General features: G+C 37.8%; 1 protein-coding gene and 1 long non-coding RNA gene across 4 annotated transcripts; one reads left to right on the top strand and one right to left on the bottom strand.

Annotated features, from left to right (window-relative positions):
* Window positions 1-5,315: 5,315 nt before the first annotated feature.
* Window positions 5,316-84,793, bottom strand: LEMD3 (LEM domain containing 3). Of its 3 annotated transcripts, none has more exons than XR_006204935.1 (14): window positions 83,236-84,793; window positions 55,155-55,192; window positions 50,907-50,973; window positions 48,651-48,718; window positions 32,143-32,222; window positions 31,912-32,057; window positions 30,447-30,548; window positions 30,244-30,346; window positions 29,375-29,553; window positions 23,593-23,674; window positions 21,938-22,043; window positions 21,739-21,817; window positions 18,090-18,190; window positions 5,316-7,298 (listed from the first exon to the last, which is right to left on the bottom strand). XR_006204935.1 is itself a non-coding variant. In XM_042947078.1 (13 exons), exons 1-13 carry the CDS (start codon window positions 84,767-84,769, stop codon window positions 21,351-21,353), a joined length of 2,748 nt encoding a protein of 915 aa, XP_042803012.1. In that variant the 5' UTR covers window positions 84,770-84,793; the 3' UTR covers window positions 19,759-21,350. The 3 variants fall into 3 exon arrangements, 1 of the variants encoding a protein (XP_042803012.1); XR_006204936.1 differs by lacking the exon at window positions 5,316-7,298 and adding an exon at window positions 14,537-14,628; XM_042947078.1 differs by lacking the exons at window positions 5,316-7,298; window positions 18,090-18,190 and adding an exon at window positions 19,759-21,514.
* Window positions 14,932-19,445, top strand: LOC122224792. The gene is made up of 4 exons (XR_006204938.1): window positions 14,932-14,975; window positions 16,806-16,926; window positions 17,777-17,840; window positions 19,359-19,445. It is a non-coding gene; the product is annotated as an uncharacterized LOC122224792 (long non-coding RNA).
* Window positions 84,794-121,896: the final 37,103 nt, after the last annotated feature.

Below are 121,896 nucleotides of genomic sequence, written 5' to 3'. Positions count from 1 at the left end.
CAAGGAAATGCATAACAGACACACACAAAATCTAGTATAAAATTGCACAGTGAAAATCGCTTTGGAAAGCAACGGAAGCATCACACTTTCTTGTGTGGAAGAGAAACATAATGAAAACAGCAGTTTTAAAAAATTTAGTGTGTAGCAGGCTATGAGGGGAAATCAGAAGAGTAGCGCTGGGAAGGCCACCCAGGCAGGTGCAGATACCCAGATTGGAGGTAGAGTCCCTAGTCTTAAGATATTAGCAGTAAGACTAGAGATAAACAAGGTGTTATGGCAGGAAAAGAGTTGCCAGAAAAAAATGCAGGATACCCAGATAAATCTGAATTCTAAATGAACACCAGATAATTTTTAGTATATCCTAAGTATTTCATGGAGCATTATTTATAGTTTATCTGAAACTCAGTTTAATTGGGAAGCCTATATTTTTCATCCTCATATCTTTCCGAGGCAGATTCTGAAATAAAATGTGTGCAATGTGACCACTGTGAAAGGGAGAGAAAGTCATCAAGAGCTAGTCCAGCTCTTTTGTGGCTCCTGAAGAGATCCATAAAGATGTCAAATAGTTCTTTACAGGCCTATTTATTTACCAGCCAGGGCATGAACTTTACTAATGTTGTGGCTTTATTCTATTCTCGATATTTGGGTTTTACACCATCCAGTACAATCTATATGAAAGTGTGTGTGCGCGCCTGCTTAACGTGTGGGTTAATCAGCAAAGAAACCACCAGCTCACAGCTGCCTGGAGAGAATTACTGAATAAGAAACGTGAATTGGAGGACCCGCAGTCAGTTTGTCTGTCATCCTCCACCTACATGTATGCATACACATGTACACACATATGCTCAGACAAGGACGTCCCTTTCAGTGGAGGAATAGGGGGAGTTGAAAGATTCAGAGAAGGAAGGCTTTTTGAGGTGGTAATACAAAACTGAAAGCAAGGCAGGCAGGAGCATTCAGGAGGGTGACTTTCTCCGTCTAAAAGGTCCCAACCCTTGAGATCTTATCCCCTGGGAGATGCAAGTGAAAACCCAAAATAGTGCTGCAGAGCTTTAACCTGTATCTCTCCTACTTAATGATGCTGTCTGATCTCCTTTACCAGGTGCTAGTGTCTCACCCGTGGAGGCTGAAAGGTCAAAACGACAAGGAGAAAGCAGTCTGGTTTCAACCCACTCCTTTTGTAAACAGAGGGGCAGACTCGGATTCGGAACTGATGATCACTCGTACCCAAGAACAGCGCATGGTAAAACCAGAAGGCCCACAGTGCATATGGCTGGGGAGCATTCTGGAGAAGACAGGTGGAGGAAATACTAAGGTCAGCCTTGATGATCGACCCGTGGCTTAGCGAAGGCTGCCTCGGAGCAGAAGTGAGTATTGCGAACTTTGGGATAATAGAGCTGTGGAGCAAGATTTGAATTCTACTACTGAATTCTCAACAGTAATAGAATATTGAAAAGGAAAGTCTTCTTTTGCGACTTCCCATAGTGTAATAAGTGCTTCATAAATAAATACTGTTGACTGGCCCTTCAGATGGGGTTAGGTGGATAGGGGATTGTTGAAGGGGGAAGGAGAGAGGTGGTTAAGGGAGGTTTATGCATGTCTAACTCTCATGGGAAAAACCGATGGAAACTATCAAACAGAACTATCACCCACTTAGCTTTCCACAGTGGCATAAAAGGAAAAAAAAGGGAAAAAGAAGTTCTTTCTAAATACCATTATATTCTGCTCCCAGTGGTAACAGATAATTATAACTAGAACTACAAGTGAAATTGGCTTGATTAACGAAAATATGTAATTCTTTGGCATCTAAAGCTCTGAAAACTCAAGATACTTAGTGAAAAGAAACCCCAAAAGACATTTACTATAGTGTTCGAAGTAAAAGCAAAGCATTAAACAATAAAAACATGTTCCAAATGAATCAAATGATGCTCAGCTAATTTCATGTTGCTTCACATCAATAAAGAAAAATACAATAAGAAATCTACACCTTCAGTAAGCCTATGTTATAAATATGAATGAAATAGCTCTGAACTATTTCCAACTTTGCCTCTCAAATTCCTTCGGTCTGACGGTAGAACATATTATTTCCTGTTCCCATACTCCGTGGGAAGTGGCACACCCATTTCAATCTTCGTCATTTGTTTCCTGTATCAGGATTCATGGGAAGAATTGTTTTGGTGCTGCCTACCCTAGGTTGCTCACTCAGGTCCAGAAGCCATCTGGCAATGATTCTCAAACTTTTGTGAGAATTACCTGGAGAGCCCGTCACTATCCTGGGATCTTTCCCAGATAAAGTGATTCAGCAGGTTTGGTGAAGGATACAGGAATCTGCATTTCTAATAGTACCCTAGATGATTCTAAGACAGGTGGTCCACATGTCGTTCTTTGAGAAATTCTGGTTTAACCGGAGTAATTTTCATTTCTACCTTCCAACCGAGGAGGGTAAGTTTCAACCTCTCCTTTCTATAATGCCCATAACAGAGATAGACAGGATTATAGGAAAATACATGAGGGCACATACAACACAGCTTTCATGACCTTTACAAAACATATATGCTTATTCATAATCCAAATAATCAGGAAATTCAAAGAATTTTCATTTTACCCTGTACTGAGGTTCATTATGAAATGAGGCACTGTGGGGCGCCTGGGTGGCTCAGTCGGTTAAGTGTCTGACTTCAGCTCACGTCACGATCTCATGGTTTGTGAGTTCGAGCCCCACGTCGGGCTCTGTGCTGACAGCTCAGAGACTGGAGCCTGCTTCAGATTCTGTGTCTCCCTCTCTCTCTGCCCCTCCCCTGCTTGTGCTCTGTCTCTGTTTCTCAAAAATAAACGCTAAAAAAAATAAAATCTGAGACCCTTGTATTAAGACAAAAAAAAAAAAAAAAAAAAAAGGAGGCACTGAAAGATTCTGAGCTGCTTCCTGAGCCATCAATGATTAAATTAAGCTCCCCAGAGTTGTAGTGCTGTGAATATTTTATTGTATTCTTTGAAAAGTGGTTTTTTTTAAATCAGAATATAACTCTTAGGTAACTAAAATAACTTAATTCATCAAGACATATCTTTAAAAATTACTCCAGGTAAGTAGGAATTTTCTGTACCCATCTCTCTATTACTAAAATATGATATTTTATCACGATATTCACGATAAGTACATATTTTTTCTGAACATAATGAAAATGGCATACTTCTCTAAACATTTCAGCTACGTGAGGCAATATTTATTCTACCGATCTCCAAATATGATAAGGTTGCCTTATAACTAAATAGTATTTGAAGTACATTCAGCTGCCCTTGAGGAAAACCAGGAAAAGCAATTTTGATTTTTCCATGTTATTAAAGCATAGTGGAAAATGAAAATGGTAATTTTGTATATAATTAGACTGAGTTTTATTTTTTTTACTTTTTATTTAAAAAAAAATTTTGGGGGCGCCTGGGTGGCTCAGTCAGTTAAGCGTCCGACTTCGGCTCAGGTCATGATCTCGTGGTCTGTGAGTTTGAGCCCCGCGTCGGGCTCTGTGCTGACAGCTCAGAGCTTGGAGCCTGCTTTGGATTCTGTGTCTACCTTTCTCTCTCTCTGCCCTTCCCCTGCTCATGCTCTCTCTCTCTCTGTCAAAAATAAATAAACATTAAAAAATAAAAATTTTTAAATTTAAAAAAAATAAAAATAAAAAATAAATTTTTTGGGGGGGCGCCTGGGTGGCTCAGTCGGTTAAGCGTCTGACTTCGGCTCAGGTCATGATCTCGCAGTCCGTGGGTCTGAGCCCCGCGTCGGACTCTGTGCTGACAGCTCAAAGCCTGGAGCCTGTTTCAGATTCTGTGTCTCCCTCTTTCTCTGACCCTCCCCTGTTCATGCTCTCTCTCTGTCTCAAAAATAAATACATGTTAAAAAAATAATAATAAAAATTAAAAAAAAATTTTTTTTAACATGTATTCATTTTTGAGAGTGAGAGAGACAGAGCATGAGTGGGGGAGGGGCAGAGAGAGAGGGAGACACAGAATCTCAAGCAGACTCCAAGCTCTGAGCTGTCATCACAGGGCCCGACGCGGGGCTCGAACCCACGGACCGTGAGATCATGACCTGAGCTGAAGTCAGAAGCTTAACCTACTGAGCCACCCAGGCGCCCCTAGACTGAGTTTTATTGAGATATGACATACAATAATTTTTGAAACTGAGGTTTTATTTAAATGTGAAACCATGTAAAATTTACAATGACGAATAACAGAAGGGGTGGACACACAACGCTCGTGGCTAGCTCTTCCAATGTGAGAAGACGATTCAGCCCACAATACTGCCCACAGAAACAATGTCTCCTGCTCACTGTCTGCTTTTCACTCTTCTCTGTTGCTCCTGGTACCTTCCAGGGAGGTACACCATACAACAGAGCCTCATTATTACCGAACATGTATTGCATAAAATTAATTTCTAAGACTTCTATAGTTAAAAGATTATACCAGCCTTTATGTCTAGAGTCACAGTAAGGAACATTCTAATAACACAGGACTGATTGTGGACAATCATTTTCAAGATTTACCGGCTTCCATTGGTGAAACACAACATCCCAGTCGGGCGCTGACACCACTCTAATGACCGACACTACCCTAGTTCCAGTGATAATTCTTGAACACTATCATAGCTGAGATCTGAACCTCAATGTTATTCATATTGAGAAAAATAAATTCACACTTAGACTTTCTACCTTTTTGAAGCAGAAACACTTGAGTATAAAAAGAAAGAATCTGGGGACAAAATAGTTAGAAAAAAATAACAATAAAATGCATTTCAGAGAGATGAGAAGACTAAAAAGGTATACCATTTCAAAGTAAAATAAAATGGGAGAATACGTTAGTCTCAAAAGAACAAAAACAGTTAATAGTGAAGAACAACAAAAGCTTGTTTCAGAAATGGAAGGAACCACTGGGTGGTTCAGTTAAGTGACCGACTTTGGCTTGGGTCATGGTCTCGAGGTTCGTGAGTTTGAGCCCCACATTGGGCTCTCTGCTGTCAGCATGGAACCTGCTTTGGATCCTCTGTCTCCCTCTCCTTGTCCCTTTCCTGCTCTCTCCCTCACACAAAAATAAGCATTTTAAAACATACATATTTTTAAGAAATTAAAAAAAAAGAGTCATTTAGAAATGAAGGAAGAGGGGTACCTGGGTGGCTCAGTCGGTTAAGCGTCCAACTTCAGCTCAGGTCATGATCTCACAGCTTGTGAGTTCGAGCCCCGCGTCGGGCTCTGTGATGACAGCTCGGAGCCTGGAGCCTGCTTCGGATTCTGTCTCCCTCTCTTTCTCTGCCCCTCCTCCACCTGCACTCTGTCTCTGTCTCTGTCTCTCAAAAATAAATAAACATTAAAAAAAAATGAAGGAAGAAGTCAAAACTTAGGTTTCCAAACTGCACCCAATAGGGACACACTAGAGAACTTACCATTAATGTTTATTTTAGGGTTTTGGTACATAATTTTTATCAGATTTAGGAGGTTCCCTTCTGGTTTGTTAAAAATTACTTTTTTACAAAAAGATATATGGATATAGAATTTTATTAGATGGTTTACTGCATCTATATGAGATGATCATATTTATTTCATGTATTCTGTTAATGTAACAAATTATATGGATTTTTCTAATGTCAAACCAGCCCCGCATTCCTCCTGGATAGATCCAACTTGGTCATGGTGTATACTTACTTGTGTGTTGCAGAATTTGGTTTGCTGGCCATTTTGGTTTGGGGATTTTTGCATCTTTGTTCAGTGAAATCGGCCTAGAAATTTTCCCTTTCTGTTTTCTGCATCAAGGCTACGCTCATCATGAGTATCCCCCTCCCCCACCCCCGACCTTTTTCTATTTGCTGGAATAGAGAATATGTAATTTTAAAAGGGAAGCACTGAAGAGATGATAAATTTTGAAAGGTCTCTCTTACGCATGATCACTGTTTGAGTGACTACGTTGAAGAAGAGCAAAGGGATATTAAAAATAAATCACATTTTCAAGTAGTTGCTCTCATAGACCTTGATTTAGAATCCCAACAGGGATATTACATCATGGGCCTTTTACATTGTTTCATTTCATTCTCTCCATTACACAATTATCATTGTTGTAACAATGAGGAAACTGAGTCTTACCACCACTTAAATAACTTGCTTAGGGTCATACAACTGAAGGGTCAAAGCTGAAATTGGAGCATGGGTCTCATTCCAGAGCATGTGCTCTTGAGCACCCCTCCTTTTTTCTTTTCTTTTTGATCCCTCAATGCAGGGATCCAGTGTTTTGGAAGACTTTTCACACACCTGCTGACAGTAATAACCCACAGGTCTGCAGCCAAAATAAACACAGCTCTTTTCCAAAGTGCTGAAATTACAGAAAGTCTAAAATGCCTGAGCTTTGTTGCCAAAGGTTGATAATGATTCAAAATATACTAATAGGGGAGATCAAATTAAGAAAATAGACTATAAACAATTATGGGAATCCTAATTAAGGTAAACATTTTAAATATATGTAATAAATGTTCATGGAGAAGTTTTGTAAAATACGTATGTAATCCAACACATTGGGCTTCACTGCTAAATTTTGGAGTATCTCCCTCCAATTGCATATATTTAGTATATGCCTTTCACGCTAGACACAGTTTTTCATTTCTAACAATTCTGATATAGAAACTCATTTTAGAAGCAAAGGTGTCTAAAAAAAAAAAAAATTACTGACAAAGTTACAAAAGAAAAGATTGCTATCTGCCTGAAGTCCAGTTTCGGCCAGAGGACCGATGTTTGCTTACCTGGGGGAACTTACCAATTGTGAGCATGACATTTTCTCTCTGCTTGAAGTTTTTTGGATCGTGGTGGTGGTAGGAATTAGAACCACGCTCTGAATGGGGACCAACTAGTTTCTTTGCTGTCCCTTTCCAGAGACGAGTCTACTTCTCATTTATTCTGACTCCGCCTACCTTTATGCCAGGGTCTTCTATCAGATTTCATATCTTGGGTGTTATTTTTATTGTTTTCTTTCTTAGTGCCAGAGAAAATGATGCCTCTTCCAAATAATAGTATCTTAGATGAAATATAGTATATTTGAAATAACGTACATGCAATTTAAGCAGCCTACAGACAGTATTTTCCATACCGTATGTATTCTCCAAAGACATTATTTTAGTGATTACCCAGGATTCCATATTATAATCCATAATCCATTATTCTCATTTTTGTAGAATTCAATTGCTTCTCATTTTTTACAGTATAAGGCTGTGATGAATATCATTTCATGTATCTTCATGTCATTTCTGATCATTGCTTCAGACCAAACTCCTAAATTAAAGCATAAGGTCTAAGGTATGAAGATTAAGACATTTTTTAATGCATTGCCAAATTGACCTATAAAAATGCTCATCACTTTACATAACTACCAGCATTTATATAAGGGGCTTATTTCCCCTAAACTTAAATAATATCTGCCAAATTTCTTATGTAATAAAAAACTTTCTCAATTGTTCATTAATTCGTATTTATTTCTGTGGCTGGATGTTTCACATTAGTTGCTCATTTACAGCTCCTCATTTGTGGATCATCTCCAAATGTCATTTGGCTATTTTTCTGTCAGGATGTTAGTCTTTTATGTTAGGATGATTTTTATTTGTAGAATGCTATTGCACTGTTGGTGGGAATGCAAACTGGTGCAGCCGCTCTGGAAAACAGTGTGGAGGTTCCTCAAAAAATTAAAAATAGACCTACCCTATGACCCAGCAATAGCACTGCTAGGAATTTACCCAAGGGATACAGGAGTACTGATGCATAGGGGCACTTGTACCCCAATGTTTATAGCAGCACTCTCAACAATAGCCAAATTATGGAAAAAGCCTAAATGTCCATCAACTGATGAATGGATAAAGAAATTGTGGTTTATATACACAATGGAGTACTACGTGGCAATGAGAAAGAATGAAATATGGCCCTTTGTAGCAACGTGGATGGAACTGGAGAGTGTGATGCTAAGTGAAATAAGCCATACAGAGAAAGACAGATACCATGTTTTCACTCTTATGTGGATCCTGAGAAACTTAACAGAAGTCTATGGGGGAGGGGAAGAAAAAAAAAAAAAAGAGGTTAGAGAGGGAGAGAGCCAAAGTATAAGAGACTCTTAAAAACTGAGAATAAACTGAGGGCTGACGGGGGGGTGGGAGGGAGGGGAGGGGAGGGTGGGTGATGGGTATTGAGGAGGGCACCTGTTGGGATGAGCACTGGGTGTGGTATGGAAACCAATTTGACAATACATTTCATATTTTAAAAAAACATTAAAAAAAAGAATGTTACTGCAAATCATATATGCTGCTGTGTCTTCCCATTTGCTTGTTTTTAAATTTCTTAGAATTTTTAGATGTACTGATCATTTTTGTTTCAATATAACCATATGTAGCATTTTTCTTTCCGATTTCTTTCTTTGTTTCTGTGCTAAACCCTACATCAAATGTTTTCCTCTAACTTTTCTTTTATGACTATTGCTCAACTCTTCATTCCTCCTGGAAATTATCTAGGTATGTGTAAAGGACCAGGAACAAGTAAAAACTGCACAAGGCTGATACTAATGTAAATTGATGATATGATCTAATATGAAAATAGAATGAGGGTGAATTCAGATTCAGGAAAAAGTCTAATCTGCCCCCTCAATCCAATTTCTGCTACAATCTATTTTCTTCCCTAAACCAGATGACTCTGTTTGCATAATGATACTATTCATGTTCCCATTGTTTACAGCTAATTGCTTATAACAGTGCTCCCCAGAATTTTTTTTTTTTTTTTAATTTCATGGCATAGAAAGAAAAGGAAAAGCATTGTACAGTGCACAGTTAAATGGGAGCGGCTACATAACAGCTGCCAGAGTTAAGGAGGCCTTGAGCTCCACCACTCGAAGGGCACGTTAGCACATCCGTAACCTGTGGCATAACACTTGAGAAGGTTTGTTACGGAAAGGGCTCGGCTACTTATCAGGTTACTCTGATAAGATTTCCTTCTCTGCAGATATGTTGCTAGGCTTCTGTAAAATAGAGCTGGTAGTGATGTAGAGAAGCCCAACTATGACTGTCAAATAAAAAAGAAAGCCCTGGGGCGCCTGGGTGGCTCAGTCGGTTAAGCGTCCGACTTTAACTCAGGTCACGGTCTCACGGTCCATGAGTTCGAGCCCTGCGTTGGGCTCTGGGCTGATGGCTCAGAGCCTGAAGCCTGCTTCCGATTCTGTGTCTCCCTCTCTCTCTGCCCCTCCTCCGTTCATGCTCTGTCTCAAAAATAAATAAACGTTAAAAAATAAAAAATAAAAAAGAAAGCCCTGAACAAAATAAGCATCAGGAAACTATCCTCCTGCCCTTTTGTTCTGGACCTCGCCATGGCAAGGAGAGGATACTATACGTGACGAAGACAACACAATACTTTTTGTGTTATTGAGGCATATGAAACTTGCAGGACTCAAAGGCCCTGGCATTAGTTACATTAAGGTTCTTAGTCTCTTAATTTTATTGAACGATCTACTTTTCCTGATTTTAAAATCACCTTAAAAAACTTTTTAATGAAAAAAAAGTCACCTTTATCATATAATGCTTTTTTAAAAAATATATAATTTATTGTCAAATTGGCTCACAGTGTGTAAAGTGTGCTCTTGGTTTTTGGGGTAGATTCCCATGGTTCATCACTTACATACAACACCCAGTGCTCGTCCCAACAAGTGCCCCCCTCAATGCCCATCACCCATTTCCCCTCTCTCACTCCTCCATCAACCATTTGTTCTCTGTATTTAAGAGTCTCTTATGGTTAGCCCCCTTCCCTCTCCGTTTGTAACTATTTTTTTTCCCCTTCCCTTCCCCTCATGATCTTCTGTTAAGTTTCTCAAGTTCCACATATGAGTGAAAACATTATCATACACTGAATTCCTATATACCAAAGTGTCCTCATAACTCAAGTATTCATTGACCATGCAATCTGTTATTGATGTTGAGTCATAACATAAAATACTCTTACTTAAAAGTAAGGGCCTCTTTTCATATCTTTCTCTGCTTTACAGTATCATCTATGTTAATGCCTGTGTTTGCCAGTGTCTTCCAGAATGTCATTCAAAAATACAATGCAAGTGCAATGAAAATTCATTACAAAGTAAGCTAGCAAATCTCACAAAATATGTCAGATTTCATGAAGTTGATAAAGATGATGGAGAACTGTTCAAATCATGAGCAGAGCTAAGAATGTGTCAGTGCAGCTTGCAATCAAAGGGCAGAAGCCAAGGCCAAAAGGGCAACGACACAAGAAGTGTATAAAGGAATGGTCTGATTAGAAAGAAACCCTTACAAAAATGAAGTCTAGGAAATTTTTGAAAAATGATTCAATTAAGGAGGAGAAATCAAACATGAAATGAAAATTAGCATTTCATGTTTCAAATAATTTTGTCAAGAAAAATGCCAAAAGTTATTTCTAAAAGTTAAAATATTTAGAAGTTAACTTCATTATATAGAAAATAAGTTTATTTTTATATTTTTAGCAAAATATTTCAAGTTAGTTTTAGTAAAACTAGTTATTATAAAAATTTGATCCTTGATTTAAGTGGATTTAATGTAAGTGACCTTCTGGTACCAGTTATACTCGATAATTATCTGTTTCAAGGTATTAATTGTCTACTCCTATATTTGTGTAACAGTGTTAACACAGATTTAATTTGCTTTCATATCTGATAGGGCCAGTCTCTGCTTTTCAATCATATTTTAACTTTAAAAACTTACTCTTTTTTGTTTATCCTTTTAGCTGATATCATAGAAATTCACTTAAAAGCCCTAAAAATTAATTTAAATCTATTGGAATCTTTATTGGAATTCATTAAACCTCTTTACTAATTTAGGAAGAATTAGTGTATTTGCTATTTTCAGCATTTCTATCAAGGAAGAATGATATATATCTCCATTTATTTGTTTTCCTTAATCTCTTTTAGGAAAGTTTTCCTCACATAGGTGTTATATATTTCTTGTTGAATTTATTCACAGGTGATATCAGTTTACCTATCTATTAAATCACCATCGAAAAAAGAATATCTCTATTGAACCAAGGCACCAATCACAAGAGTGAGATTACTTTTCTTTAAAGAACACAAGTGATTTTCAAGGACAGGGGCAATAAGGAAGGGATAAGGTAAGAACTTATTTCCAGCAATAGAATGGAACGACAGACTGAATAAACCTCTCATTATAAAATATCTTTTAGAGGCACCTGGGTGGCTCAGTTGGTTAAGCGTCTAACTTCGGCTAGGTCATGATCTTGCAGTTCTTGAGTTCCAACCCCACGATGGGCTCTATGCTGACGGCTCGGAGCCTGGAGCCTGGCTTGGATTCTGTGTCTCCCTCTCTCTCTCTGCCCCTCCCCTGCTCGCACTCTGCCTCTCTCTCTCAAAAATAAATAAACATTAAAAAAAATTTTTTTAGATAAATGAATAAAACATCTTTTATACTGGATTAAACATGAAAAACATCCCTTTAAGTCAATTACTGATCTGGCAATAATGTAAGGGAAATTCTTCGAGGCCCATAACAAAACAAAAGCAGAAAATCAAAGATTTGATCAAGTATGGGAGGCAGTTATGGCCCAAAGAATATCTGTTGATGTCTGGTCACCTAGTTTTTAACAGCAGGATATACATTCTTTGCAAGTTCACACAGAACATTCCTCAGGATAGACCAAATGCTAGGCCATAAAATAAGCTTTAAAAAGTTTAAAGGGACTGAAATCAAACAAAATATGTTATCCAATCACATGGAATGAAATTAGAATCAGTAACCGAAAGAAATACGAGGAATTCACAAATATGTGTAAGTGAAATAAGCTTCTAAATAACCAATGGGTCCGAAAAGAAACCAAAAGGAAATTAGAATACTTTGAGATGAATCAGAATGAACACCCAATATACCAAAACTTACGAGATGCAGCTAACACAGTACTTAAAAGAAAATTGACAGCTGTAAATGCCCATGCTAAAAAAAAAAGAAAAGAAAGAAAAGATTTCAAATCAATAACCAAAACTACACTGGAAAAAGAAGAGCAAAATAAACCCAAAGCAAGCAGAAGGAAAGAAATAAAAGACTAGGGTGGAAAGACATGGAGAATAGAAAAATAATAGACAACATCAACAAAACCAAAAGTTGATTCTTTGAAAATATCAACACGTCAAACTTGTAGCTAGACTGACCAAGAAAAAAGGAGAAAAGACTCAAATGATTAAAATCAGTAAAGAGGGGGCATTACTACTAACATTACAGAAATAAAGATTATAAGGGAATGCTATGAACAACTCTATATACACCAAGAAATTGAATAGGTGAAATGTAAAAATTCCTAGGACATAAGCCACTAAAACTAACCTAAGAAGAAAGAGAAATTTTTAATAGACCTATATTAAGTGAAAACATTGACTTAGTAATCAAAAAACTACCTATGAGGGCCAGGCCTAATGACATCAATGGTGAATTCTACCAAACATTTAAAATATGAAATCTTTCCACTGGCCATGACATGGATGGAGCTAGAGAGTATTAGTCTAAGCATAATGCTAAGTGAAATAAGTTAGACAAATCCCATATGATTTCATTCATATGCGGAACTTAAGAATCAAAACAAATGAGCAAAGCAGGGGGGGGGGGCGCAGGCATTTCCTCATCAGAATTTCTTAAATGTCACAGTGAAAAAGAAAGAAAGTTATTTCAAGAATATGTAAGCGAAAAATCTTAATCAGGAAATGCAAATTAACCTCACATAGGGCACCTTTATACCCAGGATTGTCAACCTTGAATGTGCCATCAGGATCACCTGAAGGATTTGTGAAAACACAGATTACTAGGCCCCAACTCCAAGGTTTCTGATTCAACAAGTCTAGGTGGGGCCCAATAATTTGTTTGGAATAACAAGTTCCCATTCAATGCTGCTAACTTGAGAACTACACCTTTTGAGCATTACTGACCTAGAGAAACTTGAATGTGTGCAGCAGAAAATATGTTCAAGCATGAATGTTCACAGCTACCTTAATTATAATAGTAAAAAACTGAAAACAATCTCAGAGATACTTGAATAAATTGTGGCATATTTCACAATAGAATACTACACAGCCACAATTAATGAGAGCTACGTGCATCTGTACAGATGAATCTCAATGACGATGTTGAACAAAAAGTCAGTGAAGTAAGTATGCATTTGATTCTATTCATAGAGAGGTCAAAAGCAGTAACAAACAATATAGTATTTAGAGATACATACATATGTGGCAAAATTATAATGAAAAATAAAGAATTATTAACACACAATCCAGAATAATGGTTATCTGGGAGTCGGAAAGGAGAGAGAAGCATCAGGCAAAGGCAGAGATGTGCTTCCAAGTTAATATTCTAGATCTTAAAATGATGTTATACTTCAAAATATAAATAAAATATAAACTTTCAATAGATTCTTACAGGTGTAAATTATTTCATAATAAGTAAAAAAGGAGGCAATGACCAGCAACGTCCCACGATGCTAAGAGTTCAAGAAAGATGAAGCTATAGAAACGACTCTTGAATTTGGCAAAAGGAAGTTTTTTGGTGCTCTGGAGGAGCAGTTTCAGAGGAATGATGAGGACTGAGAAGCCAAAATAGAGCAGACTACAAGAAACTACACCACAAGCAACTGCCGAAAACAGTAAGAGGAGTGCAAATCAAGTATTTCAGAAATGCACCTAGAAGGAATAACTTTTAGCTAGAAATAATCAGAAACGCTTCCTGGAGGAGACATTTGTATCACATTTCACAGGATGGGCAAGGTTTGGGTCTATGGAAACCGGAAATGAGATGTCTCAAGCAAAACGAACGATACAACAGTGCCAGTAAAAGTGGAATCAAGTGACAGTTACTGTGCCCAGGAAAGACAGCAGTGCAATTTAGCTGGAGCCTGCTGGCAGTCGAAGTGGGATTTAGCTAGAAAGGTAACAGGCCGGTCTAGACCTGCACTGTAACCATGGTCAACACTGGCTACACATGGCTACTGAGGATTTAACATACGGCTACTAGAGCTGAAGAACTGAAGTTTTCATCTGAATTAATGTAAACTTAAAAAGGGATACCTGATTCAGTTACAGGAAAACTTTTTACAGAAGTTTGGAAGAACCTGCGTCTGTGAATCTACTTTTTCCAACTGTAAAGTTACAAAATCTAAAAATAGATCAAGTGTTTTCAGTGAAAATGTAGTATCTGAATTGAGATGGGCTGTTAATAAGGTGACCAACTGTGTAAGTTTTAGCACTGTAAGTCCTACAACACAGGGTCATGCTAGCTGTAAGTGTAACACATGCAGTAAAACCTCGGATTGTGACTAACTTATTCTGCGAGTGTTCTGCAAGACGAGCAAACGTTTCTAATAAATTTTAACTTGATAAGGGAGCAAGGTCTTGCAATACGAGTAGTCCATTACTCTGAACATCACATGATCACTACTGAGCCAGTGGTTCTTCTTTCTCTCTGTCTCTCTCACCGCAGGATTGTGGGTGATAGCCTCCGATGCTCAGATGCTTGGTCTCAGGCCACGGTGACCACCAATGAACTGATGGATCTGCATCTCGAGCAACAGCAAGATATTATGGAGGAGGTCTTCTCTGCAGAGGAGAAAAAGGCGGAGGAAACTCTCACCTCCAATGAGATCAGGGAGATGTGTAAAATGTGGGAAACAGTGCAATTTTGTAGAAAAGCACCACCTGAATAAGGCTGTAGCAATGAGAGCAATGAATGTTTAACGACAATGTGGTATCACATTTCCACGAAATCCTCAAAAGGAGGCAAAAGCAAGTGTCACTGAATAGGTTCCTTGTTAAAGCTGCACCAAAAGAAAAAGATTCCATTGAGCCAAAAGACAGCAGTGATTCCGTTAGTGATAGTGAAAGTCGCCCTACACAATAACTCCCCTCTCTTGTCTCCTTCACACCAGCCATGAAGGTTTTCAAAGGTAAGTGCAGGTTATTTTTTTTATTTTGTATTTTATTATTTTGTATTATATTACAGTATTGTAATAACTTTTATGTGAATATTTTTAGGTTGTGGAACGAATCATCTGAGTTTCCTTTTTTTTTTTTAATGTTTATTTTTTTAAGACAGAGGGAGATAGAGTACAAGCAGGGAAGGGGTAGAGAGAGAGGGAGGCACAGAATCTGAAGCAGGCTCCAGGCTCCGAGCTGTCAGCACAGAGCCCGATGAGGGGCTCAAACCCATGAACTGTGAGATCATGACCTGAGCTGAAGTCGGATGCTTAACCTACCAACTGACTACCCAGGTGCCCCTCCATTTTTTCTTATGGGGAAATTTGCTTTGATATACAAGTGCTTTGGCTTACAAGCATATTTTCGGAACGAATTATGCTCACAAACTAAGGTTTTACTGTATTCTAGATTTTAAAGCATATAAAATAGCTCAATAAAATTTTTGATTACATGTTGAGATGATAATATCCTGAGTATATAAGGTTAAATAAAATCTATTAAAGTTAACTTTACCTGTCTTTACCTATTTTTTCTTTAACTTGGCCATCAGAAAATTTTAAATTACACATGGCTAACATTATATCTCTATTGGACAAGCACTGGTCTAGATAAAGGCAGGTCTTGAATACCAACTTGAACTTGGCTATTATTCAGTACAAAATAAAAAGCTACTAAGATCTCAAAATGTCCACATTAGTAGCCTTTGTGTGGGAGGGGTAAAAGGAAGTATTGCAGCACTCGGAAATACAAAAATAAGACTGCCTCTTAAAAGTTAAAATTTTAGGGGCACCTGGGTGGCTCAGTCGGTTGAGTGTCCGACTTCGGTCGGGTCATGATCTCACAGTTCGTGCATCGGGGTCTGTGCTGACAGCTCAGAGCCTGCAGCCTGCTTCAGATTCTGTGTATCCTTCTCTCTCTGCTCCTCGGCCACTCATTTTCTCTCTCTCTCAAAAATAAATAAACATTAAAAAAAAAAAGTTAAAAATTTTAGGGGAGCTCAGTTAGTTGAACATTTGACTATTGGTTTTGGCTCAGGTCATCTCACAGTTTTTCAGTTCAAGCCTTGTGCTGACAGTATGGAATCCGTGTGGGAGTCTCTGTCTCTCTGCCCCTTTTCCCGCTCCCTCAAAATAAATAACTTTAAAAAGAAGTTAAGGGGCGCCTGGGCAGCTCAGTCAGTTGAGCGTCGACTTCGGCTCAGGTCATGATCTCACGGTTGGTGAGTTCGAGCCCCGCGTCGGGCTCTGAACTGACAGCTCAGAGCCTGGAGCCCCCTTCAGATTCTGTGTCTCCCTCTTTCTCTGCCCCTCCCCAGCTCACACTCTGTCTCTGTCTCTCTCAAAAATAAATGGTAAAAAAAAAAAATTTTTTTTTAAAGAAGTTAAAATTTTGGGGGCACCTGGGTGGCTCAGTCTATTAAGTGTTAACGACTCTTGATTTTGACACAGGTCATCTCACAGTCATGAGAATGAGTCCTACTATCAGGCTCCACTCTGGGCATGGAGCCTGCTTAAGACTCTCTCCCTCTCCCTTTGCCCCAATCCCACTCACGTTCTCATTCTCTCTCTCAAAAAAATACATACGTACATAAAAATTTTTTAAGTTAAAATTTTAAATTAATTCAACAGATCAAGGCAGAAATGAAGTTGCAAAAAACATGGTTCCAGACCTGTAAGACCTGACTAGTTAATACATAGCTTCAAGTAAATTTCTAGCCTTGGGTTGGCAAACCACTCACTTATGAACAGTTCTATTTAAAAGCCAACTTTTGTAATTGTTCTTTCTTTTGACAATCATAGGTTTCTAGATCTACTCAACATCTCATTTTTCTATGATCCAGGAAAATCTCTAATCAGTTATCAGAGAATCATAGAGAACGCCAGAACGTTATGTCAAGTAACAATTATGTATTTTAGAAAGGTAAGATTCTCAGACAATCCCCTCTTGCCCTTCCTCTAACAATGTCCTACATTTGAGAAGTCAGAGGATTATTTTGATTAGCTGCTACAGTTCTGAGACATCTTATCTAGCACCCTTGATTGGCCTCTTGTTCCCCACTCCGGTAACCCATAATTTAGGGAATGTCACCACCATCTAACCAGTTGCCCAAGTCAGATATGTGATAGTCATACTAAATTTCCACTTTAACTTCACCCCAAAGACCTTGTTACATTCCACCTTCTTAATTTGTTTCAAATCTTCCTTAATACTTCACCCCCTCCCAACCACATCATTAAATATGGCAGAATTGGCATTGAACTAAATGTCTATGGATTCTCTCTCTCATTCTCTGGGTCATCTAATTTACTTTCATGGTTTTAATTCCCAAATTGTATCTCTAGCTCAGATCTTTCTCAAAATACAACAGAATTAGAAATCCAGTCACCTGCTAGGAATATCCACCTGAATATTCCATAGGCATCCCAATCTCAAAATGTCCAAAAATTCAATTACCATCTTTTCCATCCAATTTGTTACTTATCATCTGTTCTCTAAATGTTGTGATTGTTAGAATTCCCACACTAGAAAACTGAACATCAGTTTCTCTCCCAATATTGAATCAAGTCCTTCCCATTTCTTATTCGTTAAATCCTTTCTCCATTTTTCATCATAACAAATCCTTACCTGAATTCCCTTTAACCAACATCCAAACTTCATAATGTGACCTACAAGGTCTTCCATGGTCTTATCATGGTCTACTTTTATATTCAGTTTATACATGCAGTACGTTTATCTTATCAATCTTTTTTCAAGTGCTTTCTATGCCTAGATAACCTTTTCAATTTAAGGAGCATGTGCAGGCTTCCAATGTCCACCCACTCATAGGAAAAAAGGTGAGTCTAAGTACATGGGTTCTATTGGTTTTAAAATCTAAGAATCGACAAAATGAATCTATCCTGCTGCCCCCAGTAGAGGTTCTCAGGTGTAATCAGGATGTATTTCTGTTTATAAAGTTTCTCCAAGGAGGCTTAGAGGCAGTAGTAGCTAGTCCTGCTTACTGGACCAAGAGGATGAGCATCCTGGATATTCAGATTCTTTAAACCACAACTTTTGGTTTCTAATTATTTTCAGTTCTTAAGTACCTGTTCCTCAGCATCCTTTCCAAAAGAGTGGCTGCCCAAATTCTGCTTGATTTAGCATCCTCTGTTGAGTCATCTGGAAGAAGTGGCTTGCCGAGATAAGTCTAGGGAAAAAGGGCGAAGAAGCCATGTACATGACCTATAATAATGTGACGTTACTAGGAGCAGTGAGAACCGTAATGTCAATCGTATTAAAGGAAATATTCTGGGCATGTGATATTAAAAAACATTGCCCACTTAGACAACTTGTCATCCAAACAGTGAATACCATACAAGGAAAATATAAAGAAGTCGAATATCAGGCTTCAATATTCACAGGATATTCAGGAGTCTACAGACCAATGAGTCTGAAAATGGATTTTGTCATAGCTTCAGTTCCATGCACCAATTTTTATGAGCTCATCACAAGAATAAAAGTTCCCCTAGGAGCTCAAGGGAAAGGAGACTTATCATTGTAGCTATACTAATTAAGAAGTGTTTAATAAATGTTTAAATTAAAATATGGCTCAGCTGTTATCTCATCTGCCTTATGTCTTTCCATCTATTAAGATGCAAAAGGTGCCTCTCTGTACTCCCAGGATTTCTTCTGCTTTTTTCTCTCACTATATTCTCCACACTATCTTTTAACTTATCTGTTCTATGTTCTTCCTCTAGAGTGCGACCACCTTGAGGACTGGGCCATGTCTTTTTCATCTTTGCATCCCTAACAAGTAACAATACTTGACCTTTGTTAGCAATCAATAAAAGTCTACCAACTGACTGATTAACCAAGTCTTTTTTTTTTTTTTTTACTTGATTAAACCATTAAAAAATCTAAACCAATGCTATTCAAAGTAGCTAGCCCTTAAACTGTTGGTTTATAATGTGATACGGAGTTTGAGCAGAATGTGTAAAAGAACAGCTTCCTTTTTTGAGAAAGTCTTGCTATGAAAAAACTGCTGCTTTAGTGACACAGCTGATGTGTATAGTCTTGCCCCCCTTTGATCCAAACACTTGAGAGTCAGAAAAAGCCATTTTCATAAAGAAAAGGAAGATGCTGAGGAATGGATGGCTAAAGTTAACTTTAGGGTCTTCATCCATCTTTAGGACCATACATACATATATTTACAGATCCCCAAAATGACTTAAAATAAAGGCACCTATTTTAACTAGTTAAAAAAAAAAAATAAAGACACAGGGCATTAAAAAGTTTTTTAAAAGCCAAGACGCATTAAAAAAAAAAAAAAAAACTAATAAATTTTTAATTAGAATTTTTTCTTTTTTTTTTAACAGGACAAGTAACAGATTACATCAAACTTCAGAACTTCTCAAATATCTAGTTATTATACACATTCCCATCTGTCTTGCAGGGAGGGATCTTGGTCGGCTTAACAGTTTCAGGTAAAATAAGCTGCATAATAGTATATATTACAATAATAAATGTACAATGTTTACATGAAATATGTTTTAGAAGCAAAAAAAAAAAAAAAAAAAAGATGCATCTGCATCAAAAGGCGACCTTTTAAAATGCCACAACTATTTTTTACATTCACTCTTGCAACAGGTCACAAGATGGGGTCACTAAGCTCAGATAAATCACTATGATGCACATAAAATACAGAAAGATTGGTTATTTTATATATATTATATATATATATTTATATTCTCACACTTTAGCATCTGAGACATAAACTGAGAATTTAAAATTTATTCTCTTCAGATAACAAATCATTTTTTATTTTTCATAAACATGGTGCCCACAAAAGCACATAGGTAAGGCACAATAGGGTTTTCTGTTACAGAACAGTGTGCATCATGTTTACTTAACCAGAAAACGTGCATTATCTGTGCAAGTTCATGCTGCAAACCCAACACATATACAATAAAAAACAAAAAGGAAACTGAGCTTTAAACAAAATCAAAATTGGTACAATTCCAGCTGTTTCACATATTCATTTGGACTGACAACAATATACCAACAGGTTGTTTTTTAAAAAGCCAATTGTTACGTTACAAGTAAACTCTGCTCAGCAACGATTTTAATCTGAAATCATAAACAGTAATAAAGCAACTTTACTGAAACAAAGTAAATACCGAGGCACAAAGCAACAGTCACTCGTGCATTTACTATATTGCAAGCTTTCATGACCCAAAATTTCAAATATAAATTTTCAAAGACACATTTTGCTGCAACAATGTGCCCTGCTTTAAACTTGACATAGAACAGGGGAGCTGACATTTCATTAAATTATAAATAAATTGGGAAAATGACTTACTCCCAATAGTACTATGACATAGTCCTAGTATTTATAATAAATACAGCTTTTCACAAAATACTTTTCCAATATCTGCCAATTGCATCTTTATTGCTCACATAAATTTGAATCCATTACAACTGATATCGTAACTTTCACACAAAATCATACTCAGACATTTTTATATAAAACTTATAAAAGATATTTTAAACTTGTATCTAATACTTCCAGGTGTTTGGCTGTTTGATCTATGTGATAGTACAGCCATATGTATATATGTGTGTATATATATACACATATACACATACATATATATACACATACACACATATATACACATACATATGTACACATTAGATTATGAATAAAATAGGAAGCTTATTTTACTGCTTTAATGCAGACATCCTCACAAAACAAGACTACTTTCGCCAACCCCCAGCATTTATACATATATACAAAAGCCAGTTTAAGTACATGTACATCCACCTACACGTATATGTAACCACTAAACCCAAATTAATTTTCCTGTATTCCAGCTGTAACAAATGAATCTCTTACAAGCAATAGAAACCTAAGGTTAAATTGGGAAATTAACAGTTTTACCACACTGGCCTGGTAAGGAACTATGCAGGTGACTGTATACAAAAATTCACAACATTAGTTCACAGGAAATTATGGAAATACAAGAGGCCTCTTCACCATGCTTTTGTGTGGTTATCCAAACACTTTGTGGTGCAAAAACACAACCACCACATCTGAAAATGCTTAATAACGTCAATGTTCCTCATGCAAAACTTTAAATGCATTGGCTTAACTGAGCTCCAAAAACTAAATGAAACAATTGTTCTGTCTACTCGGCATTGCTGCCTCACTGTTAAGTCCCTTTGGAACCTTAAGATTTCTGGAACATTCAAACAGAGCTGTATTCAATAAAAATATTACATACAAAAAGCATTTAAAAGGAAGACAAGAAGCCAAACAGGAATTTTCCTATTGTAAATACCAATCCTAGGAGTGGAAGAAAGTCTTTTCAGGAACCTCCTTGAGAATTGGCTAGGCCAGTCCGAAGACGAAGATGAGACATAGAGTTCATATGTTTATTTGATGGCTTCAAGGGAGTATTGCAAGTAAGAGCTTGGGGAAAGCGGTGGTGATATCTATCTAGTCGTAAATATTTTACTGTAACCAATTTCCCTGTTGTAAGATAAAAATAATATTTTAGATCTGTAAAAATGTGCTTAATATTTACAAAAAACAAACTGTGGTAAAAGACATATGAACGTAATATGCAAATAAAGGAATCTTAAATTATTACTCTAAAATGCTGACCTAATATTCTTTAATTTAAAATCTGGTATAATTTAACAGTAAGCCATAATTTATGTTTTTAAAATGTTTGTAATACTTAAACTTCTTACCATCAAACCAAGAGCCATGCAATGCCTTAAAAGCTTTTCCAGCATATTCTGGAGACAGACATTTAACATATACACAGCCCTGTGATATTAAAAAAAAAAAAAAAAAGAAACAAAGAAAGAAAGAGGAAAAAAAAGAAACAGTCTTAGTTTAATAGCAACAAATCCTAAATGTAGAATTCGATAGTAAAAGTTACTTTACCTCACGTGAATTTTTGTCTACTGCAATATGAACAATGCCATCATTATCACTGCATTTTTCTAAAATTGCTTCTTGAATTGCCAAATGCCACTGATCCCCTATTTCCCTAAAAATTGATGGAAAAAAAAAATCAATAACCATATTCCTATTCCATTAAAAGTATTTATTGTCTCTTATAACACATAAACCCTACCAGAATGGGAGTAATTTCAAAACTACATACTGTTAAAACTAGTAGTTAGGTAAATACTTGTTACAAGTACTATATAGAATTAAAAAATGCTGGCATTCACAGTCCCAGACCTTCTCTCATTTCCAGTGGAAGAAGGCACAGAGCTGAGGCAATGAGCACGGCAGAACAAATGTGCTGTCATTTTTACGTCTGAAATCTTATGTACCTGTAGTCATTTCTTTTTTTCTCCCTAGCAAGCGTTAACACTTTAATGAGTCTGTAGTGAACTTAAAAAACTTGAGTACTATTTTTTTTAATGATATTTTCAAATTCCTAAACTTAAGGACAATTCCTAGTAAATAATGTGTTCTGGGGTTCTCTTTTTCGAAATAATGGAGGAATGATACAAGACAAACATTTTGCACAAAGCATCACCTTACTGTCACAAGAACTTTAAGAGTTCCTGCTGCACCGATGCCTATTTGTCTTACTTGTGAGATACAGAGGGCAAGCCGAAGGGAGAGTGGCTACACTTTAAATCATAAATCTTCATCTTAGTAACAAAATACTAGACTGGCACTGATTTCCTAATCCCTAAGTAATGAGGTCAGCTTCTCAAAAGAGGGATCAGAGCACTGCTAAGTGCTTATATCTCTGCAAAACGGAGGGGGTGTGTTATGTGTACTGACAGAGTTTTTTTTCTCCACAGTTCCAATTTTGTTGCCACTGATTTGGAATCTCGTTATATCAACCATTTCTTGAAATAAATAAGTGACTAAATGGGATGTATGGGTATTTTCTAAGTAATATGGTTTCTACTGTTAGAATTTTTTTTTTTACAAAACAGAACCTGATCTGTTGTATCATTGGACAAATAAGTAACATCTAGGAAGCAAATTCCAGAAATTATTGCAGCATATATATGAAATATTACAGATTCTAAGGCAATAACTTTTGACTGTGCTAATCTCTGGATGCATGTGCTGCTATAACATATAAAAGAAAAGTTTCTCAAATATTAAATGGACACAAAAGTTTCTCGAATATTACATGGACAAGTAGACAGGTCTTAAGAAGGAAAAGTGTACATCTTTGCAGAGAATTTTTACAATCAGAGATTGGAAATTTAAAAATAGTAGATATTTATCTATATTGCCTAATGAGGCAAAGAATATTGGCAGACAAGATTTATATACTTAACAAAAAGTACTGTTTATCACCACGTGTATCATTAATTTGACTCAAACATTTATCTGCCATGGGGACTCGTAGTGCATGCAAAGATTTGTAATTTAACAAATTATTATACATCTGTGTCTTTTGGCCAGACCTTTGCTTGAAATATAACAAAAGAGGAGAAAAGAAAAACATAACATTTCTGTAGTTAGAGATTCAAAAGTAAAAGAGATTGTTCAATTACAGACATAACAATGTAAGGATATTCCAAATAAAAATTACATGTACCTCTGATCATAATACTTACATAACTGGGTCAAACATATTTCGAATCTTTAAACATGGTGTCAAACTATTTGGTGGTGAATTTCTTCTATCTAAATGAAATGCTACAAAAAACAAATTAGTGTTACTATTTGTCACTGTTCCATTTAGTTCATTCAAAACATATTCATTGCATGCTTTTCCTAGGAGCCAGACCCCTGGATATTAAGGTAAATCAAAGAGAGACAATCATTGCTATCACAGAGTCTGCAGTTTAGTGGGTGAGACAGATGAGAAACCGTGTCAAAAAAACTCGTTATTGTGGCAAATCTTAAGAAAGAAGAATACAGGAAGCTGTGAAAGTAACTTAGGTAGTCTGGAAGTATAACACTTGAGGAAGTAAAATTTATGCTGGGACCCAAAAAGTAATAAAAGTAGACAGAGTGAAGAGAAGTATAAAGGGCATTTCAAGCAAATGTGATAGCTTATATACAGCCCCAGGCAAGAAGGAGCTCAGTGCAGTCAAGTGACTAAAAGACAGCCACTGTAGCTAGAGCAGGAACAATAGAAAGATAAACCTTAACAGGGACAGGTCAGATTATTGAGAACCATGAAGATCACACTAAAGTGTTTAGACATTGCCGTAAGACCAATAGAAAGTCACTCAAGTTTTTTTTAAGGAGAGGAATAATATGATGAGATCTATCTTTTAAAATTATAATTTTTAAAAGTAGACTGTTATGTGGAAAATCAATTAGGTGGAAACAAAAGCGAATGCAAGGAGACCAGTTAGAAAGTTACCATAGTTGTTTAAGAGAAAGAGGATACTAACGTGGGTAAGATAGGCCAGCAATGCAGATGGAAATAAGTAGACAGACTCAGGACATACGGAGTAGATTTGACACGACTTGTTTAAAAACTATACATGGGAGGTAAGGAAGAGATTAAGGATGACCCCCAGGTTTATGGCAGAACCAACTGAGAAGGGGTATCATTAATTAGACCAAGAACACCGGGGGAAGAGGTCCATTTGGCAAGAGAAGTTACTGAATTCATGCACATGTTCAATTTGTGGTGTCCATATCCTAGTAGTAGGTGGTATACAGGTGGGTATAAAACTCTGAAAACCATAGGACTTAATTCAAGATATAAATCGTGAGATCATCTAGGAAGACAGGTAGAATGAGAAAAGACACTGGCCTTGAGAAACTCCAACACTTTAGAGGTCCAGGAAAAGAAGAAAATTTGGAAAAGAAGATTGAACAAATGGTCAGAAGTAGCAGGAAAACTTGTAGAAAGTGGCATCCCCAAAACCAAACAGAGAAAGTTTTAAAGCAGGCTCAATTGTTAACACTGTTAAGTAAAATAAGGACAGAAAAGAAAAATGTCCAATGGGTTTAGCAATATGAATGTCTGAGAGCTGTTTCCATGGAATGTCAGGGATGGAAAACAGATTAGAATCAGCTGAAGAATAAATGGGAAGTGAAAAAGTAAAAACAGTGAGTACAGTAAACTAATGCTATGTGGCTGTGAATGGGTAGAGACAGAGTGATAGCTACAGAACAGTGTAGACTCTAACAACGTGTGTTAAAGATGAGAGAGACTATATAGCATGTTTAAGTGCTGATCAAAAGGTCCAGGAGAGGCAGGGGTTTAGAACACAGTGAGAGAAGATGCTTGAGAAGACTGGAGGGAATGGAACCCTGAGGGCTTAGATCCCCTTCCCTATAGAGGGAAGGGCTCAGGTCTTTGTTAAGTGAGAGAACTCTTCAAATGCAATAGGCGGTGAGGGTGAGTGTGGATTCTGGCAATTTTACTGAGTTGGTGGTAGAACGTTGAGGCAGGGACTATGTGATTGCTTCTATTCGAGTCATCAACTGAAAGGAGAGAAAGGCAAAGGTTTGACAAGATGGAAAGAAATCTAAAATTGTTACTGAGCAGAGCAGGAAAGTGAAGTGACCTGGTAAAATATTTTAAGAACATGAAAGTCAGGTAGTGCTGAAGGCCCAACTGAGGTTGATTATTTATGACATACCAGTCTGCAAAACTGTATGACTTTTTCCCCGCTGTGCTCAGCTACCTGCACATAGACAAAACAGTTTCATCCTTGGTTGGAATTTACCAGGCTAAGAGGGATAGGTGATGACTTAAGGGTACTAGCAAGAAAAGGATTGGAATGATGGGTTGTGGAAACTAAGATGGACAGGAAAAGAAATAAAGCCAGGAGGAAGACTGAAAAACTGGAAAAAGTAGGTATATCAAAGAATTGGAGAGTATGGGAAGTTTAAAACAAAAGACAAAACAAACAAACAAATATATATATAAAGCAAGAAAGTTGAAAGGATGAGTTTATGGCTAAAGACCAGAGTGTATCAATGGATTAAATAAGTGATGGGGATCAAGGAGGGCACCTGTTGTGATGAGCACCAGGTATCGTATGTAAGTGATGAATCACTAAATTCTACACCTGAAGCTGATATTACACTGCATGTTAACTAAAGGGAATTTAAATAAAAACTTGTAAGAAAAAAATAAATTAATGAAAGATTTCAGAAGTATCTAGTGAAAAGAAATGTCTGGGGTGTGAATGTCCTACAAGTGCTTGATAAGGGGTGGGGGAAAGGCCACTGTACATGAAAAATCTTTGCCAAACCCCAGATCAAGAAAGCCTATGAACTTTCCAGCACCACCTAGACTTCTCTGGCAGAGTGTATAGGTGGTATTCTTGATGACCTTTCAGTTGTAGGCCATCTGACTTCCTTGAAATTCCAATACTGGCCTGGGCCAGCAGGGAATGAACCAGAGAAAATGGAAGCATTAATACCATCTTATCCTAGTCTAGACCCAAGTTTCCACAAAATAGCTCTGGGAGAAGCTATTCCTGGTCAATTCTAGTCACAAAGTAATCATGAAGATCCAAGTGATTTTTAAGATATATGCTTTGTCTCCCTAACTAAATTGTAATCACCTCCTGGTACAAGCAGAGAGATAGTGGTTACCAAATGATACATTTCAAATACCTCAAGAATTATGTTTGGATCCTTCAAATGAATGCTATTTATTCTGAAGGCTCCATCTGCTGGAAACATAAATAATTCTCTCCAGCAGGTATGGTTTGATTTTTAACTAGTGCTTTAAAATATCATTAGAGATACTACTGCTATGTAAGAATCCAATCTATACTTAACAATCCTTTAGGAAGAGAACTAAAAATTCAATAAGGTTCATTAAGTAACAATTACTTGGAAAAAATACTATGAACTGACAACAGCTTATAGTGGGAGTGAATTCAAAAGACTACTATAATTACCAACCCTCCAGCCATGTACCTTTTAATTAAACCACAGTATTCATAAAAGGATAAACATTAAGCCTGTTAATAAGTTAAACTATCTTTTTACATAAACCACCACCAAACTGCCCCACCCCCACTCTATAGCACTACTTAAAGTACATTTGTGTTCAGATACATTTAAGTGAAAGCAAAATTTAGTTTATGTATTAATATCTTCAATAAGATAAGTCAGTCATTTAAATTATACTTAGACTACACATTTAATGGCATAAAATATAATATTAAAACGAAATTCTTTCTTTATTAGGGCTATATGTTCTTAAGTGAGGTGATACAGGTAATTATCATTAAGAAGTATCCCACCAACTTCTCATTATTCAGCTTCTGTAACAAATTCTTTTATGATCAAATTCTCTTGAACTCAAATCTCTCTTGCTAGGAGTCTATCAACTTTTATCATCACAACCCTCCAAAAAATTTGAATGGATATACTTAAGCAAATGGCTACTAGGTTCTACCCCAAGATTTTCTGCCTTCAGAATAACAATCTCAGCCATTATATTTTTTTTCTATTTGCTAACTAAGCAACAGGCATATTATTTTACTCTCAATCCCTTTCAAGGGATTACTTGACTTGTAACTGTCAAGTAAAGAGAGATTGAGTTTATAAGTCTTTACATTGTGCATTTAGAAGTATTCAAATTAAGATAGCTCAGTATTTGGCATATAGTTTATAAACATATACTACACCAGAAGAACCCTGATGAAACAAAGTAGCAGGACATTTTAAAACTATTCTATCAATTCAAGTTGAGTTTTACAACTTATATAACTGACCTAAAGTTGTCTTATATCACACTTATGCAGTCTTTTCCTATCTAAAGAAAATGATAAAATGAAAATAGTTTGAGGTTTTAAATTCTAGATATAGAGCATCCAATTCAACGCACTTAAGAATCTGTCATTCCCCCCTACTAACTTATAAGAACTTGGATTATCTAGGTCAAGAAACTGTCTTTAGATTCATCTTGAAAATCTCATATTTTAAAAATGCAACTAAAAGGGCACCAAGGTGGCTCAGTTGGTTAAGCATCTGACTCTTGATTTCAGCTCAGATCGTGATCTCACAGTTTGTGAGTGTGAGCCCCCCATGGGGCTCTGCGCTGACTGTATGAAGCCTGTTTGGGATTTTCTCTCTCTCTCTCTCTCTCTCTCTCTCTCTCTCTCTCTCTCTCTCTCTCTCCGCCCATCCCCTACTCAATGCTGTCTCTCTCTCAAAATAAACTTCAAATAAGTAAACAAAATAAAAATAAGACAACTATAATAAATTCACATGAACAAAATAATGGCCTTTTCTAGAACATCACATGCATACATAAGCACCAACTGCTAGCTACATGAAGAAATTAGACTGAGAATTCGTAACCATTACAACAGGCACTAAGGTAATCTGATCTGACTGGCTTTGCATTCTGTTTTCATTTCATAAGACCCTTCCGCAGACACCTTTTAAAACAAAAAGTTTATTGTTTAGTGTCATCTTTGGCATCATCAAAGCATCGTTTTTATGCCATGATTATTGAAGACTATCATTATTATTATGATTCAAGCTCTTTAACAGTGAAAATTAGAGAAGAGAGTGATTGGATTTTTTTTTCAATATCAAAACAACTTAACTTTCTCATAAATACTGTGTTTAGCAAACATTGATAAATATGCTTTTATCCAACAAGGAGATTTAAAGAAACTCAACTCACGACTAGTTTTGAAATGCACATTAAACCAACAAGATTTAATTTTTGCAACTAACCATCCAAAAATTCAAGTGAGGTAACAGTCATCACTAATAGAGGTTTGGGTACCTAAGGCAACCAATCACCAGACTCTCCTATATATTTACATATACCTGTTTTTGTAGCTATGCAAGCCTTAAGAACAATATGGAAAGATAGCCACAAAAGCTACTTGGCACAAGGGATATGCAAGTAGAGGAGTCTTAATAAAAAAGAGGGAGGCAACCAAAACTCAGAAAAGAGAGCAGTTAAAAAGTTATGTTTCACTTATATATGTTTTATACATATGTAAAACAGAAATTATGTCTTATCTGCATAAAAATTAGGGGAAAAGAATATAGTTAGATCTACAATACTAAGTTGCTGTAAGTGAAAAAGGAAAAACTCAAAGTAATGTATATAGTGTTCTATTATAGTAAAGATAAACCACTTATGTTTATATTTGCAAGGAGGAAAGTAGAAGTATATAAAGAAGCTAACACGAATTCCTTCTATGGGATGAAACTGCAAAGGGAGCGTTGCCTTCATGTATCTTTCAATGGTACTATTTTCCTTTAAACATGTATTGAAGAGGGCATCTTTTGGGATGAGCACTGGGTGTTGTATGGAAACCAATTTGACAATAAATTTCATATATTTAAAAAAAATTAAATTAAAAATAAACATGTAACACTTTTACGTGCTGAAAAAATTAGAAAAACTGATGTTTATTTCTGTTGTTGTTTAAAAATACATACCTTGACCTTGCCATACTTTAGAAGGTATTACTAATATTTTGTCACAGGAGGCAGAAGGCTGGATCCAGCGCCAAACTAGAAAATCTGTACCACCTATTCTTCGTGTCTCTGTGCGAACTCTAGACTCATTAGCAGCAAGGAAGTCAACAGCTCTATCCCAGACTTTCTTCATCTTTTTCCTATCATGTGAACAAAATGACAAATGTACTATCATCTTGGCTTGTCATCTTTTTCAAGTATTAGTAATTGGTTATTGTAATTTTCAAGTATTAGATAATGGTTATTATTAACTCTGATTTTTCTGATCGCTGCTTATGAAGTTTTTTTCAAAAAAGATTTAGATGCTTGAAGCTCATCTCAGATTTACTGAATGTCAATCTCCAGAGGTAGAACATAAGCATCAGTAATTTTTCCCCCCAAAGTCCACTGATGATTCTGAGGTGTTGCTAACAGTGAAGAATGCTGCTTTAGGATATGGAATCATCTTTTATTTTCAAGAAGTTATTATGTAGTATTTTTATTTAAAAAGCTTCATTAACAACAAAATATTTAAGGCATTATTAGTAAAACATCACTGGCTATTGTCTATCTCTGTTTCTTTATCAAGATGAAATTAACGGAAATAAGGTGAAAACTGACAACAAAGAATCAAAAATGTATAGAAGTGATAATGATTTGGAAATCCAGTTGTCTATCAGGCCACTCAAAATTAGGAGGACAAGACAGGGAATTTAGAAAGAAAGGAGAGTTTAAAGTACAAAAGTAAAGCAGGTCTACTTGAAAAGGGCCCCAACTCTCAATATAATTATCACGATTTCAGAAGATACCAACATTCAGATCTACTTTGACTCACAAGATTTTGAACACACCTGTCATGAGGCTGTATTAAGGAATCTTGCACATGTGGAATAGGCATGTAAGGTTGTAAGTCTTTATTTTCCTGGCAAGCTTCATTATGACTTCGTAAAACATCTGAAAATAAACAAATTTACAAATGAATCAATGGACATCACGTTGTAATTTTTCACATGACTACTCTAGAAATAGTTTCGATCTTTTCAAATACTTATACCTATTATCTTCACCACCATATCATACATCTGTCTTGTTTCCTCTTCTTCTTTTGTCCAGCGATATTTCATGTAACGCAGAACGACACAAACCATCACTACACCTGCAATATTTACATATTTTGTGTTTTAAAAATTGTGGTCAGTGGCATTCAATTAAGTCACTGCAATCTGAAGTTATTGGTCTAATCGTTAAATCTGATGTTAACAAAACACAGCAAAGAAAGAGAACTCTTAGGACAGTTTCTACAGTAATTATTTTAACTGCTATAATGGTATAATGGAATGGGCCTTCAAAACAGTGGACTGAATTAGCTACATAATTACTATTACATAGACCAATTTGGTGTTAAACATTTTCCTGAGTTTCATTTAATCTCTCTAGAAAAACTCTCTCTTCCATTATGTTGACAACTCAACATTTAAATTCTATTTTTTTTAAAAACAATGTAACCACATCTCACCAACTTTTTCCTTTGCCACATTAAGCTATTAGAAAAGTGAGTTTTCTAAGACTGTAAATATACTACACCTGACTTTAAGTAAATTATTTTTAAAGGACTTGAACAGAAAAAAGAAAAAAATAAGTATCTTCTAAATTCCTATAAACGGGGAGCCTGGGTGGCTCAGTCGGTTAAGTGTCCAACTCCTGATTTCAGCTCAGATCATGATCTCATGATTCGTGAGATTGAGCCTGGAGTTGGGCTCCACACTGGCAGCAGGAAGACTGCTTGGGATTCTCTCCCTTTCTCTCTGTCTGTCCCCTGCTCACTCACTCTCAAAAATAAACCTAGAAAAATAAATTCCTATAATCAATCAAAACAGTCATAGAAAATCCAGGAATCCAAGGTAAATGATATTTTTTTAAATCAAAAAGAATTTTAATGAACTTAATTTATAATATTTTATTATTTAAAAAATAAGCGGGGTGCCTGGGTGGCTCAGTCGGTTAAGCGTCCGACTTCGGCTCAGGTCACAATCTCGCGGTATGTGAGTTCGAGCCCCGCGTCGGGCTCTGTGCTGACTGCTCAGAGCTTGGAGCCTGTTTCAGATTCTGTGTCTCCCTCTCTCTCTGACCCTCCCCTGGTCATGCTCTGTCTCTCTCTGTCTCAAAAATAAATAAACGTTAAAAAAAAAAAAAAATTAAAAAAATAAAAAATAAAAAATAAGCTTAATTTTAAAATTTTCCTGTTCTATTTTCTTAAGATTTCTGTTTATGCACCATACTTGCTTTTCCTGACATTCTTATAAAGTTTTATTCCAACTTCCCTTATAATACTGATTTCTAAGTCCTTAGATTAATACTGACAATATGTATAAAAAAAGTCACTGTTATTATACCTTAATGAAGACTTCTCGATGTGATTTATAATGGGAACTACCACAGAAGTAAATTCTCAACTGGTAAAATACAGACACAAAAATTCTACACTATCATGTATCTTCTTTCTCACCCCAACAACTTACCTAAGCATAACAACAATAACCTGTGGGTGACAGTAATAAAAGCACGTCGAAAACGACACCAGAAAGACATCTGTGGTCTTGTGGACTGTAAAAACTGCACATCAGTTATATTTTTCAATTGCTCCTCGGGGCCATAACCAACACACCTATTTAAAAATAATTAAGGAGACTTTAGAGCCAAAATCACTACTTATACTACAAAATGGCCAAAGTGGAAATTAAATCCTTTACCTTATTCCAACATCTTTTCCATTTTTTAAAATCCACTTCAAAGAAATATTAAATATATCTTCATATTCAGGGCCTAAATCCTAATAAGAAAAATGGAGAAAATAACTAACTATTCTTAGTCATTTACATTCTTTTGACTCTGTGTAAGCTATACTATAAATACCATACTTTCATTTTTATGTAACACTTGAAACTATATTACATAACAAAAATGTATTATTCATTACAGAAAAACAAAAGGAGAAAAAAAAAGTCACAATTTCCCCACCATCCTAAGATAAGCAGTATTAATATTTTTTTATGTTTTCTTTTTGGTTCTTTCACATTTACAGATTTGGAGGATTTTTTTTTTTTTTAAAGTAATTTGTCTTTTAAGTATCACTGTGGTAAGAGTGGATGAGCTAATTTTTTTATGGAATACTATTTTTAGATGAACAAATGGCAAACTATTCAGAGTTGGCTGTTTCACTGACATTTTCTCAACAAATGAATGAAGCAGGCCTGTCAACTCAAGAAAAACAGTTGACTTTGTTACCAATGATGACATTCAAGCTTTCATGTCAAAAGCAAAATCTGGAAAAAGTTGCATCCATTACTATAAGCTTGACACCCTTGCAGTACTTAAAGACCTTTGCAATGAGACTGGTGTAATATTAATGAATGCGACTTTGGGGTATGGCATAATGAAAGGTGTCAAACACTGGGAAGATCTGCATAACCTACAAACCAGTATTTTCCAAATGACCAATGCAGGAGTCGTAAAGTCTTGCACAGGTAAAGGATCTATCTGTTCTACGTGTAACCTAGAAAAAGGACTATAGAGACAGAGTAAACAAAAATCACCGATATGGTTTCACATTGCACACTGCAACTAATCTTTAAGAAACTACTACTTAGACTTTTGGTACAGTATCAAAGAAGAGTATCTACAATTATCTGGAAAGAGTATTAAAATACTTTTCCCTGTTTTGACTACATATCTATATGAGGCTAGATTTTCTTGACATACTTCAACCAAAACATCACAATAACTGAATACAGAAGCAGATACGAAAATCCAGTATAGTTTTATTAAGCTACACATTAAAGATTATAGAGATTTGCACACATGCAAAACAATGCCACTATCACTAAATGTTTTTATTTTGGATAAATTAGTTATTTTTCATAAAAATACATTGTTAAATGTTAACATGTAATAAGTTCATTATTCTTAAAAGAATAAGTAAATTTAATTTTTTTGCTTAAATTTCTAATAAGGTAAATATATATCTAAATCTATCTATGTATATATATCCCACAGACAAAAGCCACATAGGGTCCTCAGTAATTTGAGGACTGCAAAAGGGTCATGAAACCATAAAGTTTAAGAACTGCTGTGCATAGGTATATTATGTATTTTTTAATTAAAATAATGTGGTATCACATTATATGTACTGTTTATTCCACTTGCTTTTATCACAAAACGAAGTATTATTGTGTCAATATCACCAAACATGGAACGACCCTATTTTTTTTCCAGCAACATAGTGTTCTAGTCTATGGCTGGTTATTTTATACTTTAATCAACCTCTTATTAATGAACATTTAGAGTGTTACCGATTATTTTAATGTATCAAATAACACTATAATAAATACCCTTGAAAATTCTTCCATTCAATAAATATTTATTGAGGGTCCACTATGTGCCAGGTACTGTGCTAAAACCCAGAGAGATAGCACTAAGCAAAACAGTCAAACTTCCTTGTTCATGGAGCTTATATTCTATTCAATATATTTTATGTACTTTTTGAAGTGCAAAGAATGAACTTCTAAAAACATCAGTAAAAAGACATTTTTTTTAGAAAGTTATTTTTTTTTAAGTTTATTTTGAGAGAGAGTGCGAGAGAGCACGGGGGAGGCAGAGAAAGGGAGAGACAAAATCGCAAGCAGGCTCCATGCTGTCAGAGAGGAGCCTGATATGGGGCTCGAATTCACAAACCATGAGACCATGACCCGAGCTGTAATCAAGAGTCGGACACTTAACCGTCTGAACCACTGAGATGCCCCAAGAAGTCATTTTTAAAAACATTTTTAAAAGAATTTTGTAAGTAATAGCTGTTGCATTTTATCAACAGATTCTTTAATAGCATTGGAAATTAAGGTTTACATTTGATCAGTACAATTTACTTCCTAATATGAAACTGGCGAGTTTTTTTTAATGTTTCAAATCTGAAAATACAGAAAGCTTTATGAAGCAGAACAAATCTTACTAGGCATCATTACTTATGCGTAACTACTACCAGGATGTTTTTAGATGGTAAAGAGAAATTACAAACTACCTGTTATTGAAAAAAAAAAGTGTAATCTTTCATCATTATTTATAAATATCAAAAAATTTGTAGCCAATGTAAGTATAATAACTGACAAATGGTTTATAGATGAGATCACTTCAAGGGAATACTATGAATTTGGAGATGATCATTAAGAGCTAAATAGCTAATGCTTAAAGTAAGACAACATGCAATTAAATATAACTATAAAAATTTTACTCATGAATAACGACTAAAAAAATTTTTCAGTGATTTTTAAGCATTACTATTGCTTTAAAATGTCATACAATAAAATTATACTAAAATAATTTCAGTCAATTACGGTTTTAATTGTTATAATTACACTGCTAGAAATCACCTGGTGTATAACTAAAAATCAAAACTCATATTCATTTGCTCTAAAATTAGAGAAGGAAAAAAAAACTGATGAAGGAACATCAAGAGAACTTAATTTCAGTTTATACTGCATCAATCAGGATTAAAAAAGCACAAGCTATAGAGGGCCTTGAAAATCCATAAAGCAGGATTAATATGGGTTATCCATGGAGTTGGAGACATTGCACTCATTGTGATGTGTAGGGTTTTTTTTTTAAGTTTTTATTTTAATTACAGTTAGTTAACATACAATGTAATATTAGTTTCAGGTGTATAATACAGGGATTCAAATTTCCATACATCACCCAGTGCTCATCACAAGTGCACTCCTTAATCCCCATCACCTATTTCACCCACCTCCCCAATCCACCTCCCCTCTGGTAACCATCAATTTGTTCTCTACAGTTAAGAGTCTGTTTCTTGGTTTGTCTCTTTCATATTCCCCTCTGTTCATTTGTTTTGTTTCTTAAATTCCACGTATGAGTGAAATTATATGGTACTTGTCTGTGACAAACATTTCATTTAGCATTATATATAATTCCACATCCATTATGTTGTTGCAAATGGCAAGATTTCATTCTTCATTCCATTACACACACACACACACACACAATCTGTATGTGTGTGTGTGTGTGTGTGTGTGTGTGTGTGTGTGTGTGTATATATATATATATATATATATATATATATATCTCCCATTTTCTTTATTTATCAATCGATGGACACTTAGGCTGTTACCATAATTTGGCTATTGTAAATAATGCTGCTATAAACACAGGGATACCTGTATCCCTCTGAATTAGTGTCTCTATATTCTTTGGGTAAATACTCAGTAATGAGACTGCTGGATTACAGGGTAGTTCTATTCTTAACTTTTTGAAGAACCCCATACTGCTTTTCACAGTGGCTACACCAGTTTTCATTCCCACCAACAATGCAAAAGGGTTCCTTTTTCTCCATATCCTTGCCAACACGTGTTTCTTGTGTTGTTGACTTTGGCCATTCTGACAGGTGTAAGGAGATATTTCACTGTAGTTTTCATCTGTTATTTTTCTGATAATGAATGATGTTTAGCATTTTTCATGTGTCTGTTGGCCATCAAATGTCTTCTTTGGAAAAATGTCTGTTCATGTCTTCTGCCCAGTTTTTAACTGATTTATTTGGTTTTGGGGTGTTGAGTCTTAGAAGTTCTTCATATATTTTGGATACTAATCCTTTATCACATATGTTATTTGCAAATATCTCCTCCCATTCTGTAGGATGCCTTGTAGTTTTGTTGATTGTTTTCCTTTACTTGCAGAAGTTTTTCATTTTGATGTGGTCCCAATAGTCTATGCTATGCTCGCTACAAGTGCAGCTACCATCTGTCACCATACAACACCACTATAATACCACTGACTATGTTCCCTAGGCTGTGCCCCTCAACCCTACAACTTATTCATCACTTCATAATTGGAAGCCTGAACCTCCCACACTCCTTCACTCATTCTGCCTATCCTCCTACCCACCTCCCATCTAACAACCACCAGTTTATTCTCTATTTATGGGTCTGTTTCTGTTTTATTCATTCATTTTTTAGATTCCACATACAAATGAAATCATAAGACATGGGTATTTTTAAAAATCAATGAAATATACATTTTGCACTTTCCTGTATTTATATGTTCTTCGGCCTATATTACAACAATATGCAAGATATAATGACATTTTTGCTTTATTACATAGAACTTTGAAGGCTAGACTATACATGTAAGTTTCACATAACGTAAAAACAAATTTCCAAGTTTATTAGCTGTATATTTTAAACATAAGAATTTTAGAAGGCTGAAGATATTATAAGTAGCATTACTGCCTTCATTAATTATCCTTAAAAATGAACATAATGGTTCAAATTAACAAGAACACCTACTCTAATAAGCTAATTATATGCAGGAACAAAGAACTTAAAACTTTTAGTTATAAAATAATAAGGGTAAGAAAGGATATCTGTGGTTATTTTCCCATTTTGTTTTCCTTTCCCACGTTAATACTACTTACTATCTGGAATACAGTAAAACCATTCCCTTTATGAATACACATTTTCAAAAAAACAATTGATAATTTATTTAAAATCTCATTAAAGATGTAATAGAGTATTAAGGTCTAAAACAGGTCATTACTTCCACAAATGTTCTATATAGTATACAGAGTTCTACAGTATTATAAAGTAGAATTTTTGAAGATATAAAAGATGAATTTATTTTCTGGCTTATGCCAGTTAAACAGCTTAGGCTAACATCATAGTATACATAGCATCTTCCTGATTTTAAGAGTAGAAAATATTTTATTATTCATTTTTTGTAGCCACCTAAAAAGCTATAAGGTAGGGGCAGGCCAACCTTTTCTGTAAAGGACCAAAGAGTTAAGTATTTCAAGCTTTGTAACTGTATACACTTCTGGTCTCTGTCACATATATTCTAAGCAACCTTTAAAAAATGTTGTATAACCCCAACTAGTAGGCCATACAGAAATAGGCCCCCAGGCTATAGTTTGCCAACCCCTGAGGTGAAGCACACTTGTATCATAAAATGCTCGTTTTCTAATCACTGACACAAATAAAGAGAAAACTAAATTTTTCATTTTTAAAGCAGGTCAATTACTATTATTACTATCTACTTATAGGCAACAGCTCAGTCAACATACCGCTGACTGCTTCATTTAAATGTTTCTAAATTCAAAGCATACTTTCCGAAATCTATAACAAATCTATTTTAACATACCATGTGTGAGCACACACACATCCATGACTCCCAATTCCAAATTTACCTTATTCTCAAAATAACTGGCAAATGTGTATTTTTATTAAAACCCATATCAGGTCTTTGAACTTAGATTACAGTTTCAAAGTATAGAATACTGTTTCATGTAAAAGGCTCAGGTCATTAAATAAAGCTAGAAAGCATCAGTAAGGAGGGAAAAAGATGCTGATACAGGGAGAAGTCAAATAATGATTAAAAACCTACTGGGTAGCTCACAAATGGATAATTTACATGGTACTAATAACTTACTGTGGCTTCCCAGTTAGTGAATATTCTGGTTGTGACATGACACACGCCATACATGTTACCCTTTAAATTAATTAAAACAGGACCCACGGGAACCAAAACAAGAGTAAATATGATTTAACTCTTGATGATTCACCTCCAGGAATAACAGAAAGAACATGGTCCTTAACATCAAGCAGGCCTGGGATCAGATCATGACTCCACAATTGACTAGCTGTACATATAACCCCAAGTAGAGACAAGAGAAAGTAGGTTATCTGTGCCGATGTATCTATTTTGATCACTTCTTCAGATCTTAGCCCTCATTCAGGGTCAGTCTCTTGCCCACTCAAAAGATGGAGCTAGTGGTTATGAACCCAGTCCTTCCATCTAAAAGGCAGAACAGTACAGTGAGAAGAGCAAGCACTTTGATTCTATTCCCAGCTCCACTACTTAATAGCTGGATGATGTAATCATTAAACCCCTCTGGGCTTTAGTTTCTTTATGAAGTGGATTTGACACCACCTACCTCGCTAGGTTACTGTGAAGTCAGAGATACTAACAAAGTCCCAGGATAAATTGTACTTGATAAATTGTAATCATCAAGAAACGTATCCCTCATTCCAGTTCTCGGAAAACTTATTTTTCACCAGAGACATAATTACATTAACAGTGATTAGCATTCCAAGATAGGACATAAAATTTGGCACATTTACAGCTATCTTCTTTCTTACTATTTTCCTCACAAATCTTAAACATATTCATTGTGTTGAAGTCTAAAAATGTTTTGCAAATGAACTACAAAATGAACCACCATTCATTACATCATTCAGTTGGAAAGTTATCACACTAAACTCCCACCATTTAACTTAAAAACAAGTCGGTCCTTTCATGAAAATATATAATGCTATGTATTTCCTAAATGTTCCACCAGAGGGACCTCTTTACTTCTCACAAATCAAAACAAGCTTCCATCCTCAAAAATGATGAATAAAAAACTCAAGAGAAACACTGGGGGAGTTAGAAAAACAGTGCTTAAATTATTTAAATTAACCGTGAGGTTTATTTACAAATCCTTTAAAAGAGAAAGTAGGAGAAATAAAATAAGGATGGAATGTGAAGAATCAAATTCAAGAAGATAAAAAAAATTTTACTGAGGCTTACTTACTCACTCATTTTACTCTACCAAACATTTACTAATATTGTGCTTAAAATGCACTGGCAGTTGGGGGAAAATCAGTTTACACTCATCGGATTTCTATGCATCCTTTGGCCCATTTACTCCTGAATGCAAAAACTTGTGTTCCTCATGAAGTCATAGTACAAATACACGAAATGTACAACAGATCTCTCTCTCTCTCTCCATAAGCAGAAAGCCTACAGTATAGGTATTATGATCATGGTTTTTGACACCAGCTGTGTAGTGAGGGTCTTCCATATTTATGCTACAACTTGGGCAAAATAAAGTGAAATCACCAATTTTGACTAGAATGTGCTAAAATGATCACTCCAAATTAGAAAGCAATTTGGCAACATATATCAAAAACATTAACAAAAGCTCACACTCCTTAACAACTAGTTTCCTTTCGAGGACTATTTCCCAAGGAAATAATCAGAAAATCAAATACTACATGCAAAGATTAAAGTGCTTTTGTAATACTGAAAAACCACAAACCAATACAATGCAATAAAATCATGTAAAGAAATATTACCCAGTGACAAAAAGAAAGTTTTCAAAAACCTGAACAAGGACATGGAAAAATGTTCATAATAATTTTAAGGAAAAAATATACAAACATTTGCAATATGAAGTATTTATACAATTTATGGTGAGGGGCCCCTGGGTGGCTCAGTCAGTTGAGCATCCAACTTTGGTTCAGGTCATGATCTCATGGTTTGTGGGTTCGAGCCCTGGGTTGGGCTCTGTGCTGACAGCTGGGAGCCTGGAGCCTGCTTCAGATTCTGTGTCTCCCTCTCTCTCTGCCCCTCCCCCCTCATGCTCTGTCTGTCTCTCTCACAAAATTTTAAAAAATTTTTAAATAAAATAAAATTTATAGTGGTACTAATTTTATGGAAGAAAACATAAGAAAAGGCTAGAGAAAAATGAACCAAAAATAAGTGGTTAACCTTGGGTGGTGAATTTGAAATGTTTTTCTCCTTTTTTTCCCTATTAGTTAAATCATGCGCATGAGTTAATGTTACATTGGGAAAAAAAAAAAAAAAACAACATTATTAAAAGTAGTACTTAAAAGCTTTTATCCAGACCTTAAAATTTTATTTGGGGGGGGGGGGGGGGAGTTTCTGTTTAATGCTTTTTTTTTTATTGAAGTGGCAGTCCAAACTCCATCTTTGGTGGTGACAAGCCAAACCAGGTTTCACAGCATTTGAAAACACAAAGTAACTGCACTTAACTAATTAAGGCTGGAACTAATTCAAAATCTTTTGTAAAAACATACATTAGAAATTCTACTGAAGGAAAACAAAAAGCAAAACCCAATCTAAACATAAAATTCCAGGGAAAAGATACAAAAATCTTTTAAGACCGGAGTTCATTAATCTCAATTTTTTTAACTCAGTTCTCAGGCAGTTCTCAACTCAACTCACGCATGGGTACAACCAATAATTCCTCTGCTGCCAGCCTTTAACAGAAATAGTCTCTCATGCCCTACTGCTGCCTGGCTTAGATTCCGACTTGTCCCAACCCTGGCTCTGTGTCCCTTCTTTTTACCTTATCTTATTGCTGACCCACAGCTACAATCAAATGGGGGTGAGCAGAGAGGAAGATCATTAATCATCCTTCCAGATCAACCCCTGCCTCTTCCACAGCTCCAGCATAAATACTAGTCAAGCCCTATCCTTTCAAATAGAGTATTAAGGAGCTTTTAAGAGTCTCGAGACTCTCCTGTAATGTCAATTAATCTTGTAGGCATTTATGACCAACCATAACACATATCTGTGCCATTACCTCTCTAAGAGATTTGACTAAGAAAAAAAGAGAGGAAAAAAAGAGAACGAAAAAGCAGGAAAGAAGCACTGGTTGGGATCAGATTTTCCCAATGCTAGAAGTAAAAACACTTTCAACTATCTCATAAAGAATTACTTGCTTTGGCACAAAAACAGACACTCAGATCAATGGAACAGAATAGAGAAAAGCCAGAAATGGACCCACAAATGTATGGACAACTAATCTTTGACAAAGTAGGAAAAGAATATCCAATGGAATAAAGACACTCTCTTCAGCAAGTGGTGCTGGGAAAACTGGACAGCAACATGCAGAAGAATGAACCTGGAGCACTTTCTTACACCATACACAAAAATAAACTCAAAATGCATGAAAGACCTAAACATAAGAGAGGAAGCCATCAAAATCCTCGAGGAGAAGGCAGGCAAAAACTTCTGTGACCTTGGCTGCAGCAACTTCTTACTCAACATGTCTCCGGAGGCAAGGGAAACAAAAGCAAAAAAAACTATTGGGACCTCATCAAAATAAAAAGCTTCTGCACAGTGAAGGAAACAATCAGCAAAACTAAAAGGTAACCAATGGAATGGGAAAATATATTTGCAAACAACATATCAGATAAAGGGTTAGTATCCAAAAATCTATAAAGAACTTACCAAACTCAACACCCAAAAAACAAATAATCCAGTGAAGAAATGGGCAAAAGACATGAATAGACACTTCTCCAAAGAAGACATCCAGATGGCCAACCGACACATGAAAAAATGCTCAACATCACTCATCATCAGGGAAATACAAATCAAAACCACAGTGAGATACACCTCACACCTGTCAGAATGGCTAACATTAACAACTCAGGCAACAACAGATGTTGGCGAGGATGCAGGGAGAGAGAGGATCTCTTTTGCACTGCTGGTGGGAATGCAAACTGGTGCAGCCACTCTGGAAAACAGTATGGAGGTTCCTCAAAAAATTAAAAATAGAACTACCCTATGACCCAGTAATTTCACTACTAGGTATTTATCCAAGGGATACAGGTAGGCTGTTTCAAAGGGACACATGCACCCCAATGTTTATAGCAGCACTATCAACAATAGCCAAAGTGTGGAAAGAGCCCAAATGTCCACTGATGGATGAATGGATAAAAAGGATGTGGTATATGTATGTGTGTGTGTATATATATACAATGATACAATGGAGTACCACTTGGCAATCAAAAAGAATGAAATCTTGCCATTTGCAAGATCCATTTCCACGTGGATGGAACTAGAGGGTATTATGCTAAGCAAAATTAGTCAGAGAAAGACAAATATCATATGACTTCACTCATATGAGGACTTTAAGACACAGAACAGATGAATGTAAGGGAAGGGAAGCAAAAATAATGTAAAAACAGGGAGGGGAAGAAAACAGAAGAGACTCTTAAATATGGAGAACAAACAGAGGGTTACTGGAGGGGTTGTGGGAGGGGGGATGGGCTAAATGGGTAAGGGGCACTAAGGAATCTACTCCTGAAATCATTGTTGCACTATATGTTAACTAATTTGGATGTAAATTAAAAAATAAAATTAAAAAAAATTAAAAAAAATTACTTGCTTGCTCTGGATTCCCACATGCTATACCCTCTTCCAGGAATATTCTATTCTGTGTCCCTGTAGCCTACTGTATCCAATCCCTTCTTTGCTCCCACCCCCACAATCCATTTAGCAATTCTTCCATCCCTAAGACAGAGCCCCATAATCATAACTCTTTCTAATTTAAGATCTTTGATTCTTTAAGCTCCTGATTCTTTAGGTATCCAATCTATGAGCTATTTATTACACTCTGCACAAATCTGTCTGTCATCAGTGTTCCTATCTAGGTCAAAATTGAAAATGAAGACAAGAACAAGGTAGGTTGAGAGATAAATCCTGTAGCATGTTTTTAGAAACCTCTCTCCAGAGTGACCCAAATTTAGTTAGTTAAGAAACACAGAAAAAGAAGTAAAATTTACTGGGAACTACTATACCATCAGGCACTGACTACGTATTTTATATTCAGTCTCCCAAAAACTCTTACAGGAATTAATAACCGCCCCACTTTCAAACTAAGAAACAGATACAGAAAAACAATGGGACTTTACCAGGACACACAGCTACTATGTGGCAGGGCCAGAATATGAACCCATACCTAATCTCCAATAGATCATACTGTCTTAACATCTTTTGAGTATCTACATATAAGTCATGAATTAAGCTAAAAACAGCTCACATTTCTTTTTTAATTTTTTTAACTGTTTATTTTTGAGAGAGAGAGAGAGAGAGAGAGAGAGAGAGAGAACAAGCAGGGGAGGGGCAGAGAGAGAGGGACACACAGAATCCGAAGCAGGCTCCAGGCTCTGAGCTGTCAGCACAGAACCCGACGTGGGGCTCGAACTCACGGACTGAGAGTTCATGACCTGAGCCAAAGCTGAACGCTTAACCAACTGAGCCACGCAGGCACATCTCTCTTTTTTATAAGCATATCATGGGAAACTCACTACAACCCTGCTGAAAGCCTTACAACTATACTATATTCTAAATTAAACTACACTATATTCTAAATTAAGGGGGGGGGGGGCAGTGACATCAGCAAGACAAAATAGGAAGTCCGAGACCATTGTTTCCCCATGGAGAAACAAATTCAACAATATACAGACCAATTCCCTTTGTAAGAAATGCAGAAATCAGTTGAGGCTCCTGCACCTCCAAACAAGTGTGAAACTAGCAGCATGGAAGCCAGTAACAAAATCGGTAGCGCTCACCAGAGCCCCAGCCCATGGCACAACGTGGTACGACCAGAGGAAAATTTGTAACTCCTGGCTTATCCGTGAGGAGGGGAAGAAAAGACTGAAATATATCTCTAATGTTCAGACTTTTCCAGGGGCTACCAGAAGGACTGGTTTCTGTCTTTCCTGAATCTAAGTACTGACCGGTAAAAGCACCAGGTTGGAGGCAGCTGAGAACAAAAGCAATGCTATGAACTAGCACCTACTCACTCACCATTGTCCTCCACAGCTCAGTGCAGAACGAGTGGGAGAACACCCCAAATTTCTGGTTTCCCCCTGAGGAAACAAAGAGTTGGAGCAGGTATCCACTGTTCCAGGTTCTCAGGAAGCTGTATCACCTGTCTCAGAGCACTGAGGACACCTGACATAGTCTAAACACCTGGGCGTTGCTGGGGGTTGCTGCGAACAAACAAGTGCTGGACAGCTTGCTGCTGCTCCAGAAGCCCCACAATACGGCAGACAGACGCCAGAGGGAGCAAGAGATTACAAACTCCTGAAAAAAGAAACCTGCAAAACCTCTCTAGATGGGAATTTAAACCCAAAAATCCAGAGAAGATACATACACAGAAAAGGTGTGAGAGGACCCCAGAATCTCTATCTGAGCTCATTGGTGAAGGTCTTCCTCTTCGTGAAGGCAGGCTCTAACAACTAGGAGGTACAGCTCTGTCTTCAAAGGGAGAGATCCTGGGGCACCTGGGTTGTGGCTCAGTCAGTTAAGCATCCTAGTCCTAACGTCGCCTCAGGTCATAATCCCAGGGTCATGGGATCAAGCCCTGCACTGGGCTCCACACTGAGCATGGAGCCTGCTTAAGATATTCTCTCTCTCGGGGCACCTGGGTGGCTCAGTCGGTTAAGCGGCCGACTTCAGCTCAGGTCATGATCTCGCGGTCCGTGAGGGCTGTGAGTTCGAGCCCCGCGTCGGGCTCTGTGCTGACAGCTCAGAGCCTGGAGCCTATTTCAGATTCTGTGTCTCCCTCTCTCTGACCCTCCCCTGTTCATGCTCTGTCTCTCTCTGTCTCAAAAATAAATAAATGTTAAAAAAAAAAAAGATATTCTCTCTCTCTCTCTCTCTTTTCTTTCTTTCTCTCTCTCTTTCTCCCCCCGTGACCTCTTCCCCTCTCCCATCTCATGCGTGTACTCACTCTCTTTCTAAAAAAAATAAAAATAAAAACAAATTCAAATGCATAGATCCAAACACAAAATAATGAGGCACATGAAGGAAATAATAACACTGGGCTCGAATAAAGGAACAAAATAAATCTCCCAAAAACTGACCCTAAAGGAGCGAAGGTATATGAATTACCTGACAAAAATTTCAAAATAATGGTGATAAAGATGGTCAACAAACCCAGGAAAACAACACATGAATAAAATGAGAATATCAATAAAGAGAGAAAAAAATCAAAAACAAATGAACAGATTTGGGAGCTGAAGAATATCATAACCGAATCAAAAAATTCACTAGATGAGTTCAACATCAGACTTAATCAAGCAGAAGAATCAAGGAACTCGAAGACAAGCCATTTGCCATTATCCAGTCAGAGGAACAAAAAGAAAAAATAATGAAGAATGTAAGAAGCTTAAAAGTCTTAATGGGACATTACCATTCAGACCAATATATGCATTATGGAAGTCCCAAAAAGGAGGAGAGAAAAGGGCAGGAAGCTTATATGAAGAACTAATGACCGCAGACTTCCCAAATCTGGGGAAGGAAATGGATATTCAGATTCGAGAAGCCCAACAGCTTTTATAGCAAAGTGGTACTAAGAGGGAAGTTTATAGTGACATAACAGCTACATTAAAAAAGATCTCAATAAACAACCTCAAGGAACTAGAAAAAGAACTAAGCCCAAAGTTAGCAAAAGGAAATATTAAAGAGTAAAAATAAGTAAAATACAGAATAGAAAAAAAGAAGTGTTACTTTTTTGAAAAGATCAGCAAAACTGACAAATCCTTTAAAAAGAAAGAAAACGCAAATAAAATCAGAAATAAAAGAGAGGATATTAAGTCTGATGTCATAGAAATACAAAGGATGTAAGAGACTACTATGAACAATAGCCAACAAATTAGTTAACCAGAAAAAAGTAGACAAATGCCTACAAACATATAACCTATCAAGACTGAATCACAAAGAAACAGAAACTCTGAACAGACTTATAACTGGTTAGGACATTGAATCGGTAATCAAAAACCTCTCAAACAAGAAGAGTCCAGGACTCAGTGGCTTCACTGGAGATTTCTACCAAACATTATTAATGCTTCTCAAATTCTTCCAAAAAACTGAAGAGAAGGAACACTTCTATTCACTCATTTCATGCGGTCAGCATTATTCTTAACAGCACATTAAGAGGAACATACACCGTGACCAAGTAGGATTTATTCCTGGAATTCAAGGATGGTCCAAAATACAAAAACCAGTCAATGTGATACACATGAACAGAATGAAGGATAAAAATTACATGATCATCTCAACAGACACAGAAAGAGCATTTGACAAAATCAATACCTTTTCATGATTAAAAACACTCAACAAAGGGATACCTAGGTGGCTCAATTAATTAAACATCCGACTCTTGATTCCAGCTCAGATCATCTCATGGTCGTGAGATCAACCCCATCAGTTTCTGTGCTGTACGTGGAGCCTGCTTAAGATTCTCTCTCCCTCTCTCCCCCCCACCCTGCCCTGTGCACTCTCTCGCTCTCTCTCTCAAAATAAACATTAAAAAAACAAACACTCAACAAACTAGGAATAGAAGCAAATTATCTCAATATAATAAAGGTCATATATGAAAAGCACACAGCTAATATCATACTCAACACTGAACAACTGGAAGTTTTTCTTTGGAGACAGGAACAAGGCCAGGATAAGGATGTCTACTGTTGTCATTTCTATTCAATATATAGTACTGGAAGTCCTAGTTACAGCAATTAGGTAAGAAAATGAAATAAAAGGCATCCAAACTGGAAAGAAAGAAGAAAAATTATCTCTGTTCACAGATAACATCTTATATACCCTGCAGATAGCTCTCTCTCTCGTCCCCACTCACACAATAAGCAAATTCAGCAAAGTTGCAGGATAAAAAAATAAACATACAAAAACAGTTGCATTTCTAGACACTAAAAATGAACAATCAGAAAAGGAAATTAAGAAAATCCTATTTAAAATAGTATCAAAAAGCACAGGAGATGAAAGACTTCTACACTGAAAACTATAAACACTGCTAAAAGAAATACAAGACACAAATAAATGGAAAGATATCCCATGCCCATGGACTAAAAGACCCAATATTGTTAAAATAACCATGTTACCCCAAGTGTTTTACAGATAGATTCAATGCAATCCCTATCAAAATCCCAACAGCATTTTCTCAGAAATAGAAAAAATCCTAAAATTTATATGGAGACACAAAGAACCACAAATAGCCAAAACAACTTTGAGCAAGACCAAAGGTGGAAGCCTCCTGGTTCGTGACTTCAAAACATACTACAAAACTGTAGTATTCAGAAGAGTATAGTACTGACATGAAGACAGACATATAGACCAATGGAAGAAAAGAGAGAAATAAACTCACACATAATTGATCTTCAACAAGGGTGCTAAGAACACACAATGGGGAAAGGACTGTCTCTTCAAAAAATGCTGTTGAGAAAACTAGATTTCCTCATGCAAATGAATCAAATTGGACCCTTATCTCACACTATACACAAAAATCAACTCAAAATGAATTAAAGACTTAAATATAAGACATGAAAAGATAAAACTCTAAGAGGAAAACACAGAGGAAAAGCTTTATGACATCGGTCTTGGCAATGATTTTCTGGATATGGCATCAAAAAGCACAGGTAACAGCAGCAGCAACAACAGAAAAACACAGACAAGTGAAACTGTATCAAACTAAACAGCTTCTGCAAACAAAGGAAATAATGAAAAGAGTGAAAAGACAACCTATGGAATGAAAGACAATATTTCCAAACCATATCCAAAATAAAGAAATGACTCCTACACCTCAATAACAAAATCAAATAACCTGATTTAAAAATGGGTAAAGTATGTGAATAAACATTTTTCCAAAGAAGACAAACAAATGTCCAACAGGTATAAGAAAAGATGTTTGACATCACTAATCATCAGGGAAATGCAAATAAAAACTACAGTGAGATATCACCTTGTACCTATGAGGATGGCCATTATTAAAATAAGAAACAACAACAACAAAAACAAGTGTTTTTGAGGATGTGGAGAAAAGGGGAAGGAACCTTGGAAACTGCTGGTGGGAATGTGAAATGGTACAGTCACTATGGAAATCAGCATGGACGTTCCTCAGAAAATTAAAATAAAACTATCATATGCAATTCCACTTCTGGGTATTTACTCAAAAGAACTGAAAACAGGGTCTAAAAGATATTTGCACCCCATGTTCACTGCAGTATTATTCACAATAGCCAAGAAGCAGAAACAACATAAACATCCACCTACAGATCAACGGATAAAGATAGTGTGTGTGTGTGTGTGTGTGTGTGTGTGTGTGAGCGTGCACGCATATGTGTAATATTATTCAGCCTTAAAAAAAAATCCTATCTATCTTAACACTTATCCATCTTAATCTTCTGTACCCTTCCTTCATATACTATTTCCTAAAGATCACTTACAGTGGTTTAGAAAATTCATCCGCAAATTGTTTTAGCACCCTGAGATGACATTAATCTGGGGTGAAAGATCTAAAATAAATGACAATGGTTAGATGCTTACTTGCTTTCTTACATGCTACTTACCTATCTCAATTTCTCTCACCAATGTTGTTTGTACCCTTTCCAAATTAATGTGCATTCTCTCATAGAGAATGTTCTAAAACAAACTAAAACAGAAAACGTTGAGTAATTCTGTTTTCTCTATCTGCTCACATTACACCAAACAATAGGCCCAAGTTTGTAACAGTACAATTAATCAAATGCATGGTACTTTTGATACAAGTTGTAATAATGTATATAAACTTTAAGAAAACGGCTATCAAAAGTCTAATTACACTGCTTACTTTTAAATATGCAGCTGCCTCTTGGACAGAAAGTGTTCTCTGACTAGAACTGCCACATTCATGATCTCCTGGAAAGATTAGCATATTATTAATTTTGAATCAGTACTATATTAAACAGAAGAAAACAAATACAATTAATCAAAATATTTTACAATTTATACAATTATAGGTTATATTATTATAATCAATAAAGAAAGAAGATAAACCATATTTAATTTCCTATTAAAATCCAGTAGGTAATAGAAACAAACAATTATCTTTACACAAACCACCATCTTTGAATACATTTCTAAACAGTCCGGGTAGGAACATGTCTTCTTTGTATGTTTTCAACTAAATCACTGACAGGGGAGGAACCATGTCACATGATGCTTATCCACACATCTTGGCACACAGCAGGTCCTCGCCAGGTTTGCTGTTTTTCGAGAGGGGAAATTCACCGTGGTAACTTAACACATCTATTACCAAAGCTAATAATTCAAGGATTCAAATAAATTTGAATTAAAATGTACATTCTGTATATTAAGATAGTGCTAAGCCTCTTTAGCAAGGTGTGTGCATGCCTTAAAAATTATTATAACAAAGACCAACAGGGAAATTAGATAGAAGCTTCTAGGTATGATCTGGTTTCTGCAAAGAAATGCATTACATACAGAATCACATTTTCCCTTTCTGATAACGATTTATAAGAGAATGCAGTCTTTGCTTTCAGGCTTTCTGTGGTTATTAGAGACCAATTTCCTCATATTGAACTTCAATTGTAAGTTTTTCCTGCCCTGTTTCTCTTCAAGTGGATTAAAAAAAAAAAATTTAACACAAAAGCGTACTAGCTGAAGTAAACTTTGACAAATTTTTCTATCATAAAAGCAGTCACATTCCTATTTATCAGCTTTGTTCAAGTAGCCAGATTTTAATGGTCATAGTCATAAAATGGGAAGAAATACCTGTTAGATAAACAAGTAAGTCTTCAAACTTTATGATGCCTCTTCCAAGATCTAGTTTCCACAGATCTACAGCAGAGGTCGGCAAACCACAGCCTACAGCCAAATCTGCCCTACCACTGATTTTTTTTATAAATGAAGTTTTATTGAAACATAGCCACAACTCATTCATTTATGTATTATCTATGGCTGCTTTCATGCTATAATGGCAGAATTGAGTAGCTGTGACAGAGACAAGTCTAGCACACAAAGCCCAAAAAACTTACTATCTGGCCCCTTCACAGAAAAAAGTTTGCTGACCCCTGCTCTAGAGGAAGGAATCCATATCTTTAAAAGTACCCCAGACCATGCTGATCTAGCACACTACATAAAACAGTGCTATAGAGACAGCTGTAGAAGCCTGTGGTAGCAACATCAAGAATTCCTAGCGAGAGTATATACTTAACTTATTTCTGGGTGCTACAGCATACCAAATAAATGTCATTAGTTTGCAGCGTATGAATATGACAGTCAGTCAAGGCAAAGAAGGTTTTTAGTGATATACACAGAATTCTGAGCATTCAAAAACTGACCAGTATTAAGGATCCAAAGGAAAAAAAAAACCAGGCTGATGTGAGGATGAGCAACTCTAAGGATCCTTAAATGGCTCCATTCAACCAGAGAACCTCCATATGTACCTTCCACCAATGAACTGATTTCTACAAAAGGATCCACTGCATACAAAAATTCAGGAGACATTTTTCTTTTCTTGTAACTTCTTTACAAGAAGAGAATCCAAAGTCTCTTCTTTTAGCTTATATGTGATACAAGAATAACTAAAAAAAAGCTAAGGTATAATAAACAGAGAGCAGAATACTAAGAGCAGAATATGAGGAAAATGCAATGATCAGTAGAAAAAATTCTAGAATGTATTTACTTGATCCAAGAAATTGATACCTAATCAACCACCAAAGAAAAATTTGCAGTTTTATATTTAATCTAGGATTTTAGTTAACTCATTGCTTACCCAATCCAATTGACATTTAAGCTTTCAAAATTTTTTGTTACTTATTAGTGTAACAAAAAAATTTGATTGACTTTAGAATTACATAATATATACTTCACCCAATACATATGGGCAGGCAGAAAAGGTCTTGACTAAATATGTTTATAAAAATAAAACCCACTATGTATAGGTAACAAAAACTTCTAAAGAAAAAATTTTCCACAAACATAACGTTAGACTTGGGAAAAATTATTTCCACTGATATAGCATGCTATATATGCAAATTAATTTTCAAAACATTTTTAGCGACTATGAACGTGAAACAATTACCTGCAAGCTGTGCCAATCGATCATGAAGCTTGTATAAAGTGTTCATCATAAGATTTTTCTCACTTTCCTAAAATTAAAAGAAATGATTATAAAACATCCAATTCAACAAAATGTACCAAATAATAATTTTATTCAAAAAGAAAAACAGCAAATAATTTGAAACCACAGAAGCGACATAATCGGAAAGACAAATTCACACTTAAACAATGGCTACCATACTTTAAAAAAATCTTAATCTAAGAATCTAAATCATCACTCTAAACATTTTATTTTTCTTGAGGATTGACTGGGAAATTCGCACTAAGGTTAGTGCTAAAAAAAGGTCTCCTGTACAAAAACTTCTCCCAACCACCAAAGCATCGCTCTCGGTCCCCCTGTACACAATGTACACTTACACATATTGTTCTTATGAGACTTCAAGGCTGCCCTCATGTTTTGCCTTAATCTGATTCAACCAAACAATAGGGGAATGAGTATTGACACTCCGACCCTCAACCTCTCCTAGGACCCCCAAAGTGGTCCTGTATAAATTTATAAACCATTAAAGCAAAACACACATTTAATGAGTATCTAGTGCTAGGAATTAAGAACTATTCTCAGCAAAGCAAGAGGCCCAGTGATACAAGATGGTTCCTGTTCTCAAGGGCAAAAAAACATACTTAAGTGGTTTTTTTTGTTTTTTTTTTTTTAATTTTTTTTTTTTTCAACATTTTTTATTTATTTTTGGGACAGAGAGAGACAGAGCATGAACGGGGGAGGGGCAGAGAGAGAGGGAGACACAGAATCGGAAACAGGCTCCAGGCTCCGAGCCATCAGCCCAGAGCCTGACGCGGGGCTCGAACTCACAGACCGCGAGATCGTGACCTGGCTGAAGTCGGACGCTTAACCGACTGCGCCACCCAGGCGCCCCAACATACTTAAGTGTTAAAGCTGCAAACAAAATATAATGTGAATACAGAAGAGGGGGAGAAGGGAAGATCCATTTATGAAGAGAGACTATTTGAGTTGGGCTTCACAGTAAGAACAGAATTGACTAGCATCCTAAGAAGAAACACCATGACCAAAGGTATAAAGGCACCGGTTATGTTTCTTACGTAACTAGTAGCCTACTTTGATTCAGCACACTCCTGGAAAAATAGTTTGGAGTCAACTGCTAGGGTCCAAAACTAAGAGTTTGACTTCATTCTAAAAATTTAGAAGAGGGAAAGTAAAACAGACTTGTATATCAGAAATAGTACTCTGAACATATGAAAGGAAACGAGAGAGGAGACGACTGCAATGTCTAAGCACCCTGCCAAGAAGTCTAAGGCAGTGAGACCCCCAATTTAAAAGCAATCACAATTAAGGGGGACCAACACAAGCAATGGGGGAGTATAAGTTAGAAGAGGGGTAAGCTTATCACACTATCTGAAATAAATTCATGATTCCTGAGGGGGCTGGCTGTATCTTTATTATTTCCTTTCTTCTTGATGTGTCAAACAAAACAGTAATACTTATAAATATAAGACCAGGATATAAAAGGCTGGGAAAGTAACATTTATATGCCTAACAACATGCAACTTCACCCATTTATTTTCATACTTTATTTTCAGGGACAGAAAGACAAGTTTGTACACTATGAGTGGTATGTCTTTGTCAATGCAGCTTTCATCATTGATACTAGGAAGAAGAAAGCTCATTGAAGGCTCCACCCGAGTCCCTGGTTTTATGGAAGATGGTTGGTAGAGATTAAGTGACATTCCTTCAGCTGACTACTTGCCTTCCAAACCTTAGCTTTTTTCCCCCTCAATTCTATCTCAACCAAATTCTGAATCAGGCTAGACCTTGTCTTTGTAAAAGCCTAAAAATCCACACTGTAAGAATTGGCCATCAAGAAATAATTGCTGGGGCTGAAATCCAAGATTCTGAAAGGTATGCATTTGTGACACATTAAGCCACAAAATAATTTTTAATAAATATATTCAATATAATAATTCAATATAATTTAATAAATATATTCAATATAATATATTCAATTTAATATAATTATAATATAATATATTCAATATAATAATTTAATAAATATATTCAATGAATATATTCAATTATAATAAATATAATTCAATATTATAATATAATATTCAATATAATGAGAAAGAGTTCTAATGATAGTACAGCTAGTTGTGGACTCGATACATGAAACCAAGGTAAATCTGATTAAGCTTTGGGATTAAAGTAGTTAAAAGTTTTAAAGTTTATTTCCTCCCTTATCTGGAAAAGAGACCAATTTCCTTTTCTTTCATATGTCCTGATCACGCCCAATCTCTCTCCCCTTTCAAAAACAAAACTAAATCCAAAAACTTGACACTTGTCCTCTGTGATTGATTACATCTTTAATGAACATCAGAGGCCTGGAAATAAACTTCATTTTTTGATTCACAGATATTAACACTGGACTAGATAAGTAGAAGAAATAACAAAACTTAATCAGATGTAACTGAATCCCATAAGAAAACATACATACATGCTGTTTCTTTAGCATTCTCATAGAAAATTTAAGCACCCAAAAGGCTAAACTGTAATTTTTTCAAAAATTATTTCTCCAGTGGCAATTTATTCAAAATGACCATCTATATATTACAAGGGTCTCAAGTGCATGATCAACTCAATTATCATCTAAATAGTTTTTATGTAATGTTATTAATGTGAACACATCAATTTTGAGGAAGAAATAGAAAGGCTCTGGCTCAACTATCTTTAGCACCAATGTGCTAAACTAGAAATAAATCTGAAAAATATGTAAATCGAATTTTAAAGTTACGTTCTTACAGAAACTTATATTGACTTATAGTTTCATTATAGTCTTCTTCCATTCTGACTGCTTTTCCAGTGGTCTCCTAACATTCAGCTTGAAAGATGTCTCACACTGGCTTTCCTAATCACCCTGACAGCAAGTTAAAGATCTACAAATAAATCCATATTTAAAGTAAGCTTTCAAGCAACCTTTCATTAAACAAAAATGATTTTATACTTTAATTTGAAATAGCTAACCTTCCATTGTTTGTTTTGGTAAGGTCCAGATTGTTTTAGTAACCCATACCATTCTTTGAAGCAAAATTCTCATTCTTGAGTGGCAAAAAATCAAACTGTAGGGCAACTCTCCCAAATTCTCTCGTATATCATCACCTTTACATAAGTTCCCTCTTCTACCCTCAGCCAACTTTCTCCTCAAGGAAATTTCCAATTGTTTGTATCAAGCCTCTGATTAAATGATGATAATGATTTTACACACTTAGCATGGTGCCTGGCACAGAATAAGCACTTAATATAAGTGAACTGCCATTATCTTCATTACAGTTATTACTATTATTTAGAGGTTCAGAACTTCAGTTCCTCCCATGGGGAAAATTATACAGAAGAAAATAAAGTCCTGTATTTCTAACATTCAGTGAGTATATTACACGCATTTAAATGATGATGCCAACAGCAGCATACTTAATATGGTTACTGACAAAGTCAACCTGTTTTAAAACAAGAATCACCACAAAAGAATATTACTAAAAATAATCACTACAAAGTCTCACTCTAACAATCTACAGTAATATTTTATGGATTTGATTATACATTATTACACATCCTTCAGCACAACAAACAATGTTTTATATGCAGGTCTACATTAGTCAGTTCCCACCATAAATTAATAACTGTGCATTATAATATGAGCTCAAATACCTTAATCTTTAAGGTGCCTGTAATGATGGTAAGTGAAAAATATTTTCATGTGAGTAAAATTTAGGTTAAAATTAACATTATAGATCCTTTAAAAAAGAAAAGGAAATCATAAATAGGTAGCCTAAGAAACATGTGTCTTTCTAAATCTTTTGCCTTCCTGATGGTTGAATAGGCATGCCTATGAGCAAAAGATCCAGAGAGACAAGATGAGGGCAAAGAGGACAAAAATTGTCAGAATATCCAGCAACTTGAACAGAAATACTTCTAAAGGTTAAAACCAGATCCCTAGATAATGCGCCAATGCCATTTTACATGGCAGTTGGCTATTACCTTAAAGTGATAAACAATTTTGCTCTTAGGAGAAAACCTGTTTCAGATTTAACCATATTATCCTTAAAGAATACTCAAAATAAGAAAATTTATTGTTTCAGTTTAAGAGAAGTTTTAAAATTAACATTTTTAGTTGACAGTTGTCCTAATACTTTTATCACATAAAACATGAGACAAAAACCAATATTATGATCTTCTTCTACTTACTTGTATGTTTCCAAATGTTTCATCAAAGGGATTTTTTACTATCAAGGAAAGAAAAAGAGAGAACTATTAGCATCATTTGAGAATGAGAATAAGAATCCCCCTAAACAAGCTCTCTGAAATGCCAGCATGTACTCTGCTAAAACTGAATGTAAACACACTGATGATAATGAAGGTTAGGGTAGTGATTTTTGAGACTTGCTATGTTTTCCATTCTTACTCTGAATCTGTGGTTTTCTCTGTAATAACTGAGAGCAGTGCTCTGGTGTCTAAGTGCCTGGGTTCGAGTCCCAGTTCCATCACTTACTAGCAACATGAGCGCGAACTAACATCTACTTGGCTACTCTAAGTTGTAGTTTCCTCACTGTTACAGAAAGGATGTAACAATGATTCCTACCTTGTGTAGTTGTTGTGAGGATTAAATGAGATAAACTAGATAACATGACTGGCCTAGTATCAAGCATTTAATACATGTTACCTGTTACTGTTACTGACTACATTGTTTCCACCACCAAACTTGATTTCTCTTCAAAATATAGATTAAAAGCAGTTGCTACTTAAGGAAATCTACAAGATGCTTTAAAACTAAACAATTCTTTCAGAATTCTGACTTCCAATGGTAAAACAAACAAAAAACAAAAACAAAAAAAACCCTCCCTAATCCTTGCTAACATCTGGAAAGGTGACAAGAAACAAATATACAAAGTAGCTAAGAAATGTCTCAATATCAAACAACTTTACCTTTCCAATAAATATTATAAAAAGGATTTAGCACTTTGCATCCAACCTCCCTACACCCACCTCTCCTAAAAGATACAAACAAGTTTATGGCTAAACATCTCTCATGGTTATTATTTAGAATCTCCTTTGTAACATCTATTTGCAAATTACATGCAAAAATACTCAAAGCTTTCAGATACCTGGATCTCTATAATCCAGATCACAACTAAGACTAACTAGCCTACAAAGTAGTTCACACTGACCAGGTTTCCTTTCTGAGGTGCTTTTCTATTTTTATTTGAGAAAACAGGAAGTCCCATAGGAACCAGGAACTGCCTGATTCTAAGAAAGTTCATGTGTGAGGCCAGTTTAACAAGGTACAATAAAAAAGCAAGGAAAAGTATATCTTACAATCATCTAAAGGGATTTTGTAGACACTTTCTAAAGAGTAACAGGGTTTTAATGCTAGAAAAGAAAAAATTTTGAATGATAAAAGATCAAATTACTCAATAGGGGACTAGGAAGAAGAAATAATACAGTTTAAAGATTAAATAAAGTGTTATGAATCAGAACACGCTTAGACTAAAAAGATACTTTTTAATAACAATTTTTATTAATGTAAAATCTGAACAATTTAAAATGAAGTTGTATTTAGTTCAATATACTACCAAAAAAAATTGCCTTCTTGATCTACTTAAACTGATCACACAATACTAAAAGGTCAAGTATTTTATTTGCTCTGTATAAGAAGAATAACCCTAAAAAAATTAAAACACACAGTTCTAAAAACAGGTTTTAATGTCTGAAGAAAAGTCATGAAGATAGCCTTTTTTTTTCTTTTGATTGTACACAAAATCCTTTTTGTCAAGATTATTAAATGGAAAACTAGCTCTTCAAGTATCTCCATGAAGCAGACTGTGGATGTTCTCCCCCTGGACTGTCCTACTGTGAATTTCTCACGACAGGCATCACGTGACACTATTTGTTTGCCTGGAGCCAAGCACAGTACTGGGCATACAGTTGGTGCTCAAAAAGTGCTGGTTGTGCTATCTAGGTTACATTCATCCTTCTTTATTCTAATCTGTGTGTTAACACTGCAGGAGGCTGGAGAAGGGTAAGTTCTGGGAAGGAAGGGGGACAGGATAACAAAGAGAAAGCTACAGAGCAGAACAATAATTCTGTTGAAAGCACTGCTCTGCCCTTTGCATCCTTCTAGATTTCTGCCTCTCGGTTAATGGGCTGAGATACCCAACAGTGTATCTTAAAAGCCAGTAATATACTTTCCATCCTACACACCTTATGTTAAGAAAATTTTTCCCCAATTTCCTATGACAACCACCAGCATTTTTGCAGCATAACTAATTGGCTATAAAATCACAAAAAATAAAAGAGGGGCATTCGTCAAAAAGGACATAATGAAATATGTAAGATGAATAACAAAGTCAACAAGACTTTATTATGAAATAAAAAATATTTGAATACATCAAAATGTAGCATACATTCACGGGAATATTGTGCCAATAACTGATTTTATTTTGTGGATTATACCTAAGCACTTGTCTTCAAAGTCTTTTGTTCATAGTATTATACAGTTTTTTGCTTGTCCCTCACTAGGCTTCGCACTTTTAACACTAAAATATCTTCCTTCATTAAGATAGGGACCAGTTCATAAATACTAGGATGCATATTTGTAAATAAGCTTCATATCGTGTTGTGAAACACACTTCTACACTGTTGTTTGTTCCTGGCACATTGTCACATATCCACTGATAGACATTCCAAAGTTTACGGGAAACATGGGTTCAAAGCTCTGCACCACTGTACAGACTATGATGAGGGCTAAGATTTATATAATATAAAAATGGGACTACTTAGTCAATGGAGAAATGAAACTGTCAACCAGTTGGATGAAACCAAACTGTCAACCAGTTATTTACCTTTTATGGCAAAATTATTTTGTCATTAAAACACTTGCAGCAAAGATGCTTACAGCAAAACTACCTAGAACCACAACTATCACCTATTAACAGACCTATTAAATCAATAAGAAGTAAAAAGTAGCCTTGAGATTAAGCTTTAGAAGGAAACTTCATCTAAAAACAGCAATTCTAAAAAACCAAAAGCCCTCATTTCTAAAAGCAGCATCTTTTTATTAAAAGATTTTTCTTTATTTTTAAATAGTCTCTGCACCCAATGGAGAGCTCAAACTCACGACCCTGAAATCAAGAGTCTCCTGCTCTACCAACTGAGCCAGCCAGGTGCCCCTAAAAGCAGCATCTTTATATATCTAACTTTTCTTCAGTATTTCTAACACCATGTGTTAGTATCTTTTATCTACAATGTTTAACGGAAACAACACATATTGCCACGTCACCTTTAGTGAAAATACTCCTCCCTGATCCCACCAATTGGGCATTTATAGAGAAGAAACCATATTCCAAAAGCATCCCACACCCCAAAAAAAAAACCAAAAAAACAAAAAAAGCCAACTCATTTTCAAGCCTCTTTTCTAGGCATGGACCTGAGAGATAAATTATCTCTTTTCCTAAAGCAGTGATAATACCTCACTGATATTTCAAACTTTCCACTTCTATCCCCTAAACAGCACAACCTTGAAGTCATTTTAGACCTAGTACTGTCCTTTATACCCTACACCCCCAATAGCTTCTCTTAACTGAGGTTTTTTTCTCAACTTCTGAGGTTGAGAAAAACTTCTGAGAAAAACTTCTGAGGTTTTTTTCTCAAACCTTCCTGGTTTCACCATGTCTCCTTCAATGTTCTTGTCCAGATTGTTTCAAACCTCAAATACACCAAACTTTTCTTAAGACTTTCACTTCTCATTCCTTTAAACTCCCCCAATGATTGTAAAAATCAAATTCCTAAAAACGTTTCTTTAATTATACTTACAAGATCCTTCAAAATTGTCCAATGATTTCCTATCACATTTTGCTTCAAGGAAATAATTCTAACTTTGTGATACTTTTCTATTTACTTAGACACATTGTTGACTCTGATTCTCCAAACCTTCGTCTCACATCAATCCCAAAAATGTTATTAGTTTTACTGATCCTTCGCATTAACTTTTTTTCATTCTCTTACACTGAGATCAAATTCATTAACCATTACGAATGCCCAGGTAAAAAGGAAAAAATGAAGTGTATCAATCTATAAAAGTACTCACAAACTATATGTTTAATGTTGATCAAATAAATTGATATTGTCCTCAGAAAGGCTCCAGTTTGGTCACTCAATGCCAGTAAAAAGAAGAAAAGTCTGCGGTGCCCAAAGTTCCTCCACAAACTCAAAAAGAAAAAGTTTTTTCATTTAATAATTATTAAGTATTTTGTGCTAGGCACTGGAAATGTGACAGTAAATAAAATTTTAAAAATCCCTGCCCTCAAGGAGCTTATGTTAGAAAAGACAATGAACAGACACATTTTAAAAATACAGTATGGCAAATGGTTCTAAGCGCTCTGCAGGTAAAACACAGGAGAGAAGTGGTTAACGCGTGGGGAGGAAAGCAGTATTAAAGCAGATGGTCAGAGAAGGCCATACTCAGAAGAATGCCTTTGGAGGGAAACCCGAAGGAGCACAGGGAACAAGCCATGTGGACACCTGAAGGAAGAAGTTTACAGACAGAAAGAATAACAAGTGTACAGGCTTGGAAGTGGTAGCATGCCCACCATATTATTCCCAGAAATGGAACAGAGTGGAGAGGGCAAACAGCAAGAAATGAAGTCAAAAAGGTAAGTTTACTTGTGGTAGCCAATAGCTACAGATAATGTAGGGCCTTGGAGACTTTTAATATTACTCTGAGCAAGAAACCTCACAGAATTAGAAGCATTTTATCTGGCTTATGTTTTAAAAAGAAAAGTACAGGGGCACCTGGGTGGCTCAGTCGGTTGAGCATCCGACTTCGGCTCAGGTCACGATCTCACGGTCCGTAAGTTCGAGCCCCGCGTTGGGCTCTGGGCTGACGGCTCAGAGCCTGGAGCCTGCTTCTGAGTCTGTGTCTCCCTCTCTCTCTGCCCCTCCCCCGTTCATGCTCTGTCTCTCTCTGTCTCAAAAATAAATAAACGTTAAAAAAAAATGCATAAGACGTATTTGTAAAAAAAAAAAAAAAAAGAAAAAGAAAAAGAAAAGTACATACAATAAGAGGTGGGCCACTCTCAAGTAAGTTTAAAAATCCTAAGCATTTAGAAAAGAAATGATCTGCCGTTCACGCCTCAGGAAAACTGCGGAAGTGGCACATTCAGTACACTTTCCTCCTGCCTTCTCTGGATCAGCACAGCCAATTTCAGTCAGCTTCAACATTTTTCTGTTCTGAGTACCTGAAACTACCATCAATTATCAATCTGTATACAAAAATATTCTGCCAGGAGGAACTGAATAGACATTTTTCTACAGACATACAAATAACCAACAGGTACATGAAAAGGTTCTCAACATCACTCATCATCAGGGAAATGCAAACCAAAATCACAGTGAGGTATCACCTCACATCTGTTCGAATGGCTACTTTCAAAAAAGATGAGATAACAAGTACTGAAGAGGGTGTGGAGAAAAGGGACCCTGTGCACTGCTGGCGGGATGTAAATTATTGCAGCCGCTCTGGAAAACAGTATGGAGGTTCCTCAAAAAATTGAAAATAGAACCATCATATGATCCAGCTAATCCCACTTCTGGGTATATATAACCAAAGGAAATGAAACAGGATCTTAAAAAGATGTCTGCATCCCATGTTCACTGCAGCATTGTTCACAACAGCCAAGACATGGAAACAACCGAACTGTTCATCAACAGATAAGTGGATAAAGAAGACGCGGCATACACATACATACATACATACAGTGGAATGTTATTCAGCCACGAGAAAGAAGGATATCCTGATACTTGTGGCACGGATGGATCCTTCATGGCACGACGCTAAGTGAAATAAAGTCTGACAGAGAAAGACAAATACTGGGGGAGATCACTTACATGTGGAATTTGAAAAAGTCAGACCCAGAAAACCAGAGTAGAGTAGTGGTGACCAGGGGCTGGGCAGCGGGAGAAACAAGAAGCTATTGGTCAAAGGACATAAATGACTAGTTATACGATTAACAAGTTCTGGGGATCTAATGTACAGCATGGTGATTATAGCTAGTAACACTGCAAGTTGCTAAGAGAGTAGATCTCGAATGTTTTCCACACACATAAAAAATGGTAATTATGTGACAGGATGGAGGTGTTAGCTAATGCTATGGTGGTAATCATTTTTGCAAATACATAATGTATCAAGTCAACACGCTGTACACCTGAAACTTACACAGTTATATGTCAACCATAATTCAATAAAGCTGAAAAACAGTTCTGCCAGGAAGACATTGAGCCTTTGATCTTTCCGGTCTTCTTCCTTCTGCTTATTCTGTCTTCAAGGTCCCGTGTGCAGCTCTGCTATAGTCATAAAAGATGCCTAACCACTGCAGTTCACTGCAGTTCACTGTGACCTTCCCCTTTTCAGAACCCCTCTGTATTTACTTCAGTATCTTTGCTAACTTATATTATGATTTAACTATTTGTTGGGGCACCTGGGGGGCTCAGTCAGTTAAGCGTCCAACTTCAGCTCAGGTCATGATCTCGCGGTTTGTGAGTTGGAGCCCCACATCGGGCTCTCTGGTGTCAGCACAGAGCCCACTTTGGATCCTCTGTCCCGGCCCTCCCTTGCTTGCCCTCTCTGTCTCTCTCAAAATAAATAAATAACTATTTCCTCCCCCAACAAGACAGCAAAATCTCTACCTATCTCAATGCCTTGAGGATATTTGATGCTAAATATATACTGAACAAATAGCAGCTTGAAGGCATACTGAAGTCTCCAAGAATAACAGCTTCACCAATGCCAGAGTAGTAGGCACTATAATCCTGATTACTCTGCAACCTTCTTCTTTGAATAAAAAGGAAATTATATTTATTGAACTCTTAGTAGATTCAGGAATACTGATGCCATGTACGCAGGAGGTAACTTTCACCACTATTTTAAAGCAGGTATTACTCCCATTTTTATGTACAGAAATACAGATGCATTATGAGATTAGGATGCTTTCTTGCAGTTAACAGTTTTAAAAGCAGAGATTCATAACCTACATCTGACTCCAATGCCTACATTCTTTTCATTATATAAAAAACAACTACAGAAAAGAAAATATTTGTTTTCTTTGGTTTAAGGAAAACATTCTTCTCTAGAACTCTCAGATATGGAATTATTAAACTTTAATCTCCTTATGATATAATGCATGAAAAATGCCCAAATGGGAATGAAGAAAAGACACCGCTGTTAGAGAATACACAAGGAAAACTTTTCAAAACCAAGTACCCTAACTGTAGTTCAGGCAAAGACGTTCCATGGTATATCAACCTATAAAGTGTCCCATGTCCACCAGGGGCAGTACCGGTCACTCCCCTGCTCTCTGCCGCCATGACACTTTGTTCATTAAAGCTACTATGTATGGGGCGCCTGGGTGGCTCAGGTCAGTTAAGCGTCTGATTTCAGCTCAGGTCATGATCTCGCAGTTCCTGAGTCCAAGCCCTGCGTGGGGCTCTGTGCTGACAGCTCAGAGCCTTGAGCCTGCTTCAGATTCTGTGTCTCCCTCTCTTTCTGCCCCTTACCCACTCACACGTATTCATTCTCTCTCTCTCTCTCTCTCTCTCTCTCTCTCTCTCTCTCTCTCTCTCTCTCCCTCTCCCTCCCTCAAAAAATAAACATTAAAAAAAAAGTTCAGTCTGGAAAGCACTAACTGCAGACAGGCACTTTCAAAGACAGTCTCTTATAATTCTAAAACTCTATGACCTTAAGGCTAGGTTTTAGTCTTTGGAAACTTCCAGTCATCTAGGCACAGTTAAATTCAGCTAACTAAATGACCAATTATCTCTGAGTTGTACCTTTTTGTAAACAGACATTCAAGCTCTCAAATCCCATCTTCTAGCTTTAGGGGTTTAAACAGAGCATAATTATATATAAGGAAATGGGGGGGGGGGGCAAATGTTTCCAACAGCTGCAGAACACTGCACCTGTGTGTGGCAAACTTCTACATTTCACCATCAGCCAAACCGATCTAAAAATGGACAGGGTGAACAAGGCGGCACATTCTTCTGCAACATAGCACATTGCCCTTTTGTTCTCTGAGAGTTCTCTAATTGTTTCATAGCTCTATTAAATATAGTTGTTCCAAAAGACAGGAACAGTTCACATAAAGTATACTTAATATATTACTATGAATATGGACATTACATCAGCAAGCAAAACCAAGTTTTATGGACAAAAACTGGCTACTATAAAGCCTGCCTAAGGTGAACTCTTGTACCACCCCTGTTCTACTCATAAATAAACTTTCCATTTTAACTCCACCTATCCATCTGGATTTACAGAGGTACAGACCTAGATGGGGATAGCAAGTGAAGAAAGGAAAGAGGGCAAAACCTCAAAAGCTTCTCCACTTTTCAGATCCTATAAGACTCTCAACTTTTCACTTGCCCTGCTTTAAGAGAGGCAACAGTGTGCACTCCTTCCAAAAAAAAACAAAAAACAAAAAAAACAAAGAACTATTCTTCACGAAAAACAGAACATACACCATGATTTTATAAAATCAAAGGAGTTTTAAATATGGATATCAAAGTACTAAAAACAAATACTGTGCCCAAGAAAATAAAAGAACAAAACTTATAGTTAAGTTGGCAATGGCCTTATTATTTGGTTGGTTCTTATTCTTCATCTCTGAAAGAACAATTATGGCCTCTTTCAACCTTGTCATCATTTGAAAATCTCACATTTGCTCACCATAAAAATGAAGATTCCTTGGGGGGAGGCGGGCAGGGGGGCAGCGAGGGGGGATAGCAGACTGTAATTGAGATGTCCGTCTTTATCCAAACACTAATTTCACATTATAACTGTACCTCAAGTTTGAGATCTCTATAACAAAAACTGTAAGTAAGACTTCTAACCACAGATTGCTCAACAAGTATTTATGGAGCGTATTCTATAAACCATGTTCTGAGAACACAGTGCTTAAGGACTAGTGGAGATAAACGAGTAACTACGATATATAACATACTCAATACAACTTTAGAGTTTAGTATCAAGTACTTTAGGAGTTCAGAAAGGGATAAAAATTTTTTGCCTAAAATACTTTTGAGCCTTAAAACAAACCAAGAGTAATAAAAGGGATTGAACTATCGAAAAATGCAACATCAATGAACCTCAAAAATATGCTGAAAAAAGCCTCACAAAAGAGTATTCTATGAATCCACTTACGAAGTTTTACAACACACAAAACTACTTTATGGCGAATAAAACAGTGACAGAGTATTGATGTGGCATATGAGTAAACTCATGGAGGTGAAGGCAGTGGTCTCTATCTGCAGGGATTCAAGTTGCACAGCTGGATGCATTTGTCAAAAGTCATCTGATGGTACACTAAAGACTGATACATCTGACTGTATGTGAATTTTACCCTAAAAAAAAAAAAAAGAACCTCACCCTCAATAATATGCATGACATATGTAAAGATAAAAAGTATCCTGTCTTTAACTTACTCTGAAATACAGTTTTTGAAAGACAGAATGATGGATGGACAGAGTGATGGATAAGATATACAACAAAGCAAATACAGAAAATGCTAAAGTAGAATCTAGGTGTGGATACATGTGTGTTCACAGCATCAATTCTTTCAATTTCCTGTTTGAAAGTTTTCATAACAAAATGCTAGGGGAGAAAAAGTATTAAAACAAAATATTTACTGATAATGCTAAAATCCAATCAGAAAACTGGCAAAAGATCACTTTGATACCCAGACACATCAGGTAAAAACCCTAATTTTAAATATTGTACAAGAAAAACATTCTTTTCCTTCCAATTCAATCTAAATTTTTAACAAATCAAAAACTGAAAATTTCCTTTGCAAAAAAACTAGAAAAGTTATTGTAATATAAAGGTTTTTTTTGGTCTTGCCTTGTTCATGTATTTTACATGTACAACTTTAAAATACATTTATCTTTTTCACTAAAATAATGTCAGAAACTTGGCATATAGAAAAATATCCATAGGAGCTTGTGTCTGGTAATTTTTAAAGAGTAAATGTTTCACAAACATTCAAAATTCTTTTCTTACATGCTTCACTATTAAGTTGGAGGTAATTCACTCACCAGTGATTTTATAAGACTGACTTTATTTACCTAAAATCAATTTATTACTAAATTTGAAAGCCAGATGACTAGAAGATCAAAAAAATATCAAAATACTACACATTTAAGAGACTTTAAGAATCTACTCCTTCCCAAAATGAGCTCTGCTATCTTAATAGAGCATCCATAACTCAAGATTTGACAGAATTATTGATTACTGAATCAGACTTACTAAAACTGAAGTTCCCATTCAAACAAAAATGTTTATCCAAAAGACTTTTACACTTTAAGAAAATTTCAAAGTTTACTCTAAGATAAAATATAAAGTTAATAATGAGCCTCTTCCCACCACAACACACACACACACACACACACACACACACACACACACCCTAAGTTTTAATGGCTCAAAACTTCAGAGGGAAACAATTGGCTGCTGTTTCCACCTAACTTTGTCAGCTAAAAACACTTCTGTACCTTACTGATGTTGGGAGGAAAGGTAGTATATAACACATTCAAAAAAAGACAAAGTGATATGTCCACTTAAATCCTAGCAGCCCATCTTACTATACTGCTCAAGGTCCAAAAGTTTGAGTGATCTGCTTTTTCAGTACTTTCACAGATCTCTTCTTGAAAACCACTTCTGCACATATGCCAGTTAAAGAATTATGCTATTGCATGGTGACAAGTGAATAGAAAAATAAAAGCAAGTCAACCCACAAAGGTTGGATACAAACCTATAAATAATACCAAGCATCTGTGCAACAGATAACTTGGCACCCAAACGAATTTATGCTAATGCAATACTGTAATCTATTAAACATGGTGACAGCTCACTGTATTAAGAGATTTTAAACATTAACTGTTACACACTAGAGACTATCTATGACACTTCCTCAAGGTTTACACTGCCAAGAATACAAGTGTAACTGTATTATAACAAGGTCTGTTCTGAAACAATATTGCTAAATGAGAATTGAGAGATCCAAAAGGAATCCGTGATACACTGAATAACCTATCCCCTGTGCAATGCAATAAAGCAACATGCATTTCCCATACAATTACACACCAGAGCTCTTCCAGTTTATATTCTCAATTACAATGCACTGTGTCTTCACACTGTAAATGATTACAGATAATTAGCTTTGTGTTTCACGAAGGCAATGTGCAGACAAGAAAACTGGAGAGAGAAAAGCTGCAGTGCAATGAAAAGGTGAATAGTACTAGAAAAAAATCTAAACGACGGTTCTCGTTTCATTTTTCTAATGGGGACAAGAAGTGTACCTGTTAAAAAGGAAAAGGGCATTATACGTATAAACAAAGCAAAAGATTAAAGGATGATCAAAACAAACATATGAACTGAATGTGGAACTGCAAAGAAAATCCCCATCATTGGCTTTATGACCAATGTGCTTAAAACTTACATCTTAACTTTTGGCTCTGGAAAAAAACAGACAGAAATGAAAAGTCACCAGGGAAACAGAGGTATTTGGGTATGTCATCATAAGGTCCAAAACAAAACCACTGAATAAATAAAAATGTAAGCAGTTATGACATGAGGTAAACTAGACTAAATAAGACTGTTTTTGTTGGTAAGAATATACAGAACCTTAAGAATAAAATGCATGCTTCCACATGAACGAACACAGTGGATGTTGGAATCATATCAGATTTTCAACTGATATCTAACGTCTCAGATGAACAGAAAGTATCTCTTCACACTGAAAAGGTAGTGGGGTAAAACTCGAGAGCAAGGAATGCTAGTTCCAACATGTATGACTTGTGTTCTTGGGCACTGTAGTAACCTAATGTAAAACAGAATGTTTGTAACTATGCATAGAGATACTGGTGGGGACACAAGGAGATTAATAAATCTTAGCTTTTTCTTCTTTTCCCAACCCTAGCAAGAAATAAAAAATAAACAGCACTCAGATTACAAAATAACACAATAGACCACTACTCCGCTTTTAATTTGCCTCTACCCTGGAGCTACTGGGAAGAAAGGACAAAGTTCTCAAGAAAATCTGTGAGTTAAGAAGAGAGGAAATGAAGACCCTAAGGTAAAACTCCCTGCCAAAAATTTTTATAATGCCTGCATTTTTTACTAATCGCCAAAATTTTCATTTATCACAGATAGAATCTGAGATAATAAAGACCTTGTATTAAAAGTACAATTATCTTGAAAAGACTAGAGTTTTTACCAGTTGGTAAGTTAGCCAGTCATTTGAACATGACAACTGATCCCTTGACATTCATTATGAATGTCTTAAACACAAATTCTAAAATATAACCAGGATATATAATTTCCTTATAGCAAGCTTTAAAAGCAATAGTTCTCCATGTTTTTAAATGTCTATTAATTTTTGAGAGAGAAACAGAGACGAGCAGGGAAGGGGCAGAGAGAGAGGGAGGCACAGAATCCCAAACAGGCTCCAGGCTGCAAGAGCTGTCAGCACAGAGCCCGACATAGGGCTCGAACTCACGAGCCGTGAGATCACGACCTGAACCAAAGTCAGACACTTAACTGACTGAGCCACCCAGAAGCCCCAAGGTTCTTCATTTTTTAAGTAAAAGGATCTCTTCATTTACATCAAGATGTTCAGATCCCCACAACAGTACTTTTAACACTCACTTATTAAGAAAATATGACAAAATTCTACGAAGAAAAATATTTTGTTTTCTAACCACAGCAGTATTGGTATACCATTGAAAACAATACACAGTATGAGAGGAGCAAATCATTTGTTAGGTCCTCGGACAACCCTTTGTGATGGGTACAGCCCCCAAGACGTTCTCAGCCCAGAAGTTAAGAATTACTGAAATAAATTCTAAATGAAAAATGTAGGCACCAACTATTCTACATACAAAGAAGAAGGATGATTTAGAGAGGTGGGGCTAAGCTCTGATTCCATATTGGCTCAATTCTCACGAAAGATAATCACATTATCAAATTTTATCATAAAATCATATGATTTTACAATCAGAATTCTACAATATTATGAATTTAATCAAATGGCTTTCCCTAACATTTGGCTAAAAGTAGCTGAACTGAGAGGATAAAAGGAGTTGAAATTTGGTAAAGGAGAGAGTATGTGAAAGAGGAATGCAGCAGAGTACAATGGTTAGAGGATGAGCTCTCAGGTCACACTGCTGGGATCAGCCACAGACATAACTCAATTAACTCCTCTGAACTACCACCTTGGACAGTCATTAACCTAATCCTCTGTTACGGAGTCCTCATCTGTAAAATGTTAAAACTGCTTAAGAACACTGAACGTTTTTACTTGTCAAGCACTCAATACAAGGGCCTATTTTATTATATGGCATTATGCTGTTAAGTCATAAAAAGATGAATACTGTATGATCTCACTTATACATGGAATCTAAAAAAAACTGAAGGCATAGGTATAAAGAACATACTTGTGGTTGCAAGAGGCAGGGACGGGGGTTCATTTAGGTGGGGGTGTAAAACAGGTAAAGGGGGTCAAAAGACGCAAACTTCCAGTTATAAAGAGATTATTAAAGTTCTGGAGATGTAATGTACAGCATGGTGACTATAGTTAACTTCACTATACTGTATATTTGAAAGCTGCCAAAACAGTAGATTTTAAAACTTCTCATCACAAGAAAAAAAAAAAACAAAAACAACAAAAACTGTAACTTATGTATGGTGATGGGTGTTAATTAAATTTACTGTGGTAATCATTATACATATATAAAATCATTATGTTGTATAAGCTAAAACTAATATAATATGTCCATTATCTCTCAATTTAAAAAAAGAAAAAGATTTGAAGTATTGAGCACTTAGATGTTTGGCCAAGATTACAGCAAAATAGCAGGAAGCTTAGGCCAGTATAAGAACAAGAATTAAGAGAAGGAAAAGTAGAAGAAAACATAAAAAGCCAAAAATAAATCTGCTTCCTAATCCAACTCCCACAGAACATGACCCACTGCACCGAGGACTCAAAAGTTAAACCAATAGTATATTAGTGCTAAAACAGGATACAATTTTAAATAAGCATCTATGGGCTAGCCTGGGAACTTAAACTTAAAAACAGTGTTGTTAAGGGGCACCTGGGTGGCTCAGTCAGTTAAGCATCTGACTTCAGCTTAGGTCATGATCTCGTGATTCATGAGTTTGAGCCTTGTGTCAGGTTCTGTGCTGACAGCTCGGAGACTAGAGCCTACTTCAGATTCTATGTCTCCCTCTCTCTCTGCCACTTCCCCACTCTGTCTCTCAAAAATAAATATTTAAAAAAAATTTTTTTAAACAACAGTGTAGTTAAATATTTCCAAGTTCAAGCATCTATCTTACACATGATCTGGAAAACAACCCATTCAAAAATTAAGGACTGCCGATCTTTCCTTTTGGAAGTAAACCGCTTGACTTTGTGAGCAAACATTCTCTAGTAATCTGAATGTAATTCAAATAATTTATTCAAATTCATTAGGAGATGTTGCTAAATATAAACCTACCATAAAATAGCACCTTGTAAAAGAATTGAGGTGATTTTTACAATTCAAAAGAGCATGATGAATGAGAGCACTCCAAAATCTTTCTCAAAAAGATACTGAAACCCTTAAAATTTTTCTTATGCCAACAAAAGCTTTATTAGTCACTCTGTTTTCATTGTCCTAAAGAGGAGCTAACTTTCCCCTTATTTCCAGGGATGGTCATGTGCCAGAATCAAAAGGCCATCGCGGGGCGCCTGGGTGGCTCGGTCGGTTAAGCGTCCAACTTCGGCTGAGGTCATGAACTCATGGTCCGTGAGTTCGAGCCCCATGTCGGGCTCTGTGCTGACAGCTCAGAGCCTGGAGCCTGCTTTCCATTCTGTGTCTCCCTCTCTCCCTCTGACCCTCCCCGTTCATGCTCTCTCTCTGTCTCAAAAATAAATAAACATTAAAAAAAATTTTTTTTAAAGGCCATCCCTCCCTCCTACATGTCTAGTTTGAAAGGCTATACAAAGCAGTTTACAATAGGAAATTAGTGAAAAGAATATAAAGGAATATTCCCAATAAGAAATGAGTGAGAATTTAGGGATATCTTTTCTACTTTAAGCTGCTAAGAAGTCCTTTATACCACTTTATACCTTTATGCTATCAAGCATGGCTATTTATCTAGGGCAGGCGGGTGAGAGATTTCATTCTGCCACTGCTCAGCTACTTCTAATTGACTGTAGTGACTTAAGATTTAATTACTCCATATTTGTAGTATATTTCTATTAGACAGCTCTGGTCTAAACAAATCACATCTTTGATACAGTTTCAAATGAGAAATAGGATAAGAATTTCATTATGTGCTTCATATCAATCATCTAGGAGACTGAAGATCCTAATGCACTTTAAATCCCTTATAATTTAAGTAACATGACTTTAATATACTGCTTATCAAATGAATTTCATTATTTTATACCCCCCAATCTCTTGATTACCCCCCAGTCTACTGCCTATTCCCAGGGACACACCTTATTTTCCCACTTCAGCAATACTAGTACTCATGGCATCTTACAAACCAGCTGAAGAATAACATGTGACAGGCCATCCTTCTCTCCCAGCTGCACATGCAGTCTGTTCTTCAGATAATATTAACAGAAGCTTACGCTAAGACCCATCCACATTCCCAATAAATGTTTTTCTATCTCAAATTCACTACTATATTTTGGATTAGAGCAACATATCCCATCTCTGACTCTCAGATCAGCAAATCAAGCCTCTAGTGGTCAACAAGACTAAAATCTAATTTCATCTTGTGCTTCATAACCTATGAAGTTAACATAACTGCAAAAATAAGAACACTCCTTTGCAGCACCCAGAGATAAAGCTGATTAGGTAACATAAAAAGATGACTCCTTTTATCTGCTTGGACAACTTGAGATTAAGGTTGAAAAATACCGATAAGGATTATAAATGTAACGGACTCTTCTATTACTTATTAACATCACTGACAAGACATATCATACACAGTGCTGACCATGTGTTGTTTAATTAGACTACTATAGCCAGGAAATTCTAACTAACTGTATTAAAAATATAGAGTCATGTATCGCTTCAAATTTCTCCAAAGCATTTCCATAAACGTTATTACTTTAGTTCACTACAAAAGTCACTGGCTAGAAGTAAAGTTGATTTTACTATCCTCTAATCTGACAGATGCAAAAACCAAGGCCCAGAGGTTATGAGTGACTCAACTGCCCAAATAAAGTTGGTAGGTGAGAAAAGAGGCATAAAAAAAATCTGCTGCCTAGTGGTTTAGATTGTGGACCCTGAAGTCAGATCATGGGCTCAAATGCTAGCCCCAAAGCTTAGCCCCAAAACTACTAGTAGCTGAGGATCCTGGACAAGTCACTTGTAACTGTATTCTCTCTACATTTCAGTTTACTCATGGAGATAATACTAGTATAGTTCCACTCATAAAAATTAAGATGAAGTGCTCATACATACAAGGTTCTCAATAAATGCTTTTATCATTTAAGGCTTTAAAATCTGAAAGAAGGAACATTTGGAGATGACATGTCTTAAAAACAAAACAAGACTTTTTGTCATAAGCATAAGAATACTTCTAGAACATCTTGAACTATAATCATAAACACTTCATATTGATAACATTTCCATTTTTGGCAAATTCATTCTTGATGTCTCCTCCTTTAAAAAGAAGTGCTTTTTAAAGTACTTTTAAAAACCTGGGACAAATGAAAACTATTTCCTTGTATACAGTACACATTGTGGTAAACTCTACCATAGGGCATACTCAAATTTGCTGAAAATAATAATTATTTTTTTTAATTTGAGAGAGAGAAAGAATGCAAGCAGGGGAGAGAGACAGGGGGAGAGAAAGAGAGAGAGAATCCCACGCAGGCTTCACACTCAGCGCAGAGCCCAAATGGGCTCAATCTCACAACCATGAGATCATGACCTGAGCTAAAATCAAGAGTTGGACACTCAACCTACTGAACCACTCAGGTGCCCCCAGAAAATAATTTTTAAAGTCACGTTTCCTAAGTCACAATATACAAATCTATGCAGTGCTGCATGGGAACCAAATCTCAATTCTGGAGGATAGTTACTGCATAAATATTCAGGAGAAAGAAGAGAATACCACCACCATGTGGGAGAGAGGGAGGCAGTATGTCTGGGAGAAGAGTTTCAGTCCTATAATCCCAGAAAATATATACTCATCTTCTGGTATTAGTTGGCACATAGTAGGTGCTCAATAATTTATGAGTGCACGAATGGATGAAAAGGAGAAACTGAATTCTACTTCCAGTAAACTCAATCAAACAAGAAAATAACTGATACCGTGGGACGTACCCTTATAAACCTACAAAGTCATTAATAAGGCTGACCAAGCCATAACCCAGGGACTAGAAGAAACAGATATTCTAAGATCTCCCCTCTCCTAATTAATTTCAATGACCCTCTCTATATGGAAGTTTTTACACTTTATAAGTATAAAGTGCTTTCAAAAATTAGCCACAATCAGCAATTCCTTTTGTACACATATACATATAAAAGGAGTCCTTAACTGCAAAACAAAATTAATATTGTACTATGTGTTAAAATGCTCATTGCTCCTAAAGCCATTTTTTTTTCTATTCATGTCACATTCAAGGCAGGAAGTAATTGTTGGTGCATATTCACCATTCAATTAGTTCGGGACAGCTGAACTAAACCCTTGCATAGTTTTGCACCCAAGCCTTTTTTCTAAATGTTAGCTTGCCATTTGATATTGTTTTAAGCAAAAAGCTGTGAACATAGAGCAATAAATCTGTTACCCAGACAAAAGATGTAGTATAATTTTAAATCTATACCTCTAGAACAAAGAAAAAACTAAGACACCATAAAATTAATACATTATGGCTTCTCCATGATAAATCTGTTATCCTATTTTCAGACATTATTATTTGTTAGTATAATTTTTTCTTAAGAAAGAGAGCCACATGAGCAAGTGGGGGGATGGGACAGAGGGAGAGGGAGAGGGAGAGAGAAAGAGAGAGAATATCAAGCAGCCTCCACACTCAGTGCAGAGCCTGACACAGGGCTTGATTCCACGACCCTGGGATCATGACCTGAGCAGAAATCAAGAGTTGGATGCTCAACCGACTGAGCCACCCAGGCACCCCAGTGTAAATTTTTATAATCCTTTAAATAGAATTAGAAATAAATTTTAGAAATAAATTTCCAAAGGCATGATGTCAAACATGTAAAATTTAAATATGTCAAATAAATATTAAAACCTAAACACTTTCTTCCTGGTCAACACTTGTTTAAAAATTATTTTGACAGTGTTGTTAATAAAGAATGTTAATTAAATCAAGATTAAAAAACAAAACAAAACATTCTCACTTGTGAGTTGTGTGTAGGTGGCTCAGACAGTTAAATGCCAAACTCTTGATTTCAGCTCAGGTCATGATCTCAGGGTCACGAGATAGAACCCTATGTTAGGCTCCATGATGGGTGTGAAGCCTACTTAAGATTCTCTCTCCCTTGAGGCACTGAGTGGCTCAGTAGGTTAAGCATCCCACTCTTGATATCGGCTCAGGTCATGATCTCGTGGTTTCGTGAGTTCTTCAAGAGTTCGAGCCCCTGCGTTGGGCTCTATGCTGACCTCGCAGAGCCTGCCTGGGAGGCTCTCTCTCTCAAAATAAATAAACTTAAAAAAAAAAAAGAATCTCTCCCTCTTCCTTTGCCCCTCCACCACTTGTGTGTACTCTCTGTCTCAAAAAAATGAAATAAAACTATCACTTGTGGGATTCAGGTTAAATCATGCACTATTAAAATAGCAAAAGCCAAGGTTACTGCTCAAGTACACTGCTACCTGTTCACCTTAAAATCTTTTAAAAATAAAATCTGAGTATGGAAGTCAAAATCTGAAGCTTTCAGATAATAACTGTCATTAACCATTTCCACAATTAGATTAAGGCTGGGATCCCAAATGGTTGTTACTTTTAGTGTATAATAAATACAGGATTAAAATAAAGATATATCATTATGATATAATTTTCATAAAGAAGTTACTACCACCACTTGTTTACCATAAATTTGGGAGAAGATTTCCAATACTTTAAGGTATACTTCATTTTTAGACTACTTATAAACTAGATTAACTCTTTTTGCTGTTGTTATAAAACTCCTTGCGGTAACGTTCCTTTTACTTATATAAAATATTTTTCAGATAGGTAAAGTTAATATAAAATAATGAGCAAGAAGAAGCTAGTTTTAAAAATTTACAATTCTACTGATTAATTATGAAAACATCTGACTTTTAAAAGTAACCCTGAAATTACAGAATGGATCATTTCCACTAAAAGAAACCTAAACACACAAAAAAACCACAAAGTTTATTTAAAAGGAGCAAAAAATGGAAGAACAAATGTGCTATATTTAAAGGTCTTTATATCTTGAAACTGGAACAATGGAAAACATGTTTGAAAGTGCTAATGCAAAATCAGAGGAACTTTTTACCCACCAGTTTTGAGATTCTACGTATCTTTTAAAAATTAGAAATAGCACCGGGGCGCCTGGGTGGCTCAGTCAGTTAAGCGCCTGACTTTCGCTCGGGTCGTGATCTCGTGGTTCATGGGTTGAAGCCCCACATCGGGCTCTGTGCTGACAGCTCGGAGCCTGGAGCCTGCTTTGAATTGATTCTGTGTCTCCCTTTCTCTCTGCCCCTCCCCTGCTCATTCTCTCTCTCTCTCTCTCTCTCTCTCTCTCTCTCTCGCTCACAAAGGTGAATAAACATTAAAAAAAAATAGAAATAGCATGTTTCCTATTTTACACATTATATATTATAGTTTGTATTTTATTACAGCAGACTGACCTCATATACCAATGAATTAGTGAATTAATCTAAAGGATAAATAGTCCCACACAAGATTCCTAATTGTTGAGTGAGTACAAATTTGTACTTTCTTGTCTTAAAGTTGTTAGATTTCACAGATTATTCCTGGCATTTCTAGGATTTCATGCATTAATCTGCTTCACCCATCCATATCTTTTCATAATCTTCTAGATAACAATAATGGTAGAGAACATACACGCAGTCCTTATGTACTTACACATGTTAAAAGGCAATCTAGCAGAGTGGTGAAGAGACACTATCTGAATCCAAACACTGCCTCGGCACTTACTAGCCACATGACCCTGGGCAAATTCAGCTTCGCCCAGTATCAGTTTCCTCATCTACAAACAGGACAAATAGCTGCCTCATGAAGATTAAACAACAATTAAAACTGTTCAGCACAGTGCCTGGTGCATAAGGCCGCACAGGGTCAGCTGCTATTGTTATCACTATGTGTCATGTACTGTGCCAAGTACTTTACATGCCTTATTCCACTTAATTCTCACTTAATTCTCTTTTACAGATGAGGATATTGAGGATCACAGTGGTTCAGCAACTTGCCTTTAAGAGAAAAGCTAATTAGTGCAAGAGCCAATATGCAAACCCAGGTCAACCTCCTTAATCCAAGCCCCGATATCTATGCCAATCTTCCTCAAACTAGGCTCCCTGGATACACTCATGGGGAATTCTTATGTTTTCACTCTGGTGATTCTTATTTTAAGTTATTCTAGAGATAATTTTCAAATGAAAGACATTTTCACAGAGTAGATTTTATTTAAATCATCCAGCTGGGATATGCAAAGCCCTGGTGTTCCCAGGAATATTCTTAGAGGCCTAGAAATTTTTTTTTCCTTACATGTAAAGTTTTTCAAAGTAACACTCAGCTCTCATTCTTCAAGAATGAGGCAAACAGGGACGCCTGGGTGACTCAGTCACTTAAATGTCTGACTTTGGCTCAGGTCACGATCTCACGGTTCGTGAGTTCGAGCCCTGCATTGGGCTCTGTGCTGACAGCTCAGAGCCTGGAGCCTGCTTTGGATTCTGTGTCTCCCTCTCCCTCTGTTCCTCCCCTGCTCACACTCTGTCTCTCTCAAAAATAAACATTAAAGAAAAAAAAAAAGGAATGAGGGAAACTAATTTTCAAAATCCTTACACCTATTTCATTATAGATATCAAGTTTTGAACCAAGTGGCTACTGTAACTACTTGAAAAAGTAAAAAAAAAAAAAAAACCCAAAAACTATGGTACCCTTTTGCAATGCTTCATCTTGGTTTAAAAAAAAAACACACATACATTAAAAAAATAAGTATTAGGGGCGCCTGGGTGACTCAGATGAACGTCCGACTTCAGTTCAGGTCATGATCTCATGGTTCGTGAGTTCAAGCCCCGCGTCGGGCTCTGTGCTGACAGCTCAGAGCCTGCAGCCTGTTTCGGATTTTGTGTCTCCCTCTCTCTCTCTCTCTCTCTGCCCCTCCCTCACTCATGCTCTGTCTGTCTGTCTGTCTCTCTCTCTCTCAAAAATAAATATTAAAAAAATTTTTTAATAAAAAAATAAGTGTTAAAAAGATATCTATTCCTCTAGTAAACAGGACTAGTATACTTGGCACCAGTCTCTCTCATCTTTAATCCAATTATATAACTACGATAACCTAGGATATTTCCAGTTGAACAACTCAAAAAATAAACTCCCCCAAAACTTATTTTCTCTATACTACTTTTCCCCCAGAAAGATCCCTCTTCAGCATCTCTAATCCACCGATCAATGGTATCAGTATTGTCTCCGTCATCCAGGCTCATAAACTCGGAATAATCTTTGACTCTTCTCCTTTATTCTCTGGATACAAACAGTCACCAAACATTATATGACCTTTTTCAAATGACAGACCCTATTCCATCCCCACATTATCAGCCTCCTCGGGTGTTTCTCACTCTGTGTGTGCTTATTGTGCCTATCGCCCCACGCCTGCTCTCCAACCTTACCAATCCATTACCTATACCACCACCTGTTTATCCTTCTTTTAAGAAGAACTTGATGTTAGTCCTCTGCTTTAAAACCTCCATGGATTCCTACTGCTCAACCCACAGAATCAAGTCCAAATTTGGAAACTGAACTTTTGACCATTTGAGACTGATCAGCTCACTATGAATTCCACCCCCCCTTTTACAAAGTGTGGCACTTATCACCTAATATTAAGTATACTTAACCATTTTCTGCGACTATTTGTGGAGTGGAGGCTTTTGCAAGAATGAGATTTCTTCTGCATCCTTCCCAATACTAAGTATTAAGTTAGGTACTGAATAGGTAAGCAATTACTGAGTTACATGATAAGTTAATCAATGCATATAAATTGGGTATCTGATATGTGATCATCTCAATAAATATTTACTGAGGAATGAACTTGTGCCAAGATACTAATGTGACTTGGGTCTACCAAGCAATTCCCATATGCCAGGCAACGATACTAAAAACTTCACATACATTACCTCATGTAATGCTTAAAGCCACCCTGAGGCAGGTATTATCATCTTCATTTTTAATATGAGGCAACTGAGTATCTTCTAGTAAAGTCACAGAGCAGGTATAAGAGAAATGAGATTCAAACTCAGAGCCGAATGTAAAGCCTGTGCCCTTTACCACTGCAGTCAATTCATCCTATAGGAGCTGTAATCTAACTGGCACAACGAACATTCAAAATTACAATACTCTATAATAAATGCTATGAAGGAGGCATTAGATCTTATTTGAGCAGAGTTTGAGTTTACCCAAACACCAGAGTAAAGAAGACAGAAGTCAGAGAAAATATCCAGAGGTGACGCTTTTAAGAATGAACAGCAGTTGGGGTGCCTGGGTGGCTCAGTTGGTTGGGCGGCCGACTTCGGCTCAGGTCATGATCTCGCGGTCCGTGAGTTCGAGCCCCGCGTCAGGCTCTGTGCTGACAGCTCAGAGCCTGGAGCCTGTTTCAGATTCTGTGTCTCCCTCTCTCTGACCCTCCCCCGTTCATGCTCTGTCTCTGTCTCAAAAATAAATAAACATTAAAAAAAAAATTAAAAAAAAAAAAAAAAAAAGAATGAACAGCAGTTAAGAAAGGAAGAAACAACCTTCCTAAAGAAGGGAATAATGTACAAAGGCACAAAATGTCATGACATGTTCAGTAAACACCAACTAGTATCCAGAAAGTTCTAGTTTTCCAGAAAGTAAAATGTGGTAAGAGAAACTGGTAGGAAATGAAGCTAGCAAAAGCATAGTCAGATCATGAACAGTTTAGCCACAGAATTTAGATTTTATCCAATAAGGAAGGTAAAGCCATTGAGTAATTTTAAGCAAGAGAGTGAATTATTATTGCATTTGTGTTTTAGACATATTGCTCTGGCACTGAAAACAGACTGAAGAGCTACAACATAGAAGCCTGTTAGAAGACTACTTAAACAATTCAGGCAATAGACTAACTTAGAGCAACAGTGATGGAGAGAAAAAGATTCAAAACATATGTAAGAGGTAGAACTACCGGACTTAGTAATCAACTGGATTGATGTTTGAGGTCTGGCAGGAACATGAAGGAAAGGAAGGACTCTAGGTAAATTCAAAGTTCCTAGCTGAGTAGACGGAAGTGCCATGAACTAAAACAGGGAACAGAATGGGGGAAAGAAGGTGAAAGGAAAGCTGATGAGTACATACAGTGGGTACTTCTGGAACATCCAGGAAAAAAAAAAACTATCCAATAAACAAACAGTTAAGTCTAGAACTCAGGAGAGAACATTTAAGGTAAATATATAAAATCAGGAGGTACTACCCGGGCCAGTGGAGGAAAGGGCCTAGGGAAACTGTACCAAAGGATAGGGACAAAGACAAGAGTTCCAGAGACCACCAATATTTAAAACACAGACAGACAGGAGTAAATGAAAACTGGAAGAGAGTAGTGATGCAGAAGTCTGGGAAGGGGAGAGTTTCATGAAGGAGGAGTTATCAGTGCACTGAATGTTTCAAAGAGGCAAAGATAAGAACTTCCAACACCTCTCTTGGATTTGGCAACTGAGTTAACTAATGACTTGAAGCAGAGATTCCAGAGGAATGGATGGTAAACAAAGCTACACTAGACAGGGGCTGAGTCAATGGCAGAGGCAAAAAGATATCAGTCTTTGCTGAGAAGAGAGTACCAGCTAGAGAAGAACAGAGGGTTGAAGAACAACATTTCCAGGGTGGCAGAGATTTTAGCATTTTTATACGATGAGAAAGGGACAAGCGGAGAGTGAGATTTTTAAATTATGCCTCGTACTTAAACTTAGTATAAAGTTACCCATAATACAAGGTTAAGGGAAAAAGACAAGTTGCAGGCTAGGTATAGTATGATATCACTTAAGATAAAATTCAGACTCCTTTCCAAGGCCCTCAAGGCCTTTAGGTCCTTTATGACTGGCCCCTGCCTAGTTCTGACTTCATCATATGCCATTCTCATTCATTATACCCTAGCCACACTGGCCATTCTCTTCTGTTGCTTCAACTTGCCAAGCTGGTTTTTGCCCCAAGAGTCCTGCACTGGCTGTTATTTCTTCCTGGAGTGTTTTGCTCCCTGTCAACAGCTAGTTCCTTCAAGTCATTCAGATTTCAATTCAAACATCACCTCTTTTGAGAGGCCTGCTCACCTGTATGTAATATTACATATCCCTCTACCCCAGGCAAAGTTACTATCATAAACTTGTGTTAGCAATCGTCACTCTCTTAAATTCATATTTACTTGCCCATCTTCCCCCCCCAGAATGCTTAAAATAGTGCTTGGCACATAGTAGGCACTCTATTCTTGAATGAAAATGTACACAAACACATATATATATATATATATATATATATATATATATATATGAATGTAGGTGTTTACATGAAAAGCACTAAGAAAGTTTTGAAAGGCATTATTTGAACTTATTTATACCAGGGGTAAGTGGGAGACTAGAAGGATATATATACCTACTATCTATTCATTTTTTGCTTCATAGATCCCTATCCAAATTTTCTAAATCATAAATGTTTCAAAAATCATGTCTTTTATAATTGAAAACAATTTTTAAATAATGACCACATGTACCTAAGATAGTGTATTCTGCATTTCCATTTTCTTTTGCTGGGTTGTCATGATCTAATCTCACTGTAGACTGATCCTTGAATCGTTCTGGTAGGACAGTTCAAAGTTAGAATCTTAAACCTTAGAGCTACAAAGAATTTAGAGATCATCTAATCCAACCCCCTCATTTTACAGATGAGGAAGAAGAGACTCATAGTAATTTAATTAATAAAAGTAATTTAATAAAACTAGGATATTGATAAAAATTTTCAAAGACCAAATGATTAAGAACTATTTAAAAGGCTAATAATCTATTACATGTTGTACATAATTTAAATGACAGCTAATAAAAGCTTACTAAAGCTTATTCTCATATATAACCTACAATCTTCCGGTGAAATTATTACTCAAAGTAAAAGTATTTCCTCAAGCACACTATTTGACCAATGAACCCTATGGTTAAGCATTGGTTAACCATTATACTCATGACAAAGGACTCAGAACACATAAACATAGGGAGTGAAAATCATTCACCGTTAGGTGTGCAAACTAACTGAATTAGCAGGCATTTCTTTCCACTATATATTATACAGTAAGTCCAATATATAACACATATATAGTACATTTAAGGATTCCCTAACTTTGATTCAAATTTCTGTATCAATGTCTACAGTGTATTTTAGTGGAAGTTAATGAAAATTACATGTTGAATAAGTAAATATACTACTAAATAATATTTGCAGAAACAATTTTGCTTTATATACATACTATAATTTACCAGAAATACAACGAATTTTATCTAAACTTTTGAATAATACCACTTTATGGTTGTTTAATAAACTATCTAATTTGATCCTCTTAACATCACCACAGACAGCAGAAATTATTACACCCATCTAACACAGACCTTGACTAAAGTCATGCGGACCAAGTCCTAGAACCCAGATCCTCTACCTCTTAATCACTGTTGTTTCCATCACCCAAACTACGTGACATTTACCATTCATTAAAACAAAAAACACTTTATAATTTCTTTCCTGTCATACTGGTGAAGGTGAGGGGGCTACTAAAACCCTAGCAGTCCTATCCTTTTCTATTCCATCTGAAATTTTAGTATCTAAGGAAACATTACTCATTCATCTTAACAGATGTGACAGTCACCTTAACTGAGAATTGTGCTCATCAGTAATTCTTTATGAAATCCTACCAATATTCAATTATTTTCTCAATCCTAATAAAAGTGCTCTCTTATTTAGAAAGCTCTCTACAAACAGTATCCAAAGTAGTGCTAAGAATACGGGCTTTACAGTTGAAAACAAAATCTGAAGGGCGCCTGGGTGGCTCAGTCAGTTAAGCATCCAACTCTTGATTGCAGCTCAGGTCATGATCTCGCGTTTTACGGGTTTGAGCCCCGTGTCAGGCTCTGGGCTGATGGTGCAGAGAATCCCTGCTTGGGATTCTCTCTCTTTCTCTCTGCCCCTCCCATGCATGCTCTCTCTCCCTCAAAATACATAAATTAACTTAAAAAAATAAATAAAATTTATTTAAAAAAAAAACTGAAGCCAAACCTTAGTACTATCACTCACTAGCTAGTCAGTCATTTCTTCCTTGCCTCACTGTCCTCATCTATAAAATCTGCATCTGTGATGTGTTGGGAAGATCAATTAGATAATATGTATAAAGTACTCAGAAAAAGGCCAGGTCATACAGTTAGCTATTAGAGAAACAGATACAAACAGGTACTGCTGATAATGTCATTTAATTTATATGCACTCCATTACTTTAACTTCTAATATGACCTATTTCTTTTTCTCCCAAATTATCTGAGACAGGAGACAATATATTACTCTTGCTCCCAGGGAACCAGTTAAAATGAGTGCTGGGTTTCAGTCCTCTTCTAACCCCTCTAATGAAGCAATATAGTAATAATCTGTTATTTGATGATCTTAGAAATGGCTATACACAAATCAAAGGTTACACTATTCTGACTCCTACTCTTTTTAAATCCGCTAACTGCATCATTCACTATTTTGAAACAAACAAAAAAAACCAATCGCAAGCCTGATTTTATAAATACCAATAATGATAAAGTGACTTCAAGTTGGATGAAAGGGACAGATTTCAGGAGGAGTGGGAGGGGGGCCCTAACATTAAGAAATTATATATTCAGCAGTCCATCGCACACTACATTTACTTTTCCCTCTTTTAATCTGCGTAGGCATCATTCTAATCAACATTAGCATCATTTTAGGATTAGGAAAGGGAAGCTCAAACTCGGGCTCGCTCCCCCTGGCTCAAGGTGCTGTAACCACTCTAACCTACAGGAGGGCTCTGGCTCAATTCAAGGCCTTTCTTATAATCTCTGCCAGGACAGCTCTCCTGTCCCCCTACAATGCTGTCTCCTCCTACTTCAGGTCTCACCTCACATAGTAGCTACCCTCCCTATCTCTAAATAGCATGTATCAATTACTCCATCCTTATTTCCTTCACAGAACACAAAATGATCTGTACTTATCTTCTTGTGTTGAAGAACAGATACTCTGACTTATCACTGCTGTGTTTAAGTGCTCAGCATAGATGATGCTGGCTTAATGAATGAATGAACACACCATACCTGCCTACAGTCCTTTAGCAAGTAAACGGCAGGGCCTAGAAACCAATAACGGAAAAATCTCACGGCCAACTCCAGCCCTGCCGTACCACCACTTTTTTCACTGGTGGGAAGGGGCATGCTCTGGGCTCAGCAATCAACTTAGAGTTGTGTCTTCCTACTTTCTATATTCATTCACTTTAAAGAAATTATAGAACTACCTAGATGTATAACTTCATACTACAAAGTATTTAACTGGAATTTCAGGAGATCTTACGTTACCTTGTAGAATCACAACTCAATTTGAAAAATCATCTCAAATGATTTGTGACATTTATGCATTTATGATGTCCCGTAACAATCAAAATACTTCAAAACTGTTCATTGGCATCTGCACACATAATTATCTAAGGCTAAAAGAGAATTTATGACCCACACATAAATGCATTTTGCTGACAAGCTGGCAATATTTCGTTTTACGAGAGGTGTTGAATTTCCCACTACATTATACAGAAAAATTGTAAAACCAGTCGTGGGATTCTCGTTCTGACCATGGTAACGTCCTTTCTTAGAGATGACACAAATGCACTCGATCTGCCGCGTGTCACTATTAATACATGTTCTTAAAGGCAGAAGTCACCTCGTGTAAAATGCCCAAGGCGGTGAGGGCAGACCACTAGCAACACCCCCTTTGTGACCTTACCCACAGGGTTTAATACTTACTGCTGAGTCCTCCATCCTCGGATACTCCTGTCCCTCTCATTCCTAGGTAAGTCAGTCCCAGTATTAGGAAAAATAAGCAGGCAGCAGTTAAGAGAAACATCGACAAGTAGTGGGCACTGAAACCCCCTGTAGGGGACACCTCCTCCCGTTTAAACTGCTGGAGAAGTTCCTCCTCGGGTTCGGAAAGCTTCGGTTTGTTGTATGCGTTTTTCAGGTAGGTGTGATTGGAGCCCGTATGATTGGAGTGATTGATCCTGAGTGAACTGGAGGCAGCCACCGCTGCACCGGGAGGGACGCTGTTGGAAAAAATCCTGGGGGAGTCCACACTGAAGGCCCCGCCGCCGATATGATTATTGGTTTTAAGGAGGGAGCCTGTGGACGAATCCAAGGTTGAGTCCATGTCGGTCAGTGGCGGGGGCAGGAGAGGGGCCAGTTTCTTAGCGGTGACACGGTACCTAGGAATGGGGCTAGAGTCCAGGGGATCACACCCTCCTCCCTGCTCCGCCGCCGCCGCCGACTCTTCGAGGTTTCGGCTCCTGTCTAGACTCCCCGCAGCCGCCGCCCTGTCATTCATCGGGATTCCTCCCCCTCCCTGAACTGAGGTCTCCAGCCGGCCGCCGGCCGATTTAGCAGTCAGCGAAGAGAGAGGCTTACTATGGCTCCGTCTGGGCCGATGCCGGGAAAGGGAGTCGTCCTTTAATACCTGTCTGCTGGAGGCCACGTCGTCGTCCTCCTCTTCCTCCGAGTCCGAATAGTTCTCCCGGCAGCTGTAAGGGAGAAGCCGGCTGCCATTCACCGTCCGGCTCGCCCACAGCGGCTCCTCGGCCTCTGGGTCCCTGTCCTCTCCGTCTTCCCCCTCCTCCTCCTCGTCCTCCGCGGCTGCATCTCTCGCCGATGGGGTCTGCAGCTCCGGAGCCGCCGGCCGCCGGGCCCCCCACCACGAGTGGGGCTTCCTTCTCTCGGCCGAGTTGCTGTTAGTCACCTCGCTGGCGGCCAGGGGCGCCGACGGCGGTTTGAGCCCGCGGTACTGGAGCGAAGCCCGGTCTTTCCTCCCGCCGCCGCCGCCGCCGCCGCCGGCCTGGTCCCGGGGACTGGCCTCCACGTCCGACTCGTCCGAGCTGAAGCCCAGCAGCACTTTGCTGCCAGCCGTGGGGGCGGCCGAGGCGCCCCCGGGCCCTCCCACGGGGCTCTCCGGGCCAGAGGCCGAGATTCGGCCCAGACCCCCAGGAGTCCGCAAGTAGGAGAGGTCGCCAGAGACCGGCCGGCCCCCCAGCCCCGCGGCCGCCGCCGGCGCTCCCGCCGCGGCGACCGCGGCAGCAGCCGTGTTATTGTTATTACTGTTCCGCGTCTTGTTGCCGCGGCCCCCGGACCGGTGCTGCTGCTGCTCTTCCTCTCGAAGCTTCTTCAGCTTCTTGAGGTAGACCGGGCGGGTGCTCTCCGTCACTGGGCCAGGAGACAGGCCGTAACGGCGGAGCTGAGAGAAAAGCTCCTCATCCGAGAGCTGCTGAGGCGCCGAAGCCGCTGCCGCCGCCATTTTCTCTCCAGGGTGTTTTACAAGCTCCGCGCTACCGGAAGTGACGCGCCGCCCTAGACCCTGAACTAGACCGGGCTGCGTCGCCCTCCCAGCGCCACGGACGCCTCGGCCAATGGGAGGCGCGGGAGGAGCTCACCTGAGCGGGAAAGGGCCACCTGAGCGGCGCGCGGCTCCCCCGGCGGAGAGTTTTTCTACTCCCTCACCTTGGGGTGCCGGTGCATTCTCCTCCTCCTTTCTGTCGCTTTCTCCTGCAGTTCTCTGTCCTGCCGTTCCTAGTGCCTTTCCCGGGAACCGCCTTTGCCTAACCACACCTTGACCTCTTCCCAGGTTCCTGTCACCGGGCAATAGTAATTAAAATCTGCCTTAAAGTTCAACACATTGGTTTTCTTCCCATCCAGTCCCTGCTCCCGCGGGGAACCTAGACAGACTAAAGGAAATCCTTATGGCCAGACTACGTTGGCAGTTTCCCTGACTCTGGTTTCTTTTCACTTTGTCTTTCCGCTTGACTTAAAAAGAAAAAAAAAAAAAAATGAGTTCTTTCGCTGCTCTTTTTGAGAAGCCTCTCTTCTATTACAAAGAAAAGATACAGAGTAAACCAGTCCCAATACAACTTTCTGCAAGAATAATGGCTATCCATTCTTTTTATTATTATTATTAATTCTTTAGTTGGTTGTAAAGTGTCTTTTTCCCCCCCTTTAAAATCTGGTAACCTCGATAGGTGGTCATTTTTGTATTTGAAAGAATCTATCATTTGCTTCATTTTGTGACTTATAAAAAGGACAACACGCCATCTTTCTTCCCTCTTAGTATCTTTCCAACCTGTAGTTATTAATTGTTAATGATTATTTTATGTATTTGTTTTGTAAATGATATCATTTATTATCTTATTCCTTTGAACAGTAAGCTCCATTATTGCTTCTATTATTAGAAACTTCATTCCTATCGTGCTTGATACTAGAAGTTCGATAAACATTTGTTGAACTAATTAATGAATTGCAAAACTAGGATAGTATGAGATGGATATTTTAACATGGAAATAGTGGCAAATGGGGAGAAGAAACCTGAACACAAACCCCCCAAAAACCAAAAACAATAAGACCTGGGTACACAACCTCCTCATTTACCCAGTAGATAATGAATCCCAGACAGGTGAAGTTTGCCCAGTTTGATAAAGATCACTTCCCTTTTCCTCAACCCCTGGCAGCTACCCAGCAGCACCCAACACAATATCTGGCAAACTAGTAATTTTTTTGTCAAATGGGTTATTTTACCCTGTTATACACATCTGAACAGAAAAATGTGTTAGTCACAAGCATAGATACTAGCTTTTCAACGTTTCAAATCCCACAGCAGAATCACACTCAGTAACCTGAAGTTTTGACTTCTCTTACCAAAGCTTGCTATCTTCTTTAAAAAAAAAATTTTTTTTTATATGAAGGGGCACTTCCTTGTTCTTTATTAGAGAACTTTAAAATTTACAAATGTTTCTGAATCTATGACTGTTAAGCACTTATAAGAGTGTTAGTCACAGTAAATTTTATGAACTATGATGGTAATGACCCAGAATTTATTACCATAATTGGGTGAAAAGTCAAATGATTACAAACTTACAGACTAATGTGTCCGTATAGCATAGCAGTTAAGCTGGGAGCTTTGGAGTTAAACAAAACTGAATATGAACCCAGCTCTGTCTCTTACTTTTATTCTTAGTTCAACATTTGTTCCATACTCTACTGGAATCATAAAAGTCTGTTGGTTTGGCTTCTGATTTTCATGCACCTTTATATATCATCCTGTGAGGATTGTCAGAATATTTATATTTCTACCTGTGACTTTGGGCAAGTTGTTTAATTTTTCTGAGCCTTAGTTTCTGTGTAAACAAAAGAGGGATGATAAATATGTCTCCGAAGACTCTTTTAAGGATTAAATGAGAATATGTCTGCATAATGCGTAGCACCACACCTGAGCATACAATGTACACTCAATAAATGTTAGCCAATAATGTAAAGTCAAGCATTGTGTGTGTTTGCTAGTGTGGCTCCTAAGAACACCGTGCAACAGTAATTAAAGAAAATGCCACTGCACAGACAAATAGAAATGGTGAAACTTTGCCCAGTGCATTTAATAATCACATTAATAGTTAATGAAGAGGAAAGGCTTTGGCAACCACGGTCCTTGGTCATGTCAGCCCCTGTCAAACCCATGTCAGCAAGGTTTGGAATGAACTAGGAACCAAACATTTCAAGTCTAAGTTATGTGACTTAGGGCACATCTTAAGCTCTCAGAAACTCCATTTATTATTTTCTAAAATGTTCATAATATTGTCTGCCCTCCTTGGCACATAATTAACATTCAATGAGTATTGGTTGAAAATGATGAATAAATACTGTATGTGGAGTATCTTGTTTACATGTTGGGCATTATAGCCAGATAGTCAAAACAATGAAAACTACAATTCATATAAACTTTACATATGCACGGTTTCATGTAGCCTATGAGAAATCTTACCTTCATGAAGATACTGAGAGCATGATTTTTTGCATAAAATATTTGGGGTCATGATTACCCCTTGTTTGGGTGTTTGAGCAGACTCAAACTTTCCCAGGAGAAACTTTACTACCTCAGGCACTGCCACTTCTCACTTTGAACATTCTCCTTATCTACCAGAAGATCTTACTTTCCAGATCGGCTAACTTTGAAAGCACGAAACTAAATTGACAAACTGCACCCATATACTTTACAGAGAATGCAACCTCAAACTAACTCCTGCTCTATAGTTTCCCAAAATTTGACTAGGGGAAATATTTATGATAGATTGCAGAAGGATACACCATCCATTTCTTCTTCTAGATGTTTTAAATTTTATCTCTATCTTAAGCCTGCTCATCAGAGACCCAGTGTCACTGGAGCCACATTACTAATAATACACCCTGCCTGGTTTCCAGTAAAATACCTTCTACCATGTTTCCTTTCATAGTCGTGACATCAGCTTATATTAAAGGTTCTAAAGAGTATGAAATCGGACATTACAATCAGATAAAGATAATGCTGAGGGTTTGTTTCCTTAAAGAATGTCCTTTCTGGTCTTAGTATTAGAAATACTTACACTAGGCGCACCTAGGTGGCTCAGCTGGTTGAGCATCCAACTCTTGAATTTGGCTCAGGTCATGATACCAGGGTCGTGGGATCGAGCTCTGCTGAGATCAGACTCTGAGAGAGATTCTGAGATCTCTCTCTCTCTCTCTCTCTCTGCCCCTCATCCCCTCCTCACCACTCACACACACACACTCTCTCTCTAAAAAGAAAAAAAAAGAGGAAGGAAGGAATACTTTCACTTTTCCAGACAACTCATTTATTTGTGCTTTGGTTTTGTTTTATCTTTTATTGAGGTGAAATTCACATAAACAAAATTAAGCATTTAAGGGGCGCCTGGGTGGCTCAGTCAGTTAAGCATCTGACTTCAGCTTAGGTCATGATCTAGAGGTTTGTGGGTTCGAGCCCCGCATTGGGCTCTGTGCTAACAGCTCAGAGCCTGGAAACTGCCTCAGATTCTGTGTTTCTCTCTCTCTCTCTCTCTCTTTCTCTCTCTCTCTCAAAAATAAATAAACCTGACTGACTCAGTCAGTAGAACATGCGACTCTTGATCTCAGGGTTGTAAGATCTAGCCCCATGTTAGGTGTAGAGATTACTCAAAAATAAAATCTTTACGAAAATAAAAAATAAAAGTATATAATTAGTAGCACTTAGTATATTTACAATGTTGTGCAAATGTCTACAATTTTTTCGTCACTCCCAGAGAAAACCTTTAAGCAAGCATTTCCTATTTCTCCCTCTTTTCAGTTCCTGGCAACCACTAATCCGCTTTCTGTCTCTATGGATTTAACTCTTCTGAATATTTCATATGAGTAGAATCATACAACATGTGACTTTTTGTGTCTGACCACTTAACATAATGTTTTTGTGATTCATCCAGGATGTACCATGTATCAGTACTTCATTTCCTTTTATGGTTGAAAAAGGTTTCATTGCTTGGATGTACCACATGTTGGATATCTCTTCATCCATTGATAGACATTCTGGTTGTTTCCACCTTTTGGTTATTGTGAACCACACTGCTACGAATATTGGTATATCTGTTTGAATACTTGTTTTCAGTTATTGTGGGTATGTGTCTAGAAATTTCAGATCAGATGGTGATTCATGTTCAGTTTTTTGAGGAGTCACGAAACTACTGATTTGTTTTTAATCCTACGGACAAACACTGTTGTTGTAATGACTTGAGCCATGTTTTTTCTCTTTGGGACAACAGCAAGGAAGTTCAGACTCAATTTTGTGGCCCAGCCCTAGCAATTGTGTAGGGCTCCATAGTATATGTTTTCTGAATTAATTCCATTGCTGACTCTCTCTAAATTTCCTAACTTTATATTTGTGTGCCTCATTTTTTAAATGATTTTAATTTTGTTTTATCTTCCTATTATGATATGCATGTTTAGCTGCCTTTCAATTATTTGGGGAATACCATACAATTCCTCTGACAATCCAAGGGATAAGTTTCATTAGTTTTCATCTTTTACAGATAAAGAAACCATGGTTAGAAAAGTTACTTGATTCCAGCCTCAAAGAGTCAGATGGAAAACTGAGACCCATAATTTTAGAGTCCAAAGCCCATGTTCTTTCCACTACAACATACCATCTCTTGAATACCTGTCTTAAATCATACAGTAATATATGTGTATGTATATATGTAATCATACAGCAATATAATACATAAAAATAAACTTAGTTCCCTGTATTCTTATGCACCTTAACGAGGAAGAAGTCTATAATAGGGTGAGGAAAAGGACAAAAGCTTTTATAATTAACCTATGTCTTAGCTTTGTTGCCACATGCAGCAACTGGAAAGAAAACTCAGAAATAAAAAACTGATTATATCACTTAGCTTTTCAGCAGATCAAAGAAGTAACACAATATTATAATGATGTTATCACTTAACTTCTCTTAAAGTGCCCCAAGGATGTGTTCACAAGTTTTGATCTACAAAGTTCCTGATGTTTATTTTTTCTTTTTAATTGCTCAACTTTTATTCAACACTAACACTGCTTCTAAGGAAGATGCCAGAATAAACAGGCTGAAAATACAACATGGCATTGAGAAATGTTGGACAACGTTCTTATCCTATGTTACTGTGAGAATTAGCCAAGAAAGTTTTCTAGCAAGAGCATCTATTTTATTTTTCTGCGTATAACTCAAACGGATGAAAAATGATCACACGATCTGAGTCAACAATATGTATGTATGATTGGTAATTAGATTCTATTTTATGCAAGAAAGTGAACTGCTAAGTCCTATACTGGAAGTCACGGAGAGCATTTCACATTAACGCATAATGGACAAGAGTCTCAAAGTTCGGAGATTTGAGTTTTATTCCTAGTTCTGCAATTCATTAATTGTAGTAATAGTTTACATTTTTATATTGCCTCCAGTCCACAAACCATTTCATCATCTCACTGTCTTTACATCAACTCTAATAGGCAAGCATTATTATCCCAGTTCTGTAGATGAGAAAACTAAGGCTCAAGTAAATTTGATCATTTGTCCTTTATGAGAGCTACTAAGGACTGAAATCCCAAATCAACCCTAGGTTGTCTGGACCTAAGCTCACTGTTCTTTCTAGTCAATGATGATGCCTCACATGAGCAGATCCTATCCCAAAGAATGAGTCATTTAACCTTTTTTCTTTTAGTTTCTTCATCTTTAAAATGAGGAACTAAGAATACTAGACCATTAAGATCTCTTACAAATCCAAAACTTTCTAAAAGCACTTTCTTATGGTATATATTACTATACTTTTTATTATACTTATTTATTTTTTGAAGCCTATTTATTTATTTTGAGAGAAAGAGAGAGAATGTGAGTGGGGGAGGGACAGAGAGAGAGGGAGAGAGAGAGTCCCAAGTGGTCTCTGCACTGTCAGCTCAGGGCTTGAACTCACAAACCATGAGATCATGACCTGAATGGAAATCAAGAGTTGGAGGCTCAACCAACTGAGCCAACCAGGTGTCCCTTTATCAAGCTTATTTATACAGTTGCTTTATTTCTCCCTCTATGTGCTTTGAGATACAGGTCTGTTTCTGATTGAAATTTGCACCCATTATTGTTGAATGTATTGAATGAATAATAAAGTAACGCCACATGTCACAAAAGAGCATTAGGAAGATTTCAAGGTAACGCACAAAGAAGTACATTAAGGATAGGACTCCTGTAGGATTATTTAGAAATAGAAGGGGAACCGCATGAAGTTTAAGGAATATACCTGCAAAGGGGCTCGTGGCCCAGACTGTTCTAGAGATTTGGTTTCCTTAAGCAGCAAAAGGCATTTTAATACTGATGTTTTCCTGCCCCACATCATAGGAGCAATGGATCTGAACATAGAGAACAAAGGGATCTGACCACATCAGCTTATGATTACCCATTCTTTTCAAAACAACCCTTTCCTTAAATGTGGCTTTATTTGTTATAAGAGAACTTTGTATGAAACAGGAATAGAGAATCATCAGGTTTGTTCAAACTTGGGTTGACATAGCCTTTGATGTTTCTTATCTATTCTTCCCAGAACCTTAAGCACGGACAGAGGGGAGAACAGGGGGAGAGTGCTACTGTTAGTTTTTGTTGACGGTATAGAAAGCTTCCTCTTCCATCGCTCATGGCTGAGACTTGCTCCTGACCTCTGATGTTGCCTCCAAGCGAGAACATTTTCTGCCCATCCACACAAGAGGAGCATTTCTGAATGGTGTGTGTTCTTTCGTTGGTCCTTTGGCCTCTGCAGCACAGGTCCACAATGATCAGCAATGTCACTGAGTTCCATCACGGCCGCACAGCCTGAAACTTCTCTCCAGACAAAGCTGGGGCCATCTTAGGCTCACCTCATTTGGCTCCCTTTTCTTAGTGCTCACTGCCCTTCATTGTCTGGTGTCCAATGGGTTGTTTCAGTTTATTTTCAGTTGTTCCATGCTAGAGGGTAAATCTAATCCCTGTTACTCCATTTTGACAAAAAGAAGAAATCCCAGTACACGGGGATTTAATATACTAATCTCTCTACATTTTCTACATGCTTGAAATACTCCAAAATAAAAAGTGTTTGTCTGTTTTTAAAAAAGGTGAAAATCTGATGCTTGGTAGCACAGAAGGTTTTTGCAGGATAATGGGTTGTGTAGCAGGAATTTTATTCAGTTGTATCATCCATAAGATGTAAAGAGTTTCTCTTTTTTGAGACCCTGAGAATCTTTCAGTAAAGTCTACATAACTCATTTTTTAATTTTAGCATACAAAAAGTTAGAGTAATATCATGAACATCTGGGCCCATACTACCCTTTGGATATATGCCATTTTATCCTCTGAATTTGGTATTTATCATTCCGAGGCATCATCTCTTCCTGTCTTTCTCTCTCTCTTTCTGTGTGTGTGTATATATACATAAACACACACACACACACACACACACACACACACATATCACACAATATATATAAAACATGTTTATGTAAGGATTTTATGTCATTTATATACGTGTATGTATGTAGATGTATATATACATATACACATATATATTCTTACGCAATTTACAATTCTCCTGAAATTTACATTCTTGCCCAACATTTTATTTGTGAGATTCGGACACATGTAACTAGTTCAATCATTTTCACTGTATCAAATCAATGAATGGCACCTTCACTTTTTACCTGCTCATGTATATTTTGTCAGTCTCTGATTAAAACTACAGGATTTGTTTATGCACTTGTTCAACAAATATTATTGAGTGCTTATTGTGGGCCAAACATTGTTCTAGGTGATGGGGATACTACAATTAACAAAAATCACATCATAGACCTTACATTTCGTCTTAAGGAAATAGACACTAGACAAATATCATGTGATATGTCAGTTAGTGATAGACGCTAAGAAGAAAAACAAAGCAAGCTAAAATTGGGATAGAGAGTAAAGGTGACAGGTGGGTGATGCTATTTTATATGGGTGGTTAAGAAGACCCTGCTGAGAAAGTCCCATTCAAGCAGGCATCTGAGAGGAATGACAAAGGCAAAAACCTGGAGCGGGAATGTGCAAGGTACAATCGTGCTCGGAATAGAAAGGAAGCCAGAAAAGCTGGTGTAGGTAGGGTGGACGGGATATGAGCCATGGGACAGGACATCAGATCAGTGGCAGATGAGGAGTTCAGGTCTTGTGAGGCTTTTAGGCCATCGTAAGGATTTTGGATTTCACTCTGACTGAGATGAAAGGCCACTGTAGGGTTTTGAGGAAAGGAGCAACATGATCTAATTTACTTTTAAGACCACTTGTATTAAATGGACTTTAGGAAGGGAAGGGGGGAAGGAAAGAGACAAATTAGGAGGCTATTACAAAGTCCAGGGGGAAAAGATTATGGATCAGAACTGAGTGGTAGTGGGAAGAAGTGAGAAGCATTTGGATTCCGAATATATTGAAAAGGTAGAGCCAAGCAAAGTTTTCTTACAGATTGGACGTTGGATATGAGAGGAAGACGTCAAGAATGACTCCAAGGTTTGGAGGTTGCATATCGAGAAGAAGTTGCTATTGACTGAGAGGTAGCAGGCTGGGAAGACAGTGAGTTTTGGGGAAGCAGTCAAGAGATCCATTTGGATATTTTATGTTGGGGACTTCCAAGTAAAGGAGTACACACAAGTCTGGAGTTCAAGGGGGAAGCTCCGAGCTAAAGTTATCAATGGGAATGTCAGCAGCAGATAGATGAAATTTAAAGTCATGGAAATTAGCAGGATGGAAAAGAGAAAAAAATATGAGAATTCAGTCCTGAAGTACTCAAACATTTAGGGAAAGAGAGGATAACTAGGAACCTGCAAAGATGACCCAAAATAAGCCAGTGGTGAGAAAAAGGAAAACGGAAAGTGTGGTATCTTGGAAGCTGCTAAGCCAAATTTCAGAAGATTCTGACCACATATTCTCCCTGTGGAGAAGGACTCTACCCCTGAAGGCCTAAGACTGATTACTGCCCAAAAGTTAAGGAATTCAAATATGTCTGTAAATTAAAAAATAACAATTTTTTAAAGTTGCATTACAGTAGTGGGACAATGAATAATATAATATTTATTTTATTTTATTTAAATGCTTTTTTATTATTTTTGAGAGGAAGGAGGGGCAGTGACGGGGCGGGGGGGGGGGGGCAGCGCACACAGAGGATCAGAAGCAAGCTTTACACTGTCAGCAGAGAGCCCAATATGGGGCTCGAACTCACGAACTGCAAGATCATGACCTGAGCCGAAGTCAGATGCTTAGCTGAGTCATCCAGGCGCTTCAATATTAATTTCATTTTGATTATCTTAAATGTCTAATCATGTTTTCAATAACATAAGCTTCATAAAAAGAATTGGAAGTAATGTCTCAACTTGTCATTCTCTTCTCTGCTCATATTTACTTATGTTCTCTTAGCATTTTGATATTTTTGCATAGAAGTGGTGCATTTTTTCTAAATAACTGATTGCTAATGTCTGCATCTTTTAAACATCATATAAAAAGATTAACTTTTTATTTAAACAAGATGCATTATTGTTATTAAAGTCCTCAGCACCCATGGGTTTTGGGTGGGGTCTGAGTTACAAAACTCACATTCAGTGAGTAAAAATTTCTTTCTCGTTTTGCTTAAGTGGTTCTTTATTTTTTATTATTATTATTTTTTAATTTTTAATGTTTTACTTATTTTTAAGACAGAGAGAGACAGAGCATGAGTGGGGATGGGGCAGAGAGAGAGGGAGACACAGAATCTGAAGCAGGTTCCAGGCTCTGAGCTGTCAGCACAGAGCCCAATGTGGGGCTTGAACTCACAAACTGAGATCATGACCTGAGCCGAAGTTGGACGCTCAACCGACTGAGCCACCCGGGCGCCCCATCTTAAGTGGTTCTTTAATTACTTGAACTAAAACCCTGTTTGTTTCGGCTTGGTGTTTTAGGGCTTCTTAAAACAGCTTTAGCTCTTTCAGGCACTACGCCTCTGCTGCTATTTGAAATGCAGCATGTGTATCTTAATTATTATAGAAACCAACAGACATGTACCTTGATGAAGACAAATGTACAAATAAGACTTATGTTATTCTTCTCATATGTGGAATTTGAGAAACTTACCAGAAGACCATGGGGGATGGGTAGGGGAAAAAATAGTTTCAAACAGAGAGGGAGGTAAACCCATAAGAGATTCTTAAATACAAAGAACAAACTGAGGGTTGATGGCGGGGGCAGGGGAGAGGGGAAAGTGAGCAATGGGCATTGAGGAGGGTACTTGCTGGGATGAGCCCTGGGTGTTGTACATAAGCGATGCATCACGGGAATCTAGAGCCTAAACCAAGAACACACTGTATACACTGTATGTAAGCTAACTTGACAATAAATTATATTTAGAAAAAAAAAAAAGACGTGTTATTCTTGAGTGTGGGCCAGCACGACAGGTTTTTAAAAATTCAAAAAGCTGAGAGAGATTTTAGAAAATTTTAGACAAATCCAATTGTTTTTTAAGTTAGGAAAATACAGCCTATAAGATTGTATTATTTGTCTGAGATACCCCAAAGAGTTAGTGAAGAAATTAGGGTTAGAACCCAGGTATATTAACTTCACACCAGTTCTCTATACTAAGGAGCTATATTTTTTTTATTTGTTATTTTGTTAAGGAGCTATATTTTAAAGGAAAAAAGTAGCTAGGTAAGAGAGGCCTGTCTGACTAACTTGATTTAAGGTCTCTAGCCATTTTTCTTGTTTTATATCAATACTTCTTTGGCACCTCCATGATCTCGCTGAACTTTGAAATAACCCTATTGAATAGCAGATGCTATTATTATCATTCTCACTTTACATAGGGGATGAAATTGATGTACAGAGTTTCATTACATCTCCAAGATCACAGAGCTAGTAGACAGCAAGTACCCAGGTCTTCTGAATTCTATTTAACTCTTATTTCTCTAATCAGTTATGCCAGGGGACATATTTAAATGATCTAGCAAAATAACCTAAGAAAAGGAAAAAAACCCACTTTTGTGTTGTATACCATTTGGAAGACAAGGGGGACAAGCCGATGATAGGAAATGTAATGGCTGAAAAAATAGTAACAACTAACAGTGTTGCCATAGTAGCAAAACTGAGCAATTAGAGGCATTGATGCTAATTTCTCTGAACAAAAAGAATCAAGTTCTATGAAAGAAGATAATTTGGGGCAGTCCTTACATAGTTTCGAGACACCAACTGCGCAAGTGCAAGGATGAGTAGATTTGAATTAACATCAGTTTCTGGGTGAAGACGTGGGAATTTTCATTCACTGCAAACAAAATGTGATCCAATGTTACAGTGGCTGCCAAAAAAGTTAATGCAATTCTAAGCCTGATAGAAGGATGTAGGGAGTAAATTTCGCTGCTTAACCAAAGTTGAATCACTATGTTCACATCTGGGTGTCACATTTTAAGAAGGACACTAAAATCTAAAGTTCATGTATGAGGATGATGACCAGAATGGAAGTCTGGAAGCCATCTCCTCAGAGGAGCTTGAGAGGAATGCAGGTATTACTTTGAAACCAAGGAGAAGTAAGTTTCTTTAAATCTACTCATTCACTTGGCAAAAATCTACTGAGTGCTTATTATATGTCAGAATAGGTAGGGCCTTTTAGGTGACTGTGAAGACTTTGGCCAGGGCCTGAGTGAGATGGGGAGCCACGTGAGGGATTTTAGGTAGAGGAGTGACTGTGTGTCCCATATTTTTAAGGCACCATTCTGCGTTATGTAAAGACTAGGTTGTTGGGGGTTGGGCAAGGGTGGAAAAGTGGAGGCAAATCAGGTTACTGCAATAATCCAGCAGGAGCTGACATTGTTTGGACCAGGATGGGGGCAGTGGAGGGAAAGAGAAGTGATTGGATTTGGGGTATGTTTTGAAATGAGAGTATATCTCATATAAATGGAAAAAAAATTTTTTTAATTGGTTAAACTTAATTTAAATTTCTGTGTCTCCAGAAGTTAGCACCACAACCCATGGACGGTGTTGGGAAGGGAACAGGAAAAGGAGGAGGGAATTTGCCATTCGTAAAGAGAGGAGGTAGGTGGGGGACAGGCAGAACTGGAATGTGCCTCTCTCCCTCCGATGTCATAGCATTTAAAAAAAATTTTTTTAAGGTGTATTTATTTATTTTGAGAGAGGGAGAGAAAGAGAGAAAGAGCACATGCACAGGAGCAGGGAAGGGGCAGAGAGAGAGAGAGAGAATCTTCTGCTGACAGCACAAAGCCCAATGTGGGGCTCGAACCCACAAACCACAAGATCACAACCTGAGTTGAAATCAAGAGTTGGATGCTTACCGACTGAGCCACCCAGGTGCCCCTGTTATAGCATTTTGAGTCAGTATCACACAGGGGGAGAAAAAGTTCATAACTGTCAGAAATTTTATAGAATTTCCCAAAGCTTATGAAATCAGCAACATAAATTGCAAACCATAAAACTGCTATTATATTTGCTCTACAATAATGTAAAAACAACACATATTTTATTTATGTATGTATGTATTTATTTATTTATATTTATTTTTTTGAGAGAAAGAGAGAGACAGAGTGAGAGCAAGGCAGGGGCAGAGAGAAAGGGTGACACAGAATCCAAAGCAGGCTCCTGGCTCCGAGCTGTCGGCACTGAGCCTGATGTGGGGTTCGAACCCATAGACACAAGATCATGACCTGAGCCGAAGTCGGATGCTCACCCAGGTGCCCCAAAACAACACATATTTTAAAAAATATGAAAGGAGAACAGAGAAAGACTATGCTCTATCACTTTCTTGAGGACTCAGAATTCCTACTTGCACGTTATCTGTATGACCACCACCTCACATTCCGATTCATCCACAATCGTTATTTGGTACTCTATAACTAAGAAACAGAAAGTAACTAACAGGAATATTAACAGCATGGCTAAATATGGGCAAATATTTCTACCTCAAAAGGGTCTGATGGGAATGTAACTGAAATCGGACTCATACAACATGAAAACCATACCCATGCCACTTGGGAGAGAAGAATTGGAATGTGGGCTGAAAGCAAGTCTAACATAAAAGCAAAGGAGAATTCTAGCTATTAAAAGTACCATAATAATGGGATGATTTTTTTTTTAAGTTTGAGAGAAAGTGCGCATGCACAGGGGCAGGGCAGGGGTGGGGGAAGGGAGAGACTCCCAAGCAGGCTCCACGCTGTCAGCGCAGAGCCCAGTGTGGGCCTCTATCTCACAAACCATAAGATCATGACCTGAGCCAAAACCAAGTGTTGGATGCTTAACCATCTGAGCCACCCAGGTGCCTCATGGGATGATTTTTTAATGAGTGCTCTTTAGTAACTTGTAGAAATAACTTGGTATTGTAATATAATCATGAGTTTATGATTCAGTCAGTAATTGTAGGTTAAACCTCATCACTATTGTTATACACTTGTATATAATCAGAATTATGTTGTTGATGTAAGAGTTTACTGATTCCTTATTTACCAAGTGTCTTCTATGTGCCAGGCAATGTGTCAGGGATATAATCCTGAACAAGACAAACACTCTTCCCTGTCCTCAAGTATTTGATAGTCTGGCTTAGTAGTTCTCAAATGTTAATGTATTTGAAAATCACCTACAGAATTTATTGAAAATGTAAATGGCAGCTCCTTCCACTCCTGCCCCTGCAGAAATGCTGATTCAGTAGTTCCTGAACGAGTCCCAGGAATCTATCTCCATTTTAAGCTTCCAGAAGATTCTAATGCAAGTGGTTCAAGGACTCAGCTTTGAGAAATCCTGAAACGTCACCAAGAGCCACCAAAGAGATGGGATGGGTCTCAGGGACCCACCAAAGGGATGGGATGGGATCAGCCTCTCAGGGGCAACAACTGACTAGAATCAGGATGACTAGTTACAAACAAGCAGGTATCCTTTGATGAGAAGGATTATACTTAGTGTGTATATATATATATATATATATATATATATATATATATATATATACCACATCTTCTTTATCCATTCTATCTTTATCCATTCATCCAGTGATGGACATTTGGGCTCTTGCCATACTTTGGCTATTGTTGATAGTGCTGCTATAAATATTGGGGTGCATGTGCCCCTTCAAAACAGCATACCTGTATCCCTCGAATAAATACCTAGTAGTGCAATTGCTGGGTCGTAGGGTAGTCCTATTTTTAGTTTTTTGAGGAAGCTCCATACTATTTTCCAGGGTGGTTGCACCAGCTTGCATTCCCACCAGCAATGCAAAAGAGATCCTCTTTCTCCGCATCCTCGCCAACATCTGTCATTGCCTGAGTTGTTAATGTTAGCCATTCTGACAGGTGTGAGGTGTGAGGTGGTATCTCATTGTGATTTTGATTTGTATTTCCCTGATGATGAGTGATGTGGAGCATTTTTTCATGTGTCGGTTGGCCATCTGGATGTCTTCTTTGGAGAAGTGTCTATTCATGTCTTTTGCCCATTTCTTCACTGGATTATTTGTTTTTTGGGTGTTGAGTTTGATAAGTTCTTTATAGATTTTGGATACTAACCCTTTATCTGATATGTCGTTTGCAAATATCTTTTCCCATTCCATTGGTTGCCTTTTAGTTTTGCTGATTGTTTCCTTCGCTGTGCAGAAGCTTTTTATTTTGATGAGGTCCCAATAGTTCATTTTTGGAACAAATACTTTTCTTTTGACAATCGGAACTAAGAGACATAGAGTTGTAGTCACGTGATTGTAGGTTAAGCTAAAAGGTCATGAGCGGTCAATATGAGATGGTTAAACAGGAACCCAGCAAGAATAGAAACCAGAATATATGTACAGAAAACAGGGTGAAACCTCAAGAGAGACACTAATATGAAGGAGAACACTTGGCCGCTGAGAGATTGAAAGAATAACCGTAGCTCCTGACTTCCCATTCCCCATCTCCATTTTCCCGGATCCAGTTCTAATTCCTGTCCATAGTGCCTTGAGGCTTCTTTACGTGCATTCAATGAAACTCTCATTTTCTTGATTCAGCTAAAGTGGGTTCTGTCCATTGCAACCAAATTGTCCTTAAGTAAGATAAGCAGAAACAAGACACTTCGGGGGAAAAAGCTATTCACCCATTCATAGATAGGGTTTTGGTTAGAGATTTGAATTGTAAGCAACGGGGAAAAAAACCAAAATTCAAAAATAAACTGTTAGAAGGCTACTAGGGCACCTAGAATTGAGATTCGAGGTCCAGATCCTAAAATGAACAATAATAAAGGTAAAACAAATTGATTTAGAAGCAGAAAATATAGCCACTGTCTCATTACTTCAGTGTGCAATCAGCACACTACCTTTGCTCTGAATGATCTCTACCTACTCCTTTTACTGATGCCACATTCTCTCAAGATTAAAAACCTGAAGAGAAATGGTATGTGTGGCCAAACCTAGGTCACATACCTATGCCTGGTTTTATGAGGGCAAGGCGAGGAAGGATTTGCCTTTTGTTTCCAAAGTGGGAAGCAGGCGCACAGGTCTTCCCTGAGAACCACACATCATGGAAGAAATTGGGAGAAGGAAATTGGGGCCTTTTGTGAGTGGGAATAGATATCAGAGATACTTCGAAACTGAGATAAGTAGCAAGAGGCCATATGCTTACATTCATACAAAAAATTACAGACAGATGATTTGGTATTCAACAACAAAAAATAATGTTCTGATGATTAGAGAAATTAAATAACCTGGTTTGTGAAATAATGAACTCTGTCACTCTCACTGTTCAGGCAAGAGTTGGATAATTATTCGTCAGTGACATTGAGGGAATTCCTAAATTGGACGCCAAATGCTGACTTGACAACCTCCCGGCAACTCACAGATCTTAATAGTATATGAAGAAAACACACTTTGAAGCTATGTGTCTCTTTCATAGCTTCAGCCAATGAACACTATATATCTACTAAACGCTTTATGAAGTATCCCTGCCTCTGACTCACCTTGAAAATGTTCTTTTGAGCTTTAAACTGCCCAACTCATTCCCCTGTTCCCGCCTCTCCCTGGTTGTCATTGCTGAGATAGCTTCATGTTGGTCTGAAGCACAAACTTGCCCTACACCCGGGGGTCAAACTTGTCTGTAGGCACAGGGAACAAGAGGAGTCCTAAGAGCCCTGGGATAGAGGTTTACCAACTCAACACACAGGCCGTGTCAGAGCACAGCCTGGCCTGAAGTTGTTTTCCTGGTTCCCCGAGAATCAGGCTAGCCCATTATTTGCTTGGGATGGAGAATGTGTCTGGCACGCCTGTCTCCCCAAGGACTCAGTTTCTTGTCCCTGAACTGCCTATTTACCTCCACTTTGGAATAATAGTTACTTAAGCCTTTGTTGAATGCCTGTCCAGACCGTGTGTATCAGGCGGGGTTTGGTGCTGAAAAGAGACTCCATCAAAGGTATTTTTAAGCAGAAAGTAATGTAATACAGAGAATTAGATCATTATGAAAATCACTGGAAGGGCTGGAAGACTGGGTTATAAGCTGAGATCCTAGCACGACTCCCTCCCTGAATATCATGAAACTGACCTCTACCATAAGCAGGAAGGTGGAGAATCTGGAGTCTGCCACCAGAATTACTAGTTAAAACCAAACCAGGTTAAACAAACAAAGACAAAACACCGTAGCTATGATTGAGACGTCAGGGGGCTGATGCTACTGCCATGAAAGTGGAGCCCGAACATTGCAGAAAACCCCATAGTTCCGCGACTGTTTGCCATCAGTAAACAGCCAAAAACAGCAGTAAGAGGGCCTCCGCTTCATGGATTCAACACATACAAAGATTTCTTAGCTAAGACACTGCATGGTTTTTAAGAATCAAAGGGCTTTAGAGTTGAGTATAGTTTAGTTCTGCCACTAATAATATGTAAGCCTTTAGTCTAGTTATTTTATTACTTTACATCTAAGTTTCCCTCCCAGTAAGGTTTCTGTAAGGATTAACTGAAATATTATATAAGAAGTATTTAGCACACTGCTTATTTCATAGCATATACTCACGAAATGATACTTTTTAATGTAAATAAAAGTGGCTATCACATTCATGAAATTTTATAAAATTTGCCTAGAGTCTAGCCCAATTCTGCAACGTTCACGCATGCCAGGTAGGCAACAGACAGGTAGCAAATGAAAGCCGAGGCTTGTATTTTCTTAGGCTGGAGTTTCTAAAGTCCTGATCATTAAAAAATAAGTGCTATTTTAGATGTCATTGAAACTAAAAACTTATGCTCCTCAAAAATCACCTTCAACAAAATGAAAAGGCAAACGGCAGACTAGGAGAAACTATTCACAATACAGATACCTGATAAAGAACTTGAATTTCAAGCTCTCATAATTCAACAAGAAGACAAACAACCAAATTTTAAAACGTGCAAAGTATTAGAACAGACACTTCTTAAAAGGAGGTCCACCAATGACCAATAAACGCACGATATGCTCAACATCAGTAGTTGTTAGAGCAATGCGGATTAAAATGCAATGAAATACCACTGAAATACCAATGAAATAAGGTGTAATTAAAATGCAATGAAATACCACTGAAATACCAATGAAATAAGGTGCAATGAAATGCGCCTACTAGAATGACTAAAATTCAAAAAGGCGACCATAACTGAGTGTTGGCAAGAGTGTGGATGAGCCAGTGTGCTCATACATTGCTGGTGGGAGTGCACAATGGTACGCACACCTTGGAGAACAATTTGCCAGTTTCTTATAAGGTTAAGTATATGCACTTACCCTATAATCTAGCAATTCCACTCCTAGGTATTTGCCCAAGAGAAATGACACACATATCCACACAAAGACTTAAATATGAATATTAACAGCTTTATTCCTAATAGAGAAAAACTGGAAACAGAATCTATCAACAGGTAAATATATAAACAAATGTTAGTGGAGCTCCAAAAACTGGAACCACATTCGAACTACTCAGTAATAAGAAGAAATGAACTACTAGAATACCTCCATCTACAGACATTTCAAAACATTTTCTAAATGTTTCTTGATTTTTTAGAAAGAGAGAGAGAGAGAGACAAAGCATGGGGGAGGGGGTGGGGGAGGGAGGAGGAGAGAGAGAGGGAGACACAGAATCTGAAGCAGGGGCCAGGCTCCGAGCTGTCAGCATAGAGTCCCATGTGGGGTTTGAACTCACGAACTGCGAGATCATGGCCTGAGCTGAATTTGGATGCTTGACTGGCTGAGCCACCCAGGCGCCCCCTCAAAACATTTTTTTTGAATGTGAAGATCGAATTGACTTTCTTAAACAACTCATGAATGGAGCAGCATCCCATCTGGCAAGTTGAGGGGAGCTTCCCCCTCCTTTTTTAGTGAAAAAGCTAGACACAAAAAAGTACAAACTGTATTATTTCATTTATTTGCAATTTTAAGACGGGAAAAATTAATTCCTAGTGACAGAAAGCAGAATAATGGATGTCTTTGGTAGGGGTTGGGGAGAGAATGACAATAAAGGACATGAGCGAATTTGGGGAGATGGTGAAAATTCTTTTTATTTCGATTGGGGTAGTAGTTACATGGGTAATTTTTGTCAAAAACTCATGTAACAGTACACTTAAAAGAGAGTATTCTATTATAGGTAAATTATATATCAATGAATTTGATTTAAAGTGTAAAAATCCATAAAATGAATTATCAATTTAGAGAATTAGAACCATATGGTTTTTGTTTTTTTTTTTCCTATACTGATCAAAACACTGGCTGTGATAAATCCTTTTAAATTTTGTTCCACTTGCTGTGCAAAAGAGGTAGCTAACTGGCTTCTATTGCGCAGATATTAGTGACTTTTCTGAATTACTAACTTTCAAAGGACAAACAAAAGAAGAGACTGAGAAGGGAAAATGAGAGAAGTAAAAAGAAAACTCATTGTCACAGGAGGAAAAGAAGTAACCTTTCCAACTCCTCTAGGGTTTCCCCTTCCCTCACTATCACAGTCTCTCTTCTTTCCCTGAATCAAAACTTCAGGAGCTATTTTTGGTTTCTCCTTATACTGACCATCATAATCATTCACAGGTCAGTTGCTAATTCCTTTATAATAGTTCTAACGTCAGCATCATTTCCTTCCTCTCTATTACTTCTGCCGTGTTACTTCGTTTGACCTCCTCCTATTCTCTGCTAGGTACACCAGCTAAGTCTGTACATCTAGGGTCTCCTTCCAAGCCAACCTACTCTCTGCTGTGTGGTTAATTGTCTTGAAGCCTATCTCTGTGATGGTGCTCACAAGATCAAAAGCAAACAACGGGAAACAAAAACAATAAAAAAATATCAACGAGCTGCTTACTCCATACAACCCCAATGCCAGCACTCAAGGTACTCCAGAGTCGGGCTGTAATCTGCATTCCCAGACTTACGGTCCATTATTTTCTTGCATCTACTCAGGCCGCACAGTGTGGTGGTTGAAAGCGGCTATTACCACTTCTGGCAACAAAAGCAACATGGGGAACCAAATATTTCTAACGTTGTGTCGGTCATAAGCTGTGTGCAAAGGACAACCTCCGGCATTTCATCAAATATTCAGAAAGAGCTCTATTCATAGGCCACAGCTGTTTCTGTGGCCTGGTTTTCTTACAAAGTACACGCTTCCTTCAGGTTCGCCACCAGAAAAATTTCATTTGCCTTCTCTTGTGTTATTCAGAGACATGTTTAGCTCGTTAATTCCCCTAAGCAAAGATTCCTATACAGGAAATAGCATGTTTGTGTTTGAGCAAAGCTTGATTTGACATAGTAGGCTTTAAAAACCTTGGTCATGCTTTCAGAATAATTTTTTCTTTGTTTTAAATGATGCAATCTTTATTAAATTCAACTAATATTTATTGAGCACCAACTCTGTGAAGTACGCTGTACCACTGAGGGCCGACAGAAACTTAAAAGGTGAGTAAGTAAGGCAAAGCCCTTTAAACATCTTAGAATCTGGTAGGACGTCAAGATAATAAACCCTGAAAATCTTTAAAGTGAAAAAAATGTCATTACTAATAGAGGCATACAAAATACTACGGCGGCTTATAAATAGGACAAGGCCTATGTGGTATATGAACCAGGCTTTATGGCAAGGGCGGATTTTGATAGGTAGGATTTCGACAAAGATGGTTCAAGAAAGCTTTCTGGGCAGAAGGAATATCAAAGATAAAGCCAAAGAGTTCAGAGAATGTTCAGGGTTTTCAGGGAGGAACCAGTGTGCCAGATTCACTGATCCAGTGTTCATAAAGGTTATTATGAACAATATTATTGGTATTGCAGGTTAGATCCATTTCAGTGGCAGGCTGAGGGTTTCTTTTTTTTTTTAATTTTTTTTTAATGTTTATTTATTTTTGAGACAAAGAGAGACACAGCATGAGCAGGGAAGGGGCAGAGAGAGAGGGAGACACAGAATGTGAAGCAGGCTCCAGGCTCTGAGCTGTCAGCACAGAGCCCCACGCGGGGCTCAAACTCACGAACTGTGAGATCATGACCTGAGCCGAAGTCGGATGCTTAACCGACCGAGCCACCCAGGCGCCCCCAGGCTGAGGGTTTCAAACTTACGCTCAAAATGAGGAGCCTGGTAGGTAGCATATAACAAATATGTGATTGGCACCATGTTTGAGGAGGATTGGACTGTAAGGATAGGAGAATGGAAAAGAAATCAGAAAATAAGGAAGAAAACTTGGTGTCTAACTAAATACTGGATGAAAAGTAAGACAGTTGGAGGAGGGGGTCATAAAGAGGAAGGTAAATAGAATTTTTTAAAGCATTTATGGGACTTTGCAATGTGTTGAAGTTAAAGGAGGAGGAGGAAGAAAACTAACATTGACTGTGCAGTTACATGATATGGGCACTGAGCTCAACTATCCTCCTGAGGAATGCGGGCCATCTAAGAGGAACAACAAAAATGTCCCCAAAGTTTCCAGATTGGAGAACAGGGAGAATGATTGTTCTGTTACCAGAAATTGGGAAATTAAAAGATAGTTTAATTTGGATGTATTGAGATGGATGTCCTGGTGGAATATTTAGGTAGTGTTCTGTAATAGAAATTGAAAATAGAGGAAGACCAGGAGTCGTGTCCGGATAGATGATATGGGTTTGGAAATCAACCAGGTAGTGGTGATAATGAAGGCTAAGGTAGGAACCTCAAAAGCGAGGTTGTAGAGAGAGAAACACTTCGTGCCCAATGATAATAATCTTGGTAATTCTCCTCATTGAAAACACTATTGACTGATTAACATATACCAAACCTCATGTAAAACACTTTTCATGCATTAGCTCATTTAATTATTACAATAAAGGAATCTGTGAAAGTTACTGTGATGACCATTAACACACACTGTAAACAATTACTTTTCTGGAAATAGAATTCCAGATGACTTCAAGATGTCAAGTATGTGAAGAGGGGGCCATGGAAAGGATAAGAAAAGGGCATCAACGTTCAATAGCTTCTTCAGAGAGTGCTGATTAATTCCAGTTGTTGATTAGTAAAATAGAAATTTAACGTGTGTTGAAATGTTCTCGAGGAGACTGGGTGGCTTAGTCCGTTAAGCATCTGACACTTGATTTCCATTCATGTCATGATCCTGTGGTTCGTGGGATCAAGCCCCCTGAGTCGGGCTCTACACTGACAGTGCAGAGCCTGCTTGGGATTTTCTCTCTCTCCTTTCTTTCTACCCCTCTACTGCTTGCACACATGCTCTCTGTCTCTCTCAAAGTAAATAAATAAACTTTAAAAAAAGTTTTGATGGGGGCACCTGGGTGGCTCAGTCAGTTAAACGTCTGACTTCAGCTCAGGTCATGATCTCACAGCTTGTGAGTTTAAGCCCCGCATCGGGCTCTGTGCTGCCAGCTCAGAGCCTGGAGACTGCTTCCGTTTCTCTGTCTCCCTGTCTCCCTGCCCCTCCCCTACTCACGCTGTCTTTCTCTGTCTCAAAAATAAATTTAAAAAAAAATTTTTAAATAATAAAACAAAAAAATAAAAAAAGTTTTGATGGAGCATACATACAATGGAATATTACTCAGCCATAAATGGCAAATCTTGCCATTTGCAATAACATGGATGGATCTAGAGGGTATAATGCTATGTGATATAAGTCACAGAAAGACAAATACCATATAATTTCACTCCTATGTGGAATTTAAGAAACAAAACAAACAAACAAACAACAATAATAACCCAGACTTAAATATGGAGAACAAACAGATGGTTGCTTCCGGGGAGGTCAGTGGAGGGATGGATGAAATAGATAAAAGGGGTTAAGAGGTACAAACTTCCGGCTACAAAATAAGTAAGTCATGGAGATGAAAAGTACAGCATAGAGAATATAGTCAATAAGATGGTAAAGACATTGGTGACAGATGGTGAGTACAGTTAATGTACTGAGTAATGTATAGACTTGTCAAATCACTATTTTGTACACCTGAAACTAATACATCACTGTATGTTATTATACTTCAATATAAAAAAGTTTTGAAGGGATAAATATGCTCTTTAGTCTCTGGAAGGGAAAAATGGAATGTAAAAAACAAGGGACTATGAAAGTATAACAGTTATGAATCTTTATAATCTAACAACATAACTTCAAATTACACAGTTTTAAGCTTTAGAAATAGATACTTAACAGATCCACAGTCATGGTGAAAGCCGTTAGCAAACCCTCTTATAAACAGACATATCACTAAACAAAAGGAAACAGGATTCAAATAACATGATTTAAAAGCATCCACATACTCATACACAGGTAGTGAATTCTATGGTGAGTGTTCTTTTCAACTGACTATGGGATATTATCAGATAAATGGATATTGGATCAGAGAACAAAAATGATTTCAACACATCCAAACAACAGAACTCACAAAGTCACACTTTCTAATCACGTAATAAAAATAGAGTAACAACATAAAGGATAGACAAACATTTTTTTAAATTGCATTTTTTTTTGGATATTTTTAAATATTTATTTTTGAGAGAGACAGCACAAGCAGGGGAGGGGCGGGGGGGGGGGGGGAGGACAGAGGATTGAAGCAGGCTCTGGACTGAGAGCAGACATCACAAACTATGAGGTCATGACCTGAGCTGAAGTTGGACGCTAAACCAACTGAGCCACCCAGGCACCCCTAGACAAACATTTTTAAAAATAATTCTTGATTAGAGAAGAAATTAAAACTGAAATTCAGGCAAAAATCCCCAAATTGGTCTGCTAATTCAACTCAATCACCATCAAAATCCCAGAGAAATTTTTTGGAGAAATTGGTGAACAGACATTAAGATTCCCATGGAAATGCAAGGGACCTAGAATAGCCAAAACAATATTTAAAAAGCACAACAAAGCTGAGGACTCACATTTCCCAACTTCAAAACTTATTACAAAGCTACAGCGATCAAGGCCATAAGCATACATATAATGGAATGGAATAGAAGTGAGAGTCCAGAAATAAACTTTAAACATCAACATCCAGTTGATTTCAACAAGACTGTCAAAACCATTTAATGGGGAAAGAAAAAAAATCTCTTCAACAAATGTTGCTGGGACCACTGAATATCCATATGCAAGGGCATGAAGTTGGATCTCTCGCTCACAACATACACAAAAATTTAACTTGAAATGGATCAAAGACTTAAATGTGAATGCTAACACTATAAAACTCTTTAAAAAATCAAAGGTGTAAATCGTCATCACCTTGGATGATGCAATGAGATCTTTTTTTTTTAATTTTTTTTTTGACGTTTCTTTATTTTTGAGACAGAGAGAGACAGAGCTTGAATGGGGGAGGGTCAGAGAGAGAGGGAGACACAGAATCCGAAACAGGCTCCGGGCTCCGAGCTGTCAGCACAGAGCCTGACACAGGGCCTGAACCCACGGACTGTGAGATCATGACCTGAGCCGAAGTCGGACGCTCAACCAACTGAGCCACCCAGGCGCCCCAGCAATGAGATCTTTGATAAGAAGACATCAAAAGTACAAATAATAAAGAAAAACACATAGATTGGACTTAATCAAAATTAAAAAACCTTTGTGCTTCTAAGGACACTCTCCAGAAAGTGGAAAGACAACCCACAGAAGGGTAGAAAATATTTGTAAGTCATGTATCTGACAAGAAGTTAGTTTCATATATACACATACGCGTTGCTGGTGGGGATATAAAATGGTACAGTCCCTTTGGAAAACAGTTCGGCAGTCTTCAAAGAGTGAAACATAGCATACCAGTGCAATCAACCAAAACCCTAACATTTCTTTATCGAACCAAGCTATTTCTAAATATCTCTTTAATTATTGATAAAGGCTGGGTTGGAGGCAGTGGCTTATGTGTGTGGCAGCCTGAGACACAGAACTAGACATCTTACCACCCATTGGAGGCACATCTGAATAACCAACCGTGTTCTCACAATGGACCTAATGCTGTAAAGCACACTATTGGCATAGTCGAGACAACCCAGATGTGTGTTTCCTATAAAGAGATGGCTCCCAAGAGGGCCAAAGGGACAATTGAACTAATTGCGCCTGTTTCAAACCTTAAACTCACTAAGCAAAGAAGTCACTCTGTCTTCCTTGGAGAAGCTGGAGACGGGAGCTGTGCAAGGGGGGATGTTTAGGAAAAACGTTTCTCATGAAAATCAGAGGAGCGTGGAAGACGCATGTCCCAATTAACAACTGGATCAAAGGATGCGAAGATTTTATAGAAGAGACACTTCCTGGGGCGCCTGGGTGGCGCAGTCGGTTGAGCGTCCGACTTCAGCCAGGTCACGATCTCGCGGTCCGTGAGTTCGAGCCCCGCGTCCGGCTCTGGGCTGACGGCTCGGAGCCTGGAGCCTGTTTCCGATTCTGTGTCTCCCTCTCTCTCTGCCCCTCCCCCGTTCATGCTCTGCCTCTCTCTGTCCCAAAAATAAATAAAAAACGTTGAAAAAAAAAATTTAAAAAAAAAAAAAAAAAAAAAAGAAGAGACACTTCCAAATTACTTTCCAAAAGGATTTCACCAGATAATTTGTAGCACTACCAAGGAGGTGTGAGACGGGCCAGTTTGCATTACCGTTGACAGGTGTGCCAGCCACTGCACGTGGCCTGTGCAATTTCCGTTTTGCCCCTTTTTTGTAATGGAATTATGATTTGGGGTGGCAATGGGTCCTGCTTATAAGTCCTCAGCCTCCCTTGCAATAGCAACGGCTATGTGATACATTACTTACCAACGCGCTGCAAAACAGAAGTCTGCCCTTGATCCCAAAGAAGTGTTGCTTTCTTTCACTTAAATGCCATACCTTCTCTCCCTTCTTCTTCCTGCCTGGGACGCAGAATCGACGTCTGAAGCTGAAGCATCCATCTTGGAACCAAAATGAGAGCTGCACGTCTTTTCTGGAGATCATGCTATTTGTAACTCAAAGGGACAGCACCTTTCTATTTAATGATTTCAGCTTTTAAAAAAATTTTTTTTAATGTTTTTATTTATTTTTGAGACAGAGAGAGACAGAGCATGAGCGGGGAAGGGGCAGAGAGAGAGGAAGACACGGACTCTAAAGCAGGGTCCAGGCTCTGAGCTGTCAGCACAGAGCCCAACGCGGGGCTCGAACTCACAGACTGTGAGATCGTGACCTGAGCTAAAGTCGGATGCTTAACCAACTGAGCCACCCAGGCACCCCTAATGATTTCAGCTTTGAATTATGGTTGTCTTCTATATCTTCTCGGTTTGTATTTGTAAATCATTTTACTCTGCCCTTTTATTTTAGAAGCATGCTTTTAAATAACTGCATTTCATCTTCCGTTCCAATCTGAGTCTTTGACTTTTTACTGAAAGAATTAAGCTCATTTACATTTACAACCATAATTTTTGCATGTATGTATTTGGTTGCATGATGTAGAAATTCCTCTTGAATTAGCTTAAGCAAAATGGAAATTCATGGGTTCCTGCAAGCAAAAAGAACAAGAGTGCAGCTAGAGACCCGCTGAGCCCGAGACTCGAGACTACTCTGCCTCACTTTGCTTCTCTCTGACTATGTTGTCCGCACACACACCACTCCACACATCTTCCCTGCTTTATCTACTAAAAGGGAAAGTCTCTTTTGTGCAAGTCCTGTTGAACAAACCCTGAAAGAGAAGTATGATGTTCACAGTTTGTGCCAGTTTGTATGCTGGATCCAGTTACGGGGCTGGGTGGCGAGTGGGTGGGAATGAGAAGGTTATAGTAGGGATGGGGGCATCGGATGCTTTTCTCAAAAAAATGCAGGGGTGCTGGGCAGAAAAGGAGGTAAATGACCATTTTAATTGCTACAGAAATAAAATGTCTTATTTTCTACTTCCGGACTTTAATCCTTTTCCTCTTTTTAGACTTGGACTATTAGTTTGTTCCTATTCTCTGCAATAATTAAGAAGGAAAGCATCCTGTTTCAATTAAACCATTCTTAGACTCTTACCATCTAATTATTAAAGTTGAGAGCAAACTAAGAACATCACTCCCCTTTTTAAAGGATGTGAAACCCAGGGGTTTGGTTTCCTTTGGTGATGCTTCTCCTTTCTTTCTTATGTAAGTGTTTTTTCCTTTTTCATTTAGACCGTAGTCATAGACTGACTCATTGTCTTTGTGTTAAATAGTATACATCATCTGTTCCAAGTAACTTTACTTCAAATGTATACACTATTTGTATAAATTCAATTTATCTCTATATATTTAATTTATCTTACTCCTCTCCCCCATCCGCTTTCAGCCACCACCTCTCTTTTCTTAAATCTAAATGTTGATGAATATGTTGGTGTTCCGAAACACGCCTTTAGGACCATTTATTTGGGAAGACAATCTGGTTTCTGAGTCCTGGCATACCTAAGAATGTCATTCTGTGGCTTCCCTACCTGATAATAAATGGCTTAGGAAGCTCAAATGCATAGAACGTCAGTGCCTTTAGCTACTGAATCATGGTCACTGTGGCAACAAGTAATGAGCAACAACAAGGCTCTTATATTTCAAACCTACTTCACAAGTAGATAGGCAGGATTATTCTGTTTCTTAACGGAATCTGACTATATCTTTCATTTTCCTGTACATTCATTGAAGAGTTTTCTGGTTTAATACATTCTCCTGGTTAATTAGGAGGGAATTTCAAAGAGATTTTTCATTGGGTCTTTTATCATTATTTTAGACAGACGTTGAAATTGGTTCTGTGATTCTACAGCTGGATTTGGCAGCTTCAGAGTATGAGAAAAAAAAATAGACCTTTGCCTATTAGGGATTTTGTAAGCTCAAAGCCTGGCAAGTAGGCTATGGCACAAGTTCATACACTGCTGTTCAGACAAGAACAACACTGGCAAGGCTTGGCAGAATCATACCTGGTAGGAAGGTAAATGAAGTTGCAGGTGGATATTCTGGAAGAACAGGCAAAAGTAAAAAATTGAATTTATTATTTAGAAAAATAATTTTTTTATTATATGGAACGGGAGAGAGTATCAGGATGCTGTGATCGGAGAGGGAAACGTCAGAATTGGAAATTTCATTCTATCTTAGCTGCTCATCTCTCAATTCAATGTCTCAGGTATATCCTACATTCAGATTTTACTTGGACCCCTCAGTCGTTATCAGTTTGATGCCATTAGTCCATGATTGGGTTGTCTTTCTTCCTAGTATATTTTATTTTATCTTTTATTTTTTTTAAGTTTATTTATTTTAGAGAGAGAGCGAGAGCGAGCAGTGGAGGGGCAGAGAGGGAGGGAGAAAGAGAGAATCCCAACCAGGCTCTCCACCGCCAGCGCAGAGTGAGACGAGGGGCTCAAACTCACGAACCCTGAGGCCATAACCTGAGCTGAAATCAAGAGTCAGATGCTTCACCGACGGAGCCACCTGGGCTCCCCTTATTGTATATTTTCAAAAATCATTTCTCTCCGGCTCATATAAATGTCGTATTGCTTGCTTTCCAGAAGCCGGATTCCTAAGCAGCCCTCCCAGTCTTCTTTATGGAAACCTACCCCATTTAAGTCAGGGATAACATGCTAGCTTTCTTCCCTAAGAATAATGCCACCTCTGTTCTAACCATCAGCTCTGATTATTTAATTTCCATTCTCAATGTAACCAACATGCCTAATCTTTGGTAATTATGCATATGTAGTGGGAACGATGTGTATATCTGTTCTGAAGCGGAGAAGAATTAAAAAGACAGACCAATGTGGACTCCGAGTTGGTAAACATACTTGCTAAGCATGCCACAGCATTCGGACTCCGATGAAAAAGCTTTTCACGATTCCCCGATTACATAATTGAGCTTTATAATTTATGTTTCACTACATACTCTGCAAAAGACTTCACGGACTGCTAAATTGCAGTTGTGACAAAGCCCAGACTCTGGGGTTTCAATTCCAGGTTGTGTTCTTTCTACTGCTGCACGTTGTATCTTCATTGGTGTTGTACCTACGCGCCTAGACCGTAATTTCCTTGAGGGCAGGCACGCAGTGAACATTTGTGGCTTAAGTGGGTCTGAGTCCATGTGTTTAAAGGGCTTGTATAGAAAGAAGTTGTGACGCAGAGGGTTCATTCCATTGCTAGCTAGAATACAATTCCCATTTCTCTGCATTTAAGCGTGTTTTTATTTTATGAAACATAATAGAATCTAAATTAATTACATATAATATAAATATTTGCATGTATATAATATTAAATGTGATATTAATGCTGAAACCAACTGGAAATAAGGGAGGAAGCATTGAAATTGGAATCATGCCTGCAGTTCAAAACATTCATTCATACAAATATGCTGGCAAATCAAATCCGCCAATAAACTATGTATGTAGTCATTGTCACATCAACTACTTTTTCCCCCACTTTCACCTCAATTTGAGCCTTATACAAGAACATCCACATATATTTACAAAATTGGGAACGTCCTCTAAGTAAGGTTTCATATCTTATTTTCACTTCAACATTGCACCATGAGCATTCCCGGGTTAAGTCAGGATAATTAGTCATTCATAACTATAATATCCCATCTTTCCCCCCGTTGTTGAGCACATACCTTGTCTCTAATGTTTTCGCTGTTATAAATTATGCTGCAAAGAACATTCTTGCACCTAGGTCTGTGTCTGCATCTTCGATTATTTCTCTAGGATAAATCCCTACAACAGTCATGATTTTAGCAGGAAACTAATATTCAAAATGTTAATTTGAGAGACTTTAATGAGGGGACTGATTGCAAGAGGTGTGGGCAGGATTAAGGGAAGCAGTAGGGAATGGTGAAGGGTTCAGGGAAGACAAACAAACCCTTACAAAGGCCTAGAGGGGAGGGAGAGAGCTGGGCCATCGTGTTACTGGGGCACAGAGAAAGCCTCCAGCTGGGGAATCAGGGCTGTTCCACAGGGAATTGTGGCCTTTAAGTTGTACCTCTCAAAGTGTTGCCCTTGGACCAGCAGGATCAGCAACTCCTGGAAACCTATGAGAAATTCCAATTCTCAGATCCTCCCCCATCCTACTGAACCAGACACAAGGTCCCCCCCCCAGGGGACTCTGATGCACTGAAATTTGAGAACCACTGGTTTTGAGGAGCAAAGTCACTCACAAAACCCTAGCTGAAGGGAGGGATCAGGGGTGCGGAGTAAATGTCTCCAAATCTCCCTTGATCTGCCCTCTCTTCTTTCAGTGCCATCTACTGGCTAAACCCACCTGGAAGCTAGTGAACAAGGGAACCAGGGATCTAATCCATAGAGGGCATGGGACAGAGAGGGATCCACTAAGGATATGGACAGATAAAAGAATAAGCACCCCAATCCCTAAATGTAGAACCACTGGATCAAAAATGTAAACATTTTTATACCTGTACATACTAGCAAATTATTGTTTATCAAGAACCTATGGATGAACACTGTTACCAGCAGTGGCTTAGACTGCCAGTCTGGTGGAATTTTTGTTAACTTTAAATATGAGTTTAAAAAAAAATCTGTCCCAGTTTTGTAAATTAAAAATGGTATCTCAGTTTTGTTTTAATTTGCATTTCCTCACTTAAAATGGGATTTTTTTTTAAACGTATGCTTATTGTCATTTGCATTCTTCTGGGTATTATCTCTTTATGTCCTTTTTCTTGCTTTTCCATCAGGATGCGCTTTTATTTCCCCTAATTTGAAAGAACTCTTTTTTGATACTAAGATGATTTCCTCTCTCTGTCATATTTGTCACAGGTATTTTTCTCAGTTTACCATTTATCTTCTATTTTGGATATATGGAAATGTTACATCATCAAATTTATTAATTTCATGCTTTGTGATGTATTCTTTTGCTTGATCAGTTTTGTCCTCTTTAAAAATGACTTCTTTGGGGTGCCTGGGTGGGTCAGTCAGTTAAGGGTCTGACTTTAGCTCAGGTCATGATCTCATGGTTTGTGAGTTCGAGACCCGTGTCTCAGCTGTCACAGCACAGAGCCCGGAGCCTGCTTCGGATTCTGTGTCTCCCTCTCTCCCTGCCCCTCCTCCACTTGCACTGTCTCGCTCTCTCTCAAAAACAAATAAACATTTAAAAAAATCAAAAATGATTTCTTTGGACTGTGAGGATGATTAGTAATTTGGCTCCGTATCGGTTTCCCATCACTGCTGTAACAAATCGTCTCACAGTTAGTGGCTTAAAGCAGTACAAATTTATTATCTTATAATTCTGGGGGTCAGGAAACCGAAGTGGGTCTCCTTGAGTTAAAAACCAAGGTGTGGCATGGCTGGAGGTTCTAGAGGAGGAAACTTGCCTCCTCCATCTTCTAGAGGCTGCTTACATTCCTTGGCCTGTGGTCTTTTCCTCTATCTTCAAAGTGCATTTCTCAAATCTCTGCTTCTGTTGTCACATCTCTCATTCTGACTCACCTGCGTCCCTCTTTCACTTACAAGGACCCTTGTGATCACACTGGACCCACCTGGATAATCCAGGATAATCTCATCATCTCAAGGTCCTTAACTTAATCATATCTACAAAGTCTCTTTTGCCATATAAGGTAATATATCCTTGGGTTCTGGGGAGTAGGACATGCACTTCTTTGGGGACAATTACTCTGCCTGCCACAGCTCCTACCACACTATCCTAGCCTCCTGTCCAGCACTGCCTAGCATAGAAAGCCACTTAGGTATATTGTCCTTACTCTTCTTCAAGAAATATATTCCAGGCATTCTTTCCAGGTTAATAATACCTTTTGTTCAAGGACCATTTTATCCTCCACTTTCTTTTTTAAATCACCCACAGAATCTTAAACTATTTTGATGACTCTGATAATTTTCTCCCTAGCCGAAAAAGCAGTTTATGTAACAAAATTTCCCATCTTTATATCCTATGTACTTCAGACTTAGCATTTTGCTGAATTTCATGAACTAATTTCAATACCTACAGCTAATTTATTTGTGAAGCTAAATATCTTCCAAATAGCATGCTACTTTTGGTGTTTATGATAACTTCCAACTTTACACTTAAAGCATAAAGCCACATTTTTAGAGGAATCCATGGTATTCCAGTATTTATGAAATAAATCCCTCTCCACTGGAATGGACACTTACTTCTTTACTCTCCACACTATGCTTAGTGTTGGAGATAAAAACAAAAATAGGACATCATCTTTGCCTCCAAGGTCAAGGGGAAAATATGGTTACAATCATCTTTGTCATATTTTTTTAAATCAAAAATAAAAACAGAAGTTCATGTTTGTCTTTTCCTTACCATGTAAGCTCATTGAGAACTTAGATTCAACGTGTTATGTATTTATAAATGTATTATGTATTCCGAAAAGAGAATATGATGCAGTGAGTGAGACACGGGTTCAAGTCTTGATTCTACCACTTATTTGTTCCGTGACCTTATGTAAGTAATCTAATTTTTATGAGCTTTGGTTTCTTTCCATGTTTATAAAATATAGATGAGAATGCCCATCTCACCAGGACTTTGTAAGGTTTAAATGAGATAGCATATGTAAAGCACTTAGAAAAGCCTGGCATATAGTCAATCCTAAAACGTGTGGGCCAAGTCAGCATGGAGAGTAGGGATGGTTTCTTTATATTGCAGAGTGGTTAAGAATAAACACCCTGGAGCTAGGCTATTTGGTTTGAAATCCCAGCTCTCTCATTTACTAGCTGTGTGACCCCAACTGTAAAGGGGGATAATCATCATCATCATTATTATTAGGTTCATCACAAAGATGATATGAGTTATACACTGTAACACATATAAAACGCGTAGAATAGTGCCTGTCCCCTTGTAAATGCCATAATTGACTATAATTACACATCTCCCTAAACCTAACAGCTCCTCCAGATAGAATATTAGATTAGTTATGTTAAATAATACAGTTATATTCATTAGTAAACTAAACTTACAGTTTCTTAACCTAAGGTATTGCAGCTTCTATTACAGTGGGATACAACAAAAACACCCGTGTCCTGGGCTGACCCACATGTGTAAGCAAGACTGAACAAGGCACTTCTCCTGTGAGCTGGGATCTTCCTTTACAAAATGTCAACACTAATACCTGCCTACCCCAGGATTCTTTTATCATCAATACATTAAAAAATATAAATATCATGAATGATCTAGGTTTGAATCCTAATCACTGGATATTTTACCTTGGGCAAGTCGCTTAATCTCTTTCTTTCCCTTCATTGAAAATTAATTTTTTTATTTTAACTTGTGTTATTTTTAATTTTTTTTTAATTTACATCCAAATTAGTTAGCATATGATTTCAGGAGTAGATTCCTTAGTGCCCCTTACCCATTTAGCCCATCCCCCCTCCCACAACCCCTCCAGTAACCCTCAGTTTGCTCTCCATATTTATGAGTCTCTTCTGTTTTGTTCCCCTCCCTGTTTTTATATTGTTTTTGTTTCCCTTCCCTTATGTTCATCTGTTTTGTCTCTTAAAGTCCTCATGTGAATGAAGTCGTATGATTTTTGTCTTTCTCTGACTGACTAATTTCACTTAGCATAATACTCTCCAGTTCCATCCATGTCGTTGCAAATGGCAAGATTTCATTCTTTTTGATTGCCAAATAATACTCCGTTATATATATACACCACATCTTCTTTATCCATTCATCCATCGATGGACATTTGGGCTCTTTCCATACTCTGGCTATTGTTGATCGTGCTGCTATAAACATGGGAGTGCATGTGTCCCTTCGAAACAGCACACCTGTAACCCTTGGATAAATGCCTAGTAGTGCAATTGCTGGTTCGTAGAGTAGTTCTGTTTTTAATTTTTTGAGGAACCTCCATACTGTTTTCCAGAGTGGCTGCACCAGAAAATTATTTTTTTAATGGAGAAAAATGATATCTATAGCTCGCACCAGGGTTCTTCCCACAGTGGAGAGATGTTTCTATTTAGGGAAAGGTCTTAATGAGTTGGAAGTGCAAATGGGAACTAAGAGCATGTACTGAAAGGGAAAGTTTTAACAAAGCTGTCTTGGAGAAATAAACAGAAATTAGGGATAAGAGAATATGGGAGAGAGAAAAGAGGAAAAAGGAATGAGAGAACATGACAGGAGCCAGGAGCCTATGGAGAAAGCTAGTCAGTGGGAAACGTAGGGTGAATAAAGAGCTTTTAGGAAAAGAGATGTCTAACATTTAAGTCTATATTTGCATTTCTGTGATGTAAATCTCCTTTACTTTCCCAAGACTTCACTGAAGTCTGATATGTCTATACTTACGCGTAAGTGTGTAAGTGGGAAATAAAGAGCCAGCAATGGTAAGTGTGGACCATCTCACATTCACTTCTTCCTGACACTTGAGTGTGGAGGGAAGAGCATCATGTGAGGGCAATAAATGTGGAATTTCAGGTGACAACAAGGAGCAAAATGCACGTGGTCTGAAGAAGTATCTCTTCTATACCATATTAGAGGGGTGACCTCAGGAGGAGGGAGGCTGGGAAAAAATAAAAATATCTATTTCTTAGTGCTATGATAAAGATTAACTGTGAAATATCTCACATATAGAGTTTCCTATATAGGGTCTTACGTTGTTGTTGTTTGCTCGTAATTGATTCAACAAATACGCATAGGGTGCTGGGTAAGTGCAAGGCACTGTTCTAGGTCCTGGAGATACAGCAGTGAACAAAACTGACAAAATTCCTGCTCAAAGAACTTAGTTTCAGGGAAATGTGGAGACGGGGAGATGAGAGTGTATTAAGGGCACAGGTAGAAATTTATCAGTTGGAGATAAATGCTACCAATCAAACAAAGCAGGGGAGAAAAGTATTATCGGAGCAAGGCTGGAGGAAGGTACGGTTCTATATAAGGGAGACAGGGAGTCCTCCGTGCGTGGCTGGATTTGAGCAAAGACCTGAACGAGGTGAGGGAGCAAGACTTGTGGCTGTCAAGAAGAAAACATCTCACCAAGAGGGAATAACAGATGCACAGGCCTTGAGCTGGGAGTGAGACTTCTGGCTGGGGAGATCAGAGACAAGCCAGTGCGGCTGTAGTGAAATGAGCTGGGGGAAAGCTGTAGAACAGGGGTGCACGTGTTGGGGAAAGCCTGACGGTACAGGCAGAGGTTCTGAATCTTGACTGCGCATTACAATCACCTGGAAAACCCCAGCTCAAAGCAACCCACCTGATGTAATTGGGCTGGGATAGGACTCTAGCATGAGTAGGTGTTAAAAGGGCCCATGTGATTCTAATATGCAGCCAGTCTTGAGAACCACGAAGGTGAGCAATGCAAACTACTAAAAGCTTTTTCCTGAGTGGGGAGCAAGGCTTCTGCAGGGTTTTGAACAGAGGAGTAAATTATATATTTATGTTTTTTTTAAAACTATGTTCTGCTGCTGTGGAATATCTAATTGTTTTTAATGTTTATTTATTTTTGAGAGAGACAGAGACAGAGAGACAGAGTATGAGTGGGGGAGGAGCAGAGAGAGAGGGAGACACAGAATCCAAAGCAGGCTCCAGGCTCTGAGCTGCCAGCACAGAGCCCAACACAGGGCTTGAGCCCACAAACCGCAAGACCATGACCTGAGCCCAAGTCAGACGCTTAACTGACTGAGGCACCCACGTGCCCCAAATTATATATTTTGATTTATACTTTAAGAGGCTCCCTGGCTTGAGAATATATGCCATCCAGTTATGTTCAACATATCTTTTATTTATTTTTATTTATTTATTTTTTAATGTTTATTTATTTTTGAGACAGAGAGAGACAGAGCATGAACGGGGGAGGGTCAGAGAGAGAGGGAGACACAGAATCCGAAACAGGCTCCAGGCTCTGAGCTGTCAGCACAGAGCCCGACGCGGGGCTCAAACTCACGGACCGCGAGATCATGACCTGAGCCGAAGTCGGCCGCTTAACCAACTGAGCCACCCAGGCGCCCCTCAACATATCTTTTAAACCACTTTAAAAATCTCTCAGTCACAAACACAGTAATACAAATACAGTCACAAATTTATAGCAATAAATTTTGCTTATAAATTAAAATAAAACTGTCCCGGTGTTCATGAAAGTATCTGGCACATAATAATTGCTAAATAAAAATTAACGTATTACCATGTGTAAGTAAGGGTTTTGCATAGTTTCATTAAAATATAAGATATCAAGGAGGGTTCTGGAAGATGGCGGCGTAGGAGGACGCGGGGCTCACAGCGCGTCCTGCCGATCACTTAGATTCCACCTACACCTGCCTAAAGAACACAGAAAACCGCCAGAGGATTAGCAGAAGGGAGTCTCCGGAGTCAAGTGCAGACCAGAGGCCCATGGAAGAGGGTAGGAAGGGCGGCGAGGCGGTGCGCGCTCCACGGACTGGCGGGAGGGAGCCGGGGCGGAGGGGCGGCTCGCCGGCCAAGCAGAGCCCCCGAGTCTGGCTGGCAAAAGCGGAGGGGCCGGACGGACTGTGTTCCGACAGCAAGCGCGACTTAGCGTCTGGGAGGTCAGAAGTTAACAGCTCTGCTCGGAAAGCGGGAAGGCTGGAGGACAAAGGGAGGGAGAGCTGCTGAGCCCCCGGACGGCAGAGCTCAGCTTGGCGGGGAACAAAGGCGCCAGCGCCATCTCCCCCGCCCATCCCCCAGCCAAAATCCCAAAGGGAACCAGTTCCTGCCAGGGAACTTGCTCGCTCCGCGCAAACACCCAACTCTGTGCTTCTGCGGAGCCAAACCTCCGGCAGCAGATCTGACTCCCTCCCGCTGCCACAGGGCTCCTCCTGAAGTGGATCACCTAAGGAGAAGCGAGCTAAGCCTGCCCCTCCAGCCCCCGTGCACCTTGCCCACCCACCCCAGCTAATACGCCAGATCCCCAGCAACACAAGCCTGGCAGTGTGCAAGTAGCCCAGACGGGACACGCCACCCCACAGTGAATCCCACCCCTAGGAGAGGGGAAGAGAAGGCACACACCAGTCTGACTGTGGCCCCAGCAGTGGGCTGGGGGCAGACATCGGGTCGGACTGCGGCCCCACCCACTAACTCCAGTTATACACCACAGCACAGGGGAAGTGCACTGCAGGTCCTCACCACGCCAGGGACTCTCCAAAATGACCAAACGGAAGAATTCCCCTCAGAAGAATCTCCAGGAAATAACAACAGCTAATGAACTGATCAAAAAGGATTTAAATAATATAACAGAAAGTGAATTTAGAATAATAGTCATAAAATTAATCGCTGGGCTTGAAAACAGTATACAGGACAGCAGAGAATCTCTTGCCACAAAGATCGAGGGACTAAGGAACAGTCACGAGGAGTTGAAAAACGCTTTAAACGAATTGCAAAACAAAATGGAATCCACGATGGCTCGGCTTGAAGAGGCAGAGGAGAGAATAGGTGAACTAGAAGATAAAGTTATGGAGAAAGAGGAAGCTGAAAGAAAGAGAGATAAAAAAATCCAGGAGTATGAGGGGAAAATTAGAGAACTAAGTGATACACTAAAAAAAAATAATATACGCATAATTGGTATCCCAGAGGAGGAAGAGAGAGGGAAGGGTGCTGAAGGGGTACTTGAACAAATTATAGCTGAGAACTTCCCTGAACTGGGGAAGGAAAAAGGCATTGAAATCCAAGAGGCACAGAGAACTCCCTTCAGACGTAACTTGAATCGATCTTCTGCACGACATATCATAGTGAAACTGGCAAAATACAAGGACAAAGAGAAAATTCTGAAAGCAGCAAGGGATAAACGTGCCCTCACATATAAAGGGAGACCTATAAGACTCGTGA

The sequence above is a fragment of the Panthera leo genome, chromosome B4, assembly GCF_018350215.1.
Source record: "Panthera leo isolate Ple1 chromosome B4, P.leo_Ple1_pat1.1, whole genome shotgun sequence".
Lineage (NCBI taxonomy): Eukaryota > Metazoa > Chordata > Mammalia > Carnivora > Felidae > Panthera > Panthera leo.
Note: the sequence above shows the minus strand (reverse complement) of the source record. Positions and strands in the feature narration are given on the sequence as shown.

Excerpts from the sequence above, each read along its gene's own strand:
- LEMD3 (XM_042947078.1), bottom strand. The coding sequence starts at position 84,769 with ATGGCGGCGGCAGCGGCTTCGGCGCCTCAGCAGCTCTCGGATGAGGAG. Across the intron at positions 30,549-31,911 it reads GTTATTGTTGTTATGCTTAG|GTGTAGTGATGGTTTGTGTC; the intron begins GTAAGTTGTTGG and ends TAAATATTGCAG. Across the intron at positions 30,347-30,446 it reads TATGGTGGTGAAGATAATAG|ATGTTTTACGAAGTCATAAT; the intron begins GTATAAGTATTT and ends GTTTATTTTCAG.